Source organism: Lissotriton vulgaris, chromosome 2_1 (assembly GCF_964263255.1).
Source record: "Lissotriton vulgaris chromosome 2_1, aLisVul1.2, whole genome shotgun sequence".
Lineage (NCBI taxonomy): Eukaryota > Metazoa > Chordata > Amphibia > Caudata > Salamandridae > Lissotriton > Lissotriton vulgaris.
Genome location: NC_141687.1, coordinates 1,840,843,610 through 1,840,987,788, shown reverse-complemented (window position 1 = coordinate 1,840,987,788; position 144,179 = coordinate 1,840,843,610).

The window sequence follows — 144,179 nt, the reverse complement described above, 5'->3', positions numbered from 1 at the left end:
GAAAGTTGCCCTTTTTTTTTTGAGTTTATATAGAGCGAACTAGACCCGAGACAGCGGGTATCAGAGTGCTTTACACGAGCACCAGTTTTGTTATAGATGAACACATTCATTTGTTTCTGTTAGGCACGGGAAGATTACGTGATTTGCCCAGAATCACAGGATGTTGAGTGTCGTTGCCGAGACTCGTACCTGATTCCCTAGCTTCGAGGTCGACTGCTCTAGCCGTAAGGCTACATCCTCTCCTCTCTTCCTTGGTAAAAGGGTGCTCCTGCTTTTGCTTCTGAACCTGTGCCTGGACCTGAATCCCCTGCCAGAACTGTGACTGCTGTGGCTTAGTTCGTGCCGTAGGGTCAAGTGCTTTATGTCCACCTATTGAGCCACCTCCCCTACCACTACGAGATGATGCACCCACAGACTCTTATTGTTATCATCGCTGTCCAAAGTAAGTGATCCCTTCCCAGTTCCCTTTGTGGATCTGGCCTGCTATCTTTACCACTGCTCTGATCATCTGGTTGGTGATGGGATATATCCTTGCTGCAAAATGGAGAGTTCTTCCGCAGTGGAAATGGACTGAATTTTCCTTGCACTGAGCCACTGGTCTGCCTGCACTGGTAACTCCTATGACCTGATGCTGGAAAATTAATTCTTCTTCTTGTTGGATTCGCGTACACATGCGTGTTGATGTGGCAGATAGCATTCCTTTGATCGGAGTACCCATCAGGTGATATGGCACTTGCTTTCATTGTTTCTATTATGGGCACCAAATGCCAGAGTGTGTGGGCATCTAACCTACTTCCTATTCTGGCTTTGAAAAGTTTCACAGTACTTTGAACCAGAACATGCCAGATGTGACTCATTTTGTAATGACTGAGCAAGGATTTACTTGCAAACACAGAGAAGCAAATATCTCCAGAACTTCTGTGGGACATAGCAAATATCAATCAATCAATCAAGGCATTTGTATAGCGCGCTACTCACCCGGAAGGGTCTCAAGGCGCTGGGGGAGAGGGGTACGTCAATGCTCAAACAGCCAGGTCTTGAGCTGCTTCCTGAAGGAGAGGTGGTCTTGGGTCAGCCGAAGGTGGATGGGGAGGGAGTTCCAAGTCTTGGCTGCCAGGTAGGAGAAGGATCTTCCTCCGGCGGTGGCTCTGCGGATGCGTGGTACGGCTGCGAAGGCGTGGCTGGTTGATCGTATCTGGAATTAACCATAGAGAATATTCATTTTGAATTACCTACTTTTGAGTTCTGCCTTCATGAGGAAGACAAAACTCGAAAGTAGATCATTCAAAATTAATATTATTTCATAAACATCACCTGCACTTAGCCTACCCTTGGCTGTCATTAGATCTGACTGGGACTTTCCATCCAGGATACATTGTTCCTGCTATGAGACACTTTGATCATACATTCGAACTGGGTTCTCCAGTGTCAGTCCCGGAGGGCCTGATCCATGCCAGATTTTTAGCATATCCACATTTAGATAAATGTAGTTATCTTAAAAATCGGGCATGGATCCAGCCCTCCATGGCGGACATTGGAGAACCCTTCTTTAGAACAAAGGAGGGGTAAGCAGGTTTTTCCAACTACTACTAGATTTATTTCAGCCTTAATTCCCATGCACATAATGGCTGTTGCTGTAAATAAAATAAGATGAAATGTAGAGCACTTAGAAGACATTACTACTGAAACAGCTGTAGGATTAGTGGCTGACCAACTAGAAACCAATGCTAAAATGCTAATTCAAAATAGAATGGTATCAGATTACCTTTTAGCAGCGGGGGGGGGGTGTTCTTTGTATGTATTGCATGTTGCCCCCATCTTCTCAGCACATTCTTTAGCATACATAAACAGATATATAATAAGGAAAGTGCCAGAAAACTACACAAGATATAGAGTGGGCCAGATCTATGTTCCAACAGCATCTAGACATGTTTGGGATGAGTGTTTGTGCTCTGGAGAATTAAAATGTTTGAATCATTTTTAGCAATCATTAATTTTAATTGTGGTTTTGTTATACATACCAATAAAATTAATAATTTGCACCATACCCCGGGCAAAGCAGTGTTGCGTATTCTACCAACCCCAACAGAACCCAGCTTGAAGACTGTATAAGTGTATCCGAAGACCCCTTCTGTTGGAGTTCGGAGTGAGGCTAGCGCCACTGCAGAGGGCAAAATGGAGCCACCCCATGAACTGATTAATACATGGGCAGCTCTAGGGGTCTCTCAAGGGATTATCACCTACGTTCCCTCAGAGTAATGTTATGTGCATGATAAAAAAGAACCAGAAACTGGTGTTCTAACACTCTATTCGACCTGCAAAAATACTGCATCTATTATTTTGACTGTTCCACTACACACAAGATAAGTTTAGTTAAGTGGAAGAGCAGTACGTATATACGTAATATCTTGACGATGCAGTGGTAGATACTATAGTGGATGCAATATTTTTGTAGGTCGATATGGCGACCGTGGTGACGTGACACCCTGTCCTGTAAAGCACGTAGGGAGACGGCGCAACCTACCTAACCATCCTAGAATGAACTGTGCGTTAGGGTCCTGATCTGGAAAACATGTAGCTACATTTGGCTTTTTGCGGGTTTGGAGGGGGGGGAGGGGGATGCAAAGACTTATACTAGTTCTACATACACATCTTTTAGTGAACGCAGTGTCCGTGAGTGCTAAACACAGAAGACCACACGGACATGGCCCTTTGTTGTGAGTCGCCTCCAAAGTTACAGATGACGCTGCAGTTTCAGATCTTTCGAAATCTGCGCTGGCTCGTTCAGTGCGTTGCTTCCCGTGGGAGCCGTGGTCTAGCCCAGCTCCCTACCGACGCCCCTGTCCGCGACCGCGGCGCCCTGTGATCTTGGGTAACTCGTACTTTCTTCCTGCGCCTCAGTTCCCTCATCTGCCAAAACTAAAAGAGCACAATGCCCAGTGGGTGTGAGGCGCCGGGCGCGCGAGCGTGGGAGAGACAGCGATGCTATCGAGCCGGATGGCTCCCGCGCGTCGCGGCTTCGAACAACAGGGATACTGATCCCATTCTGGGTCCGCGGCACCGGCTGAAAGAAAGGCTTTCACTGGGCTGGGGGTGTTTATCTTAGCGGCTGTTTTTAGGCCGAGCTGTATCCACTTCTACCCACCCAGGCGTCAACGTGTCCCGGCTTTGTAGGCCGCTGACTCCATGGCTAGGGTGACTCGGTTTTGAGAAGCGAAACCCAGGACGGGTCAGACATAAAAGTAAGACTAAAGTCTTTAGTGTTATTTGTATGTCTGCCCTGTCCCGGTTTTTTTGCTTAGCCATGCAAATGCATATATGTGTGTTTTGTGTGTGTGTGTGTGTCTTGCTAGGGTGCCTATATTGTTTATATTTCCATCAGTTTTTATTGAGATTTATAGAGACTGTACAAGCATTACACCAGTGCATACCGTGACACCATACAGTGTATGGCATACACTGAATTGCACATAATCAGTCTGTATAACAAAGTTCAGATGAGGAGTGGTATATTGTAAATGAGTGTAGAGTCAACCAACTTAGAGTAGGACTACTGTTGGCACCGAAGCTGAAAGATTACACTGCACCATCCGGCAGCCCCATAAACAATATTACATATGTAAGAAAGTTTTTAAAAAAACTGCATTTTAGAGGCTGCAAACTTTGTCCCCCTTATAAAAAGTTTTGACTAGCCAAAAGAAGATACCTGAAATTTCAAGTTATCTAACAGCACACATGCATCCCAGTTTCTTTGCATTCCGGGAGCTGTAGTCCTGTGTTTGTAATGACAAAGGTTTACTACAAGTATCAGAAAGGAAATGACAAAAAAATGAATGGATAACTTACAATGGGGAGCAGAAGGTGGCGGGGAGGCGCCCTTGGGCCTGTGATGGGAATGATTTGCAATCCTCAATTGGGAATAAAAATAAGTGAATATATGGACACCCATCCAATGAAATGCACACTTTTCTAATGGTGTGATGCGGAAATGCACCCTCTCCAATGGTGTGATGCGTGCCAGGGCCAGGTTGACTGTGGTGAATGGGCTCCTGTGACCTGGATTCACCCCTCTTTAATCCTGCTGTGTGACTGGGGCGAGGGAGCACAAACGACCCTTCAAATAATTGCCCTTAGGTCTCTGAGGAGAGGGCTGGTGAGAGCGTGAAGTTGCACTACAGTGTAATTAATGTGCCCTCTCCCTTGGGAGTGACAGTGCAAATCTGGGACGACTGTCACCCCAAATTCTGCTAAAAGCACCCCACTGCAGGCTTGCATCATCAACTGCTATTCCAGTACTGAGTTCTCATGCACAGCTTTGTCAGTGCACCCCTTGCTATTCCAGTACTGAGAACTCACACACTCTGCCTCTGCCAGGGCATCTGGGTCTAGGCCTGCAGCGGACCCTGCATTTGCATTGCTGAAACCAACATATAAGTATAACAATGCAGCCCAACGCCTGCTGCTACTTCACTACTGCGACCACAAACATAGCTCTGCCAATGCACCTCGATATAGGCCAACAAGATGTCGCTGATTTCTTTTCCAAGAAACGCATGCTGTGTTGCTGGGGCATCTGAGTACAGACCTGCAGGACGCCACGTTTGCCAGAGCTCCATCGTCCATTCGTCACTTCCTTCTTCAAGTATGTCTCTGTCGGCACTCTTTCAAAATAGATTTTTCTTTCAGTGCCCCTAATGATAATGACATGTATGCAGTCCGACGCACATGTCAGAAAAGGCTAACGAAAGGTGCCCTTTATCACAAAATAATATTCTGACCCGGACACCTAAAAATATAAAGGTCCCTATTCAGAAAGGGAAATCCAGTGGTAAGCGTTAGTTAGTTTATAACTGACTTTGACGTGTTTACACCTGTCAGCAGTGCTTTAAGTGGGATGAGAAAACTGGGGAGGGGGGGGGAGGGGGGATGTCTTTCAAAGGGGCCTGGCTTGAAACATTTATGCTACAAATCTGTGCTCAGCATAATGTGCCTCCCGACTGGTCTTTTGCTGCTTCTGTTATTGCCTCCACATAATACAGCATGTGACATTACACCTACAGCAAGCCAGGACTATTGGCTTTGTCAAAGGTAGTTTGTTGGATAAGATACATATTCTACAAGCATACATACAACTATGGCTTCGTTGTATATAACATTGAAAATGCTTTAGTTCCTGCACGAGATGCTGTAGCGTAATGGCTAGAGTGGCCAATTTTGGAGCAGGTTTGTGTCTCAGCCTCGGCTCAACATCGTGTGTTTCTGGGCAAATCACTGAATCGCCGTGCCTCCCGAAAAATAAATGAATATGTCATTGTAAGTGCTCATGTAAAGCACTTCGAGTTTTGAAATTGCAAAAAAACCTTACATCAAAAACAGTAAACTGCTGTAGAGGTAAGATTATTTTTCCATTCTGAGAGTGAGGACGAAAATGGAGAGCCACATAGTGTGACCCGTCTCTGCACCTGCTGTAAAAGAACTGCCAGGTGCTCAGCACCGACAGAACCCGGACCACTTAAAGACCTGCCTGTTAGGAATGCTCAAAGGGGTTCCAGGCAGGTGTGTAAGCCCTGTCACTAGCTAGCCTAGCCTGTGTCAAAACAATAAGCAAAATAACTAAATAAAGGGTTTATAAAGTTGGCGTGTGTCTAATACGTCTCTTGCGTGTTGCTTCACTGCTTAGTTCTTTGCAGCAGGCGGGCTCGGGTACCGTAAAGAATAAAGGAGGCTATTTGCACACCTGCAGCATCAATATTTGCATTGCTCCGAGTATCAGCCTATCATGGTGCTTTATCTACGTCCAGCTACCAGCACCAACCTTCCCGAAAACCGATAACCACCCAGGACGCGATAAACACTGAAACCTCAGAAGGTGCTCAGGAGGCGACAGCCGCTCGGCACGTAGGGACGACGGAAAGAGAAGAGAGACTCAGAGCAGCCTGTCACCTGTGGGGAGATGGGGAGAGCCCAACAAGCAAGTGCATCTGAAACACTGGGTCAAAACCGCTCGCATCTCACATTGCACTAGGCAAGTGAGTGGATCTGCTCCGTCTTTAGCAAGAGGCTTTCAGGGTCAAGCCTGATACACAGCTGACTCTCACCCAACCCTACCATCATGTTATAATTTTCTGGACTCTGGCCTAAAATGAAACTGACTTTATTCCAGACCCAGCACTAAGCCCTTTTAAAAAGAAGGTAGATGGGCAAGGTGCAAGCTGTACCTCAATCCTTCCAACATTTTAAAACAGTTGTACCCGACATAAACACTGGATACCTCAGCCGCACAGGCCTTTCAGAAATGAGCTTGACATGTTATATTTTAATTGCATTTATAGCACTTACTGTCTCTGATGTCATGCTGAATCTCTTTGTGCCATGGAGCAGGCTGTTCCAGAGTCCAAGGCCAGTGGTTAATTGTGTTCATTGATTATTATTGGTTATTGATATTAGTCTTGCGCCCTATAGGAAACCATTCCATGCTTTTACCCCATTTTTTCGTGGTAGATTAGATAAGAGTTAGGTATGATCTATATGTGGGGGCAGTGTAAGTTCATGCAGGTGAGTGGTGGGCTCAATGGGTAAGGCAGAGGAGGTTAGGTATTTTTAGGGCGCAGGGGTATGACTTTCAGAAAAGCAGAGGCTGTGATCTTTGAAATCAGGTGAGACATTTTCAGAATTAAAATAACAGGGATAAAGGTAAACAAGCTTGTGACTTGGAGTAGGCTAAAGGCAAAGGATGACAAGTAGGGAGAGGGTAATTCAAAAGAGAAAAGTAGGAACAACAATTGCAAGTTTTAGGTCAAGGTCACGTTTTCACGCATGGTGATTTTAGGAATATAGAGGAGGTTTTTTGAGGGAGCAGATAATCCGAGGATGGCAAACTGTTGACATTGTTTGTGCATGAATTGCTGAAGCCCTCCAGCTCATCTACCGCCATTATGTGAAACTGTAGACAACCACGCTTTAGACTGTGACACAAGATTAAATACTTTTCTGAGTAAACAAGCATGATGTAATACCCCAGTGGTGGTACGGCTGTAGTTCCACAGATACATCCATTCTGCTCTGACTGTGTGTCTATGATGCCTTCAAGTGTTTACCCATTTGGCACCATTTGCACTTGCATGGCCGTGTTTATTGATAGTCTGACATTTTAAAGTAAAAAGAGGTTAAGAAAAAACCCAGGTTCAAAGCTCGGGACCTCTGAACAGGGAAGGCAGTTTTACGGCTAACTTAACATGGGGTACAACAGAAGGTGCAGGCCTGCGGGAAGAAGGCAGTGTAGAGCAGAACCGTAGGCTAAAGGGGAATGCAGTCTAAGAGAGAAGGAGGAATTGCCCCTTAAGCAGGGGGCGAAATGCAGGCTGGAGCTCACAAATTTAGAAGGCTCGAAACTGAAGATATTGTATTTACAGTAAATAGGAAAGTGCAGAAGTGCCAGCGGAAGGCTTCTCTTTGGATGGATTCGAAGAAAGAGTCTCAGAGATGACAACTTCAACGTCTCCGGCGTGAGTCCTCAGACTTTGGTCTCTGGACGTCACTCTCGCCACAGCTCTGCGGCGATCTGCGCTGCCTTCCTGCCAGCCGTCCGTGTCAGGGTTCGAGCCTCCCCTCAGCCCGCTCCTGCCTGTGTCAGCTGTTTTTTCCTGCTCTGTTAGTGTGCCCGTGAATTAGATTTTGTGTGTTAAACCTGTTTTGTTCGCATTCCCTGCCTACTTTCCCGCCGTTTCCGTCTTCACCCAGGCCCTTCTCAGCAGCAGACTGGACTATGGAAACGCCCTCTACTGAGGAGCCTCGGCCAAACTCCTGAAATGGCTCCAACGCATCGAGAACGCCTCAGCTCGCCTGATCCTCGACATCCCTCGCCGCAACCACATCACACCACACCTGAGAGACCTGCACTAGCTCCCTGGCAACAAGAGGATAACCTTCAAACTTCTCCTTCCATATCGCGTCCCGCCGGCTCCCTCCTCCCAGCCGTTCGTCACTCCCCCTCCCCTACATATGTCAGCCGCTGCACGGTTGCGAAGCGGACATGCGCAGAGGACGTGCCTATGGCAAGCCCGTCTGCGCCCATCCGCTACTGGACCGCGCCCAGCGCCAGAACCCTTGGCCCGCGCGAACGCCACAAAGCCCGTTCCCGCTACGACTCCAGCACCCTCCACGCACTCAACGCCGGACGATCACGTACCTGCTGCCTAGCCGCCCCAAAGCGCACCTAAGGCGCCTTCTCCTGCCGGAACTGCAGCTTTACCAGCATCCGGCCCACCATCTCACCTTCAAAGAACCCAACCACCTCAGATGCATCCTTCTCAACACCTGCTCCTCCCGCAAACACGCCGTTGAACTCTGGGACCTACTCGACTCCAACACCCCGGACGTCGCCTTCCTGACGGAGACCTGGCTGAACCCCTCCTCGGCGCCCGACATCTCCATAGCCATCCAGGAAGGCTATAAGATCACCTGCAAGGACCGAACCAACGGAGTAGGAGGAGGAATCACCATCGTCCACTGGAACGCTCTCAAAGTCTCAACCTACACCGACGACACCCTCAGCACCGCCGAACACTTGCACTTCCAGATCCACACCGACCCCAACACCACACTCAGAGGAATCCTCGTCTACAGATCCCCCCGGACCCCGACCACAGTTCAGCAAATCCATTGCCGAATTCGGCAGCACACACGCCCTCGCCTCCACGGACTACATCCTCCTCGGGGACCTGAACTTTCACCTCGAAAACAACAACAACTCCAACTCCTCTACCCTGATCGTCAACCTCGCTAACCTCGGACTCAGACAACTCGTCACAACACCCACCCACTCACCGGCCACAGTCTTGACCCCATCTTCTCCTCAAGCTCCCACGTTTCCTTCAACCACACAACCGAGCTCCACTAGAACGACCACCGGTGCATCCACTTCACCTTCCGGAAACCCAACACGCACCACCGCACCCAAGATATGCCATGCCGCTGCTGGAGCAAATCACCGAAGACCAGTTAGCCACCTACCTCGCCCGGAGCCCACTGACAAACCCGAACGACCCTGCCGCCGCCGCCCGCAACCTCACACAGTGGATCAACGACTGCGCCGACACCCTCACACAGCTCAAGATGCCCCCCAACAGTCACACCAGAAAGAAAGCCACTGGTTCTCTGAAGACCTCCAAGCAAACCTGCCAAAAGCTGGAGAAGAAATGAATCCGGGAACGAACACCAGAAAGCTACGCAGCCCACAAGAACGCCACCCGCAGACACCACCACCTCATCAGATCTGCCAAAAAGGCCTCCTTCAAAGACTGCCTAGACACAACAGCAAAGAGCTCTTTAACAATGTGAAGGAACTCTCCAACTCCAGCTCCAACACCAACGAGATCCCACCGTCACAGGACCTGTGCGACTCGCTGGCCACCTTCTTCCACCGCAAGATCACAGACATCCACTACAACTTCAACGCAGCGACCACCCCAGCAGCCACCGGGACCAGGACCCCACGACCGCCATCCGTGCCAACCGCCTGCTCTCCTGGACCAACATCAACCACGACGACACCATCAAGATCATGAACACCATCCACTCTGGATCCACGTCATACCCCTGTCCACACCACATTTTCAACAAAGCCAGCACCACCATCGCACCCCACCTCCGGAAAGCCATCAACATCTCCTTTGAGACAGCGACCTTCCCGGAGAGCTGGAAACACGCCGAGATCAACGCCTTACTCAAGAAACCCAAGGCGGACCCCAAGGACCTCAAGACCATCCGACCCATCTCCCTGCTCACATTCCCGGTGAAGTTCATCAAGAAGGTCGGCAACAAACAACTGACCAGCTTACTCGAGGAGAACAGCATCTTAGACCCGTCCCAGTCCGGATTCCGCAGCAACCACAGCACCGAAACTGCCCTCATCGCCGCCACAGATGACATCAAGACCCTGCTAGACAAACGAGAAACTGCGGCCCTCATCCTCCTGGACCTGTCAGCCGCCTTCGACACGGTCTGCCACCACACCCTACGCATAAGCCTCCACAATGCTGGGATCCAAGAGAAAGCACTGGACTGGACCACTTCCTTCCTCTCCAGCAGAACACAAAGCATCTGCCTCCCCCCCCTTCAGCTCCGAAGCCACCAAGGTCATCTGCGGCATACCCCAGGGCTAATCCCTCAGCCCAACGCTGTTCAACATCTACATGGCACCGCTCGCCCACGTCTCCCGACTGCACAACCTCAACATCATCTCCTAAGCCGACGACACCCAGCTGTCCTCTCCCTCACCAAAGATCTCCACACCACCAAAACCAACCTCCATGAAGGAATTAAGGCCGTCACAGAATGGATGAGGAACAGCCGACTAAAGATGAACTCAGACAAGATGGAGGTCCTCATCCTCGGAGCCACCCCCTCAGCCTGGGACGATGCCTGGTGGTCAACTGCACTAGGAACAGCTGCAACACCCACCTACCATGCACGCAACCTAGGGGTCATCCTCGAATCGTCCCTCTCCATGACAAAGCAGGTCAATGCCGTCTCCTCCTCCTGCTTCAACACCCTCCGCATGCTTCTCAGGGTCTACGAGTGGATACCCAACCGAAACTAGAAGGATGGTCACCCAGGCCCTTCTCAGCAGCAGACTGAACTACGGAAACGCCCTCTACTCAGGAGCCTCGGCCAAACTCCTGAAACGGCTCCAACGCATCGAGAACGCCTCCGCTTGCCTGATCCTCGACATCCCTCGCCGCAGCCACATCACACCACACCTGAGAGATCTGCACTTGCTCCCTGTCAACAAGAGGACAACCTTCAAACTCCTCACCCACGCACACAAGGCGCTCCACAACACCGGACCAGCATACCTCAACAGCCGACTCGCCAGCTCCGGTCTGCAGACCGCGCCCTCGCCATTGTCCCCCGCATCCGAAGAGTGACCGCCAGCGGCAGATCATTCTCCCACCTCGCAGCCAAGACATGGAACACCCTCCCCATCCTCCTACGGAAGACTAAAGACCTACTGACCTTCAGAAGACTCCTCAAGACCTGGCTCTTTTAACAGTAGCAGCATCCCCCCCCTCCCTACCGCCTTGAGACCCTCACGGGTATGTAGGGTGCTTTATAAATGCTATGATTGATTGATTGATTGATCTCTGCCTGCCCTGGTAACCTTTTCAGAGGGCGCCTAAAATAAGCTGATTTGATGTATTATAACTGAGATGCTTCCAACTATTACTTAAGAGCGCTTTGCACAAGCAAAACAATATGTAAAATATAACTTGTATTAAGTAATCCAAATATTAAAGCAAAACTAAGAGGGAGTTTACTGAAAGAGAAGTGGCCACGGGGTTGATTGATTAATCATTCAATCAGATAGCTTTATTCGAACATTAAATATGATTATGTTATGTTATGTTAGCAATTTTTAGAGCACACAAATACCCAAGGGTGTCTCGTCGCTATGAACTGTTAAGAAAGTGGTAAGGCTCCTTATTATAAAAGCAAAGGCATAAAATCACCCTTAATTTTAAAACCATTAAAGCTATGCATTAAAATCCTGGCCTTATTACATTTTAAAATAAAAAACCCATGTGATTACTAACACGAAGAGCGCTTTAAAGAAATTATCTAATGCTAAAACAAATCAGTGGTGAGCTCACAGTCTGTAAGTAAAATAGGGCAGGTCTACATTTGGTTAGCCCTGAACCTCTCAATGCTGGGATTAGAAAGTGGCTTGTATAGCTAGAGTAAAAGCTACAGAAAAATACAAAATGCAACAAGCTCTGTGGAGAACTTTCATTGCCTTGGCAAACAAGGATGGAAGAGAATTCATATAATATTGCCCAAGGGGAAAACACAGCTGCTATCTAATATACCCAAGCCTGAATCATCTAGTTAAGAGAACCCTGTCAGAAGTGTTAGTCACAAACTCCAGGCATGGCTCGAGCCCTAAAGCGGTTTGGATTAAAATGTAATCCTTATTCTGGGTCTTAGTTAATTCTCCTACTCCCTTTCTTACTGTCTCATTTAGAGAAACAATTGTTTCATCTGGGATCTGTCATCCCTGTGCTGCCCTTATTACGGCCTAAGATAGCAAATCAGGCTATCCAATAAATAACACATCACCTCGATGTAAGCCAACCAAGGAATTTTGAGACCCATGTTGCAAGATAAACAGTTCTCAATGATATCTCTATTAAGCAGGGCTTGAGAATTGCTCCATACAGAGCACCACAGTAGCAGTGAGGCCAAATTAATGTTATCCTCAACATTCTCCAAGCCAAGCTCCTCATGCAATATAAAACTTGGACTGCTTGGTGGGAGGCCTAAAAGCCTTCTGCATGCCAATTAAAGAAGCTGGGTTAGAGATGAACTCAATACAATTAATAAAACGGGTTCTTGGCTTGCCCTGGATGCACAAGCGAACCCGGAAACCTGCGAATCAAAAGTGACCCCAAGATAAGAAGATGTATTAACTCTTGGTTTACCATCTATGGTCAAAATCTAGATTTTAACATTCCTTGGTCCACATGCCATTAAAAAAGTCTTAAGAGGATTTACTACCAGCTTCAAAGATGCCATAAAGTAAATGTAGCCTTCTATTAACCCCTTGGGGGTTCTTGTAAGTAGCACCCCATCATCCGCATAAGTTAGGGCCAGGATAGGGGTATTCTTATCATTGGAATGTCCGCTCCCTTGGCCTGTCAGTGCCTCCTCTAAGTCACTAACATACAAAAAGAAAAGCATCTGAGCAAGGATGTACCCTTGAGGCATGCCTCGGTCCATTGCAAAAATAATCAGTGCATTCACTGCCAGTCCCGCACCTGACGGTAGCAGAGAGATCTTTATGTAGGGCCCTCAAGAATTTTGCGCAGCCCTTATCAATCCCCACAATTTGGACCTCACCACACTGTCAGAGGCGCAGGTGAGTTCATGAAGGCTAGAAAGACAGACAGTCCCTTACAGCTAGATTCATCAAGCTTAAATCCGCTCGCAAAGGGGCAGATTCTCAGAATCTGCCCCTTTGCGACCGGGATTTTTACATTTGGGATGCATCATCCCAAATGCAAAAACCGGTAACTAAGAATTCGCTAAATTGCGATTCTTTGCATTTAAGGAATCTCAAATTGAGATTCCTTAAATGCAATGCATGAAAGTGAAAAAAATAGCCAATTCGCTATTAGGGCCCGCAAATTACCATGAAGTACAACTTCATGGTAATTTGCAAAAACTTTGAAAAATGCACTAAAGGAATGAATGGGGAGATTTTCCTTAATTGCGGTTCGCAATTTGCGAGTCGCAATTAAGGAATTATTAGAAATCGCAATTTTTTTAGTGATATCTTGATGCATAGCATTTTGCTATATCTTAATAGCGAATCTGTATTTTTCGCTATTAAGGAATAGCAAAATGTGTTCTTGATGAATCTGGGGGTTAGTTTTTTGTTTTTTGTTTTACATTTTATTGAGCCGAGCAGATAGGTATAAAATACATACCCCCAGATTCATCAAGAACACATTTTGCTATTCCTTAATAGCGAAAAATACAGATTCGCTCTTAAGGAATAGCAAAATGCTATGCATCAAGATATCACAAAAAAAATAGCGATTTCTAATAATTCCTTAATTGCGACTCGCAAATTGCGAACCGCAATTAAGGAAAATCTCCCCATTCATTCCTTTAGTGCATTTTTCAAAGTTTTTGCAAATTACCATGAAGTTGTACTTCATGGTAATTTGCGGGCCCTAATAGCGAATTGGCTATTTTTTTCACTTTCATGCATTGCATTTAAGGAATCTCAATTTGAGATTCCTTAAATGCAAAGAATCGCAATTTAGCGAATTCTTAGTTACCGGTTTTTGCATTTGGGATGATGCATCCCAAATGTAAAAATCCCGGTCGCAAAGGGGCAGATTCTGAGAATCTGCCCCTTTGCGAGCGGATTTAAGCTTGATGAATCTAGCTGATAGTAAACACAAAAATCAGCAGGAATTAAAACAGACATTTTTCGATTCATAAATCTTATTCGTTATTCAAATGGACCAATATGGATTAAATACCGAAAGATAAACGGAAGCTAGATTGCAACAGAAATCTGGCTGTGTCATACATTGTTTAAAAGTAGACAAATCATTCTCATTAGAATTCTAAAGTGCCGGAGTGCGAAAGTGACCAGACGTATTTATACTAAGATTGTTCAAGGGCCTATTCGTTTACATAAAATCATCGTAGAAACTGAGAAAGTTTGATTATAGAGCACTACTTAAAACAGAATTATAAACAATCACATTTGTGCAAAAGTTTCCCTGTTGAAATGCTGCAGAATAAAAGTGCTAACATGTCTTTAACATTTTTTTTTATAAAGTGCACCTCGGGCGTGCCAAAAAAAGTGTGATGTGCTATAATGCTCCCCAGCGTTAAAGTGCAATGACTATTGGGTTTGTATTTCCACCATAGTTTCAGAATTCTCAAAAAACTTCCAAACAGCGTTAAATTTTCTTGTTGAACCTACCCTTTTGGAATATGCTTCTTCAAACATCATGGTTTTTTAAATTTTATTTAACTGTTTAGCATAAGAAGGTAGATCTACTGAACTCCAATTTTGGAGAATTAGGAAACGAGCCACAAGAGAACAAATCGCAGTGTAGGTCTCTTCTGCTTTTGTCAGATCAGATCTTACTTTAGAAATGCCAAAGAGAGCTACCTCTGGGTCGACCCTCTTCTGAATTGCCTGTGATATAGCAGAGAAGATCTTGACCCAGAATAACTCCAGTTTTGGGCACGTAAAGAATTTGTGGAGCCACCCCCTTCCCCTTCTGCCTGACATCGAAAACATCTATTTTCCACTTCCAGATGTCTTTTACTCAGCATTTTAGGAGTATAATATGCCAGCCACCGAGATAAAAAAGCAATCCTTTTAAAGTTGGCTGCTCTTAATGACTTACTTCCTAACTTGGCTATAGACTGCCATTCCTGATGGGAAAAAGAAGAGCAATTGGTTTCCCGTGTTACTCTTCCCAAGAATTCCTCCACCAGGGGAAGCTCATTACACTCTATCAGCTGAGCGCACCAGTTTCCAACCCCCTTAATTTGGCTCTGTATAATGCGCTCACCTCAAATAGTGGAATCCCGAAGAGACAGCATGTTTAAACAAGCATTGGCATAGCCAATAGGTCTCGCTTTTGGGACCTTATGTGTTTATCCTGAAGTTTTGGCTAGGTTGTAGAGTATTGTGGCTGATGTGTATTATGTTGAAAAGTTTTAATGAAAAGTGTTATATGTGGCACTTAGTTGTATTATCATGTGATGTGTATTTATGCTGCATTAAGTATAGTGTAATTACGTGGTGTGTAATTATGTGGTACTGAGTTTTGTTATGTGTAGTGTATTTATATTGCATTGAGTGTAGTCTAAATTTGTGGCATGTTATTACGTGGCACTGAGTGATAATATTTGGATTGTATTTATGTTATATTGAGTTGTGTGTAATTATGTGGCAGGTAATTATGTGTCACTGAATGGTATTGTGTGGGGTGTATGTTGCATTTAGTAGAGTGTAATTATGTGGTATGTAATTATGTATAATCAATAGGAGGGGGGAGTCAGAGTATGAATCCTTTCAGTCTCCGTTGTGATATCTCATAATCAGGGGGGGGGAAAGGATCACTAGTCCTGCTTGAACCAAGGTTTTGCAGGTCGGTAAGTAGGTATCTCCCAAAAAGACCCTCATACATGTGTATGTTGGAATAATCTCGTAGCGGTATATATTGTGTCCCCGCTTTTGTTTACACGTGCGTGCGTAATCATAGGGTCGTTTTTTTGTGTGTGCACCCTCCACCAGGAGGTTTTACCTTTGGTTTAAGGCAGTAGTGATCATCGATAAGTGGTGAGATAAGTGGTGATTAAAAAAAAGTCCGGACAGCCAGAGAAGGAAGTTTTAATGATTCTGGATTCGGACAATTAATAAGTTAATTCGTGCAGCTTTAGAATGAGTTAGGCTTTCGAGCGCACTTCATTTGTGGGTTAAAAAGGTCAACATGTTTCAGCCTTAAGTTGCCGACAGGTCAATAGGCTTTCGTCAGGACCATTAGGGGTGAAAACGTGAAAAAAAATGTATAAAGAATAAAGAATAGGTGAATTGTAACCTGATTCTTCAGGGAGTAGAAGGCATCATTGTACCTGTAAAATAAACAAACATACACACAACATGCAGGGAGATGGGGTAGGGAAAACATACAGTTATGTACAAAGGTACTTTCACGAAATCAAATGATTTCGAAAAGGAACTAGAAAATGGCAATGCTTTTCAATGAACCACACTCATTTCTGGCGTCAACTCTCCCATTATCATGCTTCGGCGGAGGGAGGTGATTCAAGCTATACTGTAGTGCTGTGCCCATAGTTCTACAATTCGCTGTGACTTAATTAATTTGATGCGTGGTCTAAGGTGGAATAACGTCGTGGTATTCGGAAAATGCCTCGTGAATTGCGTTTATTACGCTGCACACAACCAGTGATCAGGTGTCATTTCACTTTTATGCGTGTTTTATATTGTTTTCATTAAGCAATTGTGATCGTAATTGTTACAATGGCGCTTATCTACGAGTGCTACTATTAGTGATAGTTGTTACTATATTCTGCGATATTATTATGCGAAGTTTATGTCTGCTGAGCCGCTTTTAGGTAAGCTTCTGGACGTAATGGCGCGATGTACGTATGAGAAGTGCATATTTAAAAAGGTCGGGCATTGAAGTTCTGTCTGCGTACCTCTACAATGTGGAAGAAGTACTTCCTCTGGGATACGGCAAGGAAGAGAGAGGCCTCACTGCAGAAAGTCAAAAAAGGGGGTAGCAGTTTTAAATGAGTTATGATACCTGCGGTTGCGCTTTTAAGCGAAGACGCGGTGTTGCCTGATACCTCCGGTCCTTCTTCTCAGTCCTGGCAGCTTGTGCTGTCTCTGCCAAAGATCGCCCGGAAATGCGCGAGCATTCATTTCCGGGTAGATTAGTACTCCAATCCGATAGAGATGGATGAAATACTATTGTACAAGTTACACAATAGTAGTGGAAGTGATGTTTTGCGCGTGTGGATTTAATTTAGTATGTAATCTAAAGCCTCATTTAATTTAACGTCTGGAGACCTGTAAGTTAAGAAATTAGAATTTATAGGCTCAGAGACTCCAAAATCGCAATGGGCCATTATCGAGCACTTTTCTGGTAACCTCTCTTAGCGAGAGATGAAAGGCTACAATTGAAATTATGGGATAAATTCTCATTTATGAAAAATCGACATATTTGGTCAACATAAGAATGGATCTTGTTAAGGGGCATACGCCTAATTTTCTAGTTCTTTGTAGTGGGTTGACATCTTGGTTGTAGTTTTCTTGCAATTGACATTGCTCCGGTGCTCGCAGAGTCATTGTTTTGCCTTACGGCACGTCATCCCTATGTATCGCATCTGGCAGGGACAGGTGATCATATAAATGACGTGACTTGTATTGCAGTTAGTGTGGCGTCTTAACTGCCAAATGAAGTTTGGGAGTAACTGCAATTCTTTAGTGGGTTCTGTAGTTGCACAGGCGGTACATGTCCCGCATGGATAATGTCCGGTTACTGGGGTAGTATTCCATAATCCTGGTTGCTCTTTCTTTTTCTTTGGTGGTGATCTGAGGTGGACCAATAGGTCCTTGATGTTCCTACTTCTCCTATTGGCAAATCTTGGTTTTGGCCAGGTCAGGGTATTGGATGTTATGATTTTCCAGTTCCGGTTGATTATTTTCTTTACTTGGTTCGTGATAGGACTGTAGGTAGTGACGCATGTAGTCCTGTCATCATTAGGTTTTGGATGAGTTTCAAGTAGAGACTCTCTCGGTTGGTTGCGAGCACGTTTTTTGCAAGAATTGATTACCTTTCTAGGGAAGTTTCGGACTGTGAGCTTTTCACACAAATCAGTGGCTTGGATCTTGTAGTCTGCCACGGAGCTGCAATTCCTCCTCAATCGCAGGAATTGACTGTACGGGAGGTTTTCTCTTAATGGCCGGGGATGAAAGCTATTAAAAGAGAACAGACTATTTTTTGCTGTAGGTTTGAAATATGTTCTTGTTTGTAATGTATTTCCCTCTGAGAAAATGGTAATATCCAAAAAGTCCAGACTTTTTTCGTTGGCTGTGTATGTGAACTTTAGGCATTTGTCTTGGCTGTTCAACCAAACGTGGAAATCTTTTAGGGATGTAGTGTCTCCCTGCCAGATTAGCAGAATGTCGTCAATATATCTCTTCCAAAAGAGTATATGACGATTGAAGGGGTTGTTTTCATTGTGTACATAGGCCTGCTCAAAGGTGCTCACATACAGACCAGCTACGCTCGGCGCGAAAGTACTTCCCATTGACGTTCCATGTCGCTGGAGGAAGAGGTTATCTTTGTACTGGAAAAAGTTTTCCGTAAGGGCCAGTCTGTAGCACTCTAGTACGAAGTGCCTTGGAGTTTTGTAAGGCTAGTCAGTACTAAAGAGTATTGTTTCTAAAGTCTCTAGTGTTTTCTGTTGTGGCAGGCTGGTATAGAGGCTCTCGACGTCTAACCCTACTAAGAGCATGGTGTTCTCTGAGTATTCAAAATTGAGTAGCATGTTGATAAGATCTCGTGTGTCTTTTAAGTAGGTAGGTGTTGTTTGGACCAATGGTCTCAAGTATTGGTCTGCTATTTCAGAGAGGGGCTCTAGGATGGAATTAATTCCAGAGACAATTGGTCTTCCTGGTGGTGGCATTCTGCCTTTGTGTGTCTTGGGCAGAGAGTAAAAGTACGGTATTACTGGTGCTTTTGTTTCCAGGTAATCAGCTTCTTTTTTAGACAGCCAATTGTTGGCTTCCGCTTCTTCAGCCATTAGGGCTATGGTTCTTTGTAAGCGTGCTGTAGGATCTGTTGTCAGTACTTGGTTGAATTTGGTGTTTGCCAATAGGTCCATGCATTGTCTGTCGTATCCTTCTGTTGTTAGTAAGACTATGCCACCACCTTTGTCTGCTGGTTTTATGACAATATATTTATTGTTCTTAAGATCTGTGAGAGCAAGATTTTCTGCCTTGGTTAGATTTTGGAAAGGTTTCGGAAGTTGTTGGTTTAGTTCGTCCACTTCCTTCATTATAGCTTGTTCGAAAGTGCTTATTTCGATGGGTACCTGCGAATTGAGAGGACAAAAAGTGGATTTGTTTCTCAGAGTAGTGTCTCCTTCTTGAGGTAGTCATTGGTCATCCTTGAAGAAAGCTTTGAGTTTCAAAGTGCGGCAAAAGTCTGCCAATTTGCATTTCATCTTAAATATGTCTGTTTTGGGGGTAGGAACATAGCCTAAGCCTTTATTTAGGACACTTTCTTGGTCTTTAGTAAGTGTTAATTCTGTCAAGTTCACGATGAGGTCGTTGGACCTTGCCCCGTCTTGGCCTTGGTGACGCTTCTGGTTTGGACCTGTCTTGTCTGGTCGGACCAGGTTACTCCTTTTTGCCTGGACCTGCGTTTGCCCTGGCCATTCCCTAAAAAAGGAAGGCTTTGTTGGTAATTCTGAACGCCTTGCGGTTGCATTTGGTGATTCATGGGTACTTGGAAATAGGGGTTAGGCCACCCTTGGAATTGTGGGTTGAATGGATGGAATGGCATTCCTTGTCCATTGTTCTGGAAGTATGGGGGGCGCCTGAAATTGCTATGGCCTCTCCTCTGTCCTCTCCTATTTCTGTAGTTTCCTCGACCGCGGTTGGTTGTTTCATCCCCGCTCTGATGTGAACTGTCGTTTGATGGCACACTGTTGGAGTCGTAATTTGAAGCATTGTCATTAGGTTTGAAATCTTTGCTACTATACGGATGAATACGTTCTAATGGAAACCTGTTCAGTTCTTTTGCAAGTTTTTGCAGCTTTGTTTGGGTCAAGTATTCCTGGCTTTCTTTCATCTCTTTATTGATTTCATCTAGACGGGTTTTATAAATGGTTATGTTCACCGTGTTATTTAATTTGGTCTCCAAGGTCTCAATCTTGACTGCGAGTTCGTCCGTTAGTCTGGTAGCTGTTTTAATTATTAGTACTAGATAGTCTCTTGTACATTTCCATGATATAAAATACCAGTCTTTATGAAAGGCTAGGTCTTTTAGGAAGATCCGTGGGGCATTTGTAACCCACAATCCTCTGGGGGCGGCATTGACCCGAAGATATTCGGTCATAATTATCCCATGTACAGCCGTGCGTACTTGTTCTTTTTTCACTTCACTTAACTCGTCCCATTCTGCCGTAGAAGACAGAGTCTGGTTGAGGTCACCTTCCATGAGTAGCGGTGGTCTTGCAAGAATTTCATCTATGTCCTCAGTGGAATAGCTGAGTCCAAAGCTGCCTTCCATGGCGGGAGTGCCGTATTGGGCAGGGTGTTATCAAAAGGTTCTTTTCTAAAAGAAATCTCCCACAGCTCTGTTGTGATATCTCATAATCAGGGGGGGGGAGGATCACTAGTCCTGCTTGAAACAAGGTTTTGCAGGTCGGTAAGTAGGTATCTCCCCCAAAAAGACCCTCATACACGTGTATGTTGGAATAATCTCGTAGCGGTATATAATGTAATTATGTGGCAGTGAGTGGTATTATTTGGAGTGTATGTTGCATCAAGTACAGTATAATTATTTAGCATATAATTACGTGGCACTGAGTTGTATAATGCGTAGTGTTTTGTGTTGTATTGAGGAGAGTTTAATTATGTGGAGTGTAATTATGTGGCACTGATTGGTTTTATGTGGAGTGTATGTATGTTGCATTGAGTAGAGTGTATTTATGTTTCATGCAATTATGTGGTAGTAGGTGGTATTATGTGGAGCGCATGTTGCATTTAGTAGAGTGTAATTACGTGGTGTAATTATTTGATTTTGAGTGTTGTTATGTGGAGTGTATTTACATTGTATTGAGTATAGTGTAATTATGTGGCGTGTTAATACATGGCACTGAGTGATATTATGTGGATTGTATTGATGCTATATTAAGTAGAGCGTAATTATGTTATATGTAATTATGTGGCACTGAGTGGTATTATGTGGGGTGTATGTTGGATTTAGTATAGTGTCATTATGTGTTATGTAATTATGTGGCAGTAAATGGTATTTTGTGTTGCATAGAGGACATTGTAATTTTGTGGAGTGTAATTATGTGGCACTGAGTGGTATTATGTGGATTGTATTTATGTTGCATTGAGTAGAGTGTAAGTATGCGGCATGTAATTATGTGGCAGTTAGTGGTATTATGTGGAGTGTATGTTGTATTTAGTACAGTGTAACGATGTAGTGTAATTATGTGGTTTTGAGTGGTGCTATGTGGAGTGTATTTATATTGTATTGAGTAAAGTGTAATTATGTGGCGTGTTATTATCTGACACTGAGTGATATTATGTTGTTTGTATTTATGTTGTATACACTGTAGTGTAAATATGTGGCAGGTAATTATGTGGTAGTGAGTGGTATTTTGTGTTGCATTGAGTAGAGTATAATTATGTGGAGTGTAATTATGCGGCACTGAGTGGTATAATGTAGAGTGTATTTATGTTGCATTGAGTAGAGTGTAATTATGTGTTATGTGATTATGTTGTAGTGAGTGGTATTATGTGGGATGCAACAACATTAACTGTTGCATAATTAAACACTTATAAGGTCCCAGAGGCGAGATCTATTTCCTATCTTAAAGGTGATTCCCCGTCTTCCAGTAACCTGTGTCACCTAATACAGCTGTATTACCACTAGTACCAAGCGTACTCGCTACTCCCATTTGAAGAAATTCAAGACATCACAGGACATGACCACTAAATATATGGAAATTGTCTGGCAATAATAGTGGGAGTACAGCCGTATTAGGCAACACATGATACTGGAAGATGGGGAATCCCCTTTAAGATAGGCGATGCTGATTGGACTGGGACGGAATTACAACCGGCAGCCAGGAGGACTAAAAAATAAGAAACAGTCAGTCCTGAGGAAGTTGCGGGCTAACCCCCAGTTGCTCCGAAACACTTGTTGGCTAGGAATATTGAACCAAAAGATGAACTGTAAAAAATAAGATACATCTTTATTATTTTAATATACTAAAATGGACTACATATCATATATAAGCGTGTACTAGCGGCTCAGAGTCCATAGTAAGAGTAAAGTACTACAGCTGCCTCTAGTATACCCATTGAACTGCTACTATAAGTATCATTATTATTGTTATCACTATTGGCGCTACTACTTTCTCTATTAGCGATAGTACTGCCAAATCAAAAACTTCTAATAGTAGTGCTCAAAACACCATCATTACCACTGCATGTAAGTCACTTCAGACAGACTCTTTCGTGCGCCTTGGGCTATCCAGCACAACTTGTTCACAGGAGACAGGGACCCAACAATTACTTTCATTAGGATTGCGGTTTTTCCGCATTCTCCGGGCCGGAGGAAGTGTCCGCCGGCCCGGAGGATGCGGAAAAACCGCTGCGGACACTTCAAAGACCCCCCGCCAGATTAGGATGGCTGGGGGTTCAGGAAGACCGTCCGCCGCTTTTCCGCCGCGGTCGCCTTACGACCGCAGCGGAAAAGCTCTAATATGGAGGCGGTGTCTAACAGACACCGCCAGCCATATTAGGATGGCGGAAAACTGATGCCTTTCCGCTGCGGCTTCTCCGCCGTGGAAAGGCATTCGGATATTTCTTTGGGGGCCCGTTGCAGGCCCCCTATGATGATGGGGGTGCGGGGGGTGCACATGGAGAGTACCTATGGTACCCCCCTGCATTTCCGTGCACGAAGCAGCCGTTTTGTGCATGCAAATTCGAAGCATGCATATTTAACCTTGCGGAGGGTGCTGCTTCAAGCTGCACCCGCCGCAATGTTAAATATTGAGGATGTGACCAGGGTGGCGGTCACATCCTAATCTGCACGGAGGGACCGCCGCTGCCCCTGCGGACGGTCCCTCCTACTCTGGGGTGGTGGACGGACACAGGTCCGTCCGCCATCCTAATGAGCACCTATGTTTGGCCACCGCCTTATAATAACTGACGCTCTAGTGCTCAACTCTCCAACTAATAATGGATGAAAGAAACTAGATCTGTGATATCTGGTCTGAGAACGTTGACCCTGGAAATGTAGTCAAAAGATATGATTAACTTTCCACCACTCTTTAAACAAAAAATAATAATTGTTAAATTGTTTCTAGCATGAGAAAGTAATAATCGTACTCAATACTAGCAAATTTGGTAGTTTTATGTTAAGGCCACAAATCAAGAAAACTATTCACGTACAAAACTAATATCACTTTCACAGAGACCATTACTACTTAGCTCTTACTATCTATACAATAGATTGATACTCAGTGGGAGAGGGTTGGTCCTGTTAGCCGTTTCATATTGAATACCGTTTTATTTGATTTGCCCACACAGCTTGTGAAAACGTAACTTTTAAAAAGCAATCCAGTGGATGAGCCACTCCATGAAACGGACTTAAAGTAAGATGCACTCAGTGAGTTGACTGAACACCACTGAACAGTGGGCCTGGAGGTCTTCATCTGCTGCTAATAAATATTTAATTTATAAAAGCATGATGGACAACAAGAGGCAGATACAACTGTGTACATTAGGCAAGAGTTCTGCAATATTTGCATCAGTTTCTTTTTCACTCTGCACGACTAGATAAAACTTTTTTTGCGCAGTAACACTACTTTTGTTAAGTTGGTGGCGTTCTCTGGGTCGAAGGTCAGCAATTCAGTTTAATCAACCTAAGAAAACTGTCTATTTTTTGCAAAAATATTTCAGAGACAAATGATGTTAGAAGGCAGCTAGCTCAACGTGCTCTTACGACATTCTGTTAACAAAATGCATTCCATAAAGCTGTGTTTCAGCCATGCCCAAATAATCTAGGGTCCAATTCTATTAAAATTAGGGATTTCGTGTGATAGGCCTGCTCTTCAAATATTGATTCGTTGACCATTTTTTTATAGAAGAAAACAAATATATTACATCGAAGTAACACACATGCAGGGCCTGCCCACACATTCCAATAAACTAGCTAAAAAGTTTATACCATGGCTGATGCTATGTGAGATCTTGCTCGCCTGGTTAACATGCACTATTTTATCCATCCTTGAGCATACTGACTGGCTGCCCCGGGCCACCAAAGGTGGCCACCTACAAGGACGGCCACCCTTAGTGCCAGAGGAAGGCTCAGACCCATGAGCGGTCTAGTGTTGTGGGGATCAGATGGTCCCCCTGTGATGTCACTTCCTTCGTCCAGGGGGAGGGGCAAGATAGGCTATATGACCCAGGGGCGAGGGTCAAGCACCCTCTTTGTTCCTGGACGCGGTGGCGAGCTGACCCTCGCCCCCCCTTCCCCCATGGACTTTGGACGGTGGCTGCCCGTGCGCTTTTTGCCCGCCCTTCTGCTTACCCTGCTTTCGGGCAGTAAGGGGGGCTTGTTGCTACTAATATTACTGTCTTTTGTGTTGCAGGCAGAGTGACTGGGCGATTCAATGCAGGAAGGTACAGCAAGGTACCCTCTACAGGAGCAGCGGAAGGGTGCGAGAGCAAATCATCCCTAGGGAGATCCACGCTGGGATGGATCCTGGAGGAGTGACGGCACCCCGTTAGTCATTCGGGCGGTTGTAGACCTGAGCAACCGGGGTTACCTACAACGCTCCGCCCCCCAGAGGGGGAGGGGCGTGAGTAAGGGGTGGAATGGAGGTCCGCCGAGGGGAGAGGTTAGACCTTCCCCCAAAACTGACAACGCCCCGCGGTTAACACCATGGGGGTTATGGCTCATCAGGTGGGCGGGTCGCTAGAGGCGGCCTGCTCTTGGATCGCCCGTAAGATAGCCCAACATGTTGGCATAATGTACATGCTAATAAAACTGCAACAACTTTCTCCAACAAATCATAGTGTGGTGTCTGTTATTTGGGAAAGTTGGAGGAGGAGCGGTCTGGGGCTTGGGCCGATATTGGCACTATGGGTCTGTGCACTTATATCACTTCCACACCCAACAGCTTTTAGGTCTTGCTCCCCAATCAAGACCCTGCTTCACCCACCCACACGGTTGATTCACCACGCCCTCCCCCAGTCTGTAACGCTATTGCCGAAGAACAGCCTCTGGTTTTCACTCCTGCCTGGGACTGGCGGAAGTATGTTTGATACAAGGGGGAATGAGTTTACAAGGGCCCGAGTGGCGCTTAAAGCCAAAGAAAGGCTTCGAAACACCGCCTGTTAATACTGCCAGCCAAGCCAAAAGGGTACACGTGCTTCCAATACCAGACTGGGCCACTGGGCCAACCGCTACCCCTGACCAATGGACCCTGTTTATAGAAGGAAGAAAGCTGCTAGCTTGAGCAGTAAACACACTGTTGACACTGACTGTACTGAGAAGAAAACAGACTTCTGCTAATCACAATGTAAAAACTAGTTTAACCAGCGTGTGATGTCAACACACAGCAGTAGTGTAGCACCCTTGGTTTCAGACTATCAATTAAGAGAAGCATTGAATCCTAGAGTGCGCCTCCATCCCCCTAGTTAGTACCCTCTCCTCGGGGCCACCTCACGTAGCCTCGCTGTGCTGGGAATCTCGGCTGCTTCGCTCATGGGAACTCTGCCACTACCGACAGCAGTGCTTGACCTCACCGCCACCGGGCAGCTCTTCACCATGCAGCCCATACTGCACCAACACAAATACCCGGCAGCACAGCTCCACAGCACTCGAGCCGCAGGGTTTGTCCACCTCACCACCTGTGTAGAGGGCGCCACCCACCCACGTGCAGAGCAATTCAAGGCCCAATATACAGCTCGCAGGGAAACCACGCCAGTCACCACTATGTTGTGACGTGCTCTGACCAAGAGCGATCGGCGAACCTTTATTTATTCCCTCGAGTCTATGCCCGGCCCCACGGGTGCTTGCTGGCACAATTTATAGTAGTGTCCGGGTGGCTCACTGGTATGAGTGATGCTATAAAATAAAGTAAATGCTTCTGAGAGAGCGTGGTCATGGAGACTTAAGGGGCACTGATAAAGGGTGGTGGTGAGGGACTCGGCTGAGAAGGTCTGCTGGTGGGCAGCCCCTCTATGGAAAGGGGTCATGAGTTTAATTTTCCTCTACTGAAATGAAAGATAGGACCAAGGAGGGGCCTGTGACAGGGGATGAACTGTCCATAAAGAAATGACTGGAACGAGGAAGACAAGGAGGTAGTGCAGGTACTATTTCAGCAATACTGGAGTTGGCTAATGCATTTTGTTTGTTCCAAATATGTTATTAAATGTTAAAAGAATAAAGGAGACAGTAGGCATATAAACATAGTGTACATATCCGAGGTCCAACATAGTACAAGTGTGATTGGTAAAATATATTTTATTGTCAACATATGTCTGGACATATAGGTGAGAGTATTAACAAGAGCCACCATAGGGCATTTGTCAGGAAACGTGCAATAACCTAAAAATAACATAGTATTATAGAGTCAAATTATGTTGTGAAGCACAACAATGGGATAGTACTGAAACCTAATAGCTAATATAATCAGACACCTAGGCGGCTTGAAAGAAAGGATAGAAAAAGTCTTGTCCAATAGAACATCGAGGAAGGTCTATTGGGCCAAAATAGTGAGATTTGCATAACAATAGGAGAAGAGAGGAGAGCTGGGAAAGAGTGAAGGGGGTGGGTAGAGGTGTAGGGAGGAGGTGAATGCCATTGGGGGACAGATGTTATGTGAGAATGAATAAGCCAGCCTGGGTGTAATGGAGTCCAGCTGTGAGATAAGAGGCCTTATAGTATACAGAAGTCCACTAAAAACATGAGTGCTGCATGAAACCTTTTTGCGCGTACAGAACATCATTCTAGGTCCAGCTGACGTAAATACTGCACCAATGGAAAGTGTGCGGGTCCATCAGTCAGTGCAAATGTAGCTTCCCAGTGATTGTCTGATGCTCGGCATTTCCAAATTGCTCTGCACCCGTTCCGTGGTGCCTTAACTGGCCCAAGTCCGCCAATGCTCGATGGATCAAAATCGATTTTATGTTATCGGTACTACAATTGTTCTTATTTCCAAATCCCCGCCCCAAAAAAAAACACCACACAGAAGCGCAAGACATTTCCAATAAGAACTTAGGCGTGGTGCGAAGTCATTGCAGTGCTGGACTCCTATTCGTCGTTGCAAGTAAGTGAGGAGGAAATAGCAAGAAATGGCCTTGCACAACACAGGATATGCTTGTTCTGCTCTGACGTCACTATGTACGGTGGTGTTTCACAGCCGGATAACTAGGTACTTAAGGCTGCTAGTGAGCCTGTTGAGGTGATGAACGTCTCCACCCTGAGGATATAAATAACCCAAGCTCTAACTTCAAACAATACGCTGCAGTCGGTACACTTCCTGCTCCAAGCCGATCTCGACGACGACGGCTGAAATGCCAGAAACCGGTCCCCGGAAGCTTGTCTCCTTTCTGGTGAAGAATTGGCTTGGTTGTTTAGTCTGCCCTGTTCCCATGATGCACTGGGCCAGGGACAGACGGATTTGCATATAGCCAGGTTCTGAGCTGGGATGGTGCAGTGAGCTAAATAACGGTGATGGATGATGCCCTGATCTTTGGACTGGGTAAGAGTGGTCTGCTTAATTCAGACACTCTGTTCATCACCACCCCTTTTTCCAAGCCGTGCTCGAGCATGCTTTAGTGCTGGCCTCAGCATTGTGCCCTTTCTACCGGTGGCTGCTTGGAGATCGTTGCTCGCTTCTGAGGGAAGAGAAAGGAGGCATTCACACAGGAAGGGCATCAGTGAGCAGGCAGGGAGAACGGAGGCAGGGCTGGAGACATGCAGCGGAAGGAGGGGGTATAAGAGAAAAACCAGGAACAAGCTCGAGCGGCAGCATGGGAGAGCGGGGGCTGCACTTGCAGGAGAGATAATTGCTGCCAAATGGCAGCATGCGCTCCTGCAAGTAGATCGCCTCACGTGCACCCGCTGACATTGAAGGCAATAGAACGCATGCACTTTTTTGGCTGAAAAGCCAAAGTGATCGGAAAAGGTCTATTTGCCTGCGCATGCGCGCTGCGTAGGCGAGACCTAAAAAGGACTGCAGTCAAGAGAAAAAGTCTTGTACCGTCTTATATCTAATTTTCTTCTGCAATTTAGCTGTTTTTAGAAATGATGGAACTTGCGAGCCAGATTCCTGAACCATTTTGTCAAGAAAAAAATTATCTAGTAAACAATTTGATTCCAATAAACGTGCTGTAAGATCCAAAATCGCTGCCTCATAATAAGTAAAAATGTTCTGCAATGCTAGACCACCCTGGTTCGTGTCTAACTGCATTATTGCTAACTTAACCCTAGAAGCCTTCCTGCTCCAGACAAATTCCATAAACATTGACTCCAGCTCTTTAAAGTAGTTAGCATTCATTTTCAAAGGTACATTTATAAAAAAGGAATACCAGTAGGGGAAGAACAGACTTTTTTATGAGAGGGGTAGAAAATACAACTTATCAAGCAATACTTTGATTTTATTCCACATTGCTAAATAATTTAAACTGAACAACTGTTCATAGTGGTTGGAAACATATATATCCAGATATCATATTGCTTCCGCTTTCCAAGCTTGATATTTGAAATTGGAGGGTAGAAAATGACAATCAACATTCAATGTTAGGATCTCGGTTTTGTTTTGATTGATTCTATATCCTCCTATTGATTCAAATTGGCTAAATTCAATTAATGTCTGGTCTAAGTTGAGGCTCTCAGGGCTCAGATAAGAACAATGTCATCTGCAACGAGTTTTAATTTCGCCATCCCCATTATTGGAACATTTATTTCTGGATTTTCACTGATTCTTATGGCCAGGTGCTCAATAAAAAAAGTGAACAGTAGAGGGGACATCGGGCAACCTTGTCTGGTCCCACAATTGATATTGACTGTCTGAGCCTGGGCACCCTGGTAGATGTTCCTCAACATATTTACAATTTGGCCAGGGACACCAAATTTGTCCAGACCAAAGAAGAGTGATTTCCAATTAACCAGGTCGAACGCCTTTTCGGCGTCCACCATCATGATGAGTGTTGGAGTTTTATTGTTCGCAAAATAGTCGAGAGCCTGAATCAGGAACCCAGTATTAGTGGACATAGATCTGCCCGCGACAAACCCGTACTGATCGCTATGAATTAGTTCCTGGGCTATAGGGGTAAAGCGTTGGGCCGAGACTTTCATTAGAATCTTATAATCAGCATTAAGGAGGCTGATCGGTCTGTATGAATTGACATCCTTATGATTTTTTCCCTTCTTCTCAAAGCTGACAATTATAAATTATTTGAAACTAGAAAGGACACAGCCTCCCGACTTAATATTGTTGAACAGCTTCACCAGGAAGGAAGTCAATCCCATAGAAAAAGTTTTATATAGTTCGATCGGGAACCCATCAGTTCCAGATGCCTTTGCTCCTGCAATAGATTTCAGAACATTACAAACTTCTGTTTCTGTTATGTCAATTTGGACTTGTTCCACTAGCAACTCTGACAAACTAGGAAGATTTATCCCCTTGAAATATTCCTGAATTTGGTCCCTTCTTGCCTCATATCTAGTGCCGTACAGCTGCAAATAGTGTTCCATGGAAACTTTGGTGATACCATCTTTCTTCGTTCTTGTATCCCTGGTCTTTGGATCACATATTTCGGTAATCAAGGCTGCTTCTTGTCTGGTTTTAGTTGCCTCGGCCAGCAATTTTTCAACCATTTGACTGTCGTCATACACACATTGTTGGTATGTCCGAGAACTGTTTATTTCTTCAATTAAAAAAATTCCCTCAAAGCCTGCTTCGCCTTTTCTTACTGACTGCGAGCTTCCCCGCCCCCTGTACCAAGATATTGCTCCAGGGCAAGGCATTGTCCACTCCCTGCTGAAGTATGACTGTTTTTTCATGCCGTTGTTTCAACTGGGCGGCAAAAATAGCAATCATCTGCCCACACAAGGCTGCTTTAAAAGCCCCTAAACAGAAAAGGCCTCTGCCGTGTTTTCATTAATCCTAAAATATTCTAATATCCATTCTTTTGTATCAGCTACCCATTGGGGATTCTGAAGGAGGAGACGATCCATCTGCCATCTGGATCTTATCTTCCTTCCCTCCTCAATTTCTAACTCAAGCCTTACAAAAGAGTGATCAGAGAATGAATTTGCCCAAATTTCAGTACCTGTTTGTTTCAGGTATCGAGATATTTAAAAAAAATCAATATGTGATGCCGTATGAAATTGGCGAGAATAGTATGTAAATACACATTTAGGCGGGTTAGTTAGACTCCAGAGATCTAACAAGAGATGCTCCTGTTCTATAGCATCTAGGACTTTTTGGTTTTAGGCTTTAACTGCTTCTTGTACTTATTGGAGGTGTCTTTCTTCAAGTCTTGAATAAAATTTAAATCCCCCCCAGAATAATTTGTCCCGGTATTCCCCTAAGTAACTCACTGATTTTCAACAGTGCGGTGGTATTATCCACTACTAGGCCGTAGTAATTTACAAAGTTTATTATCATTCCGTTTAATTTGGCTTCGATCCACATCCATCGTCCAAAAGGGTCTCTCCGGACTTGGCCAAACTCCCATGGAAGAATAATGCAAAAATAAATAGCTACCTCTCTTTTGGCAAGCCCAGATGATGCATAAAAAGCATTAGAAAATGCTATAGGTAGAACAAGCTTTGGGGAGTAAGTTTTTAAGTGAGTTTCTTGGCGAAAAAACACCTGCGGCGAAAGTGAAGCTAACCACCTGATAAGTCCTCTATACCTTTGTTTGTTTAGTAACCCAGTAACATTGATTGAAATAACACAGCACTTATTCATCATTCCTATAAAGTTTTGGATAGCCAAAGAAGAATCCTAAAATCCTGATTACCATCCCCCAATTGCCCCAGCTAGTGATCTTTTTTCTGCTATACCCTATGTTGGAACCAACCTTACCCTTTACTGCAACCCTCTCCAGAAATGTGGACCACCACACTAACCACATCTCGCCCCCTACTTCTCTATTGGGTGTTCTGGACCTACACCCTGGGTGACCCGCCTCCCCCGGCAATAGAGAACAGTGATGTAAACATTATCTAACATAGCATTTCACTTTGAAGCCGAAATCGCCTTATGAAGTCCCTTAGCATCTTCTAAGTCTGAGAACATATGGAATTTCCCCCTCACAAGGATGCGTGCATGGAGAACCACGCCTCCTGCTACAGGTGATGCCGCTCCACCCCAGCAATGGCAGCTCAGCACTTTCGGAGTACTTGAGTGTGGTAAAGACGGAAGACGGAAGGCTTGCTGGTGGTTTCTTTGTTTCCTTAATGCGGCTGGTGTCAGGTGGGCCTGCATGCAGGTTTGTTTACGGCTGCACCTCTGACTGCGAGGCACAAGGCAACTCTCGAGGACGGATATCAAGGCTGCTCTCAAAGGGCGCCACAGGCGGCTGGGTGGCAGCGGAAGTTGGAGTGTACCGGCTGCTGGCTGCTGGTTACACAGAAGGAGTAGCACAAAGCCCATGAGTTAGGAGGATTTTCTCCTTTGGATACAGAAGTCTGACAATGCAAGGCAACTAAATCTGTATAAGGGGCATTTGAAATGACATCTAAACCGGCTTGAAGTGCTCTGGGAGGTATGCAGGTATAGAGACTGAGGACGAAAAACTTCTTTATTTTCAAACTCACAGTGGGGCTGCAGTGTTAGAGAAGGTGGAAAAAAGGGAGTGTTTACCATGAGGACTTTGTAATACTTGCTGTGGGGATTAAAGGGAAAGGCAAAGATGGGAAAGCACAATAAATAGACTAATATAGTTGCTAAAGTCTAGTCTGTGGCAGGACTAAAAGCCACAACTTGTTTGGCACAGGCAAAAGCGCTCTCTTCAGCGGTTGGAGCCGAACACTCGGTCAACCGACCTTAACTCAAGCTTTGAGAGCTCGGAAGAGGAGCCCGCAGAATTATTCTTGGATAGTGGGGGGTCCGGCAGGCCAGCGGCAGATGGAGGATTCTAGTACTACTGAGAAAAACCAGGCAGCTGACCTTACAGTAAGAGCAAGCAAAGATGGGGGTAAAAATACTAAAGACTTTCCACTGTTTGAGCAGCAGTGGCTTGCCTCCCAGTAAAAATTCAAGAAGGCGCGTCATTGATCGCCCTGCTAGAGGACCAAAGGAGCTCCATGCTCTCGAGAGTTAGTGAAGCCACCAAGGACAAGAATATCTTAGAGAATAAACTTGAGGAACTTGAAAACCACTCGTAGCGATTAAACCTATAAATAGTGGGTGTTCCTGGGAGGAGCGAGGGCTCCCAGGTGCTGCAATGGGTGGAATCCTTTATCAAACAGAAAGTATTGCCTGGGTATAATGCGGACCTAACAATCACAAGGGCCCATAGAGTCCCTTTTCATCTGTTGCCTAATTCTAACAGTTCACGCACCATCTTGGTTTTAATTTTGCTGACTATCGAATTAAGGAAAGGATTTTGGCCAAGGCCAACAACTAAGCATGGGCGGAAAATCCGTTCCGCTCGCGGATTTTGCGGATTTTCGGTAAATTTGCAATCCGCGAACGCTCGCGAATTTACCGAAAATCCGCAAATTCGCACGCAGCGGATTTTTTTTCTTGGTGATACAATTTTGCGGCGTGCGGTGTAAGTTCGCAATTGCGAACATGTAGGTGCGGCGGGCAGCAACAATCTCGCACTCGCGAAATTACAAAAATTGCAATTCTGCACAAGAAATCCACTAGCAAGCAGCATAGACTTTCTGAAAATGATGATTTTTATCAGAATAACTCCTCAGGTTGACATTTGCCTGCACTTTTTTGGATTTGAGGCCTTTTGACTTTCTTTGGATCACTTTTGGATTAGAAATCAACTTTCACAAGTAAGCTTGTTTGGGGCATTACAGTTGCTGTAATGCTGTTCTGCAGAAAAACGAGTTTTGCAAAAGTGAAAGCATTCAGCAGGTGCAAAAGTTCAAACTCATCATTAGTAACCATTCCCTGCAGTGCTTCCTGACTGGGGCCCCTCCAGAGTTCAGTTGCTAGTTGCAACAATTGTATGACCCTGCTCTGACCCTCACAGCAGGCTCATAGAATAGCTACAAGTAGGCCACAAAGGTCCTGGAAAAAAAATTGCACTGCAACAGAAAGCAAATTACAGATAAGGAAGCAGGTGCCAGACTGGAATTTTAAAACAGTGACACATTAATAAATCAACCCCAAATTAATTCATGTCAGTTAAAGCAGGGCAGGTGTGCTTGCTTTTCCCCCCCATAATCTACAGTGATGATGAACCAGAGGGTGGCATTGATGTACCAGAGGGTGGCATGGGTGAAACACCATTCCATGTAGTGATTCCTGACTGGGGCCCCTCCAGAGTTCAGTTGCTAGTTGCAACAATTGTATGACCCTGCTCTGACCCTCACAGCAGGCTCATAGAATAGCTACAAGTAGGCCACAAAGGTCCTGGAAAAAAAATTGCACTGCAACAGAAAGCAAATTGCAGATAAGGAAGCAGGTGCCAGACTGGAATTTTAAAACAGTGACACATTAATAAATCAACCCCAAATTAATTCATGTCAGTTAAAGAAGGGCAGGTGTGCTTGCTTTTTCCCCCCATATTCTACAGTGATGATGAACCAGAGGGTGGCATTGATGTACCAGAGGGTGGCATGGGTGAAACAGAGGGTGGCAGGGGTGAAACAGAGGGTGTTGGGAACCTGTGATGATGAACCAGACGTAGAAACAACATAATCACGACCGTTGCGAGCCGACATGTAAGTTCGCAATTGCGAACTGGTACAAAACCCTCGCGAACTGGCAGAATTCCTTGCGAACACAAATAAAAAATCCGCAAATTCGCGAGAATTCACGGATTTTGCGGATTGCGAGTTCGCAAATTCGCAAAATTCGCGAACGCCAGATTCGCAAAATTCGCCCATGCTTACCAACAACAAAGACAATTCCAGATTAATGAAACTTCAAATTGCTGTATATTTCCTGACATGTCAGCGGTAGCCGCACGTAGGTGCAAAGAGTTTGTTAAACTCCTTTTCCTCTTTAAAGCTCAAGGCGCTCTGGCATCTATAGCCCAACAATCCAAGCGACAGGCCCTTGTTTTGCTACAGTGTATTTGTGAATTATAAGATATAAACTGAGGCATTGTACCCAGCCCGGCTCTAAACCCATACCAGAGTCTAGAATTAATTCTTTTGTCTTCCATCCAAGCTAGCAGCCATTCCAAAATTTTCCTTCCAACTCTCTTAACTTGAAGAACAGGGGTTTAACCCAGCGGCGTTGGGGCACGCCTAAGATCTTCAAGTTCACCTGTCTTGGTATACAGAGACACAGAATATTTCTGGATGGCATCAGAGACCAAGTTTATTAGCTGCAGCTAGTAACAGTGATCCTAGAAATACATCACGGTGTAAATTCTCAGGAGACTGCTCAATTTACTAAGGCAAGACGTCTCCTTTTATACCCTATATTCACATTATAAATGTACACCCACTGCACAAAATTCTAGCTAATAAGGTACATTTTCAAACAAAGTATCACATAACAAAAACTCAATTTACAGTATCCCAACCCAAAAGTTAATTATTAGGAATGTCCCAAATTCAATCTCCACAAGCCGGACAAACCTATAATTGAAAGCATAACCCATGTAATGAAGAAACATTAAAAAAAACAGTAACAGATGCTGAACAAGATAAGGCATGTGCAAGGAAACTAAAAGTTAACGATGTCCTGAACATTGATTGGCAATCTCAGACAAAGATCAATCAGGGAAATTGGCTTTGTGAGGTCAGTTTGAGGTGAAGAGGTCAGGTCTTACAGTTCATTTCAGAGTCAAAAAGAAACCTAGTTAATGTATACATGAACTAAGAAGGCCAGGCCACTTTATTCGCCAGGCTACTTCACAGGCCTACGTGAGGGCAACACAAAATGGTGGCACTGAACAAAATTGAGTCAGACTCGAGAATTACAAAACCTCAGACCCTCCTTTTGCCATTACGTAGGCAATAACCTAAGACTCATGTTAATCTGAATCTAGGTCTATATCGATATTCATTAGTTCATCAAGTGTTGCTGTAGCATCATCTTATTATTCTTTACTTCTCTCGGGACAGGTCTCCGAACACACATAGTTGCAAAGACAACAAGAGAAAAAGATGGTTAAAACCATACCAAGGAATGTCAGAGTCTTCCATCCCCATTTAGACAGCAGTCCCTAAAACCATCCCCGTCAATGACCAGTCTCCTTCGTCTACATGGATAGACTCAGAGATTTTATACAACCTAGAGATGGCTTGGTACACTGTAGGGACATTATCTGGTATGTAAGCACAGCAACTGGATCCAATCAATTTACATACTCCTCCTCGATCTGCAAGTATGATGTCTAATACCATACAGTTCTGCAAAGTCATAAGGCGGTCCGCTTGAAGCTCAGCTGTAACATTACAAAGAGCACCTGCTGTCTCATTAATAGTAGCTTCAACAACGCGGACAAGCTGTCGAATATGCCTACCATTGATCATAGGACCCCAAAAGGGCAGGAAGCCCTTGAAGAAATCTCCTACTTCGTGTGCTGCAGTATCTTCCTGATTGAAGACACCTCTACCATCTCGTTCTATGATAGTCTGGAGCAGTAGTGTATGTAGGGGGAAGCAGAAACACCACATAACACGTTCCTAAAAAATCAGGTGGCAACCATGTGTAGGCTCTGTCATGACAAACAAAATATGTGCCTTTAGCTGGCACAAACGGTGGAGAAGTCCGAGATGAATAGACATAGGTTTGAGCACACACACTCTTACCTAGCTGAGCTTTCGGATTCCGACCATTATCTTGCAAACAAAAATGGCCTCGGTGGGGTACAATCCAAATAGGGGGAGACCTTTTTTCGTCTCTCCTTCTCTGTCAAGCTGGTACTATATCCACTCACGTTCCAACCAATGTAAGCCTGCACCTCATCCTTAGGGATAGCATTATATGCATCAATATCTCGGATCATAGCTACTATTTCCCTTATCAAGGCACTATTGCTCGAGTTATCTTTAAGGGAACGTAAGGGGCGTACCTCATTTGCATAGATAAACATGGTCTGAAAAGCCCACATAGACCCATTAAAAGAAAAAGGCAAAACCAAATATGGCATACCTTTATCTGTCGTATGAGCCATAAGACCACAAACCCAACAATAAGTGGTATTTACTACTAACTGATGCTGATGCAACAACTGTATGAACGAGTTGTTGACAAATTCTGATCTAGACGTCCCTAGAACCGCAGACCTTTCGTCAATACGCGGGCCACCCCTTAAGTCTTATACCGGGACCCCGCAGCTGAACCCGGATGGTGGTTCGAAAAAGAAAAAGAAAAATAGTCTCTTGTCTGAAAGAGTGTAATTCACACAAAAATTTAGATTTTATTTGTCCTTTTTAGACCTCAAGTTGTAGCGTTCTTTACCAGGCACAGTTTGATCCTGAAAGAGTGTCTCTGGGTGCGTAGTATCAAGTCTCAAACACGGCGGCACAGCTTCTTGCAAGACTTCATCATCCGCACGTTCTGACTGATTCCATTCCAGATGTGCATCGCTAAAAGGTACAAATCTCGGAACCCTTTCACTCTCGGAATCGGCAACACCTTCCCGGACCCACTTATCGTACGTTAAGGGCAAAGGTATCTTCTTTCAATGGGTACCATGTACCCGGTTTTTCTTGCCGAACACCTTAATAGCAGTCCGAGTTGATAACAGGACTTGGTATGGACCGGTCCATCTTAGTTCCAAGTTCTTTGACCTCTGGAAATTCCTGGTTAGAATCCAGTCGCCAGGTTGAATCGTGTGGCCTGCGTCTACAGAAACTGAAGGCAAAGTGTCATGGACCTGTTGGTGAAGAACACGCAATTTAGCATTCAAATCATGTAAGTAGTCAACCAACATAGGGTACTCGATATCACTGTACTTCTTAGGCCTCGGCACACCCCAGACATTCGCCGGACGTCAAAAAACAATCTCGTATGGGCTAAGTCCCACGCGAGAATGTACTGTCGTTCTCGTGGACAAAAGTGCCAATGGTAAGGCATCGGGCCATGTAAGACCAGAGCTCGCTTGCACTTTGGCTAACTTCAGCATCAGAGTGCCATTATAGCACTCGACCAGGCCTGCTGACTGCGGGTGATTCGCAGCGTGAAATTTCTGTTTAATACACAGACCCACACATACTTTCTTCATAATCTGACCCACAAATTCACTTCCATTATCACTCCATACCATCCTCGGCAAGCCATATCTGGGAAATAATTCTTTGAGCAAGACCTTGGCTGTAGACAATGCAGTATTATCCTTTAGGGGGTAGGCCTCTATCCATCTGGAAAAGGCACAAACAACCACAAGGACATACTTCAAGTTATTGCACCTTTCCATATGAATGTAGTCTATCTGCAGCACCTCGAACGGATACGTTGGAGTAGCAAAATGACCCGCTGGAGTTGGGGTTCCCTTTCCAGGATTATGTATCAAGCAAATCATACAGTGTTTAACCAAATTCTCAGCACACCTAGGAATTCCAACATTCTGCCATACCGGAGCCAACAACTTACATATCCCTTTTGAACTAATGTGAGCCAACCTATGAGCCATAGTAACCACCGGAAGCACATATGCATCCGGCAACAACCATCGCTGGTGCTCTGACAACTCAACCCAACAGCCTGTTGAATCCAACATTCCTGTACTCTCTCTCCACATACTCAATTCTTTCTCAGTAGCTTCTACCTGAATCATCTTCACACTTTCTGTTGTATCTTCACACATTCCTCCTTCCACAACCCATCTTGCAGGACCTGCAACATACATCTGACTCGTCACATCTTTCGCCGTTTCTCTCGCTACTTCATCTGCAAACGCATTCCCTCGACCCTCAGCATCCGTAACCTTCTTATGCGCACTACACTTCACTATCGCTATATGGGTCGGCAAAGTAAGTGATTCAAGAAGTTCACTCACTAATTGTCCATGCTGAATTTTCGTACCATGGGAAGTAAGAAATCCTCTCTCTTTCCACAAGGGACCAAAACTGTGAGCCACGCCAAATGCGTATTGGTTATCAGTATAAACATTCACTCTCTTTCCTTTTGACAACACACACGCTCTAGTCAATGCTATCAACTCCGCTGCTTGCGCTGAATTCTGTGCAATACGTTCTGTTTCAACAATCGCGTGCAAAGTTGTGACAGCATATGCTGCAGTCGTCTCTCCATTCGGAAGATTAAAGCACGAACCATCTACCCATAGGGTACTAGCAGGATTCGAAAGAGGAGTATCTTTCAGATCAACTCTACCCTTCGTTTCCTCCTCTGTCCGGAGAAAACAATCATGCTGTTCCTGAGCATCTATCTCTACAAAAACCGGCAACAATGTAGCTGGATTCAATGTGTTGCACCGCTTGATTTGCACATGGCTAGCCAAAAGCGTCAACTCATAAACTGACAAATGCGCACTGGTAAGATGTTGAGTCTACGTTCTATTCAATAGGGTATCCACTGCATGTGGGACCATCACAATCAATGTATTATTCAATACCAAACCAGCAGACTGTCGGATAGAAACAGCCGCTGTCACTGTAGCTCTTAGACAACTAGGCAACGCCCTAGCTACCGGATCTAAAGTAGCTGAAAAATACGCACATGGGTGCTGCTTGTCTCCAAATTGTTGCGTCAACACTGACAACGCACAACCTTCTCTCTCGTGGACATAAAGTGTGAAAGGTTTACTGTAGTCTGGGGTACCCAACACCGAAGCAGAACACAATACATCACGTAATTCAGAAAAACTCTTCTGACATTCGTCAGACCAAGGAAGAGGGTGTGGTGTGTCCTTAAGAGTAAGTGTCAACAAAGGTTTCGCTAGCAAAGAAAAATACGGAATCCACTGTCTACAATACGAGGTGATACCTAAGAAGGCACGCACCTCTCTCTGTGTGCAGGTCACAGTCAGTTGGGCAATCGCTTGAATACGCTCTGGGGTCAATCATCTTCCCTCCTTCGACAAGAGATGACCTAAGTAGGTCACTTCTTCGCGGCAATACTGCAACTTCGAAAGTGACACTTTATGATGAAGGTCATACAGGTGTCGCAAAAAAGAAAGAGTATCTTCTTTACAAATCTCTTCATCATCAGCAGCAACCAACAGATCATCAACATACTGGATAAGAGTAGCACCAGAAGGCAATGCAAGATTATCAAGCTGAGTTTTCAAAGCCTGACTATAAATGGAGGGACTCTCACAATAACCTTGAGGAGGGTGCTAAAACCGGAAACTGTGGCCTCCTAAACAGAAGCCAAAAATATCCCTACTTTCCTGAGCAATCGGAATACTGAAGAAAGCGTTCTTCAGATCAATAACAGAAAACCAAGCAGATGAGGCAGGGATCATAGTCAATAAAGCAGTAATGTCCGGGACAACAGGAAACTGTGGCACAACGATCTTATTGACCTCTCGAAGGTCGATCACAAACCGATACACAGGTGGCTGAGAAGAGTCAGTACGCTGAAGGACAGGCAGAACAGGACTGTTACACGCATTACCTCTTGTTTCTTCAACCACACCTTTCACAACCAAATCATAGATAATCACTAAAAGAGCTCTTTCGCCATCACTGAAAATTTTGTACTGAGGAATGCGAGGTAATTTAGCATTCGACTTAAGGGTAACAACGTAGGGTGGAATCTGCAAGAGACCAACATCATTGGGACCTGTAGCCCAAAGTGAATCAGGGAGAGAATGCAGTTCCAGTGGAAGGCGATCCTTAGACAGATACATCGGGGAAATCACTTTCTTACCCACCGTAAGATTTACTCCCGAAAGAGAACAATGTAATGTCGCATGCAATCTTTTCAACAAGTCCAAACCCAACAGATTCTCGCCACAGCCAGTCGTTAGAATAAGGGGAGCCTCCAATTCACAGGGACCAATAGAAAGGGGCAAACAACAAGAAACCGGATTACGAACTGGGGCACCAGAAAATCCTACTGAAACATTGGTCAAGCAAGACAAAGGTGCGCCGGGGAGTTTAGAGTGCATGATAGAACTCTTTGCTGCACCAGTATCCAAAAGAAAAGGTTCTGCCACACCTGATGTAATCACTTCAACATAAGGTCCACTCTGGTCTACTGGAACTGACACTACTCCCTCCCTTTCTCCATGGCTGTCCTAACTATCTTTAAAACCAGCACTCTCACTTCCAACATAATAATCATCAGTGTAGTACTGAGCGGACTGGACGGTCGGAACATTCTGTTGGTCAAAATAATTCATAGAAGTCTGAGGGGAAAAGGAATGTTCATTCTGGGGAAACGTACCACGTCCCCTACCCCTTGGTACTTGTTGGAAACCACCACGACCTCTCAGACCAGACATACCATTTGCACGCTGTATCAAGATATGGCAACTATTCTTGAAGTGACCTTCTTGTTTACAATAAGCACACTGATTAGGGCCTAGCGGGAGTCGCAAAGCAAAAGACTCAGGCTTCTGCAACAGTTTCTGAAACTGTGGGGGTTGCTGAAACTGACGCTGATTAGGGCGAGGCGGATAAGCCTGCTGCAGAAGAACTTTCGTTTTTAATTCTCTAGTCTTCTTCTCTACCTTATCCTTCTCATCTTTACCTCTATTCTCATAGTATTGTGCCGTAGCCAATATCTGGGTCAAAGAAGAAACAGCCCATGAATTCTCAGAGTCCTTTAACTTATTAGAAAGTTCAGGAAGTAAATTAAAAACAAACTTATCTACAAACAACCTCTAACCACCTTCTGTACTCATGTCCTGACCACTATGATCAATGAATGTTTCCTCAAACCTAGTGAAGAAATCAGACACACTCTCGTCTTTCTTTTGTTTGCATGCTGCTAACTTGTCCCAATTCACCCGCAGAGGAGGCATCATAGTTTTCATTAAATTAATAATCCTACCAGGTAGTTCTGCAACTAAGGGTTCTGGTTTGGCACCTCCTACCTGCCGACCATCTGCAGCAGTAATATTAACCCACGTATCTCCTAACTCTGGCGCGTGATCCTCGTGACGGATCTTCGCCCACAAGGGTTGAGGAACTACATTACCCATCAACATATCTATGTCAGCTAAATTCATAACACACGCATCAACTGTCTGAGACAACTCCTTGTAATAACCAGCAGGATTTTTACGGGGTTCAGGCAAGGTCTGCTTAAGAGCCAGGACCTCAGCTCTCTTCCAAGGGTCATGCACCCACACTCGCTGAAAATGAGCCGGTGCAGCTACAACTGCCTTTCTCCATACAGGGGGAACCTCTCTCATATGATACTGCTTCACTTTTCTCCTAACAGAAGGGTCAGGTTTGAACAATGACTGAGGTGGAAGTCTAGACCTAAAAGTGAGTAGTGTCTCTACCGCTTCCTCAACATCGGAACCCACTATCGTCCCTTTAGCAAATTCAGACTGAAAATTAAGCAATTCCAGTGGAATTGAACCCAACTCATTATCTTCCCCCTCCTGACGAAGGAAGGTACACATGACATCAAAAACATAACTTTGTTTTGGTGCCTCCCACTGTAGGAAGATATCCATAACCACTTGTGGACTGTACTTGGAGGTATTCGAAACCCATCTACGAGCAAGGAGATCTAACACTGCCCGCTCTTTGGGACCAGGGAGCTGACTACGTCTCTGCTTACGTTCAGAAACAGGGGTCATATTCAGTGACCCAAAGAAAAGGAGACAAAAGACTAGTGACAGTCTCAGTCATTCATTGCCGAGCAGAAGGAGAAGAAGTTGACATGAGGACAGGAGACAAAGTGTTTTGAGGTGACAGAGACGTAGGGACAGAAATAAGAGAAATCGAAGATAAAGGAGTATAAGGCAAAGGAGTTTGAGGCAAGGCTGGTGGCAAGGCTGGCAGCCCTGGAGAGGGCTGCGCTGGGGAGGAAGAACCACCTGTGAAGCAACGGGTGGCTGAACAACAACAGGGGGTTGAACGACAACCAGGGGTGCAACAACTGGAGGTAACGGAGGTGCAGTATCACCCTGCACATAAGGGGGTGGTAATCTCAGTAAATGTGACATCAAAGGATCCTTTTCAGGGTCTTCAGTCACATTTGAAAGGGGGTTGGCAAAGCCGGGTAACCTTTGTCAATGGCCATGCAATGTTGTCTATCTGACACTTCAATCGCACGATCTTCTTCATCTTCCTTAAACTGCCTAGCAGCTTGAATTACCGATATATTCCTTTCCTTCCTATCACTCTCAGCTTGCTTAATTTCTCGCTGTTTGGCTTCCTTACGCCAAAGACGGAAAGAATCAAACATCGCCTGCCAGGCTTTCTTCTTAAATAGCGCAACTTCTAGGTTATCTAAAACATCTGATTCAAAACTACCATGTTGGGGCCATCGTAAAACACCATCTTTCCGTGTATAACGGACCCATACTTCATTAAAGGTAATGGGACCTACACCATGCTTTGAATAGAGCTCATAAGTTGGAGTTCCAATCGGAGGTATCGGACACAAGTCCTCCAATCAGGAATCCTTATTACAACTACAACAAAACCATTTCCTAAATTTGCTAAAACAAGGCATCTTTTAGCTCACTAGTCTTGCTTCAAACTTCAAGGGGTTATCAAAAATGATGCACTCGCAAATATACAAACCCCTCGGCTTCGACTATTGCAATGGCCGAATCAAAACCAAGAAACAAAACAAAGTCGTGGGAGTGACCCACTTATACTTAAGCAAAATGTCTGTCACGCCACCAGAAGACCGTCTAACGTCTCGCCTTACAAATCATCCCAAGAGGGTCCAAGACAGGGCGACAGTCAGGGCAGCAGTCCTTCGCAGTAGTCGGAAAGGGGAAGCCTCGCAAAAAAAACATGCAGGGGTTGATGAAGTGGCGGCCGGCCTCCAGAATTTCCTCACGGGGCTCCTCACAATCTTCGGGCTTGGACCAGTACCGCTGAAGTCCCACGTTGGGCGCCAGTTGAAGAACCAGGGTTTAGCCCAGCGGCGTCAGGGGCACTCCTAAGATCTTCGAGTTCTCCTGTCTTGGTATACAGAGACACGTAATACTTCTGGATGGCATCAGAGACCAAGTTTATTAGCTGCAGCTAGTGACAGTGATCCTAGAAATACATCACGGTGTTAATTCTCAGGAGACTGCTCATTTTACTAAGGCGAGACGTCTCCTTTTATATCCAATATTCACATTATAAATGTACACCCACTGCACAAAATTCTAGCCAATAAGATACATTTTCAAACAAAGTATCACATAGCAAAAACTCAATTTACAGTAGCCCAACCCAAAAGTTAATTATTAGGAATGTCCCAAATTCAATCTCCACAAGCCGGACAAACCTATAATTGAAAGCATAACCCATGTAATGAAGAAACATAAAAAAGAAACAGTAACAGATGCTGAACAAGATAAGGCGTGTGCAAGGAAACTAAAAGTTAACGATGTCCTGAACATTGATTGGCAATCTCAGACAAAGATCGATCAGGGAAATTTGCTTTGCAAGGTCAGTTTCAGGTGAAGAGGTCAGTTTCTTACAGTTCATTTCAGAGTCAAAAAGAAACCTAGTTAATGTATACATGAACTAAGAAGGTCAGGCTACTTTTTTTCGCCAGGCTACCTTCACAGGCCTACGTGAAGGCAACACAAAATGGTGGCACAGAACAAAATGGAGTCAGACTCGAGAAATACAAAACCTCAAGCTGTGGATTCTATAAGACGTATTGACCGATAACAGCTAGGATTACTTCAAAAAACCATTTTAACCAGTGGAACAATTATGACCAATCTCCACAATCGAGGCAAGGCAGTTTTACATGCCAGATTAATAAAAATCATGATACGAGGAGACCATAGCTCCAAATGTAACCTTATAAAGATCCATCGGGACTCCATCAGGTCCAGGAGCTTTATTTGAAGGGCTAGTGTTGATTGCCTCAAAAACTTCTTCTAAGGGAAACTTAAGTTCCAGCAAGAATTTTGACAGTTAAGGATTCGTACCCTCCTCACTTGCATCCCCCAGACTGTACAAATGGCAAAAATGAACTACCCATTTATCAGGTGTTATACTGGTGTCCAGAGCTAAGTTACTATAATTGAATGGTGTACTTTTATGTACCCTATGCCAGAACAAACTGGCATGTTTTTCCTTGCATGCAGGAACTAAGTTGCCCCATACTTTGAGCTGATAATCCACATTCATTTTTTTCACGATTAGCTTGTAGTCTTTCCTGTAGCTGGCTATTTTGGCACTATCTCTAGGGACAGCTTGAAGGGCGTGATGTAGATGAGTGCAAGCTAGTCTACACTTCCTATCAAAGCAAGGCTGGGATCCTTTTTCACTAACCCTAACTGTTTTTGTCAAATAATCTTTAATGAATTGTCCTAGCCTTGTTAAGTACCCAACTGTCAGAGAAAACATTTGCTCATTTGAGAGACACTTGTTTACCAGGGGCAGTTGTTCAGTACATAACTTACACACAACCCTTGGGAAGTCAGCCCCTCTCCACACTAGCCTTCGATTATTGTCTTTAGAGATGAGCTTCCTAAACTCCTCCACCATCCCAGCCTTTTTCACATCAGGGACACCAATAGTATTTATTAGGGGGTTGTGATCACTGTGGACGCTACTGTCACCTGCCACTAAGCAATTCAAAAGATGTTTGGAGACAAAAATATCATCTATTACTGATTGGCTCTTTATAGAGTTATAGGTGGGAATTCTACATGGGGAGATGTCTAAGAACTCAATAGTGCTGCAGAGACTATATTCAAGTATATAAGAGAGCAGCAAAATGTCCACGTCAATCCATCCTCTGGGATGGCAGGTCTCTTTCACCCACCTTGAAAAGGTTCAAAGTGAGGATGTTACTATGACCACCTAACCTAGCGTTGAAGCCCCCGATAATACCATGTTAAAGTAAACATATGGGCAGGCAGCTGGGGGTAAATGGCAAACTGAAATATTTTGACTCCTGGCAAAGCTCGCTGCAATAGTTTCAGGAGGGATAGAGCCTACCAAATTCTTCTGAGAATACAGAGAAAGAGGAGGCAACCCATCGGTGGGAGTTGTGGATAAACATGTCATGACTCGCACAAAGGCGCAGCTTGCAAGGTTAAGAGTTGCGTTCAATTCTGGAACCTTGAGTCTCTTGCTGTTTTTTGCCTGCATCTCATGGTTAATAGCTGAAGCCCAGGTTACCGTTCTAGGCTGATGGACAACAGAGCCCACAGCATTGTTGTCACTCACATCCTGTGTGCATAATTTTGAGAACAAAAACTATTACATTTTCTCCAGGCATGCACAAATAGGTTGGAGACAAGTTTCAAGGGTGGCTATTAAATGGCCGGTGATCCTCAAAATCAAGTCAGACTTAAATTGCTCCATAGCAATGTCACTAAGTTGGTAAGTAGTAGTTGTTTGTACAATGGGGGTACGTTTCCTAGGACTCAAGCCTTTCTTTTTTCCTTTTGGCTGCAGGAGTTAGTTCCATTGGAGGTGAAGGAGTGACAAGGATTGAAGTAGTATTTGCCTAAAGGCAGATTCACACACCTCAACCCCCTCAGTAGCAGATGGTGTGTGGTTTGCGACACGGTACAAATGACTAACAGATGGTAATTATGTGGTGGAAAAATCAGTAGTTAGAGAGAGTCGGTCAGCCAGCTGGATCTCGTTCGTACCCCACTGCCCGAGCGAGAAACCCCTCTAAAGTCATGTTATCACTCAGATTCTGGATTTGAAGTACTATGCGCGTGTCTTCGGGACCTTTGCCTTGAGTTGCTGTTAACTTCCCACGTTTGAGCAAGTGCCCACAGTAGACAAGATGTTCCACAAAAGTGAAGGTATTCGATTGGGGTTCACCCCTCTACCTTTTATATATTTTGGAACCCAGGTTCTTTAGTTCTTTGGCTTGGTGATGGCTATCAAAGTTAGTTTTTTTGTTTCTCGCCCGACCTGTACTCGTATTGACACAGAGTGTGACATAATCGTTTTGAAGCCTCTAGAAGCATGTGCCCTTGGAGTAAGAGACTTGCCTCTGGCTTTTAAGTTGGTTTGGAGACACTAAGCACTGCACTTTTTATGGAGGCTTCCGCCTGCACGGCTTGGAGTTTGCCCCGTTTCAGTGGCCTCGCACATTATTGCGTTCTTGTTGCCCATGTCCTGATGAGGCCCGACTTAGTGGACCGAAACTTGTCGACTTCATAAATTGAAGGAGTCAAACTGATTAAAAGTCACATGCAAGACACCCAGATACACAATTTTGGAACTGTGTGGAGTTTGGAAGTAATCCTCCCATGTGTTCTGGACTATCTCCCACACGCATTGGGCATCAATTGTTGTTTTTTCGCAACCTTCATTAGATTGTATGTGTAGGAAGGAATCAGGTAATACTGATGATCGTTGTGTTATTGTTATTTATTTGATTTATCTTATGTATGTTCAAGAAAATATGAATTTTCAGTTTGAAAGTCAACTTGGGGTAGATTTGTGAGTGCTTAATTAATTAAGTAATACATTTGGGGACTAGGCTCCCACATGTAGGGACTAAATTATTGTTTTTCTTACAAAAAATCAGTTGGATCTTTTCTCACACATCATTTTTGTGAGTTCTCATAAGAAAGAGAAGTGGTCACCTCCGCTAGGAGGCAACGTGTGCTGGAAATAATCTGGTACAATCTGTTCAGTGAAATTCCATGCCTGAAACTACCATCAGCCGAAAGTTTAATTTGATTGGCAGGTTGGGGGGCCACTTCAGGCGTGAGTTAGAACAAAAGATGACTTCCAAGGAGCAAATCTGACTCATGCAATGAGCTGTTATGAGCTGTAGTGAGCTGCAAAATGACACTAACAATATTGACATAATATTAGGTAGACAGACTTTCCTCCTCCCTCTCTGCAGTGCCACCGCCACCTCCACCCAATATTTATGAAGACCAAAAAGTGAAATTGGAGAGCACCTAAGGAAAGGTAGTGTACAAACTCCTGTAATAGGGTTTGCTTCTCAATCTCTCCATTACTCATCACTTAATCCAAAAGCTGATACCATGCCCCCGTACATAGCATGGTACTCTGGAGCAGTCTGGTACACACTGGACCTTCTAACCTCTGAGGCCTATGGCCTCTTTTAGGTAGCCTCAAATACAGGCTCTGCCTCCAGCCTACCCTCTTGGCACGTCCCGCCGACTAGCTCTGCCTCAAGCCCAAACCCCAGCTCAGTGGTTAATTTGTAAAAAAAAAAAAAATGGCAGGGCTATCATCAGGAGGCAGCTTGCAGAAGCTCCTTTCTCCTGCTAGCATCACCTAAAACAGAACTAACTACTAACCATGAAAGTGGGGAGAGGATGTGCATAAAGGCCAGAGCTGCCGACTTCGGAGCTGGGGAACCAGGTTCGAATCTCAGCGTCAACTCAAAATTCTGTAATTCTGGGAAGTCACTTAATCTCCTCATGCCTACCATTAAGGAATGTGTCCTTAACTGGTGCTCGTGACAAGCACCAGTGTTGATGATTAAATGGTGGTCCTGAGCACTGGAAACCACCGGCTCAAATTAAGCACTGCCCCAGGGAAATGGCCAGTGGCGTGTAAAGTATTTAGCTGCACTAAAACAGTAATGAAGTTGAAATGTGTTGGAACGGAAAAGTCCCTCGCATGGTGATGGATGTGTACCTCTTTCCTGAGGGCCCCAAATGTAATGATGTCTGGATCCCTGAAGCTGAATTTTGAATTTTGTTGTCATTGTGAACACAGACCATGCCAGTGTCTCAGGGATTGGGGTCTTTTTGGACCGGGAAGGGTGCCCAAAGTGCTACGCTCATAGTGATGAAAGGCAAATGGCTTTGCCAGGAGTTAAGCAACACAAGTGCAGTGGTGGCAGCATACAGTGTAGTGAACCTGTAGAAGTGAACAGGTCTTTTTACCTGGGTCACTGTAGTGAAGCCTACAAGCACACGTATTTAAAGTTCCACTGCTGTGTACTTAACTCATCCTTGGCCTACATCAGTTTGGGGTGTACTGCTGTTCAGGGCGTGTGTTATACTTGTGCTGGGTATATGTGTGACTGTGAATGGTACAATACAGGGATGGTGCAGTGTTGGGCAGTGTGTGTGTTATATGCATGTGCTGGATGTTTGGTGCTTTTGAATGTTACAATACATGGAGGGGGCAGGGTTTCATTTTGGAGACCCAGAGATAACTGGAGGAACATGAGGAGGTAGAGAAATTCCCTAAAACACATTTGTGGATTGCTGCCTTCCTGTTAGCTCGGTGGGACACCCTGGAGGAAGGGAGAGCCAGGTTCTTCGGTACATTTCAAAGGGTGGTCTTTGATTCAGAGAACAATCATTGGAAATGGCTGGGGCACATCTGAGAAAGGAGAAATAAGAGAATCAAAAAGACTATTTCCCTGTGGCTGACATCCAGGTGTGAAACTCTAGTCATTCCAATGGCCTGTGTTGTGCGGCTATCAGATTTGAGTCGCCCCTGCTGTGACAGTCTTCTTTCTGGAGGAGAGATCACTTCAAAAGGAAGCAGACTCCCAACATAAACTCAAAGACTCAGACTTTAAATCACATTTGGTGTCTGGGAAGGGTGTGTAAAAAGGGGAACTCGAGATCCCCAAAATAAGCAACTGTCAAGCAGCCAGCTGGGCTGCGCAAGGAGGAGAAGCTTTGCAAGACTCCTGCTTGTGATGAAGAATGGGGTCCAAGGCCTGCCAGTCTCCTAGCTGGGTGATGAGTCATCACCTAGAGAATCCAAAACCACCTGTCCTTGGAACCCCAGGGCCTGTCTTTTTGCCAACACTAGTGTGCCCTGTAAGGAAGAGGAGGGCTGGAGGCAGGGAGCTCCAGTATGAGGTCCTGCTGGTTGTATCCTTGTAGTGAGGTGTGAGGAGGAGGCTGCTGCATTGATCAGGTAAGTGCCTGTGTGCTGGGAGAAGTTATCAACCCCTGTACGCCAGAGGAGGGCCGCAGCAAAGTGAACTCTGAACTATGCTGCACCAATCTGGCCCTAGCACATTGTGGAGAGAGGTCGGCAAACCTGTATGCCTGTATGAAGACTGCTGCTGTGCCGATCGGGCAGTAGCCATGTGCGGAGTGATGTCAGTGAATCTGTATGCCAGGTGGTCTGCTGTGAACATTGCTGCCATTCCAATCGGGCTGTAACTAGGGGTGGGCGGAATTTGTGTAACCGTGTTACGCAAATCTCCGCAAAACTGTAAACAATCTCGCGAACACGCAGTAATTCCGTGAACATACGGAATTGCTTGTTCACAATGCTTTTTTACTGTTTGCAATTGTTGTTTGCGTGCTCGGGGGGAAATATCTTGCGAACACGCATTTGAGAACGTGAACAAGCAAAGAATTTTGCAAAGTCGCTGAATGCAGAATTTTGGGCAATTTCACGTTCTCCATGGAACGCGAATTTACCCAAATACCACAAATACCGCAAGCGGAACTTAATTTACCACCCAGGCCTAGCTGTAACCCAAGTGCAGAGTGAAATCTGCGACCCAGTATGTCCGGTGGGTCTGCCGTTACGATTTCTTCTGCGCTGATTAAGCTGTAGGCCATGTACCCTTATGCCGGGGTGCCACCAGGACAAGGCAAGGAGCGCCCTCTGGTCGAGACCTTCATTGTGAGGAGGAGCCACCTGCAGTAGCCTGAGCGGGCCTATGCCCCGAATGAGAACACACGAGGAAACTCAATCCACCCCACCTGTGGGGAGGGTTCCAAGAAACTTACCACCATCTGAGGAGCATTGAGGACATCCAGCTGCTGCCTCCCCAGGACCGTGTGTTGAGGACATGAGTAAAGAACTGCTGAAGTTTCTGCTCCCTCAAAGTGGGTGCGCTCATAGACTCTAGTCATTACAATCCCGCTGGTGCAGGTAAGGCTGATTTTTGGGCGAGGCAGCACAGTAAAATGTGTCTGCCATATACCACTTCTGCGGTGGAATACTTTTGATTTTAATACGGAGTCAGAGTGGGACAATGGAGACTCGGGCTAGTAGTGGGGCTTAATCTGAATGTTGCCTGAAATAAATGGGGAATAAACACTTCGGCTAGCAAGAGTGGCGTGGTACTCAGGGACCTGCCTGTTAAAATGCTAGAGCTATGACCCCATGGGAATGACTTTTTGATTTGTTTGTGAATGCTGTATTTTACTTTGTGCTCACACATGAATCGTCCTTTTTTCATAAAAGGAAGTATTAGACTGGACAATTATGTATTCTTTCTGCTGAACATATTTTGCGTTGTGAGCCTGTGTTCAACCCCTGTGTCTCTCCCACACCCCACTCCCCCCCACAACCACCACAAGCAGCCTTGGACGGCTCGACCCACGCTACCACTGAGAGTCAAGTGCTGAAGAGGTACTTGACCCAGTTGCACAGGATCCATAGTTTACCAAGCCCTGGGACATCAAGAGTAAAAGGCCTCAACCCCTCGGTTGGGCCCAGTTACTCCTGCTTGCACCGTTGCCCTCTGAGCTGGGTTCTGACAAAATAATAAAAATCCCAAAACAAATTAGAGAAACAGAGTAAAATGTAATTAACAAAATTACACTGAAATGCAAACAATCCAAAAAGAGAACCCAGAGATATGAATTTTGAAAGTTTTAAGTAGGAATAGCACCAAGAAGCACAACCTGCCATTGATAGTCAAAGGCAACTTGACATGGACTGCCATAAACCCAGCAGAACTGTCAAACAGGCTTTGACAATGTAATGTCAAAAAAGGCTTACTGTGATTGGACCTGCCTGGGGGGACAAAAGAAGGATCCTGGCTAACTATCAGCTAACATTTGCTTGTGACAGGGAAGGCCTCCATGAAGTGCGCACCATGTTGTGTCAAATGAAAAACCAGATCGACCATTCAAATAGGACTTGACACTTTAATGTCAAAAAGGATCCTCACAGCCACACCATGCATATTAAGTCAGTTTCAGAAGAGTCATCTCTACCCATTCGGGTCAGCCTACTGTTTGCTCCTTGGTGGCATTTCACACCAATTCACGTCCTTTCAAATGTTAATTACTGACAGTTTTATCATGTTGAAAAAGGGAGTACAGGCACTTTATCACTGGTTAGCAGAGTACACTAAGTCCTAAAGCCAGTAAAAACAGTCAAGGAACAAAAATCTGGGGATTGACTGACACCATTGAAGCACTGCCTCACTTTACCCTGGACCAGTAGTTTTTTCAAGCTGGAAATGAGGTTGCTGTGGTCTACAGTGGTGTAAGCTAGTAGGTTCAAAATTTCCAAACACCCTACATGAGGGGTTGAAAGACTATGGTCCTGATTACGATCTTGGCGGACGGGATACTCCGTCACAAATGTGACAAATATCCTGTCCACTGTATTACAAGTTCCATAGAATGTAATGGAATTTTAAGTTGGCAATTGCAATTTTAGTCACTTTTGTGACTGAGTAACCCTGTCCGCCAAAATCGTAATCAGGTCCTAGATTCTCTAAAATCCGCAATTGCAGTTTCTGGACCCTTGCCATATCAAGAAAAACTTAATGTCTGTTGTGTAGCAGACTTCTGGATTCAATGAATGCTGAAAGCTGGCAAGTGACCTCAATGCCCATTATTTTGCTTAGGAATGGGAAGTTAAAGGCGGGTCTTTAGTATGCCAAATCCAAAGTATTGGCTGTTGCTTTTTTTCAATATTGTGGTTACAATGCTTTGCGTAAGATCTTTGGAAGCTAGACCTTTTGAGAGCAGGGTCTTTGTGTTTCTTCTGAAATTTGGTCCAAGTCTAGTCAGGTGCTCTTTGGCATTGGAAGCATGTCAAGCCTCAACTGGGAGGGTTGAGGCATTTTTCTTGCCTAGAGTTTTATTTAGATGCTCAAAACTCATTTCAGAGATGGTAGAGAAGTGGGACTGGCATATTGGAGCTTTGGCTGGGCTGAAAGCCAAATATTGGACCAAACCCAGAACATTTTGAATAATTGTTGATTTGAATTTTGGCTTGGTTATTTTTGCCATCATATTTATTTTATTTATTTGCATGTTTGTATGGCGCTGTGAATCACTCCCGAAGGAGTATCTCCGCGCCTCTGGCAGCAACTAAAGAACAGGAACTGGTCATAATTTAGTAAAAAGCCCTAAGGCCAGCTAGAAATTAAAGAGGAACGTTTTGAGTTTTTTCCTAAAAGGGAAATGTTCCCTACATACTCTAATTTCCTTCGGGAGTTGGTTCCACGACTTGGGGCCAGCTACAGATAGGGCCCTGCCCCCCTTTCTTGCCTTCATGGCCCTGGGAACACATAGCAATTCCTGATCTCCTGATCTCAGGGATCTGGATGGAACATAAGGGATGAATTTTTCAGTGAGGTAGCCAGGACCTTTTCCAATAAGGCATTTGTGGATGACACAGCAGATCTTAAACATCACCCTCTGCCTTACTGGAAGCCAGTGCAGTTTGGCCAGCAACGGTTTTGAGGGAGTACGAGGCGGGACATTTAAAACTAGTCGTGCAGCTGTGTTTTGCACAACCTGCAATCTAGCAAAGATACCCTCGTTGGCAGCTAGCATCAAACCGTTGCAATAGTCCAGCCTGCTTAACACTAGTGACTGGACCAACGTTCTCCTGGTGGTATCTGGTAACAGAGGGAATACTCTCCTGAGAAGCCCAATCACATGAAAACATGAGCCCACCACTTGATTAGTTTGTTGTGTTAGGGTAAGCTCATGGTCCAGTTTCACTCCCAGATCTTTTACCACTGTTTTGGGCTCCGGGACGGGGCCAAGATCTTGAGGCCACCAGTCCGGAGTCCATAAGCGTTTGGCCTCTCCAAAGAGCATAACCTCGGTCTTGGAGACGTTGCACTGCAGGAAGTTAGCTGCCATCCAACGTGCCACCTCCTTCATCCCCTGGGCGAAGGAGTCACGCACCTCGGGAGTCATGATTTTAAAAGGGAAGAGGAGTTGGGTATCATCCGCGTATGATACTGGAATGAACCCATGGGATCTCATGATGTTAGCTAGGGGTGCCACGTAGATGTTAAATAACGTAGGGCTCAAACAAGAGCCCTGTGGCACCCCCTTCGAGATCGCCACCACCTCTGATTGGTATGGTCCCAAGATGACTCTCTGGGTGCGTTTGCTGAAAAAGCTCCTTAGCCAGGCCAGGGCCTTGCCTTCCAGACCGATGTCAACTAGTCTGGAGGTCATGATGTCGTGTGACACAGTGTCAAACTCCGCTGACAAATCTAGAAGCACCAGGACAACGGAATAGCCCTTGTCCTGTAGCATCTGAAGATTGTCAGCGACGGACAGCAAGGCGGTCTCAGTACTGTGCCTGGGCCTGAAACCCGACTGGGAGGAGTCGAGTCCACCCGCGTGTTCAATGAATTTTGACAAATACTGATTCACATGTCTCTCAGCAAGCTTCCCTATAAAAGGGAGAAGAGAGATCGGTCTCAGATTTGTCGAATCAGACCAGGGGATCGAATTGTTTTTACGCAGAGGTCTCACAAGAGCCTGTTTCCAATCTAAAAGGACTTCCCCAGTACACAAGGACAAATTGACTACATGCCGTATTCCAACCCCCAGATCATCCAGCAGAAGTGGCATAATACGTGCTGGGATGATGTCAGTCGGGCACCCACTCTTTGTTTGCGTGACAAGAACAGTCAACTCTTCAATAGAGATGGGTGGGAAGACGGTAAGCTTCTTAGCCTCATTATCTGTAGTCATAGTATGTAGCTGGATTCGACAGTCAGTTGTTACTGGATTGTTAGAGATGGAGTTCGACGCTAGTATCTTATTATAGATGGCGTCGATTTTCCTTACAAAAAACTGTGAAATGTTATCACAGAGTTCTTGGGATTCGATCCCCTCAGTGTCACAGGCAGTGGGCTTGGTGAACGTCTGTAGAATTTTATACAGGGTTTTTACGTTAGAACCGGCAGCTGATAATTGGACTGCTATATGTTGTTTCCTAGCAGCACGGATTGCTTTATGGTAATTTTTAAACGACCTCTTAAAGTCCTCCTTATCGTCTGCCTTGTGTGTGACTCTCCATTTTTTCTCTAACTTTCTCATGGTCTTTTTTTGTTGTCTGAGATCCCCAGTGAACCAGACTTCTTGTTTTGGGGCCGGTCGGGGTTTATAAGTTCTCGGCGGGACCACATGATTAATAGTTGTTAACGCAGCTTCACTAAATGCGCTTAGGGCTAAAGTGGCGTTTTCACCGCATGCTTCCCATATGGGTTCAGAGTAATTTGCCCTGAAGTCTGCAGGGATTAATTTGTCCCAGGGCCTTCTAACATCGGCCATCGTCCTATGGATAGCTTTGACTTTATAGTTAGAACGAGTATAAAACATAATAACTGAGTGGTCTGTCCAATCAACTTGATTGGGAGTAAGACAGTTAATAGCTGTTGAGTTACAGAGCACTAGATCAAGAGTATGGCCCGCAGAATGAGTCGGCCCCTGATTCTTTTTATTAAGTCCAAGTGTGGCCAAGTCAGTTAACACAGTCTGTGCCTCAGTGCACGTGGTGATCTCACTGTGGATATTGAAATCCCCCACCAGAATGAACTCAGAGTTAGCTTGCATGTGAGGAGCCAAAATTTCCATTAATTTAATGGAGAAGGTCCCACACGAGCCAGGAGGACGATATACAAGTGCACCCTTCCTGGTTTCCCTAGAGGTAGGGTTGATCTTAAAAATCATGAGCTCCATTTCTGGGGTACACACAGTTTCAATGACTGCAACCTCCATCTCTTGTTTGAACACAATAGCTAGCCCTCCTCCCGTTTTAATCGGGCGATCCAACCTTACTATTTTGTACCCTGTAGGTACCCCCAACGTTATGGCTGGGACTGTATGAGGCTTAAGCCAGGTCTCCGTTAGGAAACACAGATGGGGTCTCTCTGTTGTAATGAGGTCCCAGACCTGTGAAGCGTGAGAGACAAGGGAGCGTACATTGCACAAGAGATTTTTACACGTTAGGGGCGGATCATTAGGGGCATAGGTGTTCAGTGTTACAGGATTGGTGCTCTGAGCAGATCTGGCACACTTTAGATGACAGGGAGTGATAACCGCAGTGCTGGTAAATTGCATGTGACACCCCGAACATGAGAAAGGTCCCCCCACACTGGAACGAGTCCAGAGGGGGCACAGTGTGGTAACGTACCTGCCTATTTCCATAAGAGTCTGGCGTGAATAAAACTGAGTAGTGCCTTGACCCTTCTCTGCTGGGAGGGTGCAGACCGCCATGGCCCCCTTCCCCTAGCCCCGTCCTGTCGCGGACGGGCGTAGACGGGCTGGTCTTTGGCTCGTCTCGCAGGCTTAGGCGCCACACTGCGCGTCAACACTGCGCGTTGGACCGACGAGTTGCTTTATGGCCCTTGAGTTTGGGAGAGCTAGAGCGCTAACCGCTCGCCTCCCACGATGTTCCTGGCTCTGCCCCGCCTTCCGCACCCGTGATTGGCTGGAGGGTTGGACTGGGCGGGCAGGCACAGATCGACTATCAACAAGAGCTGGTCCCTCAGTGCGTGTGGGTAAGTGGTATTTTTAAACAATGTGCAACTAGTATTCAGTTCTCACACAGATAGGCAATACTTTCCCAAAAGCAGTGCAATCAAAAAATAAAATTAGTCACAGGCTCACGGAGCTGCTTTCTACAGTTCAGCAGTTTAAAATAATGACGAGCGGTAATGCTCTAAAATTGGCGCCAAGCGGGTTCAAGGAAAGCTGCCACCGTCCCCCTTACCGCGCTGGCGAGTGCCTCCTCGCTACCTTTATGGCCCTTGAGTTTGGGAGAGCTAGAGCGCTAACCGCTCGCCTCCCACGATGTTCCTGGCTCTGCCCCGCCTTCCGCACCCGTGATTGGCTGGAGGGTCGGACTGGGCGGGCAGGCACAGATCGACTATCAACAAGAGCTGGTCCCTCAGTGCGTGTGGGTAAGTGGTATTTTTAAACAATGTGCAACTAGTATTCAGTTCTCACACAGAAAGGCAATACTTTCCCAAAGCAGTGCAATCACAAAATAAAATTAGTCACAGGCTCACGGAGCTGCTTTCTACAGTTCAGCAGTTTAAAATAATGACGAGCGGTAATGCTCTAAAATTGGCGCCAAGCGGGTTCAAGGAAAGCTGCCACCGTCCCCCTTACCGCGCTGGCGAGTGCCTCCTCGCTACCTTTATGGCCCTTGAGTTTGGGAGAGCTAGAGCGCTAACCGCTCGCCTCCCACGATGTTCTTGGCTCTGCCCCGCCTTCCGCACCCGTGATTGGCTGGAGGGTCGGACTGGGCGGGCAGGCACAGATCGACTATCAACAAGAGCTGGTCCCTCAGTGCGTGTGGGTAAGTGGTATTTTTAAACAATGTGCAACTAGTATTCAGTTCTCACACAGATAGGCAATACTTTCCCAAAAGCAGTGCAATCACAAAATAAAATTAGTCACAGGCTCACGGAGCTGCTTTCTACAGTTCAGCAGTTTAAAATAATGACGAGCGGTAATGCTCTAAAATTGGCGCCAAGCGGGTTCAAGGAAAGCTGCCACCGTCCCCCTTACCGCGCTGGCGAGTGCCTCCTCGCTACCTTTATGGCCCTTGAGTTTGGGAGAGCTAGAGCGCTAACCGCTCGCCTCCCACGATGTTCCTGGCTCTGCCCCGCCTTCCGCACCCGTGATTGGCTGGAGGGTCGGACTGGGCGGGCAGGCACAGATCGACTATCAACAAGAGCTGGTCCCTCAGTGCGTGTGGGTAAGTGGTATTTTTAAACAATGTGCAACTAGTATTCAGTTCTCACACAGATAGGCAATACTTTCCCAAAAGCAGTGCAATCACAAAATAAAATTAGTCACAGGCTCACGGAGCTGCTTTCTACAGTTCAGCAGTTTAAAATAATGACGAGCGGTAATGCTCTAAAATTGGCGCCAAGCGGGTTCAAGGAAAGCTGCCACCGTCCCCCTTACCCTTATCATAGCACACCTTCTTCGCTCCCTGAACAGTCTTGTGGTATTTTCTCTTGATAGCTTTGCAGATTTCCTTGTCAGAGACATCCTGAATTTTTCTCCATTGGTGTTACAATTCGTGATCCTGTCTTTTTAGTAGGGTAAGTTTGTATCAAACTTTTTTAGAACTGCCTTAATTTCTCCCTTTGGTTTTTTAAGTCCCAGGGAGACAACAATGTCAAGAGTTTTTAAGGCACTAGTTACTTTGGAAGGCAGGAATTGGGTCAACTGAGTAGATTGGACAGAACTCAATAAGTGATTTTAGGATTTTATGTGGTCACTTTGAAGATCTAGTGTTTGTATTCTATATCAATCCTAAAGGTGTCTGACGAAGAAATTGGTTCAACTTTTAGGTCTCTGGTGGATCTTAATTGGTTCGAGTGGTGGTCTTATTTTGTGGGAGGGGAACCTAATGTGTATCATTAGACTGTGACTCAAAGCAAGAGGGAGAAACACTGAGAATTGAGAATTGAGAAATAAGAAGGAAATGGTACGAAAACAGTGACAAAGGTAAAAGAAAGGATTGAAAAAGAACTTTTTCAAGAGCAGTTCTAATTTGCAAAAAAGTTACGTAGTTTGTGTCATTCAGCGGGTTCACCTTAGAGTGACAGCCCCTTAGTTCAGAGAATCACTCTTACCGATTTCCTTATGGCTCGCAACCACCTGTTGACAACCTTTATTGGCACGCTCTACTGCCAACAATGGTCTCCTGCGATAAACACAAGACAAGACCTACTCTATTCCTAGCATGTTTTCTTTTCTTAACCCATAACTGTGATATTGTAAACTGATTCTAGTTGGGTGGCACTGTTGGCCTTAGTTGTTTACTTGCACTTCGACTCCATAACCTTTGCAACTACTGTGATTTTCTTGGTTGCACATCTGCTGCTAAATCATTTGTTATGTTAGTCAAGTCAAGTAAATTTTACTGTTTAGTTAATAAAAACCATTACAATCAGATAAAACCATATAAAATCTGTTGAATAAGTAAAATATCTTGTGCAATGAGCCAGTGTGCAAATTAGGTGAGAGGACAGCGCACTATGTGCAAAAGGCAAAAGGCAATGTGCAATCAGGTGAGCAGATGATGCATCCAGAACAGTTCAGGCCTAAGATTAACAATTATGTTAGTCATTGCAATGCTGTGATGGTTGGTTATCACCCCGCTGTCATCTCCCTCACATTCAATGCTCAGGCTGGGGTGAAAGGGCGGGTAGGGAGGAAAAGGGTGTTAGAGTACTGGTTCCTTTCTTTTTCTTGGTTGTATTCAGATGTATTTTGATGTACTTTTTTTCTTTTACACCTGACTATTTGTGTGGCTTGACACTCCCCCTCTGTCCCTTGATGATGTCTACTCCTTGGCGACAAATCTACTGCACCCACATTCTCAGAGGGATATCATTGACACGAATACACCCCAAAAGCCTGCTGCTACAGGCACTATGGTCATCTTTTAAAGCTCGATCACCGAAGTGGCTGTCCTAACTGCAAGCACAATTCACGTCCTCCCCTCATACTTCTCATAACCATATACATACTCTTACAACAAGACTAACAACCCCTTGAAGTGCATCTAAAATTCATCTCCCTAAATGCTAGGGGACTCAACCACCCAGCTAAGCGCAAGACAATTGAAAACTAACCTTATAAACTCAAAACGAGTGTAGTCCTACAACAGGAAACCAAGTTTACCCACAAAGAAATGTCGTGGTTTGAGATGAACTGTGTGTTCCCCTACTAACAATAAGAAGAGAGTGGTGATAATGCTGATTACTAGAAATTCAGACTTATCTGTTGACTCTCACATAACAGATGAGGAGGGTAGATGGATCTTGACAAAAATCTCCAAAAACACAAATTGTTTCCTTGTCCTCATTGTGTACAGCCCAAACATTGATAATCCAGAGTTCTGGGACTCCCTGGCTACTCCTCTAGTTCAAGTACCTACCAATGGTTTCATCATCATGGGCGGAGACATTGATCTCCCCATGAATGTTACCATTGACAGACGATCCAAGACACAATTACAGCCCTCTAAATCACACAAGTCGCTTCTTAAACTGTGCTCTAGATTCAATCTGCACAGCTCCTGGAGACTGCAACACCCTGATACCAAGGACTATACCTTCTTCTCCAATCCACACAAATCATACTCCAGAATTGACTACCTGCTGATATCTAAGGCACACACACATCAAATCGACCGGACAGACATTCTACCAAGACTAGTTTCTGATCACTTTGCCATTAACCTATTTCTTGATGGTACCAATGTGAGACCATCTTGTAAAATTTGGAAGTTCAATGATGAATCAATTAGAGATGCAGCATCCAGAAACATTATTGAAAACACCATAATTAACTAGGTTACAGAGAACTTGGTCTGAGATACTTCTCCCTCCACCTATTGGTATGCACTCAGAGCAACTGTTAGAGGCTCACTAATTGAGATCCAATCTAAATTAAACAAAGGCCAAACAATGCTAAAACCCTCTCTATTGTTACCAATAAAAAAATACGAATACAATAGAATCTTTAGTGAGAGGGCTGGGGTCTGGATTAACAAATATAAAAGCCTAAAATTATGTGAGGCAAACAAAGCCAGTAAGATATTGGCATTATATTTGAAATATATGCCATAAGGATATAAATGCCCTTAAAGATAAAGGGAACGTAACTTACACAAATCCACAAAGAATCTTGGGCATCCTCAGAGACTTCTACAAATCTCTATGCGTTTGACTCAAACTCCTCTACAGAGAAATGCAGGGATTACCTGAATAACATATGCTTACCCACTATCACTAACCTAGAGAAGAAGTACCTTAGCTCACCGGTGACATTAGAGGAAATTGTAGTGGCTATCAAGGCCATTAAACCACTTAGGGCCCCAGGACCTGATGGATTTTCTACTAACTTCTATAAAACATTCCCTCTGTCCTTAGTCCTACACTTCTTGGTCTCTTCTGTCACTTCTCAGATTTAGGCATTATTGCAGGCATGGCTAGATAGGTCATAGTGATCCCAATGGAGGGAAAAGACTCAACCCTGGCAAAAAACTACAGTCCAATCTCCTTAATTAACTTGGACACAAACATCTATGCCAAAATCCTTTGTAAGAGATTTGACCCACTTTTACCACGCCTGATTAATCACACACAGGTTGGGGTCATGAAAAATCGACTATCTAATGACAACCTTCTCCTCCTATGCCATATTATTGAGAGAGCCAAATCCATTAATTATGACACCTTTGTGGTAACTTTAGATGCTGCAAAAGACACATAGGGATAGTCTCCTGGGAGACATATTATTGTCTGCGACCTGTAAGTCTGTCCTCACTAACTGGAAAAATACTGCTGCTAACTTGTTTCGATCCAGGCTGAACTGGGATGCTTACTAAAGGGTGCAGATAACATCACTCTTTAAAACTCCACCTGGAGACCATAGGACAGATCTCTTTGGAAGGCATTTGACAACTACTTTGCCAATACCAAACCACCATGAGTCTCTTAGCACACCATGAAACACCCTCATAACCATTTCCTACCTTAAATTCCTCTCTTGTCCGTCGCCAGATTTTTGCTTTCTCTAAAGTATGTATATTGCGGCGTCTGGTTACAGGTTTGTCGTGCATACTGCTGTAAATCTCCTGACCCATTTTTTACACTTATGTTTTATTCCACATTCAGGATTTGATTGATTTACCTTATGTTTTGTTTTTCTTCTGTTCTTTAGTGTGCTAGCCAGTCTTGTACAGGAGAAAATTCAGTGCACCGGCCTACTTCAACATGTATTTTGCATTACTGTTTATTTGCACTAAACCCCAAAGAATTATTTAAAATTTAAAAAAAATAACTTACCAACAAAGGAGTTGAAAAAAAGCCACCTGTCAGCTCCACCAGAGTTGGTGAACAAAAACGGGCAATTTTAGTTATGTCTGGAAAAACAGGGGGACAAATAATTCTGGGTGTGCTGATCACCCTTAAACATATCCAGGTAGAGAGGACACACATGATATATCTTTAAAAAAAAATGATTACTTTGTGGGCATTTATTTGCATCGCATTTGTTGGGAATGTATAGGCTAAAAAAAGACAGAGCAGGTGTATACAGACATTTCTTCAAACTAAGCAAAGGAAGTGGAGGAACAAGACTTTCACTCCCCCTCTTTGCTGGTGATGTAGCCCATGTTGGCCTAGTAGTGAGTTGTAGGTAGGTCATGCATAAGGCAGCTACATGAATGGACTAATGCAGGATGTAGTAGTGCTTTGCGGACGGTTTAGGTCTGATCCAAATGTTTTAACTGCTATCATCTCCTTAGTTGAGCCCTTTACATCTCATCGAACCAGCCTATGTTCTCAAGGGCTACCGGGTGCCGCTGTGACTTATCTAGCATCATCCGCAGAGCACTGCCTGGAAGGAACCCTGTTCATCCATTCCCTCACAGAAACCTAAGGTCAGCAACCCAGAACCTGCTGCCATCCACCAAGTGCAAGCATTTCAGACGAATCTCCTTCAACCTCACTGCTTCCTTCTCAGAAATGTCCTTCCCCTCCATCTAATACTAGAAAACACTTTCCTGAGACTGTCAGAGAGGTCTGAACCCCACCCTATTCCCGCCTGCCTACTTTCCACCCACAACGATTAAAGTGTTAGAACATTTAATTCCTACATCTGTTTTTCATCATTTATGTGGCAATTTACTAGTCCTTGTTTTCTCTGTTTTTCCAACTAAGGCCAAAGTAAGTTATTTACGTATTCGCTGTGTTGTTGTTTTGTCTACTTGCTTCACAAGTATCACATGCATTTCTCTGCCTTGTCTTGCTTTTCGACCCAGGCTACCAAGAACGAGCTATGCATTACTCGCAGCAACCAATCTGCCTTTTAGGATCAGATTCTTTGGGCCTCGAAGGAAACTCAGTCACAGCTCCCATCGCGACGGCAAGTCACATGCGCACCCCCATCTATGGAGGCTATCCTGTGTAATGCTGGTGAGTGAAAGCTGGGGGCGTCTCTTTCATTCCTTCGCCCTTTGTCAGATGTTCAATCATTCAGACTAGTTAGTATGCGAAACAGCCCCGTTTAGCATTAAATGATCAAGGTTCAAGCTCTAATGATTTCACGTAATCTCAGAGGTGAGCCTGTTATATGAAAAAGAGGTGAGCTGGCATGCCATTGACTCTGCTCCAATCCTACCGGCCTCGCTGAGATGAGCCTGACACACTATTGTCTCTCCCCAGACCTATCAACCTTTAAACGTCGAGGCGGAGAAGTGAAGGACTCGGTGATGACCCTATCACGTGACTGTCTTTTGCCCAACCTTACCAGGCTAATTAATAGGTGATCATGATGTCACGTACATTTCCTCAGAACCACTTGCATTTTTAGAGGTCGGCTCCCTCGGATATCGTCCTACTGCTACTGGTCTTTCAGAGGACGTGATATCTAGAAATGACTGAATCGGCCCCAGCTGCACTATCCCTTCGGGTCGTGCCGCGGAGTGACCAACCGACGCGCACGCGCCAGCCTGAGCCCGCCAGAAGTCGCTGATTGGGCTTGCAGGATATTAAGGGCCGCAGCACATCATATTGTTTGATAGGGAATCTCTGGAACGATTTAGTGTTTCCTGTAATGGAATAATTTATGTCTAGCTTGGAATCCGAACAGAAAACGACGTGTTAAAATGAACAAGGCTGTATTGCTGGTGAGTGAAGTGGGATGGAATCTAAAAAATAGCAGAAAATGTTCTAAAAAAATAACATTAAAGAATGCGAAAAGTGACAATGAGGGGATTCTTCAGTGTGGTCTCGCCTGCCTTTCACCCCGGAGAGCATGAGGCAGGGCAAACACAGGCTAGCTTTATTCACTAAATAAAACAGATAAAGGCCACGTCTGCCAGCAGATATGGAGTCAATTAGGGAAGAAAGCACAAATGCACAGGGGCCTTTTTATGCTGGATATCCCTGAATAGAATGTTCTCTGAAGGGTCTGTTTTTATTATAATCTTAAATACTTCCTAAACTGTGTTTTGTATCTTCTGTGTGTTAACCCTTTTGGGCCCACTACACACAACACAGAGAGACTTCATGTCTCATAAAATGTACCGGACAAAACGCTTTTGGACAGAAATAAGTAAACAGGATCGAGAGAAAAGCCAGAGACCTGAATCTTAGGGCCTAAATATGCGTTTGGAGGACCGCCAAACTCACGGTGGTGCAGCAGTGGCGGTCCGGCCACCGCGGACTGCCGAATTACAACTTGGGCGGTCGAACCGCCATAGCACCGCTGCAACCACCAGGAATCAGAGATCTCTGGCGGTGGCACGACGGTCGGAGGACCGCAATATGCTTGGTGGTGCCCTGTGTCACCGCCAGAATACACATACAATATCCCAACTGGTATCATTAATAAGACAAATAGAAAAGTTATGCAAAAGGCATTATGAGAACAGAAATAAGGATACTCAATACGTTTTTCAAATGTGCTCAAGGCATCGTGTATTAGATGGAAGTAGTTAGGCAATATACAGTTGTAACAGCACTGTAGGTAGACAAATAACGACACAACCCAAATTGTACTTGGTGCTCAAGGTGTGCTAGTGATATACAGGGTGGCGACGCAAGTGACAATTGTGATCAGCATAAACGGCGCGTAGTGAATGTGCTGGAATATATACAGTAACCAGAATTTTTTGGAAACAATGTGGCTCCAACTGAATCGTAAAGCTTGAGTTCTGAGTTGAGTTGGCTGTAATTGGGATGGACCACATTGTGTGCTGCGCCTCTTATTGCGCTGAGCGGTCGACGATGTTTCGATCCTCATTATTTGGGATCATCTTCAGGACTGTGTTGTAGGGGGCAATGGTGCTGTAGGATAATTGATGCGGTCCGTGGTTCTTATGGGGGAGAAGGACACCGTCGGGGTGATCGATGCAGGCCAGGACGCGTAATCGTCAGGGCCGTGGCCGCTGATCCGTGGGCAGCGAAGGCGTGACCGATCCAAGGAGTGATCGGAGTCAGGAGAATGAATCTGAATGGATGGAAAAAGGGGGTCACAAAAGGTCCCCTTCCCTTTTGTGACCCCCTTTTTCTATCCATTCAGATTCATTTTCCTGACTCCGAAGGTACAATTTGGGTTGTGTCGTTATTTGTCTACCTACAGTGCTGTTACATCTGTAAATTGCCTAATTACTTCCATCCAATACATGATGCCTTGAGCACATTTGAAAAACCTATTGAGTCTCCTTAGTTCTGTTCTCATAATGCTTTTTGCATATCTTTTCTATTTGTCTTATCAATAATACCAGTTGGGATATTGTATGTTTATTCAGATTATCTACCCCAATCCCAACGTGGTTGACGGGTCTTTCTCCTGTAGTATTTTACAAGACTGTGTCACCGTCAAGCATATTACAACTTTCCTCACCGCCAGCGGTCTCATGGAGGTTCTTACTCCATGAAACTGCTGGCGGTGAGGAAAGAAAGGGGACCCTACAGGCCCGTCTTGGCCTTGTGCACGATAGTACATACACAAGGGGGTACATGTTTTACCCCCCTGTGTGCATGTACCCCATTCCTGCACGGCATGGACTGCACAGTCCATGCCGTGCACAGTGTAGTCCATGCCATGTAGAAACGTGCACTGGCGGTCCCCAAAAGTTTAAGGCTTATATATGACCCTTTAAACTGCACAGCTGTCCAGCCCACCAGACCACAATAATACTCGTAATTTAGCGGGCAGTGGGCGGCCCTGTTTGGCGGTGTGTAAGCGGGGCGGTGGCATGGCGGCCCACTCCCACACCGCCAAACTCAGCATCGGGCCCTCAGCCTCTCCAAGGTATGGGTTTGTAGAGGCCGCTTCGGGGACCCGGGATGAAACGGTCTTAGCCAGGCAAGTGGGGCAAGGCTACTATTGGCATACTGCTAAAATGTCCCCCACTTCCAGCTGAGTTAAACATGAAACCCGAGGGAGACTCCAAAGAATGGAACTACGTGGAGAGTTCAATTCAAAGTGTTGGGTACAGCAGTCAAACCTTTCAGTGGTTGGCTAATGATAAGAAAGGGGCCGTCTGACATGGGGAAGCACAACAGAGGATAAGATAAATTCTCAACCCTATGATTAAATACTGAAGCAGCAAACTCCAGCGCCCAACCTAGATAATTCAGTAGACACACGCCCAACTGGAAGCTGCTGACATGTAGACCCCCCCTTGAATGGAAGCAGGCCCGGCTTTAGCGCTGTTGGCGCCCAGTGAGACAATCATTTTTGGTGCCCCCCTTCCCATGACCTCCTCTACGGATTCCCTCATGACCACTGGGCAAGAGTGCCCTTCATCTCTCCATAGACACTCTCTCACATACATTGCATTTGTTTTAAAGCACTGGTAAAAGCTAAGTTTACTAATAAGAATGTATATCTACCCAAAAAAACAATTTTCAGCAACATTAGAAATAGATAATGAAAGACTGTGGAAAAAAACAGAATGTCCTAACCTATTTTATGCAGTTTGCATGCAGCTCTTTGATAACAGTTCGTAACAGTCACTGTTCTATATTAGGGTAGTAATATCTTATGACCTGCAGTGACAAAAGGATCTCTGTGACAAAAGCAGTAATCCACTCAGCTATCCACATAAAATACAGATCTGTGATCTGCACGGTAGGAGTTATTTGCAGCAGGCATATTAACACTTTGTGCTACTTTATGGCAAGTGAAAGCTTCCATTAGACAAAACACTAATCTCTATCTCTAGCAGGAACATTAATCACAAGAGTTATCTTTTTTTTTTTTATTTAAAAAAAAATAATAATAATTTTATTTAGAAGATTTTCCAATACAGTACAGTAGTAATTCAGGGGGGGGGGGGGGGGTTCAATTTTTTTTTTTTTTTTTTATTTTATTTAGAAGATTTTCCAATACAGTACAGTAGTAATCACAAGAGTTATCTTGATATTTTTAATGCTGCCTGAAAACTGAACACACAAGGAAGTCTGCCACAAGTGTTTTAAAATCAGTTATTGCTAAACCCAGTGCCCCACCGAGGTCAGCGCCCCCTCCCCAGGTCAGCGCCCAGTGCAGCACTGCCCTAAAGTGATTGTCAAAACCACCTAAACCTAAGAAATAGTTACGATGTTCAAGCGACCATTCTTAAATCAATGTTTCTAGGACACTCTGCTTTCTGAGGATAGAAGAAGTCAGGAACGTAAAACGGATTTTCAAGCTAAACCGCTCATCTTGCTTTCCAGTAGCCACAACTGATGCCAGGTAGTGCCCCTGTTGACTTTGAGTATTGTCTAGATTTTCCTGGCATACATTAAGGCAAGTTGAGTTTGTTCCATTGCCTACTGTCTTGATTGCTATAAAAACAAGCATTGGAAAAGCCAAGAGGTTTCATCATTTGAGTGCCAATGCAAACCTATTGCCTTTGTCGATGTGTTTTAGGTCCAGCCTACCAGACAGCACAGCTGTCTGGTTGCTAACAACATATTGTGGGCTTGTCAAGAACTTACAGAGGCTTGAAGCCCATTATTGATTACCATTGGCTTGTTTTATTGTCACTGATGTTTGCTTGCTTTCTTGTTGATGACTTTTCTTGTTTCAGCCTGCCCATTTTGCATTTGTTCCTCCCATAGAGCAGACACTCTTTACTATATCTTTGATTGGTTGGTTTCCGTGCTCAACTGCTCACTTTTAGGGAACTACTTTTTTTCTGTCAGGACTCCATGACAGTGCATGTGTTTTCCATCTGTCTCCCTCATGTGATTTTCCACATTCCTCTCTATTGACCATGTGCTTTCCACACCCCACCTGTGTTGCTCCCTCTAGCTGGTGTGTTTCTTACTTTGCTCTCTTGTCCCTTGTTCCCTTCTTCATGTTGCTCTACTCCACCAGCTTCACCCCCATGCACACCCCCTCACCCAACCTGCTTATTTGTTTTACGTTTTTTTAAATTGTGCTAAGTTTTTAAAGGGCCCTTTGGCACTCGTTTTCTTTTTTTTTATTTACCAATCCATTCCTGTGTCATTTTGCTTTTAACCGTGCTGCACAGCAGCCACGATTCTGCACAGCATAGCTAAAATATTGGCAAAGCGAATAGGTCTCATAGGTAAGACCTGTTGGCTTTAACAATGCCTGTTGTGGATGCTTTTCAGCATCGATAAAATAGACTGGTGACAAGGCTCAGGAATGGGGTGGCCAGGAATGGCCTGAACTGGAAATATGCTGGATACCCGTAGGGGGCTCCAGTCAGCCCGCAGTAGGAAGTATGCGTGTGGTCTGGGTCAAGTGCCAGATTCCTTCACTGGGCTGGAATGAGCCCAAAAATGAAGATTTGCTGGTAACGCTGACTGGCAGTATGAAGTCCTTTCGGGACAATGAGTTCTCAAAGGGGACAGCAAAGCACAGCTGCCAGGCCCTTCAAAAAGATGTTTTTTAAAAAAGGAGGGGTGGAGGAGTAACCGAGGAGCAGGTGGGGGAGAAATCAATATGGGGCAATAGGGCAGCACATTTTTTTAAAAAGAACTGGCGGAAGAGACGTTCTAGCAAAGAAGTAGAGAGTGGGGAGAGGGCAAGCAATGGAGAAGCTTGAGGTGGGGAAGAAAACAAAATGATAAAGCAAAACAAAAGCCTGGCAGGAAATGGAAATGACATGGAAAGCAACCCTCGAAGAGGAGAGCAAGAAAGCATTTGCACTCCCTTAGAGTTCAGAAAGAAAAGGGAAAGAAATAGTTACCTGAATGTGCGAAGTGGAAGGATACAAGCCATGTGATTAAAAGGATGGTAAAAAAGCTAAGCACTGAGAAGGGACAAACAAAAGAAAAGGAAGGAAAGTGTTGTAATCTCTCTCCTCATTATCCTGCCCTACCTCTTTTTTCCTTGGACCCTTCCACCCTCCCCTCCTCTTCCATTGTTCTTGACCCATTCCTTAGAATGTATGTCAAGGTTCTACTGTGCACTCCCAGAGCACAACTGCCATTTGTGGGTACTGGATGTTGTTGAAGGAACTTAAGCTGAGTAAAGCTTTGAACTCCACCTGGTGTAAGTCTCTTCAGTACAGAAAGCCATTGAATAATAAGCAATCTAAGGAGATTCACTTGAAAGCAAATTAGCAGAAATCAATGGCCTGAGACAAAGCCCACTGTACGTACTGCTATTATCCACAACAGATCTTGGACAAAAAACAGCTAAAAACTATCTGTGCGCGAGACCTAAAAAGGACCTGATTGTCATAGTTTAGAGCATAGTAGAAATGTTTATTTAACCCCTCCCATGCTCGTGACGGAACCGTTCCATCACGAGCCTTGGGTGGGCTGTGCTGGTGACGGAACGGTTCCTCCACGGCCCTCTCGCCGCGCCTGCGCGGCGCGAATTCCGCACCTGCGCTTACGTTCTGAAGCTCGGGCGGGGCCGTGACGGAACCGTTCCGTCACAAGCACAGCTTACCCGCGTGCCGTGACGGAGCGGTTCCGTCACGAGCACGGGACCGCCGCACGGCCCCCCCACCCCCTTAGCACTGCGGCGGAATAGCCGCCGCAGTGAAGGGGTTAAGGACGTGTGAACTCTATGGCAGACATTCAGATCAAAGTAGCGTCAGATCTTGGTGTCAATTATTTTTTAAAACAGATTTTATTGACTGGTCACATGAATAGCCACAGATCTCTGTAACCCAGAGGAATCTGCCAAGAATCAGTATATTTACACAGTAACACTATCAGTCATTGCTTTGTAGTCTAAACAATGGAAACAGGTAGAGTGAACATGGGCCCCCCTCAACCCCCTGAACCCCCACCAACAACAGCACCCTCCCCTCCCACCCTGATCCCTCCCCCCCGCATGACAATCAACCGTTCAAGCCACTCGCGCACATTCAGTCGGTCGGCTAGTTCACAGATCTTGGTGACAATTTGTCTCTTCTAGATGCTGCAACTAGGATAAAATGTTTTAAGTCATAACTCAAAGTGCTTGCGATGCCTCAGGGACAAGAGTGCTTGAACATTAAATCCTATACTTATGACTGGTGGGAGGATCTGGCCAGTACTTTAGTATCTCTGAGTGCATTTGACACAATTTCTTTAGAAAGAGGGAGCACTTCTCATGCTTGAACAAATCAAAAAGGAGCAAGGTTCTGTTCTGGGTCACCCATGTTATATGTGGCATGGGTAGGGTTATTCAAGGTGTAGTCCCTTAAGAACTACCCCTTGCTTCCCTGATACCCGACAACTATTTCATGTGGCATGAGAAGGTATTTTCATGGTGTAACCACTTGTTCCCTCACACCTGGTGCATACCTCATATGTGGCATGGGTATGTTTTTTCATGTTTGTTCATACTTACTCCCACCATCCGACATAGTGCACGTCTGTATGTGTGTGTCGTGTTACAGTGGGGACATAGCAACATACAACAATATATGCCAACTCATTGAGGTGATCCAGCCAATACAGTTTCTGGTGTGCAACATTAATACATCATGGCAGGTGTGCAATACATACTGGGCTGAAAAGGCGTTTCCCTCATTCCCTCTGCTGCTGTGGGCTGGGCTGACTGGGTTGGGACTGCCTGACAGACGGACAGTCTCATTTTGCTCATACTCGAAGGGCCTTTAACAGCTTGTCAAGTCTCTGTTTTTTTACTTCTTTTTGTTCACTGCAACTTGTGCACCTGGCCACACTTTTACTACCTAATAGTATTGTATTGGAATTGCATTTATATAGCACTTAACATCCCTGCTGAGGCATTGAAGCACCTTACTGCAAGTAGTACGCTACTCTGGCCCCCATGGTTAGTGGTTAATCCAATGATTATTGTTGGTTATTTCGGTTAGTCATGAGTTCTCCACAAAAAAAGCATTCCATGCATTTACTCCACTTTCTTTGTGATAGGTTACAATGAATACCACTTGGTATGATCATTAGTGGGGGCTGTGTAGTTTCAGGCAAATGTTTGATGAGATAAATAGGCAGGCAGAGATTAGTTATTTCTAGGTTTGCAGAGATAGAGTTTTGAACAAGGAGAGGTTGTTATCTATGAACCAGATGTGAACAATTTTCAGAATTTCAATTAGAGAGGTGAAGGCAGATAGGCAAGAGATTGAGGGGAGTCTATACTGAGAAACAGAAACCATGCAGAGGGTGGAAAGTACGGAGAGGTTCACTTTAAAGAAAGAAAGGAGAGGACCGATCAAAACATTGTAAATTAAGCTCAATTCTTCATGTAGAGCTTTAGCAATGTAGTGGGAGAAGGCATTCTGAGAAGGCAGGTAATCTGAGTATGTAAGCTGTAGAAAGAAACAACTTTATAGATAGTGCCCCATGTCCATGGTTGAAGCTTAAACATGCAAGTCCGAGTGTACACATCCCAAGCCTGCTGCGTGCCAAGCCAAGTGCAGCTCTTTTAAAAGTTTGGGGAACCCCAAGCTTGATAGAGGATCTGTACACTGCACAAGGGAAGGTGGTGCAGACACCCTCTTTAGGAAACGTCTCAATTAATTATCATCCCTCACTATTCTGCATTAATGGCTGTTTCACTCACTCACTCACTAAAAATTAGTTATTTGGCAGTGGCAAGTGTATCTCTCGAGTGTGCTGTCAGATTTATATATCTAATCACATTCTTGGTTGTTTCTACGGCACAGCAGATTAATCAGAGATAAAAAGGTACCTAGCACTGACATTCCACGTGCATGTTGTGTGTTTATGTATGTGTCCAGTGTGGTACATGCATTGCATGTATAACTGACCCAGAGCAATAGTAGCCTGTGGGTTCCATGTGGAAGCCCCTAGGGCTCTCCATGTGCACTGGAAGGAGGTGGGGTTAAATACCCCGACAGTGGAAGTGTCCTGTTCACACTCCTGAACTGGGAGGGAGGAGACCTACACAGTGAAGTGGGGACACAGGAAACAGAGCTCCTATTGAATTTTGATTAGGTCCTTTTACTGAGAGGGCTGTTAAGTCTTCCTGTAACACTGCCACTTGGTAGATGACGGAGGTGAAGGTAGGTACTGCAGTCTCTATTTTTCAGAGTCTGAAGGGTCCTTTAGGGGAAGCCAACCTTGTGCCTCTTTTCTGATCACTATGTGTGTGTCTGTTGGCAGGCACGTGACGTGCAGAAAGTTCACGCCTCTGTGTGCCTCTGTTCTTAGTACTCCAGGCCGGAGACGACCCTGCCGTGAGGAGCATTACTCTGCACAAAGGCTATATCCGGAGAGCAAAAAAAAATGTGGGCACGTCTATCACGAATTTGTCATATGTTTAATTGAATATGATATGAATTCTAACCAGTAGAAGGTAAACATGCAAATCTGAATAAAACTTTTTGCAGTTACTAGCTTTGTGCTTTGAATCTATTTAATGTTATAAGTTTGCATTACTTTATTTTTTGTCTGGGACCCCTTCCCTTTGTAATGATATCTGGAGAGCAGACTGAAGAGGCACTTGAACAACAGAAAACAACCCCAAACAGGTCATGTGTATCTAAAATATAATCGTGTTTATCTGTGCACATACTGTTTGAAATATTAATTCATACTTTCTACAATATACATTGTTCATAAGCACACGTGCTATCTGAAGTATGAATTCATGTTCATAAGTGTGCACCATGCTAGAAATGTGAATTCATGTTCATAGCTTCACTTGCAATCTGAAGCTTCCTGCTGCTCAGTGCTACTTGTTAACCAGTTCAGTAATTTGTTGAGCACAAGAACACTAAGCACCTCAACCCCCGAAAAAATAATTGCTCCACCATGCTATTATTGATTTAAAACCTGTATATTTTAAACGCATCAATTTATGTCAAAAACGTTTACAGAGTTAAATGTACAGTTTAGATGCGGTGTGTGAGGGTACAATACATGTATATGATTTCTGGATGAGGATAAATATAACATTGGGCAGATTTCACTGGGTTTAGTTAGTAAGGTTACAACAGTTTGTGCACCAGGGGCTATTTACAGAAAGCACAAGAGCACACATGTGAAAGAGTCTTAGGTGGGCTTGGAGACTGTTCACCTCCACACCCATGAAAACCAGGATCTGGAGCTGAAAAGATAACCCCTCTTGCTCGAAGAGGAACCTCTTATTGTGAAGCGCAGTAAATAATCTGTTCCACTACCTTTGGGGCTGCTCATGTAAATCTACGAAACAGCCCTTCTCGTAGGATGAAGCTGCAGAGTACCACCGGCCCCAAGAAAGGCTAAAATAGGAGACAAACGATAAATATAGACTAGGAGTCAGTATTATATTCGACATATGGCAAACAAAAAATCCTTTAGACACCAGGACACTTCAAAGATACCTAATAGGTAGGTGTATATGGTGTACTTATTGGTCAACGACGTTTCGATCCCCCTTAACAAATATATGGGATCATCATCAGGACAGTAAAGTTGTGGTATTGGGTTCTCCAGGCCTACATACTCCGCAGAATACCCTCTATACCATAAGAACAGTTGGCACGGAAACTAGAAAATGCAAAGAACAAGTTTATTAAGACCCCATGGGGTGGTGGTACATTCCTACAGCACCCTTCGGTAATGCAAGAAGTATCACACCAAACATCGGTGTAAGTCCTTCTTTTATACAGTTTTACAGACATTAAAAGATGGGCGGTACATGGTTACAGAGTTTTAAGTACATATATGGTCATTTTTGGAACACAGCCAACTCATTGGAGGGGTTACAACACCACTGGTCAGTTTGGCGAAACATTCCTGAGCGATGACGAGTCAGTCGGAACTACGCATGTGCGGGCCTGACCGTTACTAAAAATAGCCTGTTGCTGGGCAAACTCAAGTGGTCAGTGGTACAGAGAAAGGACCAAAGGGCATGCTGACCCCAAGGCGACGCATTCTCTAAAATGGCCGCCGTAACATACAAAATGGCGGTTAACAAATATTGTCAAGATAAGGGAATAATGTGTAGCAAAGCTTAACGCTAACCCAGTCATTGTCAAATTACGACAGACTACCCTTTTAGCGTTTAGCTGAAGCTACCTCATAATGGACATAATCAGGATACTCATCTTCTATATCGATGGACATAATTTGGGCCAATTCCTTATGAATCATTTGTTCATTATTGGCAAAAACTCGTCTGGATGGAATACAGGCTGATAGACACATAGAACATAATGCCGGGCCACATTGAATACATAAACATAAGAAGAATAGTATTCCAATTATTATACACAGAATTGTCAGTAACTTCCAGCCCCATGTACTAAGCATTGACCAGAACCACCCCGAAAAGGTCTACGTACCATTGTCAGGATGGATCTCAGCAGCAATTTTATGTAATTTGGATATGGCATCATACACAGATGGTGAATTATCAGGTACATAAACACAACAACTACTTCCGATAATGCGGCATGCCCCCCCTCGGTCGGCTAGAACTACATCTAGAACCATCCGGTTCTGGAGCGTTACAATTCTATTATTTATTTATTTATCTATTGAACTTGTATTGCGCACAGCTACCCGCAGTGGGTTTCCCGGCGCCAGAGACAGACTAGAGAAGAAAACAAGCCATAGCCGAGAGAAAAGAAAAAACAGAACCGAGGAACCTAGAACAGAAGAGTCTTCAATTTTTTACGGAAAGCAAGAAGACCCGTTTCTGTTTTTAGCGCCAACGGGAGAGCATTCCACATCTTGGGTCCTAGACATGCAAATGAACGGCCTCCCATTTTTGCCAGTCGGATTCTAGGAATCACAAGATTGCCATTGTTGGATGACCTAAGAGAGCGGCCGGGCTGTTATGGCTGGGCAAGATTTTGCAGGTAGATAGGAGCAGAACCCTGACGAATCTTAAATAGGAAGCACAGAGTTTTGAAGACCACACGATCAGAAATTTTTAACCAGTGAAGGTCACGCAGAGCTTGCATTGCGGACGTTCTCCGTGGAACATTGCGCAGCAGGCGAGCAGCTGAGTTCTGTACAACCTGGAGTTTATTGATTGTGGCTTTATCTGCTCCTAGATAAAGCACATTGCCATAGTCGATGCGGGACATCACAAGGGCCTGTACGACAGTTCTTCGAGTGGACTCAGGTTCTAGAGATCTGAAGCTCCTCAGTTAAATTCCCTAATGCAAAAGCAGTATCATTGGCAACTGCTTCAACAACACGGGTTAATCGTTGTATTTTTCGGCTATTTAGGGCAGCTCCCACAAAAGAAAACAAACCCAAATTGAAGTCAACATATTGTTGAAGTGCAGTGTCTGTTTGGTCTATATCATCGAGAACTACTGCTCTCTTGACTCTGTTCAATATAAAATCATGATACAATACATAATCATTATGATACATGGGCAGAGCAATAAATACAGGGGGCAATACAAAAGAGATGTAGCATGTTCCTAACCATCCTAAAGGGAGACGATGATAACCTTTATTACCACATATAAAGTACGTATTTCGGGAGGCCACAAATGAAATGCCATTCGGGGTATCAAAGGTAAGAGTGGTGTTACATTCACTTCTGCCAACTGGGATTGTACCTTTATTACGTACACAGAGATTGGCCTTTGTATCAATGACATTAATAACATGAGAATTGGACATGTTAATATTTCGATGATTGCTGTAAACTCGTGGTGCAGACACATTGTCTGGGCGGTACTCTTCCCATTCAAACTTAGTACCTTCAGCTTGTGGATAGCATCTCGATCATTAAAACAAATTTTGTTCAGACGAAAAAGCAGCCCCCCTCTTGTTGGCCATTGCAGAGTGAACAGGAGGGTGTACCAGGCATTGCAAGACCCATTATGAGAAAACGGGAGTGGGATAAGCGGTGTGCCTCCTTTCTTCTGATGCCCAGGCAACATCCCACATACCCAGCAGTTAGAAGTATTCGTCATATTGTGAGTGTGATGCAGAATTTGAATAAAACTATTGTTCAAGTAAGTCTGTCGGTGCCGTTCTTCATGATATGGTAGAGTAAAATGAAAATGTTCAGATGGAGCCGGGGTAGTCGGCAGCAAATGTTCTCGCAAAGGTACCACAAGTTCTACTACCCAGGCTATCACAGCTATTACCACAATTTGTTGCGTGCTTATCTAGGATCCTGATCGATACTGTGACCTTGTGCCCCTCAACGGCTATAAATCCATTTATTCCCTATATTGGCATAACCGTTCAAGTGCGATATTCAGAAACTCATCTCTGGCCTCACACGAACAGAGCCACATTCCAGAATAGCTTTCTCTGCCACTTCCTTTGCAACCAATTAGTGCAATGACAGAGCAGAAGTCACTATCTGAGATTCCTAGATTAACACTCTGAGTTCTTCAACAAGATAAAAACTCAGCAAACCTGGAAATCCCCGCTTGCTGTGTTTTGATTAGTAATAGAACTCTAATGAGCAACTGATAGCGATCACTTCCTAAGTGACATCTTTATTGACGTCTTATGTCCAGCAAACTTACGTCAAACATGGCACCTTTCAGGTATAAATACTACCAACGTTGCCTTAAGCAATAGCCTGTTGCCCGTCGCTTGATGAAGCTGCTGTATGCAAGCCGCTGATACCATTATCGCTGCTAAAGCGCGAACGATGGTGTGGTGAACTTAGGAGCTGAACAGCCGTCCCCCTGCGAAGAGCCCAGCAGATGCAAGCTGCCCACGGACGCTGTCCCCCCTCCTCCTCCTCGACGCGCTGAAGAGAGACGCTGCCTTTCTCCTGCCGAGAAATCCAGCTCCAGCGTTTCTGGTCTACCCTCGCAGGTGACTGGGATACCGAGTTTCCCTGAAGGAAGTACCAGACCTCCATCATTCTATTCAGAGGTATGGTGTTGACTAAACCCTTAGTGAGAATTCTTGAAGCAAACCTTGGCAAAACCAACTTAACTTAAAGCTACTTACTTACTCCCCTCCCACGTATTAGGCTTAGGTAAGGTACACTGGGGTAGGCGTAGTTAGAAGCACCAGTTGAGTATTTTAGCCTAATGTATATATGAATGTATATATGTTTTATTACTTTTAAACCATTGTATGGCTAAGAAACCATATCAATGCTTTTACAGTATTATTTCGCAATACTTATCTTACTGTACGTACTTTTTATAATATCAAGTCTTGCAATTGTGGCAATACATTTCTCTTGTACGAGAAGAAAGACTGTTCAATAAATGTTAACCTTTTATTGACAAACGCCCGTGTCTCTGTTCTCTACATATTGTGAAAGTAAACTGCACCAACCTGACTGAGTAAAATAACTGTCTATTGTTTCACACGACCCTAGAGATTGACTCTTGATCTGAGGAGCAAAGTTGTCATGTTGCACGGTTGTTGGAAAACGGAATCCCTTCTTGTCTGTGCCGGGGAAGCTGATCACTTCCTATTTCAGTCAAGAAAGTTTCCAGTGACCTCTGAGCTAGTTGGTAACAAACCCAATTAAGTTTAGCATAGTCAGTAGAGGCCTGGAAGATCCGCACTTCTACGTCGATACTACTGTTTATGTTATTCCAATGCGCAGGGCCTATTGGGAAAATAGGAACTACGCTACATGGCGCCCAACGTTTGGTAAGGCGATAAACTAACGCAAGACGTTAGAGTAACTCAGTCGTGCATATTTCACACAGACCCCTTTCTACCGTAAATACTGCAATAGACGTCTAGAGTGGGTGAAAGGTTAAAATCCGCCCGACCTCAGTAGGAAGAGATTCCTATGTAAAGCTCTGGTTTATTCAACGTTGAAGGATACAGTGTTCCAAAATATTGTGCACCTAATCTTTGTCTCCTTGGAGACCAACTCTGCAAAACCTGCATTTATACAATGCCAGGAGAAAACGGAACCACTGGGGCCGCAGTTGATGCGACTCAGCAAGGTCCCGAACACACAGACCCGGATGCAATTATCATCCCGGTCTACTTAAGAAAGTCTATAACGTTAAAACTTATAGAAAACGGACTGACACCACAAGGTGGTACAGTAATTTTCGTGATAGAGGCTCACGAATATCGGCAGACAGAGGTATTCTATTCATGGATAAACTTTCCAGCGGCAAACGCTAGAACAAAAGAGTTTCACTATTACAAAATAGAGAAACCTCCGGAAGAGTACGCTCCTTTCGAGGAGACTGAAATCCCACTAAAATTCCAAGAGCACCTGCTCTGGTTTAATGGCGCCCTAAAACATAATGATCATATTACCAGGCTCGGTCCACTAGGTAGACCAGGAGCAACGTGGCCGGTTCTAGCCAGCTACACACCACATCCGGACATTGAAAAAATGTCAAAAGAAGAACTCTTAGTTAACATAGGAGAATTAACAAAAGCATATAGAGAGTTAGTAAAATTATTTATTAAAAATAATTTAAACACTCCTAAAAAGAGCTGGGATGGAAATAAACAATCCACTCCCAAGGAAAAAGTTTTCCAGTCCAGAGGAAGGTCTCCTCGACGGAGGGAAAGAACTCCGACTCGAGAACACCAGTCTCCCCAGAGGGAGCCCTCTGAGACAAGATATAACCTTAGAAATAGGGATAATCTGAAAAAACCTGATAGATATCAAAGTATTGATACACGTCCCTCTCGATCTTTTTCGCAGAAATCGGAAAGAAGAGGACGGTCAGACCCAGGAGAGCACACCAAGTCCAAAGACAAGGAACCTGCTCAGAGTAAAAAATCTCAATTTCCAAAAAAGAAGGTAGCCAGTATTAGAGTAATCAACCATGCCGAGAATACTGAGGACACCGTTGAAAAACGGGGAGTGGGCATTGACAATGTTGGACAGTGCAGCAGAAATCAGTATAGCGTGCAAGATCTTGATGAGTCATCTGGAGACAGTGGACACAAATGAATACATTCAGGTTGAAACTGCCGACACCAGACTTAGCGAGCCCCATAAAATATACGAAATAACATTGCGTATAGAGGGTGATAAGACTAGGAAAATAAGGGGTCTATTTTGGGATAAACTCTCAAAAGGCTATGATATTCTGTTAGCTGAAAAAGATTGTCCCCCAGAGTTTGTCAGGGAGTGCCCTCGTGGCGAAGAAGTGATTATGCCTGCCTTCTCGAATCACATTCCGATTCACAAAAATATACATATGCAAGGAAATGGGCAGTAGCCCAGGCACCGGCATTATATAAAAATCATGTAGGATGGGATGAGGACTCTCCTCCCCACAAAATCCAGTTAAAAAGTGAACCAACTGCCCAACGGCAGTATCCCATTAAGCAAGAAGCTAATAAACAAGTCAGGGAGATCTTAGATCAACTTGAGTACCAGGGGGTGATTGAAACATGCACCTCTCAAATGAACAATCCTTTGTTTCCTGTCTCCAAGCCAGACAATTCATATCGTCTAATTTTGGACTACAGACACCTTAATGCATGTTGCAAAACATTTGCAGTACAAAACTCGCATAGTGCAGCCCTAATGAATAACATAGTTAGGAAAAAATATAAAACGACATTAGACATATCTAATGGTTTCTTTTGTCAAAACATTGCACCAGAAAGCAGATATTTGACCGCTTTCTCAGCATTTGGGTCGCAGAAAAAATTCTGTCGACTCCCAGAGGGGTTCAAGAACAGCCCAGGACTATTCTCAGCCAGGGTAACAGAGTTACTACAAATATATGATGATGAGGCATTATCTTACGTAGATGATATCTATCTCACAGACGACGACTTGGATACTCACTTGAAAAGAGTGAACACCATTATACTTGGGTTCGCAGCAGAGGGTTACAAATTCAACTTTAAAAAGTCCCGAATTGCCCATCTGACAGTACTATTCTTAGGGTACGAAATATCAAGTGAAGGGAAAAGCCTAGCGGACAACTTCTTAGAGAAGTGCGCTGTACTCCAAGCTCCAAAAACGCTGAAGAATCTACAATCCATTCTAGGTTTTCTGAATTTCGGAAGAACTTACATTCTAAATTACGCAGAGAGGGTTAAACCTCTCTACGAACTAATTAAACCTGATTTTAAACAAATCAATTTGACTCAAAAACACACAGAAATTTTGAGATCACTGCAAACAGACATGTTAGCTAAAACTAAATTAGATACACGTGACAATACACGCGGTCTTGTAATCCGAGTCATCCCAGGAAGATGCGGATTCACGTACCTGACCTCTAATGAGGGTGAAAAGGTACCAATTTCAATTAAATCTCACTTATACACACAAGTAGAAAAAACATTCAGTAACACGGAAAGAACTGTGAAAGCAGTGCAAATTGCATTAGCAAATGAACGAGAACTAGCACACGGCAAAAGGATTAATATCCTCACAGCGGAATCCGCCTTCGAGGCGCTATTCAGCCCAGTAAACCTGCCTACAGTGTCACTGGATCCGAAATGGATACAGTGTGTAGATTCTCTAGGAGCGGAAGATGTGAAATACTATTTCGCCCCGCAATTTGAAGAACTGAATGATTTAGAATATGAAGAAGAATATCCTCTGCCAATCGAACTTCTGCCTCTCCCACAGTACGCCTGTATAATCTATACAGATAGATTTGTACAGCATTTCAACGTAGAGAGAAAATCCTATGATGCAGCATGTGCGATTATTAAAGGTCGTTGGCTGTGCGGTAAATTCAGACCAAAAGTAACAAAAACTGAATCTGTAAGAAACTGTTCGGTTCAGAGAACTGAAATCAGATGTTTGAAGATGGCGCTCGAAAATGCAGAACGTGAATTCCCGACAATTATCGTGTGTGATTCTCATTTTTGCGTCAACTCTTACAACAATAAACTGCAGAGCTGGATTGAAAACGATTACAAAGATGTCACAGGTGCCACAATAAAGCATAAATTGCTCTGGAAACAGGTAGCTCTTTTACACAAAGAACTACAAAAGACTCACGTGGTACACGCACAGAGTCTTCAACGTGATGGCGTTCACGTTGCAGGGAATTCATTGGCTAATACAGCCATAGCGGAAGCAACTAAACCGGCTTCCGTAGCCACAAAAAAGCGTACAGAAAAATACATAGACGGGGAAACCATGCTGGCAGTAAAAACGACCGTAAAAGGCGACTGTGCAGCACTACCCGTGAACTATCCACTCAATTATGCATACGTAATCGATGCAAACTCCGTTCCTTTTGCTCGAATCCCTGGAGTGGGGGACAGAGTAATTCCAAACAGGAGCAGGAGGGGCTTCCTCTAACTGGAAGCACACATGGGGTTGGGTCTGAGACACCAAACAATTAAGGATTCTCTGAAAGAATTACAATCAGAGTACTGGTGGCCAGGAATGAGCATAGATATTCAATGTTTTGCTCAAAATTGTGAAAACTGCAACAGAGATCGCAGTAATAAACAGGCCAGTGTAGTTTCAGGAACCCTGATGGACAGCATAAGGCGGTCTATCTGCGCAATCAAAGAAGAGAAGCGCGTCCCATTGTACATAGTTAAGGCTAAACACACTTAAAAAATGTGGCCTCCAGCGCTCGGCTGACGCCTAGAACTGTTATAAGAGAGATCTGCGAGTCTTTATCGGCACATACGCAATTACCACGTTCCATTCTGACCAGGGTCCTGCTTTTAGCTCTCGAGCTTATAAGGAGGCCATAGCCAGCATGGGAATTGGGTTGCGGTATTCTTGTCCGTCGCACCCCGAAGGGAATAGTGTGGTTGAAAGAAAAAACCGAGACATAAAGCGATCTATAACAGCGAAGGTATTAGGTTCAGGCGCTGGGTGGGTCAAACATCTAATAAGTGTCCAGACCAGTCTTAATAACTTGCCAAGAAATTCTCTAAAAGGTTTCAGCCCATACGAACTATTGTTCGGAATTAGAATGAACATTCAGGACCTCGATAGTCAGATGTCAGTGGTACAAGAAAAAACAACAGACTTTGACATCAAAGATCGGTTGGCTGTTTTACAGGAACTGAATGAAACAAGACAATCCTTAAGCAACATAAAGTTAAAGCAACAGCCATCTACCACTGACGAGGCACCACAAGCAACAGCCCCAGCAAGGCCTGTCTGGATTCCAAAGAGTGGGGATCTAGTCAGAGAAAAAATCGCGGTGAAGAAGGAATTTGGGCCTTCTTACAGAAAAGCAGTACCTGTCTTGGCAGTCACCGGAACAAGATCAGTTGTACTACCGCCCCTTGCTGGTAAAAAGGAGAACAGAGTTGTGTCCATCGACCTGGTAAAACCACAAGCATGTGGCCTATAATCAACAGTAGGCCCAGTGGACTCCCAAGAAACAACAGAATACCCAAACTTACAACAATCCAAGAGGTTCAAACTGAAAGACTAATCACATTTGATCAGCCTGCAGTGCACAGAGAAGGACTATGCAATAATGCCATGGAACTCGTGCCTCTTGAGACACAGATTGAAACGGTTCGTCAAGAAACACCAGTCTACAATAATGTGGCATCAGAAAGTGCTACCGAGAGACAAATTGAAAGAACAATCCCAACAATTGACAGAACTGCCTCTGGTTATTTCATCAACTTCGACAACTTCTCTGAAGATCAAAACGACCCCGAAGTGATGCCAGAAACAAAAAAGTATTCTAAAGAAAATACAACAGGACTCCTTCAACAAATCAAAGAATTATATCTGGATTCACCGTTGATTGAGCATTGGATTATTTCAGGGGTATTTATACTCCTACTATGCCTAATTTTAGTTTTAATTTTAGGAAAGTTTATTACAATTGAATGGACACAGCAAGTCAGAACATCAACCTAGTCCTGAAACCACACAGATCATCCCACGTGAAGAAAAGAGAACTGTCAACAGTAAATGTCACAGCAATTCCAATACCTGGTGGGGTAGTATGGGAGAAAACTGACTATGAGATCTATGGTCCGGTCGAAATCCTGAAGTATCCTCATCAACTGAAGGTTTCCTTAAGTGACTTTGTAAAACCTAGTACATTCTCTGATGATTGGGACTTTAACAGTATTAATGACATGATGTCTGATTTAGTAATGTCAGCAAGATTCACAGAACATGATTATTTACAAGGTTCATCTAGTTATGAGCAATTATTCTGCTACACACATTATGGTGATCATTACTTGCATAAATCTGCACAGCCTAGAAATGTTTTTAAGTATAATCAATGGGAACATTGTGCTACACCACCTAAAAGCAGTTCTAAAGCATTTTTTGAGAAATTCAAATACTTCTCAGGGTTTAACACCAGTGATGCAGAAACGTTTTATTACAAACTGTTAGATAAAACAGGAATGAAAACAATGCTGACAAATTCTAAATTGATATATTCAGAAGCATTTTATGACAAAATGATGACATTTGGTTTTGATTATTGGAAAAATAAAATTGAAACGAAAACTATTTGGGGTACAAAAGATTGGCAGGTACAAGGTCTTGAAGCACTATTCAGAACCTGCATGATACCAGAACAAATGATGTTTTTAAATGACACAATACACCAAACATCTTGTCTTGGCCTAGCTAAGATCAAAGACCTTAACAAACCGTCTATTCCAAAGCCAATACCTGAAAATACAACTACAGATATTGAGTTAGACGTGTCACAAATTTTACATTTTAACAGAACACATCCTGATTGGAAAAAGTGGTTAATCTGGCCTACTGACACAAACAGCTGTCAAGATAGATTCCTGAACAAAACACAGGGGTTAAAAATGACCAGACAAGACCCTAGATACTCCCTAAGCAACACTTGTCTTTTCTAAAAGATGGTGCTGATTTGCGCGATTTCATTCTTGGACCACGCAAACAGCGTCAAAAGCGTTTCATAGCGACCAGTATCTATGCTGCGTACAACGAAACTTGGAAAGTCACACAAATTGAAACAGCTGAAAAAATACGAGAAATTGATCGTATTAATTTGGAAAAATCACTTTCTGTAGTGGACAATGGGTTAATGACTCTGTCCTCCAGAATATATTCGTTGGACAATATTGTATCCTCTGCCTTTGATGTGATAGACAGAGACTTGCTAATGTTACAGCATGGCCAATCTCAATTACGTTCTATTATACAATTAGGCTGGACGCTGCAAAATCTTCGTTCAGGCTATGTGCCTTGGCGTTTAATCAACACAACGTCATTATTTTCCATTTTTAACCTTACTGATAAACGAATCAGTTTGGCACAGAAAGGAGCAGACTATACAATCCTGAGCATCGAAAAACTTGAGAGATTATCATTGACAATGTCAGAGAGTCCTGTCATTGAATGGATAATACATGGAATTATCACAATTCCGATAACAACTTTCCGATTTAAAAAGTGCCTTGAGTACATACCTACTGGCCAGTATGAACGATTGGGTAAAGGATATGTAAAATCAGAATGGAAATTACCATACACACATTCATGCTACAGTGACAGCGACAAAAATGTATTTCTTAGTGGTGAAAATTGTAAACGGTCACTAAGCGGTATACTTTTGTGCCAGGGTATTAATTTACACGGAGCTTGTGATGGAAATTCTAACAACCTTTCATGCCACCAGCTTGTCACACCTGCAACTCAGATAGAGCCCTTCTTTATGCAACTTGCAAACGGGAGTTACATTCTTAGAACGGATCACAGATGTTGTGGCCTAGTGCCAGGGAAAAGTTATCTAGTAAGTGTAACATCCATGGTCAAATGCTGTATGCAAGCATTGTTTCCAAGCGGGCTTGCAGACACAGAGACTGCCATCTGGCCTCGTCTGAATCTCTATTCTATACGAATTGATACTTTAAGCAAAATGAAGTCTGTGCTTTTGCAGACAACAGTGCCCATAACGTCATCAAAAGAGACGTATGATCTCCTAGTTGCAAGGACAGCTACGGAGGTTCATGAACTTTTATCAACAAATTGCCCCGTGCATTTCGTAGAAATGCTTAGCCAACTCCTTAACATGTCTAGTGCCACAGGCATCCCAGGCATATTTAAGACGATTTTTACGGGACTGCTAACACCATTTCAAGCAATTCTGGGAATCGTTCCTAATTTTGTCCACTCTGTTTTTGGCGGCATACCCTTATTTTTGGGACTTGTAGCAGGGATTTTATTTTTGACCGTCCTGCTTCGTTATGGCAAGCCAAAGCTCAGACATAGCTCCCATGGGAATGGAAGAGACAATCCTAGCAATGCGCTACCGGGACAGGATAACTAACGTCCTTGGATTGGCCAGGCTGAGAGATCTAAACATGACCTGGTTCCTTTCATTCAGACCTATATGGCAGAACTGTATCTTACCGGTACTTCGATGTATGCTATGCGGAGATGAGTGCGTGTTGGACATCTGTCTTTCACTTCCGTCAGCAGTACCAAGGACGTCGATACTTTGCTCAGTCCGATAACGGCTCACGCATTGTGTTGTCCCCAGCGGCTACCAATCCTGATGACGGCATTCGTTGAGACTCCTGTGCTACGACTAGGTGGTAACAGTGGAGCAAGTGACAAAAGCAACATCACCCAGGTACGACCTTCTGTGAGCATTGCTGATCCCGACTATGATGACAGCAATCATTCTCACACCTGCCAAGTTACAGTACTATCGAATTTGGTTGAACTGTCACCTGATTTTGTAGACCAATTCTTTGAGAGCCTGTCTGATATGATGTTCTCACCCGAACAGAAATAATAACTTTGGAGAAGCTTTCCGACACACAGCGTTCCCATGAACTCTGAATTCGGCCTTCAGTTTTGAACAAAAAAAACTGCTAAAAGCGTTGGAACTCTATTTCTTTTGAATTGAACACTTTTTAATATTCACCCTTTTTTGGCACGAACAATTCTTTGCTTAAAGTAAAAACTATTCTTAGAGAACAGAAGCTTCAAACTTCTATTTCTACACACATCCAGAGACATAATAACTTACACCAGCCTCTAGCACATTTATTGCAATGCATTTATATGTGATGATTTATCTCGCCCTTCTTCTGTTTCAGAGATATTTCATGTGTAATTCTTTTTGCATAATCGTTCATTGATTTCATATGCTATAATTTTTGAATGATTTCTATGCTTCAAAAACGTACAGTACCTAAATTTCACGTATTGCAATATACACCTATTTCAAATGCATTTATGTATTTTGGGGTGGGCAATGTTACACATGCATCATATTGCTCTAGTTTTAGTAATTTGATGGACATGAACCCGTGGAGTGGGTGTTGCGTGCTTATCTAGGATCCTGATCGATACTGTGACCATATGCCCCTATTCGGCTATAAATCCATTTATTCCCTATATTGGCATAACCGTTCAAGTGCGATATTCAGAAACTCATCTCTGGCCTCACACGAACAGAGCCACATTCCAGAATAGCTTTCTCTGCCACTTCCTTTGCAACCAATTAGTGCAATGACAGAGCAGAAGTCACTATCTGAGATTCCTAGATTAACACTCTGAGTTCTTCAACAAGATAAAAACTCAGCAAACCTGGAAATCCCCGCTTGCTGTGTTTTGATTAGTAATAGAACTCTAATGAGCAACTGATAGCGATCACTTCCTAAGTGACATCTTTATTGACGTCTTATGTCCAGCAAACTTACGTCAAACATGGCACCTTTCAGGTATAAATACTACCAACGTTGCCTTAAGCAATAGCCTGTTGCCCCTCGCTTGATGAAGCTGCTGTATGCAAGCCGCTGATACCATTATCGCTGCTAAAGCGCGAACGATGGTGTGGTGAACTTAGGAGCTGAACAGCCGTTCCCCTGCGAAGAGCCCAGCAGATGCAAGCTGCCCACGGACGCTGTCCCCCCTCCTCCTCCTCGACGCGCTGAAGAGAGACGCTGCCTTTCTCCTGCCGAGAAATCCAGCTCCAGCGTTTCTGGTCTACCCTCGCAGGTGACTGGGATACCGAGTTTCCCTGAAGGAGATACCAGACCTCCATCATTCTATTCAGAGGTATGGTGTTGACTAAACCCTTAGTGAGAATTCTTGAAGCAAACCTTGGCAAAACTAACTTAACTTAAAGCTACTTACTTACTCCCCTCCCACGTATTAGGCTTAGGTCAGGTACACTGGGGTAGGCGTAGTTAGAAGCACCAGTTGAGTATTTTAGCCTAATGTATATATGAATGTATATATGTTTTATTACTTTTAAACCATTGTATGGCTAAGAAACCATATCAATGCTTTTACAGTATTATTTCGCAATACTTATCTTACTGTACGTACTTTTTATAATAACAAGTCTTGCAATTGTGGCAATACATTTCTCTTGTACGAGAAGAAAGACTGTTCAATAAATGTTAACCTTTTATTGACAAACGCCCGTCTCTCTGTTCTCTACATATTGTGAAAGTAAACTGCACCAACCTGACTGAGTAAAATAACTGTCTATTGTTTCACACGACCCTAGAGATTGACTCTTGATCTGAGGAGCAAAGTTGTCATGTTGCACGGTTGTTGGAAAACTGAATCCCTTCTTGTCTGTGCCAGGGAAGCTGATCACTTCCTATTTCAGTCAAGAAAGTTTCCAGTGACCTCTGAGCTAGTTGGTAACAAACCCAATTAAGTTTAGCATAGTCAGTAGAGGCCTGGAAGATCCGCACTTCTACGTCGATACTACTGTTTATGTTATTCCAATGCGCAGGGCCTATTGGGAAAATAGGAACTACGCTACAAATTGTCAACACAAATAATACAGCACCAAGGATTCTTTTGTCTCGTGCTGCAGAAGACGCCATAGTTCAAAGTTCACAATGTCTCAAATGTACAACTAAAAAAAATAAAAATATGAGTGCTGAGCTCCGAGGTAGCCGTTGTTTTCTTCTCCGGGGTCAAGACGGGTGTCGCTACACTTGGCAGAACGGATCCCCCCCCCTTGAGATTCCCGGCTTCCATTTCACAAACCTGGAGCGGTAACTCAACCAGTCTCGCACCCAAAAAAATTATTCTTATCGTGGTCGCAGATTGTATCTTTCTCGTCCAGAAACAGTGTGGTCCGGGAAGGCTCCCTCCGATTCGGCAGATGTTACAGCTGGGCTCTTCTCCTCGTCCAAGATGTCTCGGTAGTCAGACAGCGCAGTCGGGCTCACCAGATCCGGAGAGACACGACGGCAGTGAGTAGAGTGCACCCACCGCTTTCTGTTGGTAACTCGCACAGCCGTTCGAGTTGCGAGCAATACCTGCTTGGGGCCACGCCACCTCGGTTTCAAGCTGTTCGTCCTCTCAAACGAACGAATCATCAAATGGTCGCCAGGACGAAGATTGTGAGCCTCTCCAATAGAATTGTCAGGGAGCGCTTCTCGAACCTGTTGATGAATAGAGAGTAAATCATTAGTTAATCGTGCCAAATAATCGTTCATCATTATACAAGGCACATCATGTAACAATCGAGGCTTAGGAACTCCCCATATGTTCATCGGCCTTCCAAACACCACTTCATAAGGTGTGAGGCCAGTTCAGGAATGGGGCACTGATCTAATAGAGAGTAATGCTAAAGGCAAGGCATCCGGCCACTTCAAAGACGTGGATGCCACAATCTTTGCTAACTTTAATTTCAAAGTAGCATTGTATCGTTCAACAAGACCTGCTGACTGAGGATGGAACACAGCATGAAACTTCTGCTGGATTCCCAATCCCTTCAACACGTACTCCACAATTTTCCCAACAAAATGAGGACCATTGTCGCTCCACAAAAATTTACAAACGCCGTATCGAGGGAAGTACTCCTTAAGCAAAACCTTAGCTGTTGTCAACGCTGTATTATCCTTCGTGGGGAAGGCCTCAACCCATTTGCTGAAAGCACACACCACCACTAAGACATACTTAAGGTTATTACAACGCTCAAGCTGGATGTAATCCATTTGCAGTACTTCAAACGGTGCAGTAGGTGGAACGAACCCTCCTTTCTGAGTATGCGTCCCTTTTGCAGGATTGTGTTGTAAACATATCAAACAGGTCTGCACTACTCTCTTGGCCCTATTGGCAATCTCAGGATGCTCCCAAACTCGCGTTAGCAATCGAGTAATTGCAAGAGCTCCAACATGTGCCAACCCATGTGTCATCTGGACCATTGCTTGCAAGTAAGCTGCAGGCAATTTCCATCGTTCCATATCTTTGCTCCTCCAACAACCCTCATCATCCAGCACTCCCTCTGCTGCCCAGATTGCAAGTTCTGCTTCAGTCGCTGATTTCTGAATGTCTAATATCTCCGCTCTAGCATCATGCCATCGCTCAGCCTGCGACTTCACCACATACATTGGGGAGTTATTTCGTGACATAGCCGTTTGTCTTGCTATACTGTCTGCAAAAGCATTACCTTGTCCCACTTTGTCAGTGATCTTTTTATGTGCACTGCATTTGATTATCGCCACTTTCTTTGGACAAAGCAACGCATTCAAGAGATCACGCACTAGTTCTCCGTGCATAATATGTACTCCATGCGAAGTCAAAAACCCACGTTCTCTCCCGAGTAGGCCAAAGTCATGCGCTACTCGGAAAGCGTACCGGCTGTCTGTGTAGATATTCACACATAAGCCAGCAACCAATTCGCAGGCTCTTGTCAAAGCTATCAGCTCCGCTGCTTGGGCCGATTTCTGTGGTATTCGTGCCGTTTCTACCACTGTCTTAAGTGTCGTGATCGCATATGCTGCAGAAGTTGTGCCATCTGTCAGCCTTAAACACGATCCATCAACCCACAGTTCCCCATCCACATCTGGAAGTGGCGTATCCTGTAAGTCGACACGACCCTTTGTTTGTTCTTCAGTCAGGAAAACACAGTCATGGTATTCTTCCTCATGGCCCTCCGCAACCGGATACGGCAATAAAGTGGCAGGGTTCAGAGTAGCACATCTCTTTAGTATAATATGTGGCGCCAAAAGTGTAAGCTCGTATCCTGTCAAACGTGCACTCGTAAGATACTGGGTTTTCGTTTGGTTTAGCAGAGCGTCCACCGCATGGGGGACTAACACCAACAGTTTGTGTGACAAAACTATTCCCTCACTCTGTCGTATAGCTACTGCTGTTGCTGCAACTGCTCGGAAACACCCAGGTAACCCTCGTGCTACAGGATCAAGAATGGCCGAAAAGTACGCACAGGGTCTCTGCTTATCCCCGTGTGTCTGTACTAACACTGATAATGCACACCCATCTTTCTCGTGCACATACAACGTGAAAATCTTTGTGTAATCTGGTGTACCTAACACGGGTGCAGAACAAAGGGCCTGTCTCAATTGTTCAAAAGCATTCTGACATTCATCTGTCCATTCAAGGGGCATTGGTGTAGTTTTGGACAGTAACGCTAACAAGGGTTTTATAATGTGCGAAAACCCCATTATCCACTGTCTACAAAAGGACGTTAATCCTATGAAGGCACGTACATCTCTCTGAGTGCGGGGGACTGGTGTATCTAAAATTGCTTGAATTCTATCAGATGTTAATGCACGTCCCTCCTTAGACAAAAGATGACTGAGGTAGGTCACCTTTGGTCTACAGTATTGTAACTTTTTCCTAGAGACTTTATGATTATTCTGACCCATAAAAGGAGAGCAAGGCAAGAGTACTCTCCTCACATTGTGCATAAGTGTCTGCAGCCAATAGGAGGTCATCAACGTATTGAATAAGAGCTACTCCAGATCGCAATTCAAAAGAGTCAAGCTGTCTTTTTAAAGCCTGACTATAAATGCTAGGACTTTCTGTGTAACCTTGAGGAACACGACAAAATCTATACGATTTATTATTTAACGTGAAGCCAAATAGATATCTGCTGTCGGGATGGATGGGAATTGAAAAGAACGCATTTTTAAGATCAATAACAGAAAAAGTAGTGGCAGTCGGGGGGACCAAAGTGAGTAAGGTGGTGATGTCAGACACCACCGGGTATTGGGGCACTACAATTTTGTTTATTTCTCTCAAATCAATAATAAATCGATAGACCTTGTCGTCAGTATCCTTCTTAAGAATCGGAAGAATAGGGCTGTTACAAACATTGTAGGGAATTTCCTCCACTACTCCTGCAATAATCAAATCCTGAACGATGTGTGTCAGGGCAATCTCACCTTCTCTGGATATCTTATACTGCGGTACACGTGGCAAAGATACTCCCTCCTTGACAGTAATTCGAATAGGCGGAATGAGCATCTGTCCCACATCCGTATCGGATGTCGCCCATAACGTGTGTGGGAGAGAGGCTAACGCTTCAATTTCTTGCATGGTACATAGTCTACCTGAATCTGGATAATTGTCATTCAGAATAACCCGCACTCCTTCAGGAGCGCAGCGTATCGTTGCTCGAAAATATTTGAGCAAATCTATGCCCATAATATTGTCTGGGGTATGAGGCGACAACAAAAATGGGCATAGACCAAAAAATGTATCAATGCAAAATGCAAGAGGTTGTGATAATGGGCTTGGAGAGGGTGTGCCATCGAACCCTATACATGTAATCATTTCGCCAGACAGGGAAGCCCTTGGAACCAAGTTTTTAAACAGAGCACTACGAGTAGCTCCTGTATCAACTAAAAACTGATCAGTAGAACCCAAAACGCCCGCTGATACATATGGACCTCTTTGATCTACTGGCACTTCAACCGATTCCACACCCCATCCTACGCAATCCTATGCATGCACATAATCCTGACTCTCCACGTTCTCACTCTCCGATATCTGATACTGATTTCGCCGATCAAAAACATTTCGTTCATCCTGACCACGACCCCTCGTCTCAAACCTACCACGATCACTTCCGCCACCTCTCATTCCCGAATAACTGGTCCGTGACCTTCCACCACCTCGACCACGCTGGCTACGTTGCTCACGAAGCACCGGACAATCTCCAGCCCAATGCCCAAACTCTTTACAATATGCACATTGGTCCTCAGCAATATCAGTACGACCATACGACGCATTACCCCCTCCTCGCCTGCCCCTATCATTCCCTCTAGATTGCGTACCACGAACCTGTGCCAACATCACCTTCGTCTTCAACTCCTTCGCTTTCTTATCAACACTTTCTTTAGCCTCTAATTCCTGCCGCTCGTAATACTGAGCCATAGTTAACAAAGACGCAGGGGTCGCCGTGGTCCAAGAACTTTCACTAGTTTTCAATCGCTTTGCAATCTCCGGTAGGAGATTAGCCACATACTTGTCGACAAACAGATGCCTACCCGTATCATCTGTTAACAATTGTCCACTGTAATCATGAAACGCTTCTTCAAAATGTGTGAAGAAGTCAGATACCGACTCGTCTTGTTTCTGTTTGCATGAGGCTAACATAGTCCAGTCAATCTTTTTAGGTGGAACAAGCGTTTTCAATTTATTCAAAATAGCTGTTGGGAGATCTAAAATCAGCTGACAGGGTTTACATGCAGGCTCCCTGTCTAAATCAGCTTGGCTTATATCTTTCCAATTTGCTCCTAGCATCGTTTGGTCATCAAACTTACGAATCGCTCTCCACATATCAGGGGGAAGTATTAGTCCAAAGAAAAGATCTATATCAACTAATGGCATAACACAGGAAGAAATAGCCCCCTCCAGTCCTTCATAGAAAGCTGCCGGATTTTTACGGGGATCAGGTCAAGCATTTTTCAATGCAATTACATCCGCTCTATTCCAAGGCGTGTACACCCAATTATATATGAAATACCCTTTTGCATCCCCAGACAATTTATCATCACTAGTACCTTGCCCTTTAGGGGGAACATACAAAGGGGCAGCTTCACGCATAGGCATGACATGCACTTTCGAACTCTTATCTGTTCCAAAGATAGAACACTCTTTGGATTGCTCCGTCGACCCCGGCACGGACTTCTCTGATGCTTTTCGTGCTTCCCGCAATTTGGACGCCTCATCCCGTAGCTGGACCAATCGTAGGAAAAAGGCATCCGCATCTGAAATATCAAATAAACCTTTACGCATATTCTCATGATGGACTGATATATCCTTAGATTCTAAATCCTCTGAATTTTTACGAAATCGCTCAACAACTTCATCTGCAAAAGTACTTAAAAAACACAACTGTTCACGTTCTGACCACTTATTCCTTTCAGCATTGATCTCTGACATAGTTATTCTATTCAAATTCAGTTTCCTGAATTTGAATAGAATAACCGCGCAATTCCGCGGCTCTATTAGCAGTTAACCTCGTACTCGCATTATCTCGATCTTCATCACCGAAGTCCTCGTCCGGAGCCGTAGGCTGAACATACGGAGGCGGAGACCAATCTAATAACGAAAAATCATCAACTTCATTAGTAAGGACAGGATAAAGCCGACATCGAATAGGAAATTGACGGCTCGTTTGCAAATTACGTTCCCGTGCCTCCCTCTCTTTCTTCTCTTGCAACTCCTTCTCCTCCAGCTGTAAAGCTTTATCTCGAGCAGCCTTGCGCTGCTCTTTTTCCGCCAAGGCAATCTCACGCTTCATTCGTTCACGCACTGCTTTCTCCCACATTCGTACACAATCAAACATATCCTGTCTAGACCTGCGTTGAAACAAGCATTGCTCCACAAACTGAACCTTTCGTAAATCAAACGACCCATGTAGTGGCCATTGCAACTCGGTATCAGACTTAGTGTATTTGTTCCATAATTTACTATACAATATAGGGGGAAGGCCAAATTTAATATACATTTCACGGTTAGGAGTCCCCTCTGGGGGAGCCGGCTGAGACTCGTTTAATCTGTATGTGGTACCATTCCCAAGACAGCACATCCCTCGGAGTGTGCTTAAAACAGGCATGTTCAAAAGGTAACACGGAAACGTGATACCATAAAAATGGCACTTACTATACTTCACACAAATGTGCCGCTCAAAATACAAACAAAGTTAGAGAAACATCTTTCCTGACCTTTTGCTAGGCGCCTTGATACCTGCGGGTTATTGTTCTGCGGAATACAAATTATTTTTCAATTCAATTACATGCCTGCCTATGTGAAGTGCACTACACATATACATCAATTCATAGACTCGAATGTTAGCTAACTCAAAGCATATTCATATTCATAGAACCACAGTAAGCGTCCACAGACTACCTTACCAATCACAATTCTTACCCAAATCTCAAATATCCAGGTTCCAACTGCCAAGGTCTTTGATCGAATCAGCCAAACCGGCACTGTACGGCAACGCAGACGAGCAGGATCTCAGTCGGGGACCGGCGCCACCTGGAAGGTCAGATCAGAAGGAAGGGAAGAAAACACTGTGGGTGCCAAGACTCGGGTCACTCAGTGGCAGCGTACGCGTCCATGGCGAGTTTCCAATCCTTCGTCACGACCTCTCCTTCGGGCATCCGAGTCGCCGATGAGTCCCTTCGTGGTCGCCAATTTGTGGTATTGGGTTCTCCAGGCCTACATACTCCGCAGAATACCCTCTATACCATAAGAACAGTTGGCACAGAAACTAGAAAATGCAAAGAACAAGTTTATTAAGACCCCATGGGGTGGTGGTACATTCCTACAGCACCCTTCGGTAATGCAAGAAGTATCACACCGAACATCGGTGTAAGTCCTTCTTTTATACAGTTTTACAGACATTAAAAGATGGGCGGTACATGGTTACAGAGTTTTAAGTACATATATGGTCATTTTTGGAACACAGCCAACTCATTGGAGGGGTTACAACACCACTGGTCAGTTTGGCGAAACATTCCTGAGCGATGACGAGTCAGTCGGAACTACGCATGTGCGGGCTTGACCGTTACTAAAAATAGCCTGTTGCTGGGCAAACTCAAGTGGTCAGTGGTACAGAGAAAGGACCAAAGGGCATGCTGACCACGAGGCGACGCATTCTCTAAAATGGCCGCCATAACATACAAAATGGCGGTTAACAAATATGGTCAAGATAAGGGAATAATGTGTAGCAAATCTTAACGCTAACCCAGTCATTGTCAAATTACGACAAAGTATTGCCTGAATAATTAGCCTATAAGCAGAGCAGAGGCGCAGGGAGATTCCAATAATAGGAATAGAACTGGAGATAGACCAAGCGTGGGTCCTGGTGTGAATTACAGGCGTTGGAGAATGGAGACCGCCAAAAACAGTGTCAGTAAATAATTCTTCCGCAGCGGTCCCGAATCTGCTGCAAATTTACAGTGTGCGCGCCGTCCAGCCAATGTTGGGCTTATTATCAATAGGGCGTAAGCGCACCCACTGAGTTGCAAGTGCCTAAATAAGGGTTTAACCGTTAACCGATAATGTCTAGTGCCAGACACATACTCAAACTGAAGTGTGAAATGGGACTAGCTGCCCGACCTGACCATGGTAAGACTGTAAATTCAACAAGTGTTCCATTTCCATATCATGTACGCCCCAAAAGCATGAAGGGATGTCAGGCACATATCTGAACTTCGACAACTTTAAAGTGGCAGGTCCTTGGCACAAGAGAACCGGGACCAGTGCTTTAAATGGGGAGGGACTGTCTGGTACTGAGTTCCTGCACTTCTTTAATTTGAAAGGGAGAGTTCCTGCACTTCTCAGATCTGCTGCAATACATTCAATGGAAAAGTATCGGCCCTTTTCAGGTACAATCAGGTGCTCTAAATAGTGAAAACCTGCACTTCTATATTTCCATTTAATGCACTGACCAGGACCATGGTGGTATGAAGTGTTAGGATGCAGCAGGCATAAGCGTAAAGTGCAGGGAAGTGGAAGGACGATAGGGAGTGGTTGTACTGGCTGGGGCACCCCATTTTATGTACAAACTTTAAAGAAACCGAGGGGTAGAACAACAGTCTGTGTGTATACTACATAGTGCGCACACATGTGGGCACTATACAGCACATGTGATGCCTGCATAGTGAGGGTCATGGAGAGAGAGTGCCACAGTCCACAACTGTGTGCCGGCGGGGACAGCAGCCAGAAACACAGAGCAGTGACGCTGGGAGACTTTTCCGAGTAGTGGTGCTGAGGTTAAGGTTACGTCACTGAAGTAATAGGGGTGGTGAAAAATCAAAGTATTACATCAAGAACTCCCACACAAAATGAGCCATGCCCATTCAGCGGAAAATGGCCTAGCGGCAGATTTTGCAGCACATTGCCCCAAATGTAATGAATGAAGCATGGTGCAGTAGCACAATGCCATTTACAGAGAGCACTTTTCCCTTGAAATTCCCTCTTGAAAGGGCCACTATGTATCGGGCAACTAGTTTTACTACCAAATGGCACACACACGGTAATACGTAGAACTTGGATTGCTGCGCCGATTTGTCATTTGTGCATCACACTAATAAAGTGTTTCGGTTATGTTTATACTTTATTTTCAAAAGACGTCAGAATTAGAAAACAAATTGAGCTTCCTTTGTACCTTCCAGGCTCCTGATTTATTTTGAAATATTTGTAAAATTCATTACAAGTATTTACATTTTTATTATGCATTTAATGCTTCCTGTACCCAGCAGGATTGTCATTTGGTTCATATTACTAAATTCCTTGACTTTCCTAACAGAGAAAGAAGTAAGTAAACACCGATCTCCATGTTAAACAAGAATCAGTTTGTCAGAAGACATTTCCTGACACTTGACCTCTGCCGTTGACCTCGAGCAAACGGGACTCGAGAAACATAAAATGTAAACGCCTCTTTATTGCTCATTCTCCGTCTGAATTCCTGCAAGGTTATTTTGGGTATGCTGCAGCACCCCTGCACGCACACTTCCAGCCCCCCTGACAGCGAGAGCGAAGGGGGAGCACACCCCTTACCCCGGCCACGGCCAGGCGTAGCTGCTCCTCAGAGACAAGCCTCCGCATCTGCACGGCCAGAACCTGCACTCCGCCGCTCTAGTGCCGTGCGTGCCACCCGCGTGCCCAGGCCCCAGAGCACAGATTGTGGGCAGAGAGGCCCGTCTGTTGCAAAACACCAACAACCTGGAATATTTGCACCGAGAACACGAACGGAGCTGCCTCTGGAAACCTACTGCTCCCCACTCAGTGATACTCATTTTAACGGTCATGGAAGGATGAAAAGCGGAGTTGGCAGGCGTCCCGACTGCGCGCATTTCCAGCTCAGTTCAAATAACTTGTAACCTGAGGCCTGGTTCGCAAAAATACACTTTTCTGCCGAATGTTGTATTTGTGGGCAAACATTTAGCGCGTGCAATATTAACCACATTCAGGCATATGCATCAAGCAAAGAAATAAGGAATCCTTATTTGCGATTATTAAGGAATCGCAAATAAGGACTCACTATTACCTATGCAGAATGCAGAATGCGAAAAAATAAAGAATCGGTAAAAATCGCAAAAAAACATTAGCGATTTCAAAATAAAGAATCGCAAAACTAGAAAAACCTATATTATCGCAAATAGCGAGATCGCAAATTGCAAGATCGCTAATTGTGATATCGCAAATTGCGAGATCGCAAATCTACTGAGTCGCATTGGGAGCAGGCTAATGACCTCACAACCAGGAAGTCAATCAGCCCATGCTGCTTTCTGTGCACAGAGGAACTGAAAGCCAGAAGCAGAGTGCTGGGGGAGAGATTAAAAAATACAAACTTTGGTTTGCTGACAGGTGAAGACAGCCAAAATGTCCCAAACAACAACAGACAGAAGAGGGTGCTGTGGCCAGGAAGAGAAAGTTCAAGTTTAGTGAGAGGGAACTCAAGTGCCTCATTGAGGAGGTGACAAGGAGCCATGATAAGCTTTTTGGGAAGCTCCCACTAAAAGCACCTGAAGCAGAAAAACGAAGAATATGGAACAGGATCAAGAACAAAGTTAATGCTGTGGGGGTGACACACCGCAGCATAGAAGACTTAAAGAAAAGATGGAACGACCTGCATAGCCGTGCCAAGGAGCGGATAGCACAAAGGCTGAAGGAGGCTAAGGGGACCGGAGGAGGAACTTCAACAGTCCCAGAAAACACAGCCCTGGAGGACCTGGTTGAGGGCACTATCCAGCCAGAAGCAGTGGTGGGAGTAACGCAGCTGGATACATCTGGGGCGGCCAGTAGTACACAAGGTAAGATGCATGAAAATAAAACATATCAATGTACATACTAATTGTGCCCAATCTGTAATTAACCACCAAAATCACAGTAATAAAGTCCAGTCCACATTTTACATAGGGACCCAAATGCATTATGAGACTTGTAGGCTATAGATCTAAATCGGTAGTCATAATACAACATTGTAAGCCCATATGCCACAAAAATGCATTCCAGTCAGTGATTAGAGACAGTGAGAGCTTAAATGTAAAGTAATTTAATGTGGCACAACATTAGCACCAACACAAAATAATTGTGCACTGTTTCACATCACAGATGCAGCAGAAGTAGACACTGATGACAGTGAATGTGGAGACAGCACACAGGCTACTGAAGAGGCTGCCATGTCGACACCTGCAACACCACCAACCATACCCAAGGCACCGCCAAGACACAGGGCCACAGTCACACCACTGCAGCAAATGCAGACAGATCAGGAACATGAAACAGCTCCTGAGACAAGCCAGCCTAGTGTGAGCCCCACACCTACACCTCAGGCAAATGTCCGGATGAGTAGAAGACGCAGGTCAAGGACCCTCATTGGGGCACAGGAGGCAGAAACTCCCAATGTGTGGGGTGGCATGGAGTCCTAGATGATGAGGATGCAGCGCATGCAAGCAAGACATATGGGAGCCATCAATCTGCAAATGACAAAAATGAATAAGAACATATCAGTCATGGCCGGGAGTGTGGAGGAAATGACTACAGCAGTTGTGGAAGGAAACAGACAGACAAACAACACACTGTAGGAGTTGGGTCGTGTGATGCAGGAGGGACACAACACATAGAGGAGGAGGCATCGCCAGTTCATGATGTGCTTGGCTGCCTATACCAGGTCTAACAACAAGATATGCAACAGCGTTGTACTGCTGTCACGTAGGTCAGTGGCAATGCAACTAAATATGGGCCTTTGTTGTGGGGATGTGTCCAAAGCACTTGGCCAACTAACCACTGCCGTTGAACTGATGCAGGCTGGTACTAGTGAACACGGCAGTGTTACAGGGGAAGAGGGTAGTGAGGCATCCAGCCTTAGCAGCATGTCTGCAGAAATCAGCACTGGCAGGAGGTGCAGTACCCTTAGATCAGCACCTACTGCTGCAGCCAGGAGTGATGATGCAAGCGAAAGACGTGTGGGTGTGAGAGGGAGGAAACGCTAAACAAAATTAGACTTCTGGAATTTTCCATGGTGACGTAACCATGTCCAAGACATTTTTTGTGACTGAGGATCAAGTCCATTGTGTGTCTCATTTGTCCTTTAGTCCATGCAGTTATTGTGCTAATGGCCACCAGCTATGTTTATCTAAACACCACTACCGGTTCACGTGCTAGTAAATTTCTCCTTTCCTGTAATTAAGTGTTGTGTCTCATCATTACATACCTCAGAAATAATGCTAGGTGATGTCTGTACATTTCCTTTACCCCTCCGCTGCACTTGCCAAATGCGCCCGTCGTGGTTGTGCCGGGGGCTGATTGTCTTCAGTGTCGGACACCTCTATGGGGATACATCTTCTTGTTGCTATATTGTGCAACATTGCACATGCAGCCACTATCCTACAGCATGTTTCCGGCTGGAACAGCATTGCTCCTCCAGTTTTATGCAGGTTTCGGAAGCGACTTTTCAGCAATCCAAATGTCCGTTCAATAACATTACGTGTCCTGATGTGGGCTGCGTTGTACCTCTGTTCTTGTGGGCTGGCTGGGTTCAAGTAAGGAGTCATGATATAGTTCCTCACGGCGTATGCACTGTCACCTACAGGGTATTAAGCAAAGTGTTAGTGTCAGGTATGCATTGCCATTTCATACTTCAGTAATGGGTATATGTATTTAATTTTACCTAGCAGGTGTCCTTCGCCAAATTCTACCCCGAGCAGACGTGTGTGAATGCCACTATGTCGAAAGATGTATGAATCATGGGTGCTCCCAGGGTATTGCGCTACAATGTCGGTAATGATGTTTTTCGCATTGCACACTGCTTGAACATTGATGGAATGATACGATTTCCGGTTGCAGAAGATATACTCATTTTCTGCTGGGGGACATATGGCTACGTGGGTGCAATCTATGCATCCGATCACTTGTGGAAACTGTGCAACTTATATTAGAGTTTAGTTTGGGTCAATTCCTGTTGGGTTGTGGGGAAGGTGATGTGGTTGTGGATCATAGCCATCATGGCGGCCAGGAAGGATTTGAAGAACTGTGAAAGGGAGCTTTGTGATACCCCTCCAGCCTCTGCCACTACCCCCTGGAAACTGCCTGACGCAAGCAGGTGCAGGCAACATAGCACCTGGCCATGAGTTGGGATGGCATGGGTCCTAAGTGTCTGGCGCTGCATTAGTGGTTCCAATTCAGCTATTAAGTAATGAATCATTGCAGCATTTAGCCTGTACTTATCATATATTTGCTCTGCAGTTTGTCCCAACAAAGTGATGCGCAGTCGGAAGATCCTCTCCTGTATTCTCCTCCTGGCCTGGCATGCTGCATAGATCCTCATCCTCCTCGCAAACACGTAGAGTGCTGCCATTGTGAAAGGCCTTTATGGCCTCATGAGCCAGTTTAAATAGCCTTCTGATGATTTGCACCTGAGTAGAATTATTTTTTTAACCACCTGATTGTGATTCCCCTTAATCTGCACTTTCTAAATAGGGATTTTCAAAGAAATCGCTATTTGCGATTTTTCATGCATTGTATTGCGATTCATTTTAGCGATTCCTTATTTGCTATCGCATTTTTGGTTTTTCGCTATTAAGGAATCGCAATATATCATCCCTATTTTAGCGACTCAGTATTTTGCGGATTGGGAATTTTTGCTTGATACATTGGAAAATGCTAAAAAGCGCTCACAAATAGCTAATCGCTATTTTTACGAGCACTTTTTAGTTTGATGTATCTGGCTGATAATCAGAAGCATCCACCTTCGATAGTGAAAGAGTCCTGGGGTTGGCTTTGAAGTCCAGCAGGGATCGCCATTTACAAACACAGCAGGGGTATTCTGCCATGCACTGCACCCACAACAACAAAACACGGAAAGGAGAGCGGCCATCAGGTTCTAATTAAGGGAGATGAAGAGACAGCGTTATGAAAGCAACATGAGGGGGGTTTTTCTGTCCAAAAAAAAAGTGTACGTGGCATGAGAACAAAAATCTTAGCAGTTATTTGTATTTTTTTGTTCGTGGTGTGAGGCCATGCATAACTTGCATACTGTTTCATAAAGTGTACAAAGGAAATGTTGAAATCTTACAAACAGTTCCATTAATCATGTTACTTATTCTACCTAGAATTACATTACAGAGGAATATTAGTTCTTGGTTCTGGGTATCCTAAGATGTTTTGTTGCTCATATATTTATATATATAGCACTTTAAGCCACCGAAAGATCACCTCAAAGTGCTGAGGCTGGAGGAAGAGGCAGGAAAGGCAGAAAGGAGGGACAAAGAGGGAAGAATGAGTGAGGGAAGGCAGAGAGAATGGGCAGGAAACCTTGAAGGTGGGACAGGTTGAAGGGAAAAAAAGGAGAAATAGAGTGAGAGGGCAGCAGAGCGCGAGAGGATAGGAGGCAGAGATGTTTGAGAGGAATCAGGGGTTGACACAGAGACATATTGATTCCCTGTCCAAGGAATACGAGTGCAGGCCAGAGAGAGGCCTTGGGATACACTAGACTGCCCACCTACTCCAAAGAGTTTACAGTCAGACCTCTCATGAGTCTCTTCCTAATCTAAAGGAGGGAGGGAGAACTGGGGCTGTCAGGGGACGGAGACTGCCAGAGTTTGAGAAGTTAGATCTTTCAACGTGGCTTAAAGGGGTGAGAAAAAGGGTCAAGTTTGCCAGCAGTGCTTGAAATGCAAAAATACAAGTGCATGTGTTCACTATAATTGGATACTAAATTCCTACTGAAAAAGGCCCGTACTCTACTGCTGATAATCAAATGAAGTTTGGACAATGTTTGTCTTATGTATCTATAGTGCCCGCCTCTTCCTTCTGCATCACGGTAGACCCTCGTATGTCTGCAACTCCTTTCCTCATACAGATGACTGCTGCTGGTCCAGAACAATTTTCTGTTCTGCTTCTCATTTAGCCTCACCACTTCTTCCACATGACCTTGGTTATGCTACTGCTTAACATCCACCAAGATGTCTTATTCCTTGATTCCTTGACATCATACAAGAATTCAACACAAGCACACTCACCATGCCATCTGTCAAACACATGTAGAGATTCCACAGACAGGTGGAGCTGAGTTATTCTTCATGCACTGCTGACAGGTATTTCCTCAAAGGATATTACTGTTTAATATGTTACTGCTACCAGGGTTCATGGCTGTGGTATAAGTTTCGGAAGTGCTTCTGTGCTGCAGATGGGCCATACAGGCTCACACTTTGCATGGACAAGCAGCATTTTCCCCCATGAGAGTAGAAGAGTTGTCTCCTGTTCTGATATCCCATCCTGCAAAATGGACTGGATGCTGATGAATGCAGCATGAAAAGAACAACGTAGCCTGATCTTAAACTGCCACCACTATTCCAAAACATTCTTTGCGCAGGGTTCAAGATGGAGGCTGAGAGCCATGCAAGTAGCCCATTGTGTTTTAGAATACAGTATTTTCCACTGATATTCCCAGGCATTGGAACCTGAGATTCCATACCCTGCCAGATCTAGTAGCCCAATGTCCAATAAAAAACAACATTAGCCATTCATCTTGCCAAATTTCCAACATCCCTTTTAGAAATTGTTAAACGGTCAGCGTGCTCTAGAATACACAGTCTGGCTCACATCATTCAAATGAATGTCCCCCTTACTAAGCATTGGTCTAGAATATTGATGGGCAGTTCCACAAGTAAGTTTTGTTTCAGCTCTGAAGATGGCTCTCCTCCCCCAACTCCCTAAGTTTTGTTGCACCCATGCCTTGTAGCCATGTGGTAAGTCTCGCAAAACATACCACAGACAGGGAATTATGCATCTATCACCACACTCATTAGCAGCCCTTCGGCCTTCTACAAGCACCTGCATACCCTCTCGGGTGATTATTGCTCCACAGAAATCACAAAACATAACGTAACATACATCTCAAGGTTGTGGTTCTACAGCTGATCTTCTCCTCACTATGGTGCTACAATCCAGGGCACCACTGCACAGCTTTCCTAAATGTACAAAACCTCCTTTGTAGACTTTGAGGTGCGAGGACAGCCATGATAGGCAGGCAAGACTTTCTCTGGAAGGGGGTGCATGCTTAGAAACTCAAATTCAGTAAAACATGTCCACTCTGCAACAAACTGCCAAGGCGATGATTTTTAATCAGGGAAGGACTTTTACTTATATAATGCTTTAATAGTAAAGTAAAATATAATAGTATGCAAGTCAAAGTATCTCCACCAAGTAAAGTGATCAAGGAACTAAAATAGCTCAGTCCTATCTGCATACACTATGCATGCAAGGGGAGGGGCACCTTTTGTTTGAATCTTTTTAGTACCTCTACCTTGGGTTCAGGCTGTACTGCAAGCAGATTAGAATGCAGTTGACAAGAGTTTAGATCAGTTAGCATGTCCTAGCCGCTACAGCAGCAAAAGCCTTGAGGGTGGTCTTGAAGGGCGTGCTGCAAGTTCTTGGGTGTTTACAATCCTTACATCATGAATTGACGCAACTGGGTACAGTTGCATCGGTTCTTGGTACATGTGCCAGTGGAAAGGTCATGGTGTCGGTGATGTCCACAAGCACACACCAGGAGAGCTTCACCTGAATCCAAGCAACCCGCCACTCAAACAGCTGAACCCACCAGTGTACAGCAACACTGCCCCTAATCCAATCTTTCCACTGTGCTTATCATAGAACCTCTGAGTCAAAATGTAACTGATGTGCGGTTTGCAGGCACCGATTTATATACTAAAGTCTGGTAGTTGTTGACGATATAACTAGCCACTAAAGTGCTAAAATGTTTGGAGGGATGAAACTATCTTCTCGTGTGTGGTGCTCAGCTCAGGAGTGATGGGGCATTGCATGGCAACTACAGGGCTCATATAGTCCTTTCAGACAAGTTTCAGCCAATCCAATTGTCGTGTTTTGCTGCCCCAGGAAACACAGGACTCGATGGCAGGTTGTAAGTCTTTTTATTTACTTATTGTTTAGCATACATGATCCCTGACCTCTTGCCCCGAGGTCCTTCTTCAGAGTGTCCCCTGTCCCTTCCTGTCCCCTCCCCTAACCGGAAGCGGTGTCCGGTGTCCTCTGTCCTCTGCCCTTTGCCTCAGGGTCCTAGTGCCCCTGGCCTGGGCACGACATCTCCCCCTTTGTTGCAAACAAACATTTCGCAGGATGCTGCCTGTGGTCATAGAGAGAGAATGAAAGAAAGAGAGAGAGAGAGAGAGAGAGAGAGAGAGAAAAGAGAGAGAGAGAGAGAGAGAGAAATAAAAAGAAAGAGTGAGAGAGATAGTGATAGATAGTGAGAAAAGTCTTCACAGGCCTCCGTCTCTTTACATCTCCTCAATCAGTCTTTTTGTCTTCTTGTACTCTCTTCTTGGTCGTTGTTCTCTGGTGTCTGCTGGTGCTTCCTCCTCTTGTGTGTCCTCCTTTAGTCCATGTGTCGGCAACTCTTCTTCTTTTGTTTTCAGTTCTCTGAAGTGCGAGCTATTTCTGGTGATGTGGTATTGTCCTGCTGACACAGTTATTATTGGCCCTTTCACTTCTGTCACCGTCAACGGGTCTCTTGAGAATGCACTATCTGATTTCCGCAATTGTCTTTGCCGTACCACCACGGTGTCCCCTTCTTTTATTTTTGTGTTTGTAGCGTGCCTCCTCTGATCAGCGTACGCCTTCAGTTTTGTTTTCGCTTCTTTGTCTCTCGTAGCTATGTCTCTGTGCTCCACGCTTTCCACTACTTTCACGTGTGGCAACCTCGTTCTGCTGGAGAGCCCCAACACCAGTTCAGCGGGCACCTTCCTGTGAAGCTGTGAGGAGTGTTTCGATAGTCTGTCAGTACCTGGCATAGTGCTTGTCCAATTGAGCTCTGAGTTAGCTTACCTCTCTGTATTGCCTTTGTAATTGCCCCCATGAACCGTTCGGCCATTCCGTTTGCTTGTGGCCACAGAAGAGTTATTCTTCGATGGTGAATCCCGAGGTATTCCAAAAACCTTTTGAATTCCTCACCAGAAAATGGTGGGCCATTGTCTGTGTTCAGTGTCTGTGGTGAGCCCATGCTGCGAATACGTCATCCAGGACTGGAAGCTTTGCATTCGCCGACATTGACGCTACTTGTCTTACGATTGGGAACCTGGAGAATTCATCTATTATTACCAACAGGTAGTTTCCTGTCTCCAGGGGCCCATAGAAGTCAGCCGCCAGTTCTGTCCACACTGCTTTTGGAAGTTTGGACATTTGCAGAGGCTCAGGCTTTGATGGGGGCCCTGATACTTGGCACATGTGACAATTCGTCACAGTTTCTTTGACCATGCTGTCTAGTTCCGGGAACCACACTTTTTCTCGTAGCATTTTCTTGGTCGCTACTATCCCTCGATGTGACTCATGTGCTAGTTCTACTGTCCTTCTCCTCAATGTTAGGGGGCATCACTATTCTGGTGCCTCTCATCACTATTCCATTCTCGCTTTCTGAGAGCTCTTCATTGATCTTTTTGAACGCCAGCAGTTCTTCTTTTATCACTCCTTCTTCCCAACTGCTGTTGTTGTTTACGTGCCTCCACCTTTGGGTTTGGTCACTTTCATTATGACTTGCATGGTGAGGTCTTGTTTTGTCTCCGGTTCTAGCTCTTCCATAGTTATGGTTGCCGATGTGTTGTGTTTGAGTGCGAAATTTAAGTATTCCTCTGCCATGGTGGTCGCTTGTGATGCTTGTGGCAGGGGGTGCCTTGATACGTAGTCAGCCGGATTGTCTTCCTTCCCTGGTTTGTGTATTGTTTTGAAATTGTAGTCCATTAGCCGTATCCCCCACCTCTCTATCCGGGGTGGTATTTTTGCATTTGGATTTCTGTATATTGTTATCAGTGCTTGGTGGTCCGTTATTATTGTGAAAGGTGTTCCATAGATGAACATGTGATAGTGTTCACATGCCCATACTACGGCCAAGCTCTCTTTTTCCGGCTGGGAGTATCCTTTTTCTACGTCCAATAGGCTTTTGCTTCAGTAGGCTACTACGCTTCTTGGGTGGTCTTTTCCTGGTTGGTGTTGTGCCAATGTCGCCCCTAATCCCACTGGGCTGGCATCTACAGTCAGTTCAGTTCACAGCCTCGGATCAAAATACGTTAGGTGGTCTACTGCCGTCACAGCTTGTCTGATCTCTTCAAAGGCTTTGCTGCATTCTTCAGTCCATGTGAAAATGTGGCCCTGTCTTGTCAATTCTCTCAAAGGTGCGCTTACAGTGGCAAAATCTTGAATGTATCTTGCACAATAACTGTCAAGGCCGAGGAACGACCTCACTTCTGCCACATCACTTGGTTGTTTTGCTCTTTCCAGCGTGTTCACTTTGCTGCGATCTGGCCGCATTCCTTTCTTGGAGAAGATGTGGCCAAAAAAGACTTGTTAGTCCCGCTCCAGTTCACATTTTGCTTCATTCAGTGTCAGACCCGCCGGCTCTAGGTGAGAGCATACCTCTCGCAATGCTTTGTCGTGCTCCTCGTTCGACTTGCCAAACACCAAAATGTAATCGCTGTAGTTTAGGCTATTTTTCACTGGCCTTATTACCTGGCGTATCATCTCCTAAAATATCTCAGCAGCGGACGATATTCCAAAGCTCAAATGTTTATACCTGAAGAGACCTAGGTGTGTGGAAAATGTTGTGATGTATCGAGACTGAGGATCAAGCTCTAACTAGTGATATCCCTTACACAAGTCTAGTTTAGAGAAACGCCTTGTGCCTGTTAGGCAGCTGATCATATCATCAAGATGAGGTCCGGGGTGTCTCTCAGGTTCGATTGCTTTGTTTGGTATTCTCATGTCGACACAGATTCTTATTTTTGACGTGTCTTTCTTTGGTACCGCCATTATCGGTGACACCCAAGGCGTTGGTCCCTCTGCTGGTTCTATTATGTCTTGCTTGAGCAGTGCTTCAAGCTCATCTTCTACTTGCGGCTGCAAGTGTATTGGCACTCTCCGATGATGTTGCGCTACTGGCCTAACTGTTTCATCAATGTGTAGCGTTATTTGCCGTCCTTTTAACTTCCGTAGTCCTTGCAGCAGCTTGGGGTATTCCTTCAGGACGCTTCTTTTCTCTGACATATTGTATGTCATTTCAAGGAGACCCATCATCTGGGCCGTGAAATTGCTCAGTAGGCATGGTGCTGGAATGTCACCCTTCAGCACATGAATTTCTTCTTTTTGTCTTTTGATCTTTGTATGTTAGTTCCTCCTCAAATTTTCCCATGTTTGTTACTGGTGTCCGGGACCCCCAGGTAAATACTTCAACTCAGGACGGTCTCAATGTTGGTTTTACTTTCACCTTCTCGTATTCCGACACACACATGATGTTACATGTTGCGCAGCTGTCTAGGACAAACTTTGCTTTTTGTGATCCTATGCTTATGGTCACAGACTCTGTTTTTTTCATTTTGTTTTTGTCTACAAGACAGATCCTTTCTTGTTTTTCACCCTCATCTGAGGATTCGGCAGTAGCGTCCGACATAAGGTAGAGTCGTTCTGCCTCTTCTTCTTCCCCTGACTCTATTGAGGAGCTCCTTGTTCCTGTTTCGACATGTCTGACATGCCTGCTTGTCGACATTCGTTGTCTTCCCGCTTTTCCTCTGTCATTCCTGAAATGCAGTCCCTGACATGCACTGGCAAAGTGGTTTCTTCTGTTGCATTTCCTGCATGTCTGGCCAAATGCCGGGCACGGGCCTCTATGTGGAAATTCAAGTCCGCACCTGTAGCATGTTACTGCTGGTTGTTTCTTTGGTATCTGTTCATTTCTTTCTTTCTTCCAGCCACTCGTGCGGTTGTTGTTTGTTATGCGGTGTGCTTGTTCCACTCGTCGTTCTTTTCCTCGCTCCATCTCCTCTGCGTGTGCTGTTGCTCTTGCCTCGGCTCTTGCTAGTGACAGGATATTTTCTAGTGAGGTTGGTTCCTTTAGAATTCTCGCACGGAAATCCGTGTCACGGCAACCGTCAATGATACGCAGTCTAATTGCTTGTTCATTATTAAATTTGTCGAATTCACAGTGAGTTACGAGCTGTTGCAGTCTCGTTGCAAAATCATCCAGCGTTTCCTCCGGCTGTTGAAAATCAATCGTGAAAGTGTATCGCTCAAAATCGACATTCCTCTGCGTGTCAAATTTGTCTGTTAGGCGCTTTTTTAGTTTGTCGTAGGTGGCAGTCTCCTCTTTTGGTAGTGTCACAAATTGATCTTCAACCTCATCACCTACTAAGTTTTAGGAATAAACCCAGTCGTTTGACTTCGGTCACATCGGTGGCTTCCATGTATCTCTCAAATCGCCTGACCCATTTCCCCCATCGTATGCCTACTTGTGGCTCAGATAAGTTGAATGGTAGAGGTATTCGACATTGTGCACTCTGTCTTTCTACTTTTGGGTCTGCCATCCTTTTCCTTTATTGGTGTCGATTTGTTGTTTGGTTCTCTTTCCGGCACTCTTCTGTTGTAGAAATTTTGTTTGTTTGTTTTGCCTTGTGCTTGTTTATTTCCTTGGTGCTTTCCCTGGCACTCATTTGTTGTTTCTTCTTTATTTTATCTTTGCTTGTGTTTGTTTGTCCCTTTGGTGCCCTTTGGTGCTCTTTCTGGCACTCTTCTGTTGTTTCTTCTTCTTTATTTGCCTTTGCTCGTGTTTGTTTAATTGTAATGGCCACCGCTCTGTTCTTTCTTCCTATTGGTCGATTTGCCTGACTTCAAAATGGCCGCCAGTAGTCTCGCGAGACTTCGCGACCAATCCGAGCGCTGCCTGACTTCAAAATAGCCGCCCGATTTTCCTTCGCGCTGATTCGCCCTTGCCGCCTGACTTCAAAATGGCCACCTCTCTTCTTGCGAGATCTCGCGCTTGAATCTGCTCAGTTGGCGTGCTCACTCCGCTTTCCAATCTGCTTACCAAAGTGTTGCAGACGCTTCTTTTCCTTCATCAGCGACGGTCGGGGTGGGCTCCCGCGCCGTTTTCCTAATGCGCACACGAGACAGGGTGGGCTCCTGGTCTCGATGATGTCGTCGCTCGTCCCTCGACCCGACACACAGCGGCTCCTCTTTACTTCTTCAATCCTGCTGGGCACTCTATGCACGTTCCTTCGTCGCCAGTTGTCGTGTTGTGCTGCCCCAGGAAACACAGGACTCGATGGCTGGTTGTAAGTCTTCTTTATTTACTTATTGTTTAGCATACATGATCCCTGACCTCTTGCCCCGAGGTCCTTCTTTAGAGTGTCCCGTGTCCCTTCCTGTCCCCTCCCCTAACCGGAAGCGGTGTCCGGTGTCCTCTGTCCTCTGTCCTTTGCCTCAGGGTCATAGTGCCCCTGGCCTGGGCACAACACCAATGTCGTTTTGAGGGGGTGAAACTACCGTAGCCGAGCATAGCACAGAATGCATATGATGGCTATATATCTAATCCTTTTAAATCACGTCTGATCAAGTATTATGCCCTTCACCTTTCTCTGAAAAGGGAAGCCTCTTAGACGTCAGAGGCTAAACTCCTGCAACACTCCTGACATGGTGCTGGAATCCAAAAAGGTTTCATCTCTATTTCATCGTAGATATTGAGGTTTACCCAGACACTCACAAAACAAAGCTGCATCACCTTATGGAGGAATTAGTGGGAAAACAGTAACCAGCAAGGTGGTTAATAGTCCCAAGAACCCGGGGCTACAAACACAGGGCCCACCTGGATTGTGACCACATCTTCTTATGTACACAAAACTCATGGACACCCAACAATCATAGGATTTGGGGTTGGGGAAGTGAGTGAACCCAGTTCTACTACCAGCAACGGTTTTCAACAGGGATTGCCCTCAAAAGGTTTTCCTTGAGTGGAAAAGACGCCGGGCCGATCAGAAAGATGAAATTAGGAGCATGTTGGCACAGATATACTGTACCAAGGGTGCCTGAAAATACAGGAAGTAACCCTTGTGTGTCCATCAAGGGTACACCAAAAGGTTTGACATCTCTGTAGATGAAATTATGGCTCAATGCCTGACCGTCTGCAAAGAAGTTTGGGTCAGGGATAATGCATGCACCTTGCATAAGGGTCTTACTCGGATCTTATGTCATCTGTCTGGGATGGTGAGCTTATAATGGAAACCTGCAGGCACCCACGTACTTTCTTGCTAGGAGTCCAATAGATTTGGGTCCAAACAGGTCGTCTCCATATCCAGCTCTGTCCAAGGCTGGAGGCATGGCTCAGGATACTGTAAGTCTTGGAGATGTTCTGACCATGGCTTGAGTCAGCTTAGTGCTCATCCATCCAGCCCTTGGTTCGCCCGTGGGTCCTGCTGCATCTTCTGGGGTCTGGAACCTCCCATGAAGAATCATCACACCAGGAGGGTGAAAGGCCCTAAGCTTGCAACAGAGGTCTAAGGTCATACAACTTGGCTTAAACACATGTCTGTTGCAGACACGCAATGATCAGCCACCTGCAGGCGCTGACGCTCATGACAGACACAGTATACGCTTATTGCAGACACTGACCCCTTCAGATATGATAGCAGTGATGTTCCTTCCTCCTTCTTGGCACACTCACTGTGGCAGCCACTGGTGGGCCTGCAGGGACACTACACTCTCACAGCAATGCACATCACAAGACATGATCATCAGATACACTCTGTCTCGCAGTCTACCAAGAGGAAATCAAAATCTGATCCCATTCACCTGGGCCTTTATCCTCAGAGACCCAGCGGATTCCATCAAAGCAACCATTGGCAAAGCCAGCAGGTATGGTTTAATGTGCCAAAAGACGTAAACACAGGCATTGACAAATGCGGTTTGCATGCACAAATGCTGTTTAACAAATGAGAGCCTCCCTTTTTGGCTGGCAAATGCTGGGAAAAATAGCAAACGGGCCTGCTTTGTGAATACTTGTAACAACAAAGGGAGTTTGGCCCATGCGGACGGAAGTGGGGTAAGGGCCCAAATACTGTATAAAAAAGGAAGGAACCCACACTTCAGTAATTTCACACCATTCAACTTAAGGTGAAAAAAAGAGAGATAAACAAAGTTTAATATGTTTATCCGGGCGATTAGTTGCGCCGTTTTATTTTTTCAATTTTATCAAAAAATGAAGGGTCACTTTGGTCTAAAGAAATCACAGTGTCTTGAACGTACTAGCCACCAGCGTACAACAAAAAACTTAAATCAAACAGTGCATCAAAACACAATAATTTTGTACAACATACAACGTGAATTCTGAAAGCATACTATGAGTGAAACTTACAGTGTGTAAAAAACACAAATTGTGGCAAATTATTACAGCAAAAAGGGGGAAAAAATATATATATAATCATATATTTCAACATGACATGATCAAAAAATTGTTAATTGTTAAATGTAACCAATAAGGAGTCTATTGATGAATCTCCAAAAGGAAACAAAACCACCTCTCGGTGGCCTTATTAGCAGGCTTGTAGTTCCTAACAATTTAATCTGTTTGTCAGAACTGAGGACTTAATCCTGTCCGCCTACGCGTTTCGAGTTTGTGATGTGTCTTCTCAAACTCTCCTCAGGGCAAATTGAATTCTTTTCCCCGTTTATTAAACCTATTCATAAAAACATAAAGGTTTGGGGGACACTTGTTACTATTAGCTCCCATCAACCTAATCACGCTTTCTCATACATACTACTATTAAAGTGACACATACCTCCGGGGAATAGAGGTGGTACAATTCATCCAACCCACATATGTCGGTCTCAAAGGGGTTGGTGGGTTCTGTGCGTGCTGGGAAAATCAATGGTTTTGCTCCGATTTTCAAATCGCTTTCCACATAGTTAACTGCAGGTAAAATGAGTGTATTACTCGCTGTTTTCAATGCGGGAAATATAACACTTTCAGGGGTGTTAGAAACCATAGTCACTTACTTTGTTTGCTTTTCTTATCGAAAAATCAGAATGCCTTAGTTCAAAAGATTGTACCGGTTGTCTTTCAACAGCGACTGGTGCCGTGATTCTGTTGAAAAAAGCACGGGCGGCAATTAGTAATCACTCGGGAGCTTCGAGCTCCTTTGTAAGTGCACAGAGCGCGCGTTGGTGTTTACCAAAGGCTGCGCTTGAACGGGTCGACTTTTTTAATGTTAACCGCTCGTTCCAAAATGGAAAGGCGTGTGCGTCTTGTTTGGGCTTCGCTTTGTTGCGCGCTGTCAGTTAGCAGAGTGCTTGTCCTACCTGGCCGCTTGGCAGCGTGCTTCACTTCCTCATTCCTTCACTGCGAGTGAATGTGAATTCGGTTGCCTCAGTGATTCAAAGGAGTGAGCTCATCATGGCTAAGCCAATCAGAAGAGGATTCTTTTACATTCTAGTCTGATGCATTATGGGGCATGAAGTCCCTTTGATGGTGAAGTCGGGATTATAAACTAGAGACTTCACTCATTGAGTTCAACCCGGTATTTATGGTATTGAACCGGAGTATCAAGTACGCTTCTTTTCGTAGAAGCGCTTTCTCCATATCAGGTGACCGGTGCTGTGGGTCAATGCCAGATAGGACTGTCCATGTGAAATCAGTTTCCTTGTGATTTGCTAACGTGAAGTGTTCAACCATTGGGGCATTCTGTACTTTTCTCTTGAGCCTAGAGCGATGTTGTGTTATTCTGGCGTTAACCTGCTGGCATGTTTTGCCTATGTATAATTTATCACAGGCGCACAGGATCCCATAAATTACGTTCCTACTTTTGCAGTTGGTTTGCAAACTGTGTCTCCATTTGATGCCATTATGACAAAATTCATCTCCCTCCACTGCACTTGCACAAGCTACACACGTACCGCATTTATGGTGGCCTGTGATGGGTTTGAGGTTCCATTTTGTGAATACGTCTTAGGGTTTTAGTACCCTGCAAGTTAAGGGTCTTTGTCTATTGTGCATTTGGCTATACTTTACATCTTATATAGGTATTGACCAGCTTGCCTTGTGGATCAGATATCAGCCTGGTTAGCTTGGAGCTTGGATCTGGACTTGAACTTTGATATAATATGGGAAAGCGTAAGGTGACTACAGCTCTCCTGGGAGGGCCACGGCAGGTACTGCAGGCTTAGTGGTAACTATGGACGCGTTTTTGCAGCGGGCCACAGTAGTGCTGGATAAGGAGATTGAGTTGATGTACCGACGCCTTTCTAGGTCCCCAGTTATTTGGTCCCATCTCGAAGTCCAAACACATTCAATCATCTTCAGTTAGCAATGATGTATCACTAAACAACTCAGGGGTTCAGGAACTGTTACAGTAACTCGATGTGTCAAATAGCCACTTAACAGCCCAGTAGTAACCACTTTCTCCCATCATTTTGATCGCCAATCCAAGAGTCGACAAAGGACTTAGGGCTTCATTTATGAAAAGTGATGCATCGCTGCGTGAAAACAGCGATGCGTCACTTTTCACTGCACTCTCCCTGCGACACTACGATGCGTCATATTTACAGTATGACGCATCATGTCGCAAGGAGTTACAGATACGTCAGTATTTCTGACATATTCGTAGGCGTAAAACTGACGCACTGCTGTAGTGTATCACAAAAGTGACGCAACGCCAGCAATGTGTACTTTCACAGGGCAAGTCCCATGTTGTTAGTGCCTATATCAGTCTTACGTCTGCCATGAGGCAGGCGTAAGATTTTGATGCATTAGTGTTCAAGAAATGGCGCAGTGAAATCTTATGGATTTGACAGCGTCACTTCTTTGACTCTTTCTTGCGTCAAAACGCCCCCCTTGCATACATTATACCTGGGACGCCGCTGATGCTTCACAAAAAGTGAAGCACCAGCGGCATAAAAGTGATGCAAGGGCTCATAAATAAGCCCCCTATAGTCCAAAGATGTGCGGTAGTAACGTCCACCAGGTGCTGAGACAAACTGATAGCTGACAGATTTATCACGAGGAGGAGACCGGGAGGCGCTGAGGCAGTTATCTGGGGATCAGGTACAAAACAAAAGGTTCAAACCCTAGGGGGTAAGGCAGATTTTATGTGTTTATTAGAATCTTTCCAGGGTTCCTTGAGAGCTTTAATAGATTCTAAACTGGGATTGATAAATCAACGGTTACCTCTGATTGAAAAGGGCCTCCTAGACCTTAAACGCAGTTAACCATTAGGTGGAGAAGATGCTAATGTGGAAACAGGACCATCAACAATTTGCCCAGCTACAGGACGCCCCACCTTGGCAGTCACACACCCACACAACAGGGATCAATCACAGCCACCAGGGGAAAAGGCATGTGTCCCCCGTCCAGCTACAGACCCTGGTCCAAATCAGGGACATGCATATGGGCTGGTCACACAGGATCTATCCGTTTTGGAGTATAATTTATCGGGAGAGCAAAGACGGGGGGAGGCCTCTGTGAGGAATTTGCCTGTAATTCATTTACCAGCAGAATCGACCCCATATGTTGTGATACTGGGGAACGTGTCAATTCTCCCCATGGTCACTAAGGAGGGTTTTTTCCAACTAAAGAATAAAGTCCTATATTGGTTATCTTGTAACACCTCCTTAGGCATGAGGGTGGAGAATAATATCAATATGGTGAGAAGAGTTAACTGGATAGGCGGCTCTCTTAAGTCCTGTAAGGGCGACTGTTATAATTAATTTTAATAGACCCCACATTGCAGAAAGGGTTTTGGCGACAAATTTAAACTCCAGCCGTTTTGGTCCTATGTCATCCATCATGGCCTTACCTCTTGCCTTTTCTTATAAACCTGAGCTAGCGGAACGCAACTATATGGTGAATGTATTTAGGGCCCACCCAATAGATGTACACCATTAAATCTATTTAGTAGGAATGTCTACCCTAATATCTTTTAATCCACCCCACTTGAATCAGCTGGCTCAAGGTCGACTGGACCCAGGTCCGCCTTCACTGGAACTGACAAATCGTTTTGCATCCATAGCTGCCATAGATGATTGTGATTGACTTAGCCGACCCTTTCCCATAGCTATAGTGAAACCATCTGTCCAGCGGGAAACTACAGGGAAAGCCCATGGGATCCGGGGTGAATGTGGCAGTAATTTTATATCATGGAATATTGCAGGGCTAGTGAATAAGTTTTCCAGCCCACTGTGGAGTGTATTCTTAAAACAATTTTGTGTGATATGTTTACAGGAAACATGGTTGATCGATAGTAGTTCATTCTTAGAATGTTACAAGTCCTTCTTTATTCCAGCAACCCCTTCACCTGTAGGTAGACCGAAGGGTAGTCTTGTAATTTACATCTGGTAGTGGAATGCAAGATATCAGTTCTGTCTGCAGCTAGCCCATGTATTCAATCACTGGTATTAGGCAAGGGGTCTAATAAGGTGGGGCTTATCAATTTTTATAACTCAACATCATGTACTAGGGAAATATGTAATATTACCAAGTTAGGCTCCTTTGTCAGGCAACATTGTAATGATGATTTTCAAAATTTTATGATTGCTGGGGATTTAAATATCCATACATGTGGCTGTCCTAGAGTTGTAAATCTGGCTGATCTGGGTTGCCCACGCATGGAGGGGAATCACTTTCACCACTCTGTACAGGTGGACTTATTGAATGATCTTTTGCAGGAATTTGATTTAATGTCCCTCATGCTCTTTCCTGACATATGTAGTAAGGCTGTTACCCATTCCTTTAAAGGCAGGGGTGGTGGCTCATTTATTGATTTTATATTAATTTCAGCCTCTGTGCAAGACCTATTTGTAGGTTTTTCCATACTAGCCAGGGAGTATAGTGATCATAAACCCATGTGTGTTAATTCCCGTGGATCATTAATAACACCCAAAAGAGGAGCAGGGCAGAGTGGGGTGGTGAGGCCAATGGACGGTGGGAGACGGCTAAAATGGGTTCAGATCTCACCAGAAGTATTTTTTTAAGACTATTTTGGATTCATGTGCCATTGAGTTAGCCTTATGCACCACGCCGCTTACACAACCGGGGGAGGTTATTTGTGTTTTTAAAACCATCTCTGTTAAAATAAGTGAGTTTTTAAGCACATCGGCTCAACGACCAGCTACACAGACCCCCTAGATGGTTTGATTCTGCTTGCTCTCGGGCAGCAAGGAAACTCCGGGCAGCCTTAAACAGGAGCCCAAGAGACCCGACGTTGGTGAGATCATGTCGAAAAGATTATAAATTAGAACTGGTCAGACGTAAGTCGGTTTTAAAGGAGGAAGCCTGGAGGGGGTTAATTGAGGCCAGCACTCCGAGGAACAGCTCAAGGTTTTGGAGCATAATCAACAGCCCCTTTTTAACAAACGAGAGTGGAAGTGCAGCAGATGCACACATTAGTGAGGAGGAGTGAGTACTTCATTTTGAAACCATGTTTGAGAATTCCCCAGAGTTAAATTGCCCGCCGGGCCGTGGGGCAGAAATTCTGGACCTGGTTTTTAACATAAAGGAGATCAAGGAGGGCATTTTCCGTGATATCAAGCAACAAAGCCCATGGTACTCCAGCAGATCCTTTGATTTAGACCCAACCTTCTGGGCTCCGGTCTTTACCACAGTAATTAACGCAGCAGTGAAAACTGGCTGTCACCAGTCTTGGGCTACATCGATCATAGTGCCCGTTTTTTAAAAGGGGTATTGAAATAGCACCCATTGCTATAGACCAATCTCTTTGTTGGATTCGGTGGTCAAGGTGATGAGTCGGGTACTTTTAGATAGGTTGACTACCTGGGCTGAGGAACATTCCATTCTATCGGACAAACAGTACATATTTCATTCGGGAAGGTCCACTATGGTTCAGTGCTTTAACTTATGCATGATCCTTAATACATATACGGTTGCTCGCCCTAGTACTGTCTACTTAGCATTTATGGATTTGTCTTCCGCGTTTGACTGCATGAATAGGATTAAACTTTGGCAATCCATGCTCGTGAGCGGGGTAGACAGTAACATTGTTGCCTTCTTAGAAGATCTTCATCGAGCAACTAAGGCCCATGTCAGATATTCACAGGATCTAAGAGTCTCCCGTAATTTCTATATAAGGAGAGGAGTACGACAAGGGTGTATCCTGGTCCCCTTTCTATTTAACCTGTACATCAACGACCCAGAAAGGGCGCTACTGATGACAGGAGTTAGTTATCTGCAGGTAGGACGTCGTGGTCTGCCAGTTCCACTATATGCTGATGACGCGATCCTCATATCCAGGACCGCAAGGGGGCTACAAACGCTGCTTGACTCCTTCTCCACCTTTATGGTGGACCGGGAACTTTAATGATTCCAAATCTTATGTTATGCAGGTGGGCCCCATACAAAAAAGTATTTTCAATTCATGGTAGGATCTGCCAAGGTTCCCCGCACAGATGCCTTCTCGTATCTGGGGGTTGTATTGGATGATCAGATGAAATGGGGTCCCCTCAAAAAAGAAAGAGGGAAGAGCAGGTGAGGGTGAATACGGCCATTTTTACCTTTGCAGCCAAACTGAGTAGGAGACCGATTGTGGCCCTTTTAAAAATATACCAGGCTAAGTGTGTTGCGACGGTCTCCTATGGTAGTGAAATATGGGGGCATGTTACTACAGATATTTTACAAGTGGCAGAGAATGCATTCCTGAAGCGCTTATTAGGTGTGCCGTGTGGTACATCTATTATGGTGGCACATGAGGAACTGGGGGTGCCCTACCTGAGTGATATGCTGGCCCTCCGCCTCTTAAAATTTTGGTTGAAAATCTGAATGAGTGAAGGATTATTATTGAATCGACTATTACTGAAAGAGTGTATGACTCTGGATCTTGCTTACCGCATACCTCTGCTCAGATACGTCAAGAGTACTTTTTAACGTCTAGCAAGAGGGGAATTGTACATTAATCCCGAATCAGTAACTAAAAAGGATTTGGAGTGGATTAGAGTGTCCTTTATCACCCTAAGGTAACTAGAGAGGGGAGAACTGGAACTGAGGAAACCTAGTGTACGGAAATTTATAATGCTAAAAACAACATCACTGACCAAGCCATATTTATTGGGGTCTTTTACTACATATGAACGCTTTTTAAAGACCAGGTTTCGACTGGGTCTTTTCAATCTTTCTGTTGGCTGTGCCACGGGGGCGCCGTAGAGGACTATGGAGGAGTGAACAGAGCACCGGTGCCCGAAACAGCGTCAGCCTTAGCTATCGGAGGCTGTGTGGACGAGATCGGAGGAAGGGCCAAAGCACTACACAGTGGAAGGACGGCACCAGCAACATACCTCATTGGGCCATGCAGAGCCAGGGATTTGCCTGGATGTAGCTGTGGCAGTCTCCTTTGGTGTGTGAACTGCCATATGGTCCAATAGGTGGACAGCCGAGGACCTGGCCCCCGGGTCTTGGGGTGCGGCTGCCCCAGAGAGATCTCGTCCCTGCCCGGCGCCGGCGGCTGTAGCATGGCGCAGGCCTGAAACCGGGCAGGACCTGTGAGGTAAGACTGGGCTGAGGGCCTTCTGCTGCTTCCCGCTGCTCTTGCTTGGGATCTGGAGTTGGTGCGCTGTCACCCCCATCCTCCTGTGAGTGGCCCGAATTAAGAGCCTGCCGGGACGGAGAGGTGAAACGGGCTGCAGGCCATTGTGAGGCAGGCCCCCCGGACGTACTTAACTAATGAAGGGCGGAATCCCTCACAACACAGCGACGCCGCAATGGGAGGGCAGCTGATACTGCCCTTTCCCCCGGGTTGTGCTGCCTCTGAGGTGCATGAGGTGCCCTGCTTCTGCGCCTGTGGTTTGATTTGGAAGGCTGGCAACATTATGTGCTGTGGGTGATAGGCCTGTATCGACTGCCTTGTGGATGGTGCATAGTTGGGGGGACTTTTTTTACCGGACAAACAGGCATCACGAGGGAGGGGAAGGAACTGTGTTCAAGAGGATGGATATGTGGCGTCTCCTTTCCTCCCCGCTCCCCCATCATCGACTCTGGCATAATTTGCACAACAGTGACACCGTGCCCATGGTTGTCAGCGAAAGTGGTCACGCTGAGTAGTGCAGTCAACGGGGCGCATTGTGTTGGTGGTTGTGGGCAGCAAGGATATATGTGATGTGCGCTGCCTCCCCAGTCTCTGAGGCAGACTGTTAGACCTGGCATCCTTGGGGTGGTTTCCCCTGACTTTTTGATCTCTACCTCCTATGTTTTTGACTCTATGCTGGATTACGTTTTTCTGGTTTAGATGCTTTGGGCATGTTGCCACTGCTGATCAGTGCCAAAGTGCAAGTGCTCCTAGTAGGGCCTGTACTGATGTAGGGGACATGCTGTAGGAGTGGACTACTGCCAAATTCGTTTTCCCCTGCAGCAAGGCTATCTCGCCCATAGGACAGAATGAGGGAGGGCTGGGTCCCATGTGTACCTGCCTATCTTCCCCCAGAAGCAAGATAGAAAATCCAAACCTGGTTTCCCAGGATTCAGAAATCGATAATACATCTTTTAGCACAGATGGTTTTTAAATGTTGTGCCTGAAAATAGCACTTTTAGAAATTGGCTATTTCCTTGTCCAGTCTGTCTGTGGGCCTGCCTGGCTTTGCGAGCTAGAGGGAGTGTGACAGGGTCTGGGAAAGCTCCAGCAGTGGAGTGATAGCTGGCTGCCCCTGAAGGTTAGGAGAAGGAGTGGTGCTGGGCTGTGCCCTGCCTTTTACGATACTGGCTCCCCTGTCTGCTGGATGACGGATGTCCCTGCCTCCCTGCTTCAAAGAGAAAGATTCCCCAGGACCGAGAGGCTTCCACCGCCAGGGTCTGGACAAGGGCAACCCGTGCTTAAATCACAAAACCTCAAAGGCATCAAAGACAATTTGCTGTATAAAGGAAAGACCCGTGCACACTAGAATCAGACTACTTTTGACTCAAGAGGAGGATCCCTGCTGAAGAAGAACACCGGAAGAAGACCTGGGGAATAGTGCTGCCATTGCTGTGTGTCTGGGAGCTGACCTGCTGTCTTTATTGTTCTACCTAAGAGGGACCATTGGGACTGTGCTGTGTGCTTGGTCCCCCTCCTGCCAAGAAGAACTCTCCAAGGGCTAGAAGTAGAGCTAGCCTCCTGATCCCAGGAATCAGGGCCATCAAATTCCTGCCGTTTTGACCTGCACCGCTCTGCTGTCTCCAGAGCGGGAAGATCACCCTTTCTTTCAGCTGCACCGGAGGAGAACAAGAGCGGCGTGTGCCTCGCCGGTCCGCTCTCCCCATGGTGCCTGTTTTACCAAAGATCACCGCTGCGGCCACGGGGCCTGCCTGGCCGTGCCTTCCCCCAAGCGCCAAGGGCCCCTGACCTCCACCGCTGGAGCCGGGAGGTCCAGAGGTGCCCCCCCGCCGAGGAATCGCACGGAGAAGATCGCCGTGGAGGAAATGGGGCTCGTCGTCCCCGCCGCACTGCGATTGGCCCGTGGGCCCTGACGTCATCGCCGGAATCCCCAGAGGCCGCGCTGTGAGTGGCTCGCGACTCACCGAGTCATCAGGAGGAAAGCCCGGAAGCAGCGCTGGGATTGGCCCAGCGCATCTGCCAAGAGCTTCACGTCACAAGGAGCCCGGGAGCCGTACTGCCTGCCGCTTCCCCCCAGGTAACGCTTGAGTGTTTGCCTCAGACGAGCGCGTGTCCACCTGGGGGGAGAGGGAGGCGCGGAGTGTGTGGATCGCCGGCGCCTGCCGGTGCTGAAGGGATCTATCGCCGAGCCCCTCCCTGGAAGCCCGTACCGGCACCCGAGGGAAGTGCGGTACCGGGCTAAAAGGAAGATATTGTTTGGATCATCATCCGAGTAGCCTTAAGGAAGTACAGTTCATGGGGGCATTACATTCTTACGCGCACACGCGCCCAGGGTCCCCATGAAGAGAGGGGCAGTCCTTTCCAATCAAAGACTGCTCGTGGTGCATTCTGAATTGCACAATCTTTTGCAACACATTCTTTTTACTTTTTAAGAACACTTTCCACAATAAGAATACTTTTGTTTCAAGAAGCAGGTTTATGTCCGTTTTAAAGTCTGCCTAAAAATATATAAAGGTGTATTATTTTTATAAATATACCTGTGTGGTGTCCGTTTGTGGTGCTCTATTTTATTACTGTATGTGTTGGCACAAATACTTTACACATTGCCCTGGAGATAAACCTGTCTGCTCCACCAAGCTACCAGGGGGTGAGCAGGGATTATCTACTAACGTGTATCCACCTTGCCCTGCCTGGAGGAGAGGGTCCCTATTTGGTCAGAAGCCTTGGCCTCTGCCAACTGGAGACGCCCAATTCTAACACAGACCATCTGAGATCTTGGGAGCCTTCTACTCTAGGATATCTACCCAGCCTGGAACTCGCATTGGGGTTGGAGAAACTGTTCATTGGCACAGGTTATAGCACGAAGCCTGTGAGTTGATGCCTAGCTGAGCCAATTACCCTTTTTGTACTCCTATCTTCTACATAGCATGGAAGTGCTGATAGATACTAATTACAGAAGACCGGGAGACACCGGCTCGGCCGCTGCACCTGTACTGGCCTATTGGATGCCCAGATCTGCTATTCAGATGGCGTGCGGTCCGATAACCTGAAATGGAGCGATGGGCCGCCAGTGGGACAAAACTCAAGAGGTAGCGGCCACTAACTCTCAGGAGCTGGACGATGGAGACTTGCCTATGAGCATGCAATCACTAAACACGATCCCCCCCACAGAGGACGTGGAAGCGCAGGATAAACTGGACTTGTTACTGAACGAAGTCAGAGAATCCAGGAGAGCTATCAAACAGCAAATAGGCACCCTCACCACCGATTTCACCCAACTAAATGTGGACCATAATAAATTGGCTGACAAGGTGACAGATCATGGCTCCATACTGGAAGACCTCATGCCCCAGCACAAGGACCATGCGAATCAGCTCCAATCCCTTCGGAAGCAGGTCACGGGGCTGATGGACAGGGTGGAGGACGCAGAGGGCAGGGCATGAAGCAATAACGTTCGTGTTATAGGGCTGCCGGAATGAAGTGAAGGGACTGAAGAGCCGACCTACATGGAACATTGGTTCCGCACGCATGTGGCCCCAGAGGGACTCCCCGACTTCTTTTGTGTTGAAAGGGCGCACCGATCTCCACGGGAAGGCCGAAAGTGGAAGCTCCGCCGAGACCCTTAATTGTGAAAATCCTCAACTATAGGGACCGTGATATGCTGCTGCTGAAAAAAGCATGTGAGACCACAAATCCAGTTTGAGAACTGCCAACTATCACTCTATCCTAATTACTCGCTTATGGTACAACGGCTGCACTCTGCCTTTCAAGATGTAAAGAGAAAACTACGCACCATGAACCTCAAATATGCTCTATTGTTCCCTGGCCGTTTGTAGATAATCTACGACCAGAAGACATACTTCTTCAAAAGTATGGAAGACGTCGAAGAATGGCTGGAAGTTATGGAACCTACACAACTTTCAGGTCGGTCCCCTCCTAGACCACGTGGACCTGGAAACACAACATGTGACTGAGTCCAAGAGCATGAAGCCCTTTCCTGGTCCTACACAGAAGCAAGCCCATACAAGTAAGGAGACAGCCCTGGCGGCAGCGAACACCTTCAGGGACAGCTCTTCCCGTAGACTGTCGGAATCATCAGAGCACAGCACGGTCCGCTCAGACTCCGAGGGCAGCTTAACACTCTTTTCTACTGTGATGCCTCAAACGGCAGATGGACTACAGGGATAGCAGCTTGATCACGGTGATGCTGTTGTTGGTGTGCGCACTGCAGGTGCGCTGCTCCCCTGCACCTTGCATATCCTTTTTTATTGTTTCTATATCTGTTATTATGACAAATGTAATATTCTATATAATACACTCAGGCTCTAGGAAGCCCCAGGCTATGTGCTACGTTACTGTTGGATCTTTCTCCGACTCAAACCACAACCACGGAAGCGAGGATGGCCCCACTCCTCTGCCCTCGCTCGGAACGCCACACGCACGTATGTACAGCGTGACCGCGAACCGGGCAAAGGGAGAAGGTAGGAAAACGTAAAACAAAGAAAGAGTAAAGCCAATGCTCTCTCTATGTTACAGCAATGCAGACCCTCCTCTGTTTCGTAGGGAATGGTCTTCTAACCTGCAGCCATAAGAAAAAAGAAACACAGAAGAGGAACAGCACATTAACACAATGCCCAGTGTTCTTTCACCTGAATCCTTGTTCTCACACCATATATATGCCCAACACAACCCCAATCCCCTCCTTACTTGCGTAACATAGCAGGATTGACCCAAGGAGAGCGAAAATCCAATAGCTTCAAAATGACCGAATCCACGAGTTACTCTTTATTTCCGAAAAGGGGAAAAAGTCATACTTCTGACAAAAAACCCCTAAAAAACTGGAAGTGCAGACCACTACACTGTATTCTACAAAAAAATTAATATAACTGTGGCCACAGACTAGGAGCGCAGAATAAGTGAAGCGCTAAAAGCTACACCGTACTTCGGGTACTCAAAACCCGGAAATCGGCTTTACCGCGGTTCCCTCGGCAGCGAGGCAAACCCTTGAGCCCAAACTCGACTCCTCAAATTATGACAACTGTTCGTACTCGAGCTACACTGCTCAAACGCTCCTCTTACGCTTCCAAAGATACTTTCTCGAGCGGGAAGACGACCGGTGCAGAACCCCTCCGGGCCGCTGACACGAAGCCTCGTTCAGCGAAACGCCGCCTTCAGCCAGGTCGCGTAGTGAAGAAACGCTTTCCCAAACGTTCATACGATAGGTCATAAATCCCAAATCACACTCCAGACGCATGAAAAACGCCAACAAGGTAAGAAACCAAGCACAGAGCCCAAGTGCTGGCGTCCTAAATCCAAATGAGGGAAAAGGGGCGGGGGTTACCGAAAACAAGGAAACAGAGAGAGGACACCAGGGGAAAATAGAAAGGAGAAAAAAGATAGCCGAGGGGAAAGGGAAAGAACTGACTAAACCCTAACAGTACCTCCCCTCAAAGGCCTCCCAACCGGGCGAGGTTTAGACGGGTGACGGAGATGGAATAGTCTAACCAATCTAGGAGCATGCACCCCGGTAGCAGGTTCCCAAGAGCGTTCTTCCGGAGGATACCCCTTCCAATCAATCAAGTACATCAACCTCCCTCGTCTCCTCCGGGCGTCAAGGATGGCATTGACCTCAAACTCCACCTCACCCTCTACCATCACAGGAGGGGGAGGAGGCAAAGACTGATCGGTGTCTGTATATGGTTTCAACAATGAAGTATGAAACACCGGATGAATGCGATATTCATCTGGTAACTCCAGCTTCATCGCAACCGGATTGATCACCTGAGCTATGGGAAAAGGACCCACAAACCTAGGCTGCAGTTTCCTAGGGCCATCCAGTCTCAGATTCTTTGTTGACAACCACACCGCTCCCCTACTGAATAGGATGGAGAAGGAACCCTATGTTTATCTGCCTGTCGCTTCATGTCGTCTTTGGCTTTTACCAGATGTTCCTTGGCCAAACCCCATATCTTACTCAATGCCATTCCTAAAGAATCAACAGCAGGCACATGACCAGAAGGTTGAATAGGGATTGCCCTGGGATGAAACCCCATAGAACAGTAAAAGGGAGACATTCCCACTGCGGAATGAAAGCTGTTATTATACGCGAATTCCGCAAGAGGGAGGGCTACTACCCAATCACAAGTCAAAGAAGTCAACAAACACCTCAAGTACTGTTCCATGGTTTGATTGACCCTCTCCGTCTGGCCATCGGACTGGGGATGATAAGCTGATGAAAGGCAGAGTTTCATATGGAGAGCCTCACCTAACTCAGACCAGAACCGGGACACAAACTGCGAACCCCTATCAGACACAATGGCTGAGGGTAACCCATGCAATCGCACAATGGATGAGACAAATACGAAAGCCATTTCCTTGGCCGTGGGCAGTTTAGGTAAGGGGATGAAATGGCCCATCTTTGTAAAGGAATCAACCACAACAAGAATCACCGTGCAACCTGATTTCAACGGCAAGTCTGTAACAAAGTCCATACTAATCGTATGCCAGGGTGCAGGGGGTACAGGTAAAGGCAGTAACAGGCCAGATGGACTGGAATGAGATGGTTTACTCACAGCGCATACCGGACAAGAAGCTACAAACTGCTGAACGTCATGTCTCAATGACTCCCACCAAAACCAACGTAAACAGAATTCCCTGGTTTTATTGATTCCGGGATGCCCAACCAAAGCAGAAGAATGACACCATTCCAACACTGAGTCCCTTAAAGAGGGAGGTATGAACAATTGTGAGTCATGATACAACAACCCATCTCTCATTGCAAAGGAGGGCTGGGAAGACCAAGGAGTTAAATCTAGTCCCCTCAACTTGTCTTTCACAGTGGCTACAAAATCATCCAGTGAAATACTCCCCACTATCTTCTCAGATGGAATAAAAAACCCTGAGTCCTTGTCTGTCCCCCACTCATTCTGTTTCACATGGATGCGGGATAGAGCATCCGACTTCAATTGCGGAGCGGCAGGCCTGTAGGTGATAATAAAATCGTATTCATTGAAGAATGAAACCCACCTCATCTGCCTGGGAGTGAGGGCACGAGCAGACCGAAAGAACTCAAGATTCTTGTGGTCTGTGAAAATGGTAATGGAGTGGCGGGCCCCCCACAAGTGATGTCTCCACTCTTCGAAAGACAGCTTGATGGCCAGCAATTCGCGTTCAGCAACCGTGTAATTTCTTTCTGCAGGCAACAGGGTTTTTGAAAAGAAAGCTATGGGGTGCATAAATCCTGTTTCAGCATTACGCTGCGACAAAACCCCCCCCACAGCACCCAAGGAAGCATCTGCTTCTACAAAAAAGGGTAACGCCGGGTCGGGATGAACCAGAACAGGGGCTGAAGTAAACCTTTCAATCAACTGATCTAAAGACATTTGAGCCACATAGGACCACACAAAAGGAACACCCTTTCGCAACAAAACAGTCATGGGGGCCACTATCTCCGAAAAATGGGAGATAAACCTTCGATAGAAGTTTGCGAATCCTAGCAACACCTGTACTTCTTTCACATTTTTTGGCGATGGCCACGAGGTAATAGCCTCGATCTTCCGTGGATCCATTCGAATGCCCTCAACCGATACAATAAAACCCAGAAACTCTACTCTGTCGGTATGGAAGGTACATTTCTCAGGTCTCACAAACAACTGATGTTCTCTCAAGGTCTGCAGGACCTGATGAACGTGTGTTACATGTTCCGCATCCGTGTTTGAAAATATCAATATGTCATCTATGTGAACTATTACGCTCACATCCAGAAACTCCCTCAGTACCTCGTTGATAAAAAACTGAAAGGCAGCCGGGGCATTACACAATCCGAAGGGCATAACACAATACTCATACAGACCAAACTTAGTCCGGAAGGCAGTTTTCCACTCGTCGCCTTCACGTACACGTATGAGATGATATGCCCCTCGGAGGTCCAGTTTTGTAAACACCGTCGCATGCCTCAGCTGATCGAGCAATACGGGAATCAAGGGAAGGGGATACTTGTTCTTAATAGTACCCTTATTGAGCGCCCTATAGTCAACACAGGCGCGGAGACCACCTTCCCGTTTGGGAATAAAAAAGATAGCCGAGGAAACAGGAGAGGAGGAAGGACGAATAAACCCCTTAGCCAACATCTCGTCTACGTACTCCTTTAAATGCTGTTCTTCCGGACCAGATAAGGCATAGATACGACAACAAGGTAGGGTGGCCCCAGGAATCAGATCAATTCGACAATCAAAAGAACGATGGGGAGGCAGGTCCCTCGCTCGCCCTTTGTCAAACACCTCGGCAAACTCTACATAAGCCTCCGGTATTTTCTGCACGTCACACCTCAACCCATCTCCTACTGCACAAGATAGTGGAGTAACCCAATCAGTGGTGACTTTATAACAACTCTGCAAACAATAGACTGAATCAAGTGTCACAGTCCTTCGAAACCAATCTATCCGGGGATTGTGGGATTGCAACCAAGGAACCCCCAACACAACACCAAACGAAGGGGCATCAATTAAATCAAACCCAAGGTACTCCGAATGTCCGTTATCACAAATCATACACAAGGGTTCAGTCTGTCTAGTGATAGTACCTGAGGACAGCTCTGTTCCATCTATGGCCCTCACAGGCTCGGGTTGATCTTTCATAATCCAGGGCACTTTCAATTGTTCCGCTAGCTTGATATCCATGAAATTGCCCGTGGCCCCAGAATCCAATAACGCTGAAACAGGAGTCCTATGGCTGTTGGAAATCACTAAACAGACGGTGATCATAAAATGTTTGGGGACTCGTTTGACTATGCCAGAAATCTGGTAGGAAGGATTAAGTCTATCTCTCGTCACCAACTCTGCAGAAGGTTGCACACAAGCTTCTACTTTCTTCGATAACAAGGAAGAAGGTTTAACTGAGCAGTCCCTGGCATAATGACCGCCTTGCCCACAATACAAACACAAATTTTGTGTTCATCTTCTACTCTTCTCTTCGGCAGTGAGGGGGCCTCGTACTCCACCAATTTCCATTGGTTCCGGTGTTGTCCTACTCTCTCCTGGGCTCTTTACCTCGCCTCTCGATGGACCCACACGGGAAACCTGAAAGCGGTTTTTCTCTCCTCTCCTTTCTAGTAACCTATGGTTCAACTTCACCACAAGATCAATGAATTCCACACAATCTTCAGGAGGGTTCACCACCTGTGAGACGATATCTTTCAGGTCTTCTGACAACCCTTGGTAAAACAATGAGGTTCTTTTATCCACGGGCCAATGGGTTTCGGACACTAACCGATTGAACGTGGATACATAGGTCAGTAGATCCTGCTTTCCCTGTCTCAATTTCAACAATTCGGGTCGCTAGCTTGCATAAAAGCATGTTTTGCAAAAAGACAACACATCTGCTCCTTGAAAGCCACATAATTATACAATACAGGGTCATCATTGTCCACCAGTGGCACTGCCCAAGAAGCCGCAGTTCCCGCTAAATAAGATATGACAAAAGCTACTTTGGAAGAGTCATTAGGGAACGAAGCAGGGCGACACATAAAGTGCAAATGACATTGGTTCATAAATACACTGTACTTACTGGAATCTCCAGTAAACCTTTCTGGGACCGCCAATGGGACAGGGGTGGGAGTAGTTACATTAACAGTCAAAGGGGGATTACTGGCGCTCGCACCTCTATCGAAATGAAAAGTGGCAGGCTGTAATAAAGAAGGTTTACCCATTCCCCAAACTGGATCCTTAACCTTCCCTGCACTCATCTCCTGACATAACCCTTGGTTCTCTTGTTGTAATTCTTGCACCTTAATCTGAAGGGCATTAACAGCCCCCATCAGTTCCTGCACTGTAGGGACCCTTTCTTCCAACACATTCCCATCCTCATCTATTCTCGCTCGGGTGGTGTTAAATTCGTGGGCTTGGTTTTCTGTTGGATCTTTCTCCGACTCAAACCACAACCACGGAAGCGAGGATGGCCCCACTCCTCTGCCCTCGCTCGGAACGCCACACGCACGTATGTACAGCGTGACCGCGAACCGGGCAAAGGGAGAAGGTAGGAAAACGTAAAACAAAGAAAGAGTAAAGCCAATGCTCTCTCTATGTTACAGCAATGCAGACCCTCCTCTGTTTCGTAGGGAATGGTCTTCTAACCTGCAGCCATAAGAAAAAAGAAACACAGAAGAGGAACAGCACATTAACACAATGCCCAGTGTTCTTTCACCTGAATCCTTGTTCTCACACCATATATATGCCCAACACAACCCCAATCCCCTCCTTACTTGCGTAACATAGCAGGATTGACCCAAGGAGAGCGAAAATCCAATAGCTTCAAAATGACCGAATCCACGAGTTACTCTTTATTTCCGAAAAGGGGAAAAAGTCATACTTCTGACAAAAAACCCCTAAAAAACTGGAAGTGCAGACCACTACACTGTATTCTACAAAAAAATTAATATAACTGTGGCCACAGACTAGGAGCGCAGAATAAGTGAAGCGCTAAAAGCTACACCGTACTTCGGGTACTCAAAACCCGGAAATCGGCTTTACCGCGGTTCCCTCGGCAGCGAGGCAAACCCTTGAGCCCAAACTCGACTCCTCAAATTATGACAACTGTTCGTACTCGAGCTACACTGCTCAAACGCTCCTCTTACGCTTCCGAAGATACTTTCTCGAGCGGGAAGACGACCGGTGCAGAACCCCTCCGGGCCGCTGACACGAAGCCTCGTTCAGCGAAACGCCGCCTTCAGCCAGGTCGCGTAGTGAAGAAACGCTTTCCCAAACGTTCATACGATAGGTCATAAATCCCAAATCACACTCCAGACGCATGAAAAACGCCAACAAGGTAAGAAACCAAGCACAGAGCCCAAGTGCTGGCGTCCTAAATCCAAATGAGGGAAAAGGGGCGGGGGTTACCAAAAACAAGGAAACAGAGAAAGGACACCAGGGGAAAATAGAAAGGAGAAAAAAGATAGCCGAGGGGAAAGGGAAAGAACTGACTAAACCCTAACAGTTACATAATGGCTGTGGCTGCCAGTCCGAACTTTGCAATTGTTACAGTTTATTGTGTATTGGTTTATTGTTCATCTTGTTTGGTCTGGCCTGTTTTAGGTTGTAGTATGGGTGAAGATGCCAACAAGGGATTTTGTTCAGACAATACAGTTTTTTTTCAATGATTCTTTAGATTAAAAAACCAGATACTTTATTATCTATGTCTTAATTATTGCACAGACGAATGAATCAGGCATGGAAAACAAACAACGGGGTATCTTTTGAAAAAATATATTTTCTTTTTATGAAAAGTTTGTAGGGTACATTCAACACTACGGTTGATAACAAATGCAAACTAATGAAAAAAGGTACATCTGAATCACACCTCAGTTTCAAAAGTAAAAATCCACCCCTAGTAAAATCATAAAAGAGACCAATATTTTTACTGAATAATACAGTCACTTAATGTAAATTAATACATCAGGAGTTGGATAATCTAGTCGACGTTTCGGTCTTCTGTCGTGCAAATCCTTCAGACCTTCTTCAGGACAAAATTGATCTGCATTACAACAATGACCCCTAGGAGAACATAATACATGTTATTACTTATATATCCTCCCTTTCATTAATACATACAACAAATTCAAACAATTCAAGATAACCCAAGTAGAAAACAGTAGCAGCTTGTTTTAACATTAAAGGCAGTTCTGTTAATCCAGTTTTAAGTCATATCATTTTTATCTCTTAAACTAAAAAGAGATCTTTTGTAAAACTTATGTACAATAATTTTGGGACTTGGTTTGTCCTATCATGGACCAACTTTCAGCCTAATGGCTAGGGGTAAACATTCCCCTTATTCTCGATTAAAGTATACACATTCTTAAGTACATCTTCTTCTGCATACATTAAACTATTCTTAATCTGAATGTGCACAGTTCAATGTATCTAATTTTTAAAAGAAACAATTAAAGAATGCATTCCTTACTTCCCGAATATCAAAGATTGTCACCTTGACACTGTCGCAGAGACTTCAAATGTTGCTATTTCCGATTATACTCTACGACCAAAAGGATATATTGAGCTATCATGTTATTCGGCAATGTCTCATTATTTATTGCTGATCTACTCTGATCGTTTTTTTTATAAACAATATATACCTGTTGTCTTTAAATCTCAGCAATTTCAGAGTGTAGACTTCCTTTCATATTCTTTAAGAAATCTGGTGTTGTCCTGATATTCAACAGGAAATGATTCTGCATAAATCTGAAAAAAGGCGGTGTGTTGTTTATTTATTTGCAAAACCAACCTCGTTGTATTGCACTCTGTAATTATTTTTAACATAGTGTGACAGAGGAATCTAATCGGGATATTTCAGGGCTATGCAATTATGAGATGTTAGACAATTTCTGTATCCAGGTCTGCTTTCCCGTGATGTCTTAATTATACAATCATTCTTTATGAGGATAATTTTTATCAGCGATGTTTGCCAATTTTCTAAGCATCACCAATGTGATCAGATGTTGAGCCTTATTATTATATTTGGATTGTCGTACATATAGATAATTCGTTTCTGCTCATTGAGATTTTAACATTTTAGCATTATGTGATGCAGCCATGCTTGTTCGATGCTAAGTAGGTGTCTAAAGAAGAGGGGTTAACATTGTGTCACTAATACATTCAACTCAATCTGCAAGAGAGAGATAGCCTTTAAAGCTTTCCTGCAGCACGTTATATCTGACTAGGTAAAAAACAATTGTTCGACTGCCAGACAGCCTATTGTAGTGTGGAAAGAAAAGGTACCAACGCATAGCGAGTTAGAATTACTTATTAGAAGCAGCATGCACAGGGCTTCAGGCAACAGTCCCTTCAGTACGAAATTCGCGTGAAAACTGAGACTGCAGAAAAGGCCCTTTTACAGGTGCTCGTACAGGAGATTGACTGGTTTCGACCCGAAAGTAGAATAGTTTAGGAATGAGCACCATCTTGTAGGGTCTACAAGGCGTATCCGTAAAGGCTCATGTTATGGAGCATGTTTATTCAATGCGGGCAATCGGTAATTTAATTGCTCAAATATCACAAGTGCTAATTGTACAACCTGTTTAAAAATACAGAGTATTACACCCCTTCCAGTTTGGCATCACATCGCCTATTCCGGAAGTTAACAGGAGATTGGAGGGTAACAGCCCGAAAGTAAATGGTTGTGTACATGCGCCATTTTGCAAGATCTAGAATGCGTATTTTATTAGAAAGCGATATTGCAAAAACATATTTAGATGACATACGCAGTCGATGGTCTATTTATATATATATCAATAGTGATGGGTATAGTATAGTTTAAACCTCTACTCCTCTACAGCATAACGGTGTTCTAACTCGCTAATCTTTAGTGGGTATTCTCGAGTGGGTATTCTTTGTGTTGGCCATTTTGAGAGAATCAAATTACTTTACAACACTTCAGATTAGTAAAAACCACGTTCGGACTTTCTTATCTTTAGTTACTTGTCTCTATGTCGGCCATGTTTGAAGGTCCAAATTGTTAGGCATAACTAATGGTACCGCTAGTTATATATAATTCAATTATGTAACATACCGAATCTTTCGGATATCCTTTTTTTGTACATAATTATAATTTGTAGCCTGACCACAATGAATGGTTAGTCAATATTAATTGCTTGTTTGTTATCTTTGGTAAAATTAATTGATTATTCGTCTGTTCTACAAGTCCGTATATAGAGCTAATATTCGATGCCTCATGGATCATTTGCAATATATAACAAACTTATAACTTCAATTCAATTGGTGTGTGGGTAAGTACCTGTAGCTCCATGTTTTAAACTGTCAAGAAGCGCTCACATTCTGATTCAACAGACATTTCAGTATTTACTCTACATATCAACATATGTGATCTTCCTTTATATCTGCATTTCAACACTGTTATAATAGGACGTCATTAGGTTTATGTGAATACATTTAATCCTATTTATGGTAAGTGATACAACTTTCATATCTTGGATTAGAGTCAATACAGTATTATGAACAGCGAACAAGTGTATGAATCCTACACTAAACAAGCTAATGTTTGCCATTCTGTAACTGTGTTCAAGTCATGTTTAACACTGTCTGCAAGACACATCCAACGATTTTCTTTTAATGTCAGAATTTTATCTACATTACTCTGTCTTATTGTTGGCTTTACTATTTCAAGAATCCACCATTTCATTTCTTTCTCATTATGTTTAAATTGAACAAAATGTTCAACTAATGGCGCATTATCCACCTTGCATCGAATCCTCGACTGATGTTGGAGTATGCGCTTCTTGATCATCTGGGTGGTTTTACCTACATAGGCAAGATTGCAGGGGCATTGAATGCAATAAACCACATTTGTGGTATTGCAATTTGAAAAGTGTTTAATCTCAGTTTTCCGGCCATTGAGTTCAAAAGATTTTCTATTGTTGGTTGTTGAGCACGCTGCACAACTATTGCATTTATATTACCCAGTTACTGGTACGAGTTGTCTCATGTTGTTAACTACATGGGTTTCTTTCTCTTCATAGGCATGTACAAGACGATCTTTTAAATTTGTTCCTCGTTTAAATGCAAACAGTGGCTTTGGTGCTAGTTCTGGTAACCCCGCTAATAATGTCAAATGTTTGGTTATTATTTTCTTGATTTGGTTGGTAGAGGTTCCAAACGTAGTGACACATACCAAGTGTGGTTTGGCTGTTTTCTGTTTCACTTCCAATATGGACTCGCGGTTGTTATACCATGCCCTTTTCAACAAGTTTTTTAATAGCTTATTCGGGTACCCTCTTTCATGTAATTTTTCTTTCAATAGCTTGGCTTCATGGAAGTAGTCATCCCTCTTTGAGCAGTTCGTCCGTAGCCGGAGGAACTGACCGAATAGGAGTCCATTCCTCAGTGCTTGAGGAAGGTGACTATTGTACCTAAGCAAGGTGTTTCTGGCTGTAGGTTTTGTGAAAAGGGTGGTGTACAGGGTATTAACCTCCCTCACTTTTATTGAAATGTCCAGGAAGTGCATGGTCTAACTGTCACTTTTAATGGTAAATTTCAAGTCGGGATTACGTGAATTCAACCAATCATGGAACTCTGAGAGCAGATCACTACTCCCTCTCCAGATTAAAAAGACATTGTCTATATATCTCAGCCAGCATGATGTGTTGGCTGAGAATGGATTTAGAATGTTATAGACGTATTTTTGTTCAAAATTTGTAACATATATATTCCCCACATCGGGGGCGTAAACCACCCCCATTGCATCTCCTTTCAGTTGCTGGTAAAAGGTTTTTTTCACATAGAAAGAAGTTCTCGCATAAAGAGATTCTAATACAGTCAATTATAAATTCTGTGGGAACTGAAGAACCGGGTTTTAGAACCCAGCGGCGCCAGGGAAAAACGCCAGAAGTCTTCGAGTTCTCCTGTCTTGGCAAAAAAAGACACGGGACAGTTCTAGGTGACGTCAAAGACCAGGTTTATTGGCTGCAACCAGGAACAGAAGTGTACGAAGCACAACACGGGTGGTTCGTCAGAGACTGCACAATTTAGTAGAGCGAGACACCGTTTTTTATGCCAAAAATCACATTCCTGACTAGCATCAATTATTTACAAACTATCCAATCACGTAGTGACATTTCAAAAAGTATCGCATAACGACAAGCCCACTTTCAGTTGTCCAGCCCACCAGAAATGACAAGGCAAAATCCAACATTCTTGCTCGGATAGGCCGGACAAACCCATAATAAAAGGACCTCAACCAAAACCAAAAATAGGCCATAAAAGAAGGAACAGAAACAGATGAGAAGCAAGATAGAAAGGTTTGTGCGTGTACCATAAACTCAGCAATGTCATGCTCTTTGATCTCTATCTGACCAGCTGCCTAACAAGGAACTGGCTCAACGAGGTCAGCCTCGGGCAAGGGAGTCAGTTCGTTCAGGTCACACAAAAGTCAGCTATAGGTGTACGTGTCCCAAGGACTCGTTCGGCCGCAGTCATCTGCCTGTGTGAGGGCAACCACAAAATGGCTGCCGTACACAAAATGGAACCCGAAGGTTCGAACAAAATCCCTGAATATATAGTGTATCCATCAATCGATTATGACGAAAACACTCGTACATACCGCACTCGTCATTTGCGGTCCGCTGATACCAAAATCGTCTCGATACGACGACCTTTATTGAACGGGTTCAGAAGCACGGAACCTCAGAACATTGTGTAGTCTTGGCTGATCATTCAAGAGTCTTTCTATGAAATCAAGGACTTCCAGTTGAGAAATATTGGTATAGAGACTTTTTCTATATCCATTGATACTAGAAGCTCACAACCTGGATCGAAATTATGATTTTCTACTACTTGAATTACAGCCGTAGTGTCTCTGATGTAGGTGGCTGACTCAACCGCGAACGGTCTTTTGAAAAAATCTGCGTATTGAGCCAAAGTTTTTAATATCGAATTGCAGCCAGACACAATTGGTTTCCCTGGTGGAGCTGTGGCATTCTTATGGACTTTGGGTAGAATATATATGACAGGCACTGTTGGTGATTTATTTATTAGGAAGGCAGCTTCTCTCTCACTTAGCCAGCCACCTTCTAAACCTTGATGACTTAAGGTTAGTATAATTTTCTCAAGCCTGCTTGTTGGGTTGCCTGGTAGTTTTTTATAGTGTGTCACAACAGAAAGTTGATTCAAAATTTCGGTTCTGTAAGCATCTTGATCCCAGAGAACAATTCTTCCCCCCTTGTCCGCTGGTTTTATTACGGTATTTGGCAGAGATTGTAAACGTCTAAGAGCTTGTTGTTCATCTCTAGTAAGGTTATTGTTGACATAACTCTTTTTCTTCAGAAACAGATTGTCGATCTCTGTCATCACTGCATTTTCAAATGTAAAGATTTCCTTGGAAATCATATTATTCGTTGGAAAAAAGGTAGATCGATTATGTAATCCCGTGGTGTCTATCTCATTGTTGTTGGGTTTGTTAGAGAAAAAGTTTCTTAGTCTTACCAATCAGAAAAATTTATAAAGTTCTAACTTAGTTTGGAATGGGTCATTTCTATTTGTGGGAACAAACGAGGGACCAGCAGAAAGAACTGCTATTCCCGCTTCAGCCAATTGATGGTGAGATAGATTGAAAATTGGAATAGTTTGTGCTGTGTCTACCACTCGTAATATTCTTTCCGGGTCTGTCTGTGACCAGGGGTGTATTGATTCCGAAACCATCCTCTTTTGGTGGCACGAGGTCTCCGAGGTTGACCTGCTCCTCTCCTGTCCTAAAAAAGATTGTCTTGATGTTGACGGTTGTTGCTCGTATGTCTGTCTGTATGTGTTTTCTGTTCTTTGTTCACTATCCGTGTCAGAGCCTGTATCAGAGAATGTCGTTCTCTTACGTTGGAACTGGTTAGGACCCTGATTTGGACCTTGTATTTGATAAAAATCTTTTTGTAGATACGGATAGGTTTTTTCTTTACTATAGGACCGAATATCTCTGTGTAACTTGTCAGTTTTCTTATGTGAGTTAAACTCTTTAAAATCTTTGATTGTCAAAGCTACTTTTTGTAGCAGAGATTTGGCATTAGTAATATTAGAATCTCCACTGATTTTATTTTCAAGTGTTTCAATTTCCTTAGTCAACAGTTTGATATGTTTCAGTACAGTCTCAATACTAAGCACCATTCAGGTGCGCGAGCACTTATTTGATGCAAAACTGAATCCTATTTTGAATTCATCCTCTTCAATGAAGATGATTGGTATGTTCTTAATTTGTAAGCCTGTTGGTATAATGTTAGCGTTTAAACAATCGGTCAGAAACTTTGCATGCAACTCTGTTCTGACAAATTTTTTCTTTAGTCTCTCCAGTTGGTTTAAATCAGATTCATATGCTTGATGTGCTATGGGTCCCCTATTCCCGAGGAGTGAGGGTCCAGATGCTATTCTTAGCACATATTCGTCTGTGTAAGACAGAGTCTCAGCTTCAGACATAGGTACTAAGAGAGAACCTCACAGGAATGAAGAGATATAGGAAATAACTGACTCTTTTACAACTAAACCACTCGTGAGAGTGACCCACAACAGACAATTGTCTGTGCGAAACTATTTGATGAGGACGTGGGGAAACCTAATAAACCCTTGGAGGCTTGGGCTGAAGTAACAGTATGGGTGAAGATGCCAACAAAGGGATTTTGGGGCATATTATCAAGGGGGTTTATCTCCGCTTTTTTGGCTTTAAAAGCCAAGAAAGCGGAGATAAAATTATCTCCCTATTACCTAGCTGCCGCTAACACCAGTTAGCGACAGCTAGTAGGAGATAACGACCATCTTGGGCCCCACTTTGCATGTCAGTGATATTTATCACTAATGAGATGCAAAGTGGGCGTGCCAAGATGTTAGCGACTGAAAACAGTCGCTAACATCGCTATCTCCTATTACCAACTTTTGGAGATATTCGCGCTAAGCGGGAATATCTCCAAAAGCTAACACCTGCCCTGAGCAGTTCTTAGCCATGTTATCCAATGGGAGGTGGATAACATGGCTAAGAGCATTAGCTCGCTAATGCATGAATATCGCTGACTTTTCAGCGATATTCATGCTTTGCGGCGATTTTTACTGCATTTGCGTTAAAAACCTTGGTAATACCAAGGTTTATATGCGGTAAAAATCGCCGCAGCGCTGCGGTAAATTTTTGTCTCTAACCAAGCAATAGCGATAATTATCGCTATTGCTTGGTAATATGCCCCTTTGTTCAGACAATACAGTTTTTTTTCAATGATTCTTTAGATTAAAAAAACAGATACTTTAGTTATCTATGTCTTAATCTACGGGTTAGGCAATTATTGCACAGACGAATGAATCAGGAATGGAAAACAAACAACGGGGTATCTTTTGAAAAAATATATTTTCTTTTTATGAAAAGTTTGTAGGGTACATTCAACACTACGGTTGATAACAAATGCAAACTAATGAAAAAAGGTACATCTGAATCACACCTCAGTTTCAAAAGTAAAAATCCACCCCTAGTAAAATCATAAAAGAGACCAATATTTTTACTGAATAATACAGTCACTTCATGTAAATTAATACATCAGGAGTTGGATAATCTAGTCGACGTTTCGGTCTTCTATCGTGCAAATCCTTCAGACCTTCTTCAGGACAAAATTGATCTGCATTACAACAATGACCCCTAGGAGAACATAATACATATTATTACTCTTATATCCTCCCTTTCATTAATACATACAACAAATTCAAACAATTCAAGATAACCCATGTAGAAAACAGTAGCAGCTTGTTTTAACATTAAAGGCAGTTATGTTAATCCAGTTTTTCAAGTCATATCATTTTTAATCTCTTAAACTAAAAAGAGATCTTTTGTAAAACTTATGTACAATAATGTTGGGACTTAGTTTGTCCTATGATGGACCTACTTTCAGCCTAATGTCTAGGGGTAAACAATCCCCTTATTCTCGATTAAAGTATACACATTCTTAAGTACATCTTCTTGTGCATACATTAAACTATTCTTAATCTGAATGTGCACAGTTCAATGTATTCAATTTTTAAAAGAAACAATTAAAGAATGCATTCCTTACTTCCGGAATATCAAAGATTGGCACCTTGACACTGTCGCAGAGACTTCAAATGTTGGTATTTCCGATTATACTCTGAGACTAAAAGGATATATTGAGCTATCATGTTATTCGGCAATGTCTCATTATTAATTGCTGATCTGCTCTGATCGTTTTTTTCATAAACAATATATACTATTCTATTACTCAATTTGTTGACATCAGTAAGATAAAGGGCTGAGTTGTAAATGTAAATGTACATGTATTTATATAGCGCAAATCACCGACCCGGTATCTAAGCGCTTGCTTAGGGAACCCGTCCTGGTATTCCCCTGTGAGATAACCCCAGCAGGGTATCCACAAGGTGAAAGCCAGGCATCCCACCGCGAGGGGCCGTTGTGGAGATTAAGCAAGCTATTGCCCAGAGTCGCAGAGTGTGAACCCATGAATCGAGTAGGCACCGGAGCGAGAATTGTCGAGTCGGTGGAATTTTGAGCCCAAGACCCGCCGAGGCGGGGAATTGAACCCTGGTCCCGGGCTGACATCTGCTTCCAGGTCTGTCTCCTCTAACCTGTGAGCCACACTTCTCCACGCTTCCAGGTCTGCCTCCTCTAACCAGTGAGCCACACTTCTCCACTGCTTCCAGGTCTGCCTCCTCTAACCAGTGAGCCACACTTCTCCAGTTGGCACGTGAACTTGTGACTTGCAGGTCACAAATATGTCAGGGGTAAGGGCTTATCTCAATAAACTCATCAATACTTTTTTAAGGATCCTCACTATCCCAGATATAGCCTTCTAAAATACCAATCATTGCATTCCCCTGCAGAACCGGATGCAAATTCTTCAAAGGGTGCAGAACAAGGCCAACATGTGCTTTTGTGTCAAGAAGAAGGACCACGCCCCCACCCCCCCTTCCCAGCTCGAGGCTCTTTACTGGCTAACAGTGAAGCAAAGAATTTACTAGATTATTTTGTGTCGTATTCACAAAACCTTCTCGGGGAGGGGAAACACCATTACTTTTCCAGCACAGGATCTCAAGTTTTACCCACTCTCCCTTGATCCAGCACCCAAAAATGAACTTTAAATAAAGTGTAAACAGGACAACCAAAGGCCATGTGTCCAGCTTTGAAAGAGCCTGGAGCTGGTTAACCACATCACTAAAAGATTTAGAAAAGAGATGAACACCTTGCTCTCTATGCAAGCCTTCAATCAGAGTAACATTGTACTTGACTTTCAATCAACACACATCTCTTCGTAGAGAAAAACAGGGCCACCCGTCCACGTTTGCAAGGACAATCAAATCTCTGGCTTCAGATCTGAAAGAAAGGAACTATGTAATATAGTAGATGGGTGCACTGATAGAATTGAAGATATCGGTCTCTTTCTAAAGGAACTATGAGGCTTTATTTCCTGTAAATTATATATCGGGGTCAGTATCCACAGAGCTAGTCTCTGCTGTGACTTAACAGAGTGCTGCCCAATGGGAACTGAACAACTGAGCATTTGACTCCTTTAGTCTGCTGACTGGCTCCAGCATTCAAAGAAGTTAGACCATTGACTTTCCTCTTCAGATGTGCTGTAGTATCTTCAGACGCTTCCTTCATGGACATTCTGCAGGTGATGGATACAGTGATTCTGGAGGTGCAGAGACTTGTTGATGTTAGAAGGGTTCACTCTAACGAAGCAGATGTTTGAAATAGCTAAGAACATGTTTCCTTTTAATCGAGTCACTCATAGGTGTGCATTTTCAAAAGTGATGTCAGTCTTTCGCCTTTTGTATAAACCTTTGATTTGATTTTGATGTTACTATTTCCTTTTCTAGTCAGCTCATGGTCCTTTGGCGGGGATGTCATCACATGGAGGAGATGGCTGCGGGCATATTTCCATACATAATATATTCTTGCTCTGGAATTGTGAGGGGCATTCCTGTAAACCCAAAAGACTCGGCAACACCTTTGAATCAATGAGATATGATTCGAAGCAGATCTCTGTGAGGCCCTTCAATTTCAACATGAAGCATTCAGCAGTGTTGTTTACTGACACTGAAAGCATGTTATTCCTCTGTGGTACACCACAAAGTAGTTGGGGGCCTTTGCAAAATAATGCATGAGGTTGCGCCATCCGCTCTTCCATCTTTCACCCATGGTCTGCAAGCCACCCACTTTGAAGAGGCAGGTGCATCCCGGTAGCCACTTCCTTCATTCCATTGTGAAGGTTGATTCTGGCCTTTGTGGGTTTGTTGGTGAGGGAGATGATCAGCTGGGTGTCCTCGGCGTATGAGACGATGTTGAGGCCGTGGCTTCTAACGATGGCTGAGGGGAGCCATGTAGATGTTGAAGAGGGTGGGGCTCAGGGAGGAGCCCTGGGAACTCCACAGCTGATCTCTGCAGGTTCTCAGAGGAACAGGGGTAGTCTGACTGCTTGTGTTCGGCTAGTCAGGAAGGAGTGGATCCAGTGCAGTGCCTTGTCGCATATGCCAGTGTCTTAGAGTCTCGTGATTAGGGTGCAGTGGGAGATGATGTCAAAGGTGGGTGAGAGGTCCAGTAGGATGAGGGCTGCGTTTTCTACCCGTTGGTGAAGTGAGCTAACAGAACGATGATGGATTCAACCCAGATCTGTGACTGGGGATGAGTGTCTGAAAAGTTTCAGCTCTCCGTCCATCATCGCCTTGTGTTTGCTTTGTTCACCTTAAGTTGGCAGGGTATGCCCAGACATGGGCCCCTTGCACACTTTGACACTGGATTCAAGGTAGCCTGGGTGATATGGGGTGTTACCCCGAAACCGGTCCCAGGATGCTTGTTTCTGGTCCAGGGAAGATCTGGCTTGGCAATTCGGGCTTGACTGTTCCCATGAGGAATAGGGTCAAGACTGATTTGCATATGGCTGGGTCTGAACTGGGGTGGCGAAGTGAGCTAAAGAACTATGATGGATTCAACCCAGATCTGTGACTGGGGGTAAGTGTCTGAAAAGTTTTAGCACTCCGTCCATCATCTCCTTGTGTTTGTTTTGTTAACAAAAGGAGTCAGAAAATGAAGTTTGCACTGTTGGTGAACTGAAAAGGCATATACAGAAAAAGATTTCATAGTTTGACAAAGAGCCAGTGCTTTCCTAGTATCTTTATCTGAATTATTTGCTCCCCCGACTTTATTTTGTGCATAAAAAAGGCGTAAATCCAAAATTGTGTTATCTAGACAGCAAAGTAAAACAAATGAACGCTTAATGGTCGTTAGTCGTAGCAGTGATTTTTGTCGACGGGAATAGCATCCAAACAGTATACACTTCTTCAATAACAAAAACATAAATTAGCAATAAAATGTTTACAAAGCAAATAGGCACACTGGTTCTCATGTCATGCCTGCATGTTAACAAAATACAACTTGATGCCTCAACATCAAAACCCAGTAGAACAATGTAACAATCCTCCCAATACCGTGGAGGGCAAATCCAAGCAATGGAAAAGCATGATAAACCACAGAACCACCAATGGCAGAGGGGGACTGACCCAAAGCCCACTTTATCTCTGTACTACTTATTGTTTTAAAGAATTGATAGCATGACGTCAATTATAAATGTAAAACTGACTGAAGCCAGACATAAACATGAAGTAGTACTCCAAGTGATTGGAAAAAAGGGTAATGCTGTTTTCCTATTAATTTTATATTGTGCTCCTCCGCAGAAGATTCATGGCCTAAACATGAAAACCAGACAGTAGGGAACTAAGTGAACACAAGTAACATCAATGAGCTGACAAAGAAACAGGGGTTCAATTCTTTGCGAGGTCCATCGATTATCCGTAAGCCACAGCACAGCAGACAACAAGCTCCAGGGTTTAGCTGCATCAACACCAAAAGAACAACTCCCTCTGCATTCCTTTTTGAACAAAGGACTCCTCAGAAGAGTTTCAGTGGCAGTATGAGGGTCTCCCCCAGGAACAGATCACTCCTCACACCACTTGCCAAGGAATGCTGGCCAGAGATCCAAGTGGACCTTATGAACAACAAACAGTGCCTTGAACTTGGATTTGTTGATGAGCAGGAAGCCAATGCAAGCTTTACCGACAGATGTGTTGATAGCTCTGTTTTGAGAGCTGTCTCTGCTGAGGGCATTGCAAGCGGCTCAGCAGCCTATGGTGCAGCATCCCTAGATAGATGCTACTCCAACAGCGAGCCCCAGCCCTAGCCACGAGGCTGCTCCTAGAAGATCATGACTCTCAATCAGCAGAGGTATAGAGCTGACATAAAAGATGACGAGTCTAACTTAAGGCAGTGATGCATCACACAGCACAAGTTACTAGCGAGTGTGCGGCGGAGGTTAAGGGGGTGCAGGACTCATTGGGTGTAGTAAGGGGCAAAAGACTTTACTTACTTTAAGAGCATGACATCCACTTCCTGTAAAGGCATGCAATACAGGAAAGAATGATCCACTGAGTAAAGTGCAACCAAGAAAACAAGGCGCATGACAGCACAGACTTCATAACCAACGACACACTAGCGCCTAGTGAAGATCAGCCATCACTGCAAGCAACACTGATTCTGTTCCCCGCCAGACATCAGTCACACCTGCAGAGGGTGAGGGACGTAAGAAAATCAGGGGATGGACATGTGACAACCCCCTCCAGTAACGTAGCCAGGTAACACAGGTTCGAGATGAGGCGGAACTTATTCAACTCATCAGGATTTAAAATAGGTTGCTTTAGAAATATGTTATCAATATATTAGAATTTCTAATGAAATCATATCGAACTAAAATACAAACAGATGAATTAGAACGTGAACCAGGAGTATCACTTTCTTCAATAGAGACGTCTCAAGGAGGCATCAGTGCATCTGGTGACTTCGGGAATCGATTAGTTGTTATTCCTGGCAAATATTTGGAGGACATTGAGAGCTCATTTGTTTTCCAAAAGCACCATCATGTCGTCCTAAGTCTTGGGACCCTTGCTGATTTTCACCTTCAAATGAAAGACACAATATAATAAACAATGGGGGCTAGGCCATATGTTTGTGCAAACATGTGTGTTCCTCATTTCATAAGTCCACAACTCTTGTGTAAGGTGCTCCAAGGCGATGAAAGGGCCACCACACTCCGGCGCAAGGAAGCTATACTTCCACACTGATACGTAATTCTCCTGTGCACCGAGATATAACATGTCAGAGTCTTAATTGATCCAGTATGTTCTTTAATTTTCTTTTTCTGATCTTCTCATACATCCTGCTATATTTACAATTAATTTCTTTTTTTTTCTACAGAGTTTATATAGCACGAATTTGACCCGAATCGGGTATCAGAGCGCTTTACATAGAACCAGTTGCGTTTCATGTGTACATGTTCTTTTTTTTGGTTAGGCACGGGGAGATTAAGTGATTTGCCCAGAATCACAGATTGTTCCGCGTCATAGCCGAGACTCGAACCCAGTTCCCCAGATTCGAGGACAACAGCCCACATGTTTAGTCCTATTGGTGTATTCACCATCGGCTTTGTCAGGGCAACAACAAACAAATCAAAGTTGCAAATCAATACAAAACCACACTACTGAAAATCTACCCGTAGGTGTGCAGTACTTTGAGTTTGTTCCATATTTCGGGAACATAATCAACCCACCTTGGGCTAACTCAAGGGCACGAGGGTGCAACCAAATGAGAGCAGAGAATAAGAATAGTGTTAGGCAACAAGATAGTAAAAAGAGTACTTTCTTTTCAACCTTATACCCCTAAGACCAACCGTGCAGCTCAGGAAAAAACATCTACAGACACCAATACTATAATGTGAACCATGTGATGATATAAGACAGAAAACATGTATTAGCGGCTAATGAATACAAATCTTACTCAAACTCTTATTGTAGTTTTAACTGTTCTTATTCATTAAAAAAATAAAGCTACTGACATAAGCAAATATGCATGTCAACATCATATACAAGGCCATGTATAATACAATGAACACCAACAGGAAGGGGGTAATTTCAGCCACAATACGTCATCCAGTAAAGTCAAGTCAACCCACATAACATCAAAAAAAGGGGAAAAGAATTACCAGAAATACAAAAAATTATACGGAATTGAATCATCGGTATGTCGCTAGGGCTGGATGGTTCATACTCATAAAAGGTAAATTTGATAACTCCCACAGTCCTGTGAGTGTCGCCCAACAGTGTGGAGGGAGCAGTAGGGGAGAAGGCGCAATCTGGTCAAGCAAAATAGTGGAAGCAGGCGGGTGCAGGAATCAGAGAGAGGCTGCTTTCCCATGTGTCACAGATAAGGGAAATATCTGAGAGAGTCATAAGTGCAGGGGGAGGCATGTAGGGGAGTTAAGGTGTATCACCTAGGGAAGCGTGGAGGGTGGTCCTGAGGCGTGTAAGGAGGGGTCATATGACTGATCTGTAAGTGTCAATAAATAGGCGCATAATGATTGCCAAATGTCTCTCATTGGAGAGGTCGGTAAAGTTAGTTGGTGGTGTCACAGTATTTCATACCAATGTGTCAGTCCATGGTGGGTAGTCGTGTACACCAGTGAATTGCAACTTCACTTTTGGCCAGTAGAAAGGCGATTGAGGAGAAGCACCCAATGGTTTTTGGGAGATCCAATGCATATCCCAGTAGAGCCCGCCGGGGAGTCTGGAGCCAGATCAGTCCCCAGCATTTGGGATAGTTTATTGAAGATCTCAGCTCAGTAGTGTTCTATATTGCTACAAGACCAAGCCATGTGGAGGAATTCCGCATCTGGAGTATGCCATTTTGGACAGTCAGAAGAGTGAGTCTGATCATATCAATGTTGAACAGAGGGAGTCATGTAGGCATGCCGCAAACATTTTAGATACAGGAGTGTGTGCCATTGGTTGGGTGATACCAGTCTAGCCTGGGCGCAAAGTACACGCCACATTTTATCTGTTATGTGTCTTCCCAGGTCGCGTTCCCAGTTGAATCTGAGCTTGTCGTCATGTGCAGGGAGCAGTGCAATGCTAGCATGATATATTTTAGATACTAAGAGTGACCCATCCGGATCATTAATGATGAGTGTGAGAAGGGAGAATTCATCCAGATCAAATGTATAGGTAGATATGAGGGAACATAGTGCATAGTGCATGTGATGTATAATAAAACACTCCATAAGTGGGGCAGCTCGAAAACGTGGATCCAGGGAGTGTGTGACAGCATGTCACTCTGGAAAGAGATCACCAAACGTTGGAGGTCATAGTGTGATGATGTGCGCTTCACCAAAGTTTTGCATGTGCTGTGGAGCCAAGGGTTTTCTGCTAGGATCAGGGCTGAGGAATCTAGGAGGGTAC